A 140,004-nucleotide genomic window follows, 5' to 3' on the forward strand; every position below is an offset into this window, starting at 1 on the left:
TTATCTAAATGTAATGGCTGGATTAAATTTATCTGACTGTGATGTGCCTGATGAGAGGAGATATGCATTTTTAACTCTTCCTGGAATCTGAGCTCTTTTCAAAATCAAGTGCCATTTGTTACTGTGTGTTTTCTCCCATCATGAGTTATCATTTAGACTTTTCCTGGAGACATTTATATTTGGGGTCAATCCTGAGCCCTATCCTGACAACTATTGTTTTTAACTATGGAGAGTATTGAGAGCTTTGATAAAACTATTGAGGGGCGCCTGGGTGGCTTGGTCGGTTGAGCGTCCGACTTCGGCTCAGGTCATGATCTCACAGTCCGTGAGTTCGAGCCCCGCGTCGGGCTCTGTGCTGACAGCTCAGAGCCTGGAGCCTGTTTCCGATTCTGTGTTTCCCTCTCTCTGCCCCTCCCCTGTTCATGCTCTGTCTCTCTCTGTCTCAAAGATAAATAAATGTTAAAAAAAAAAAAAAAAAAAACTATTGAGAACACCATGCTGAAAAGATTATATATGTGTAAAAATCCCTTGCTTAAAAATGCTTCAATCCATTGGTGAGGATATAGAAAAATTAGAAACATAGAATTACCACATGATCCAGCAATTCTGCTTCTAAATATATACCTGAAAGAACTGAAAGCAGGGACTCAGAACTTGCACACCAATATTTATAGCAGCATTATTCACAAAAGCAAAAAGACGGAAACAACCCAAATATCTATCAACAGATAAATAAACAAGAGTAGTATATACATACCATGGAATATTATTCATACTTAAAAGATAATGAGGTTTTGACACGTTTTGACATGGATCAACTTATGCTAAATGAAATAAGCCAGACCCAAAGGCCACAGTTTGTATACTTCCATGTACATGAGGTCTCTAGAGGAGTCAAATTCATACAGACAGAAAGTAGAGTGGTTGTCGCCAGTGCCTGGCGAAAGGACAGAATGGGAAGTTATTGTTAATGGATACAGAGTTTCTGTTTGGAATGATGAAAAAGTTCTGGAGATGCACAGTGGTGATGGTTGTAGAATATTGTTAATGTACTTAATGCCACCCAAGTATACACTTAAAAATGGTTCGACTGGTGAATTTTACATTACATATATTTCATCACAATTAAAAAAAAAAAAAAAAGGATTCAATCCAGAACCACGGTGAAATGATTTACAAATTCTCGAAGGAGCAGTGCCTGCAATTTAAAAACACTTCTTAAAAAGCAAATGACCTTTTTCCAGCTCCTTCACCTTTAGTGTTTAGACTGTTGCCAATTTTTCTTAATCCCTATAGTGACCTGGAAGTCATGCCGCTGTTGCTGCTAAAACTGAGACTATGCGGCCAATACCTTGCCATTTCTGGCAGGCATGGCAGAATCTCATGATCCTGTGTGACGTGAGCTTAGGCCAATTGAAACCAACAACCTCCATTGCTCTGTTTCCAGTCAAAGCCATCAAGCACATCAAACCAAAAACTTTCAACAAACCACATCTCAGAGATCTTTATGAAGCCTTGTGCAGAAACCATGTCCCTCTGTCAGCTCAGCTTTGCCACCAGCTAGTGTGTTCTGACAGAATATGTCAGTTGTCCCCACCCCGGAGTCCAGCAGAGATGAGGTCTGGTGTGAATGAACATTGGTGCAAGCTGGGAGGATGCAAGGACGTTTGGAAGTGAGCAGAGGTTAACCTTAAGGAAAAGTGAAACTTTGGCCTAGACATATAATTTTCTTAATGTTTAAACACTTAAAAAATAAGTCACAAATTAATATCTGCTGATATGAGATAGCCTGAGGCCCTGGTCATTCTTTCCCTTTAACAGATGGGCCTGTGGAGGCCTGTGAATACTTTGAAACGATGTGCAGATTTACCTCTGGTTGTATGGTTGCTTTTTTTTTTTTAATGTCTATTTTTGAAAGAAAGAGAATGCACATGCGCACAAACCAGGGAGGGGCAGAGAGGGGTCAGGAGAGAGAATCCAAAGCAGGCTCCAGGCTCCTGAATTCAGACAGGAGAAGCAACAAATAGTCATTTGAAATCGTGTAGTTGTCTCCAGTTTGGCTTCTTCAGGGCATATGACAATGCCCATATCCCAAATCACCATGTCCAGGACAGCACAGAGACTCAAAAGTCTGTCAACCAGACATACTAACCATCAAGCAAAAGAGTGAGGAGGCTACAGAAAACAGGAAAGGCTAGGAAGCTGCATGACACCTGCTATGAAATTTCCAGGGAGCTGATTACACCAGAGGCAGTTGACAGCATAGCAGCCTGGCAGACCCTGTGCAAGAGATAATGAGTGGCCATTCCTTGATTTATTCACTCTCATTCCTTTATTTAGGAAGGACTTATGTGAGCTAGCTGCTGGATTCACCATTCTGTGCTCATAAACCTCACAGTCTAGTGGGTGGGGGGGAGAAAGATTTTTAAGCCAACAGTCACCAAATAAGTATAAAATCATGCTTGTCATTTGTGTGATTATTGAGTGGTACCTGGTATTCTGTGAGCTTATGGGACGGGGCTCTGTCACAGTCAGGGCACTGGGGTTGGCTTTCCTGTAGAGGAGACAACTGAATTGAAACTGAAGCGATATGTAGGAACTAAATGGGGGAAGAGGGAAGATCAGACCAGGATGCGCAAATGGCCTGTGCTGAGGGGATGTGTGGCCATTTCCAGACTTGAACCCTGGCCTGGGTGGCCAGGAGTATAGACGTGCAATGGCAGCGATGTGGTCAGGCAGAGAAGGGCCAGATCCCTGACCTCTTGCATGAACCACACTTCTGAGTGTTCACTTTTGGAATCATGCAAACCAAAGATGTGGGACATTTAGGATGTTATTTAATCACACCCTCTCCAGTCCCCTTTTGATTTTTACCTGAGCTGGGAGGCTTTATGGTCTGGTCAGAGCTCGCACTCTAGAGCTTCAAATCCTGGCTCTTTGTTGGCTCTCTGTGTGATCTTGGGTAAGTTCCTTACCCTCTCTGTTCCTTTGTACTTTTGTGAGAAGAAATGAGTAATGCCAGCAACGTGCTTGGCATGGTGGCTCACTCACTGTAAGCATGGAACACATTTTGTTCTTATTTTCATTATAATTAACCCGAAACGGGACCAGTTTGGGGGAGGTTGTGTTTGCAGGAGGAAGGCCACGCAGCTTCTAGGCTCACTGACTCCATGCCCTTCCACCACGTCACACTGTTTTCACAAAGGGCGAGTCCTTTTCATGCTGTAATTCTGTCCCTGAGCAAAAAAAAAATTAAATGATGGTCCTTAAAATTATATTCAATTGATCCGGTTCTGCTTATTCCTTTTTTCCTCCTTCCCTGACCAAATGGAGAAGAAGAAACAGCTCTTGAGGCATGAAGTTGCTGCCTGGAGCCTCTGAATATCTTGCACGCCCCTACAGGCTGGGCCCATAGTGGGTGGCGATGCAGCACCTGGCTCCTTGGGGACCCTGGAAGCCCTTCTGGTCCACAAAGCATCTTAGCTGCTTCAAGGTCTATCTCAGACATCAGGAGAGAGATTGCTTTGATGACACAGAGGAATGTGCCTCATTTCTAGAATTTGTTTACAGTGCACAAACTGTACCAGAAAATTTGCACCATATAAGAGAGGTATCCGAGAGACCTGAGTGCTGGATATTTGTGAAGAAATGAGGGCAAATGGAAGGCTTGGAGGAACATTTCAGAGCACTGGCTGTGTGAGTGGCCGGGGATGGGAAAAGTAGACTAGGGTGTCTCCCTGACTGTGGCGTCTCCTGCCAGGAGAAAACTGTAGCATGTGTGTGCACAGAGCCTCGCCAGCAGGTGGGCAGCTAGAGTGCCCTGATGCAAAGGGCCAGGTGGGGCAAGACTGGAAACTAGAAATGCCTTGGATAGATGGAAGGGAGAGGAGCAGGTGGGGGCCACTACCAAGACAGTGAGGATGCTGCCAGCCTTGCTGGGGAGGCCCATTTAGGCATGGCTACATTCTTCTTGGACCCCAGAGCCTGGAGAACCACAGGCAGTCCAGAATGATGGAATCCTTGCAGGTGGGATCGATGACCTCCAACTGCTCTACTGCTCGAAGAACAGCACCCCTCCCAGTGCCCTCTGACAACAGGATAGAGTGGCTTGTCCTCTGGGGGCATGAAAGGAGGAGAAGCTCCAGGCTTGTCCCATCTGTCACCAAGTGCAGTGTACCAGGCACACGGGAACCCACACTACCAAGAAGGCCCTTAAATGTGGATGCTGCGGGGAGCCACCTGAAGCACACACATTAGGGACTCGTGTGTGTGTTGGGGGGGAATATGTGTGCACAATAAATTATGGCAGGTTTTGTCGGTGTTTTGTCAGAGTTTACACTTCTAATCACTTGGAGTGACTGTTGGAATTGCTTAGTGAAGAACTGGCAAAAGAGATAAGACATTCAAATGGCAGAAATACTTGTTTAATCGCCAGAGAGCTAAGATTTATAATTTGATTTTAGAGTCTGTGTGCTGGACTCTTTCGTTTTGAACATTACAGTAGGCCAGGGAATCATCATCTAATGTCATGTTTATTTCTACGAAGTTGAACTTTGCACCAGACATTCCCTTGAAAATAATAGTAAAATATAAAATCCAATTTTAATAAAAACTCTATCAGAATTTTTACATTGTAGTGGTGTAGATTCATTAAAAAGGGACCCTCTTTCAAGTATAAGGAAATTTGAATGCAGCATAATGGACTCATATGAGAAAATTTGACACATATTTCAAGAAATATTGGTTTGAGGACTTTGGAGAAGAATTAATTGAGGCCATGATTTAATAGGTTTTCTGTCCTGAGGGTATATCCTTATGCCAAGAATTTTCAGATAGGATCAGAAAGTGACAGAGTTAAAGTGAGGGGCGGGCAGGGGGGAATAGCTCAAGGTCAAGGTGACTACAGGATATGGAATGATAGACTTTGTCCTGGTGTATTAGTCCAGGATTTTCAGAGAAACAGAAGTAGGATAGAGAGATAAATAAGAGGAGATTCATGATAGGAACTGGGTCATGTGGCTCTGGAGGCCAAGAAGCCCCACAGTCTACTGGCTGAAGATGGGAACCAGGCATGCCAGTGGTATCCTTCAGTCTGAAGTCAGAGGCCATTGGTGTACATGGCCGGAGTCCCAAACTTCAAGCTCCAAGAGCAGGAGAAGATGGATGTCCTGGCTCAAGAAGAGAGAGAATTTGCCCCCTCTTTGCCTTTTTGTTCCAGGTGGGCCCCCAATGGATTGGATGCTGCTGCCCACATTGGTGAGGGTGGATCTTCTTTACTCAGTCTACTCAATCAAATGCTAATGTCTCCCATAAACAACCCCACAGACACACGCAGAAATACTGCTTCACCAGCTGTCAGGGTCTCCCTTGGGCCAGTGAAGTTGGAACAAAATTAACAGTCACACCTGGGATAAGACCTGAGGCTTGAAAAATCGAGGGGAAGAAAAATCTCAGTTCTTGAATGGGGAATTTTGTTCTTCTGTGCATTTCATCCTTTATTCTCTCCATAAGGAAGGCTGCCACTTGGTCAGCAGCATTTCTGCTGCTGAATTTATGGGTGCCTGTCTCCTTCCCTTGACCTGGAGGCCCTCCACACAAATCTTGTGTACACATCACATGCTTCCTTTTATGCTGTTGGAGAATTTTAATCAGTTCTGTCTGGTCTGTCTCTGGATATTTGTAAGATCTCTTTGGTTCTGTTGTTCTGCAGTTTCATTACATTGTATCTAGGTATGAATTTATTTTTATCCATCCTTCCCAAATGTGAGAGTTTCTGTATTTAGTTCTGGAAAATTATCAGTCAATATAGATGCTGGCAAGGATGTGGAAAAATGGGAACCCTCTTGCACTGTTGGTGGGAATGCAAACTGGTGCAGCCGCTCTGGAAAACAGTGTGGAGGTTCCTCAAAAAATTAAAAATAGATCTACCCTATGACCCAGCAATTCCAGCACTGCTAGGAATTTACCCAAGGGATACAGGAGTGCTGATGCATAGGGGCACGTGTACCCCAATGTTTATAGCAGCACTTTCAACAATAGCCAAATTATGGAAAGAGCCTAAATGTCCATCAACTGATGAATGATAAAGAAGATGTGGTTTATATATACAATGGAATACTACTTGGCAATGAGAAATAATGAAATATGGCCTTTTGTAGCAACGTGGATGGAACTGGAGAGTGTTATGCTAAGTGAAATAAGTCATACAGAGAAAGACAGATACCACATGTTTTCACTCTTATGTGGAGCCTGAGAAACTTACCAGAAGACCATGGGGGAGGGGAAGAGGAAAAAAAAAAGTCACAGAGAGGGAGGGAGGCAAACCATAAGAGACCCTTAAATACTGAGAACAAACTGAGGGTTGAAGGGGGTGTGCGAGGGGGGAAAGTGGGTGATGGACATTGAGGAGGGCACTTGTTGTGAGCACTGGGTGTTGTATGGAAACCAATTTGACAATAAATCATATTTTAAAATTATCAGTCAATATCTTCAAATATTGCCTCTCAGTCTCTATTTTGTTTTTTCTTCTTGAAGTCCTATTATGAGTATATTAGACTTTAGTATTCTCTCCTCCCCTTCTCTCTCTCTTTCTCTTTGAAACATAAATAGACATTTAAAAAAATTAAGAGACATATGTCTCTGAAGGAACACAGGGGCAGCATCAGACCCTGGATCCTCAGTGGGAGCCAATCACAGGTAATTTGCTGGCTGTGAAAGAGGAGGCAGCAAATTCATCTAATGTGAACTTGAAGAAGAGGAAAAAGATGAAAATCATGATGGAGAAGAGCAGAGGTCAGTTCATCTTAAGAATGCTCTTTAGGACATATATTGCCTACAATGTATATAAAACTTCCTCTGAGAAAACTAAATTTGCTTTGTAGACAAAGATTTACAGGTCTTTTTCTCTTTGGCCATCAGGAATCTCAGAGCCAAATCTGAAGTCTGTTCTGGACACTCAAGGCATCATCTCTGCACCTCCTTTCTTCCTATTCTCTCTGCTTTATATTTAGAAGTGTTTCCTGAGCTTACAATCAGCAGAAGAAACCCAAAAGCCAGGACTGGCTGATCAGCAAAAAATTTAAAACCTCTCCATGAAAAGGAAAAACATACACAATAATGGAGATAGTTTGGTACTGACATTAGGATAGTCCCGAGGATCAACTGACAAAGTCCAGAAGTAAATGGTGGCCTTTACAGTCAAATGATTTTTGACAAGGAGATCAGGCAGTTTAATGGGGAAAGGAATAGTCTTTCTAACAAATGTTGGGACAACTGGATAATCACGTGCAAAAGAATTAAGTAGGACCCCTATCTCATACTGTATACAAAAATTAACTCAAAATAGATCAAAGACTTAAATGTAAGAGCTAAAACTACAAAACTTTTAGAAGAAAACAGGTATGAATCATCATGACCTTGGATTAGGCGACAGGTTCCAAAAGCAACAAAAGAAAAAAACAGATTGGAGTCTTTCAAAATTTAAAAGTCCCATGCTTCAAAAGACACCATCCAGAAAGTGAAAAGACAACCCACAAGATGGGAGAAATATCTGCAAATTATATTATCTGATGAGGGACTTTTATTTAAATATAAAAAGAACTCTTACAACTCAATAATAAAATGACTAATAACTAAAAAAATAGACAAAGGATTAGAATACAAATTTCTCCAAAGGAGATACAGAAATGGCCAGTAAGCACTGAAGATTTAAGTGAGGAAGCAATCACCTTTTCGTAATGCAAAACAAAATCATAAATTAAAAAATCATTCTGGACTGGGGCACTGGGTGGCTCAGCTGGTTAAGCGTCTGACTTTGGCTCAGGTCATGATCTCATGGTTCATGGGTTCGAGCCCCGCATCGGACTCTGTGCTGACTGTGCAGAGCTTACAGCCTGCTTTGGATTCTGTGTCTCCCTCTCTCTCTGTCTCTCTCTCAAAAAAAATAAACATTAATAAAAAAAATTTTTTTAAATCATTCTGGACCTTCTGGGGTCCAAGTGAAAACTGTGTTCATTCCAGTTTCCTGGAAGCATGGAGTGCAAATATAGTGTGCTTAAGCAAAGCCACCTCTCACTAATTCTTCAAATACTGAGTACCTGCTCTACTATGTGTGGTAAGCTGGCTCCTGTTAAAATTAAAAAGAAAATCTTCTCCCAACCCAGAAATCTTCTCCATAAAGGTAGTACACACTTTTATTATCAAATAAGCATTAAACAAGAATGTGATGTGCATCACAGGCAATTGACAGACAGAAACCTCACCCCTTCATGTTAGCTGTTACATACATATTTTCTGGTGTGATCTGTTTCATATATATTCTCAACATAAACAGTAATAACTAGTCCCCCAGTAAAAGGACTAGACAGCACTACTGATCACATGTAGTTCACCCTCTCTACCTGGTGACTGGGATGACCATCTAGGTTGGCTGTTTAGTTTATCCAGAGGAAAAAACACGCTACTCATGATAGGAGTTAGTTGTGCAACTTGGAGCAAGGCGCTCACTAAAGTTAGTGTCCTAGGAAACTGGGAGACTGGGTGCTCTCTCTCTGGATGTTTACACTGCAAACAGCTGGCTCCAGGGCCCTGGAGCAAGACTCTTCTAGGTTCTAGGTCTTAAAGCTGACCCAAGGCCTAGGTAGTCTTCAAAAGGACTTAGGTACATTTCAAAGAATACTTACAATGATCCCTTTTCTAAACTAAATGTTGAAAGAAAAAGGAGAGATAAATATTTTCAAAAGGAAGAATTAAGCATCTTATTTTTTAAATGTCTGCTTTACAGTCCCACACATCACCAACACATCCTGTAGGTAAGACGACGCCCAGTGCATGGTTGGCCACAGAAAGCGGGAACAGGACCTCAAAAATCTTTAGCGGTGACTCGAAGAGGGAAGCCAGGGTCTGGATTGAGAACTTTAAGTTTAGTTTAAGACAAGTCTTCCAAAGCAGGATTTTGATTAAGACTGCACAAGGATGCGTGGCAGCAGCAAGGTTTTGGGCTTAAGTGTTCGAAGACGGAGCATGAATTCTTTCCACCCAAGGGCGGCAGGGTCTTGGGAAGCTCTGTAATGACCACGTGCGAGGCTGCAGACTTCAGGGATACTACACTGCACACTGTAGTAAGGTGTGTGGTGTGCTCTCGGCTCTCGTGAGCTAGGGGGAACCCTGGGCAGGGGCCGTGAGGAAAGAATGCCTGCCGATCACCCCGCCCCCTCGCCAACCCCGTCCAGTCGCACGTGGAAGTCCTTTGTCCGCCGCCCACCAGTCCCAGGACGCGCGCGGGACGCCTGCCCCTTCCCGGTGCCGGGCAGGCGTTGCAGACGGTCCCCTACTCCGCATGGCTGACCCCACCCGGGACTGTGCGCAGCACAAGGGTAGTTGGCGCCGCGGGCTAGCGACCCGAGACGAACCTGAACGTGACCACGCCCCCGCCCCCACGCTCATGTGACCTTCTGGGGCTGGCCCAGCCCCGCCCCCGCCGCACCGTGAACACCCTCTGAGATGCCTTCGCGGTCTTCTACGCAGGCGCAGATTTTGGCTCGCGGCGGGTGACGCAATCCCGCGCGGACTGAGAGACTCAGGCCCTAAGCGTACGTCGAATCACGTAACTTTCCCTGAACGGCCTCCGCAGTCGGACGTGCGCGCGCAGCCCCTCCCCCAGCCGCGGGAGGGGGCGGGGATGTCTGGGGTGGGGCGGGGCCTGCGGCGACCAATCGGCAGCGTCCGCGCTGGTGCCGCGCCCCGCCCAGCCGGCCGTCGGTCCCCCGGGGCCTGGTCCGGCCGACGCGCGGTGGCTGCAGCGGCGGCGGCGGCGGCGCCGGCTGGGAGGTGAGTGTGCGGCCCGCAGGCCCTGCGGGCTCCTCGCCCCAGCTGCTGCCTCCCGACTTGTCCGCATGCGGGGAGCGGGCCGGCCGCGCGTGCCCTCCGGGAGGAGCCGCGGGCCTCGGGAGCGCAGGAGCCAGGGACTGCCGGGAGTCGGAGGTCCAGGCCCGGTCACGCGGGCGCCGTGGACGCCCGCGGCCCAGCAACCACCGAGTCCATTTGCAGCGGGGGCGTGTGTCCCTCCCTCGGAAGTGTGCTGGTCGGAGGGGCGGAGGAGGCGGGGGCGTCCTCCGTTGGAGCGCGACGCCCACCCGGACGCGGCTGGGCGGGAGCGCCGCACCCTCCCCAGTGCGGAGGGGCCTCGGAGAGCCGCCGGCTGGAGCGCGATGCTCGAGACGGAGGTGCGACCGGGTGCCATCCAATTACAGTGGGAGATGCAGCTGTCACCCAGGCCGGAGGATTCCTGTCGCCATGATCACTGCCTTTCCTTCCTGTGCTCAGACAGGATGGGAAATCTTGCTCAGAAATCATTTTGTTGATAGACTCAGAAATTACTATCAGGCCGCCTCTATGTTCACACGTCTGCCCGAGGTGCCGTTTGGCAGAGGTTTGGGAAAGTGGAGGGCTGCTGGTGAGTATGGGCATCATGCTGAGCAAGCCCTCTGCAGCCATTTCTCCCAGGCTGGGGCTGGAATGCATGACAGTCCTTGGCCTATTGTTCCCCCCCCCCTTCCCCCCAACACCATAACTCTTTACCTAGGCTTATCGGTATTTTCAGGTGAGTGCTCAGGCTTCCTGGATGTTCTTGTTACAGTTGAACTCTCAGAGGGCAGTCTTTTTTCATGTTTGTGGGGGGCTGGTGTTTGTAGGGAGCAAATTGTAGTGCCAGGTACTGGAAGCAGTATCACTGGTGGGAATAGAGAAGTGGAGAGAGGTCAGGCTGGTTTTCCAGGGAAAATGAAGACAAGTTCTGCTCTAGACATGCTGAGTCTGAGATGACATCTAAGATCTGGCTGAAGGAGGACAGGTACTTTGGATGGGTGCTGGAGATTTAGGAACTAAAACATACTGGGAAGAGGAAGGGAGATTCAGGAGCATAAGCTTTCTATGAGAAGAAAGCACATAGTCAGAGAGTGTGAGGCGAGAGTAGTGCCAGTCAAGCAGAAGTGACCCATGATGGTGTGGGGTGCCATGGAAACCAAGGAGAGAAGACCTCTGGGTGGGGGTGAAATCTGCAGCATCCACAGCTGTGGAAAAACCTAGGGAGGAAAAGCAGCTCTTTGCATTTGGCATGGCTGAAGTGAGGGGCCTGCTGAGCAGTTTCAGTGCAAGTCAGTTCCACCAGGCCAAGCCTCAAACCTCAGTCTCAAGGTTTACCTTGTTCCTCTTCTGTGAAATGGGGATAACAGTAACACCCAGGCCTAGGAAGCCAGTAGCAAGTAGCTTACAAGTCTCAGGTGCGCTTGTAAGCACTTGACATGCTTGTACTCACTGAAGCCTCGCATGGCCTGGCAATCTTGTACAAAAGAGCAGACTGTATGTAGTTTAGAGAAATTAAGTTACTTGGTCACTAGCACAGCTCCTGAAAGTATTCTCATAAAGTGATAGGAATTCAAATTATGAGGTGTTTAGGGGTGCTGGAAATGGCCATGGATTATGGACTGCTTTTCCATGAAGTTTTCCTCATGGAAAGTAGTTATTTAGTTGGTTGTTTTCAAAGGCAGACATGATTCTCTAAGATTTGTTCTCAGTGGCAGCCATGTGTTTTGTTTTAATTATTTGGTTTCCTAGTCAAAGAGCTAGACATTATTGTTGCAGTAAATTCTATTACAGTTTTGAGGTCTGGGTCTATAAGGAAGGTAGAAAATGTTCTAGGTATGCAAGTTCCTGCCAGAATATATTTCATTAGGCCTCACTTTCGTCATTTATGGTTATCCCTGGGAGAAATCTTAGTATTATTTCTTTCATTAAATATTATGAGGGTACATCAAAACTTCACTTTAGAAACCCGCTAAGAAGTGGTATGATTTGGGGTCACCTGGGTGGCTGAGTCGGTTAAGCGTCCAACTCTTGATTTCGGCTCAGGTCATGATCTCATGGTTCGTGAGTTTGAGCCCTGCATTGGGCTCTGCGCTGACAGTGTGGAGCCTGCTTGGAATTCTCTCTCTCTCCCTTTCTCTCTTTCCCTAGCCTGTTCATGCTCTCTCTCTCAAAAATAAATAAGCTTTTAAAAAAACGTGGTGTGATTTATATCTTTATGTGAGGAAAGTTGGGTTTTGGTTGTTAGTCAGCTCCTATCCTCTAGAGAACTGAAATAATTCTAATTTTTAATCCTTTTGCTTTAGTGGTTGCTCATGCATGAATAATTCTTGCTTCTGTTTTCAGAGCTGTTTTTGGAAAGAAGAAACATGGAAAGTGGTGCAGTTCTGCTGGAATCCAAATCCTCACCATTCAACCTTCTGCATGAAATGCATCAGCTGCGCCTTCTTGGTCACCTGTGTGATGTGACTGTCAGCGTGGAGTACCAGGGTGTCCGTGAAGAGTTCATGGCTCATAAGGCTGTGCTGGCAGCCACCAGCAAGTTCTTTAAAGAAATGTTTCTTAACGAGAAGACTGTGGATGGTACGAGGACTAATGTCTACCTAAATGAAGTGCAAGTTGTTGACTTTGCTTCATTTCTTGAGTTTGTCTACACTGCGAAGGTACAGGTAGAGGAAGATCGGGTGCAGCGAATGCTGGAAATGGCCGAGAAACTGAAATGTCTGGACTTATCGGAAACTTGTTTTCAGTTGAAGAAGCAGATGTTAGAGTCGGTACTTCTGGAGTTGCAGAACTTCTCCGAGTCACAGGAGGCAGAAGGGAGTAGTGGCTCCCAAGCCACCATTGCCCCTGACCCCAGGGCAAGTCCCACCGTGGACATTCCTCTTGCTAACGGCCTCGGGGATTCCTCAGATCCCCCAGCAGAGACAATCAGCAATGGTGTGTTGCCAGATATGCCCCCCAGGAAGTCCAAGGAGAAACCAGACAAGAAAAAAGATGCAGTCAAGCCTCCCTACCCAAAAATCAGAAGGGCCAGTGGAAGGCTGGCTGGAAGAAAGGTGTTTGTGGAAATCCCTAAAAAGAAATACACAAGAAGGCTCCGGGAGCAGCAGAGAAGTGCCGAGGACAACATGGGGGACTACTGCAGCCCCCAGGACCCTAGCCCGGATGCCATGGGTGCAGAAATGGAGCCCGTCACAAAACATGAAGAATGTGGCACGGCAGTGGAAGCAGTGCAGGTGCTGCCAAAAGTGGGTGGCCGGGAGGACGCAGGCCGTCGGGAGGAGGACGAGGACGAGGATGAGGAGGGTGAGAAGAGGAAGAGCAACTTCAAATGCACTATCTGCGAGAAAGCCTTTCTTTATGAGAAGAGCTTCCTGAAGCACATCCGGCACCATCACGGAGTGGCCACTGAGGTGGTTCACCGCTGCGATACGTGCGGCCAGACCTTTGCCAACCGCTGCAACCTCAAGAGCCACCAGCGCCACGTGCACAGCAGCGAGCGCCACTTCCCATGTGAGCTATGCGGCAAGAAGTTCAAGAGGAAGAAGGACGTCAAGCGGCACGTGGTGCAGGTGCACGAGGGTGGCGGCGAGCGACACCAGTGCCAGCAGTGCGGCAAGGGCCTGAGCTCTAAGACGGCGCTGCGGCTGCATGAGCGGACGCACACGGGCCACAAGCCGTATGGCTGCACCGAGTGTGAGGCCAAGTTCTCTCAGCCCTCGGCGCTGAAGACCCACATGAGGTAGGGCCATGGCCACCAGCTGAAGCCGCTGCAAGGGTGCTTTTTACCTGGGATGCAGCCTCTTGATGTTCTGGAGACAGGTGTCGAGAGATCGAGGTAGTTCCAGGGTTTGACCAGTGTGGCCACATCCAGAACATTCTGTATCTTAATCTGTGCCCTCTAGAAGTTGGGGGCTGCATTCGGACCTCTGTGAATTCTCTTCCTGAGTAGAGGTGTCTTTTCATTCAGCCTTCTTACAGGTCCCAGGCTGATGGCTGTCCCCCTCGCCCTGTGCCCAGTGCGAGCACAGAAGCCTGGATACCGAGCCCTGGCCCACCCAGCCAGAGGCCACTGGGAACACCAGGTCTACCAGTCTGGTTCTGCAGCCATGCAGGCCAGGCTATCCTGATCTCAGAGTAGCCTCTGGAACTTACAGTGCCACCATGCTTGAGGGGCAGTTGAGCTCATCACCTTCATTGCTCTTTTCCTGACTGTTTATTTAGAACTTGGGCCTGTGACCAGCTGGGTCCCATGGTCCCACTAACGACCTCAGTGAGAGGCCATTTAGGGCTTTAAGACATTCCTCTGGTCTTAGGTGTTTGTTCTCTGGGCTTGGAAAGTGTGCTGTTGGTTAGCCCAACCTCCAGAATCAGGACAGTGTTTTCTGTTCATAATTTCTAAAGTGTAGGGTGGGGTACACCAGTTTTTAAGTAGGTGTCCTTCCAGGCTTCACTGTTTATGCTTGAAATCCAGACAAGCAGTTTCTCCTGTAGTACAGACCTGCCGTCAGGCCGGGGCCAGTCTTTGGGGCGGTCACATGGCATTCATTGTCTTTTTACTCTATGTGAGAAGTTTAAAAACTTGGCTTAGGAAGTGCTTAGAGAGTTGTGGTCGATGGCTACTAGTTGGGAAACTAAAATGCTGAGGTGTCCTCCTCGGAAACCAGGCTTCTTCAGCATTTTGAGAACCGTTCTTTCTGGCCCGGTCATTTTTGTATATGTGCTGCCGAAGCGAGCACTGGCCTGGTCATTTTTGATCATGTGGTGCTTTGTCAGCCGTGGTCCCCAAGGTGTCTGTGGTTGATCACTCTCACGAGGAAGCTTTATACAAATGTGGCCCAGCACCATTCAGTAGTTAAGAAAGCGTGCAGAGGTGCGTGTCTGCCAGCCATGCAGTGTAAACCAGAGGGCGGTGAGGGGCTGTTCCGCGCCCCTCCCCCCGGGGAAGTGTGGCAGCCTGCTGGCCCCTGCTGGAAATGGATCTGGGGACAGAGGTCACGGGCCTGTGTCTTTCCACTTAGGCCATTCTCATTCGGTCTCTTGGAATAACCACCTTTGCAGGCTACAGTGGAAATTGTATTGCAAAGTCGGCTTTGAGATACATCCTAAGTTATCATCTGAATGTTGTACTTTCAGAATTCATACAGGGGAAAAACCTTTTGTCTGTGATGAATGTGGTGCAAGATTCACTCAGAACCACATGCTGATTTATCATAAAAGGTGTCACACAGGTAAATACTCAATGCTGTTGTGATTGAATGTCTTTGTAGCTGTAGAAGAAACTGCCATTTAATTTAGAAGTTGGCATCTCCCAAAGTGGTGCAGGCTAAGGCCATGATATAGCTTTTCCATCTCATAAGTGAGCAAAAACGAGTAAATAAAATATGCCTCTGCCCCTGGTGCTGGCGTGCTTGAGGTAGCGGCCTGTGCACACTGGGAAGTGGAAGGTGGCAAGGGAGTCTTACATATGATGAGGTATGAAACAGTTCCTAGTGTTTTAGCCCAAAATTCCATTTCTAGGAATCTGTCCTGAAGAAATTGTTCAAAATATGGGAAAAAACTATATGGTGTCACCCACCTACTTGCTCTTTGTAATAACAGAGCATTGGAAACAACCTGATCGTCCATCCACAAGGAAGTGGTCCAGTAAACTGGTAAATCCATCTCCTGCCGGCTCCTGATGGGGCGGCTCTCAGGGCTCTGAACGTTATGAAAAACACCTGTGCCCGGATGTGGACTGGAAAACGCACAATTATGCATACAGCTAATCCCAGCTACATTGAAAACCTGCACATAAGAGACTAGATGAAAACAAATTTCTATGATGTATTAGGTAGTGGGATTATCTCATTTCTATCTTCTAAATTTTTGTGATGTGATTTTATTATGTGATGCAGAAAATGTAAGTTGGCTTTATTCAAATTCAGCACAGTAATGCTGAGGTTCAGAACCTTGCTGTATACAATACAGAATCTAACTATTGTATGCTGCTGTTACCATACTAACCCAGTTCTTTCTTACTTGCTTGCATTTTAAAATGTTTATCTCTAAACACTGCCATATGAGCCTCAAGTTCAAATGCAGGTGAAGCAGAGCCAAGGCATTTAATGATGTGAATTACTGAGACTGTGAAATGAGAATCAGTGCCTCATGGAAGATTGGGGGTGGAGGTGAGGTCAGGCTATACTGAATCATTAAATAAGCACTGGTCATTTGATGAAAATAGTAATGTATTTGGGTTCTGTTAAAGGCAGTATTTTTATTTTGTTGTTTGTGAAATCAGGGGCACATCTAGTAATCAGATGCGTTTGATTTGTGGGATTAAAAGACTCAAATTATACAACATGAAGTGGGAACATTTTTCTCCTGTTATGTACTCTAGTCCAGGTTGATGGGAGTTGCTGCCTGAGAGCAGCTGTGCATACGTAGCCATGTAAACTTCCTATCCTCCCAAGGCGGACTTTTGCCCTGATAAAGTGCCAGAGGAGTGCTGCTTTGCAAAATCCAACAGTTCCCCCAAACAAGTTGTAAAATTTGTTTGGAATGACTGAATTTCCAAAATGTGGGCTGACTGAATGATCTAATTCTAGGCTAGTGGAATCCTTCTTGGGATTTCCAAGTGTATTTTACGTGAACTTTCAGCAGATAGCAGACATCTTACACAACTAGGTGTTTTATGACAGTTTTAACTAGAAGATGTAACGTGCTGCCCAGCACGGTGCTTTCGAGTTCATAGGTGATCTAGAGTGTGGGCCAACTCTTAGAGTGTTCTGGTGCCTGTATCATTTCTAACTTTCTGTTTTATCTTTTCATGTAGGTGAAAGACCTTTTATGTGTGAAACATGTGGCAAGAGTTTTGCTTCTAAGGAGTATTTAAAACATCACAACAGAATCCATACTGGATCCAAACCCTTTAAATGTGAAGTTTGTTTCAGGACTTTTGCCCAACGGAATTCGCTCTACCAGCATATTAAAGTCCATACAGGTATGGCTGGAATGTAGCCAGGGAAGGGAGTTCAGTGTGGCAAGAATAATATCCCAAAGGTTTTAGATTCACTAGAAAATCATTTGGAGTTGAGCATTATTTTGTGTGTTGTGATAGCATTTTTAAATTTCTGAGTTTCTAGTTTCTGCCTCTGACAAACTGAAAAGGTATGAATGTTTGAATGTGTATGTGGATATGTGGACATTTGAACTTGGGGTAATGATCTACATGTTAGTGTATACACACACGCACAAATTCAGTTTCAGTGGGACTTGGAATTTTATATTCCGTTACTGTGGAAAACAGGTGAATTTCTGTAGATGTAATACCAGCTTTTGGCTTTGGCTCTCTTTGGGTGTAGGCCATAAACTCCTGTTATTCGAGGGATAGATTTGTACTTGTCAGTCGACTCTCCGGTCGTTCCCAGCGCAGCCTTCCTCCTGATGCTTTCTTTTTTTCTTTTTCTTTTTTTTAAAAGTTTATTTATTTTGAGATAGGGCGAGCAGGGGAGGGGCAGAGAGAGAAAGAATCCCATGCAGGCTCCATGCTGCCAGCGCAGACCCCAATGCAGGGGTTGATCCCAGGAACTGTGAGATCATGACCTGAGCCAATATCAGCTGGACGCTTAACTGACTGAACCACCCAGGCGCCCCTCTGCTGATACCTTCTAGTGGGCATGATTCCAGAGTGTATCAGAATTCAGTACAGTAGGCTGGAGAGATGAACCAGTGGTTTTCTTCTCTTCTGTCTCAGGGGAACGTCCTTACTGCTGTGACCAGTGTGGCAAGCAGTTTACCCAGCTCAACGCTCTCCAGCGTCACCATCGCATCCACACAGGGGAGAAGCCGTTCATGTGTAACGCGTGCGGGCGGACGTTTACTGACAAGTCCACTCTGCGGCGGCACACCTCGGTAAGCAGTACTGTAGCTTCGGAATGACAAATCTCTGGGCCCCACATACCCTTAACTCTAGACAGTCAGAAATGCTGGTCATCATTCCATAAGGTGGTTATAGAAGACAACAGGTCTCTCCTTTTCAGGTTTTCTCTTCAGGGTGTACATTCCCAGTGTGAATGAAGAACTGAGTTTCAGGACTCTAAAGGCACAATCTATGATAAGTACTTCCTAACAGTAACAGTGGTGGTAGAAAATGTTTGGCTATTAGTGAAAGGGTATTTTGTTGTGGTAGAAGCAAAATTAAGTTGAAAAGAGACCATTGTTTTAAAAGATGTACTTGTTCTTGGGGCACCTGGGTGGCTCAGTCAGTTAAGTGTCTGACTTCCACTCAAGTCATGATCTCACGGTTCGTGGTTTGAACCCCGCATCGGGTTCTAGGCTGAATGCCTGGAAGCTGCTTCAGATTCTGTGCCTCTCTCTCTCAGAAATAAATAAACATTAAAAAAAATGTAAAAGATGTACTTGTTCAGAGACACGTTGTGATTTTTGTTTTGTGTTTGATTTGTAGATACATGATAAGAATACTCCATGGAAGTCTTTCCTTGTTATTGTAGATGGCTCACCCAAGAATGATGACACACACAAGACTGAACAGCCGGACGAAGAATACACACCATCCAAACTTTCAGATAAATTGCTGTCTTTTGCAGAAAATGGCCATTTTCACAACCTAGCCACAGTCCAAGCTAGTGTACCTGCCGTGCACGAGAACAGTTCTGCAGACACAGCTTGCAAGTCAGATGATTCTGTGGTGTCTCAGGACGCTCTGCTGGCCACCACCATCAGTGAGCTTAGTGAGCTGACTCCACAGACAGACCCGATGCCCACACAGCTTCACTCTCTGACCAACATGGAATGAAAGCTTGGAGTCACCTGCCAAGCACATCCTACGCTGCGTCTCTGTGTGAGTGATCACTGTACACAAGTTAGCATCGGGGGCTAAGACCAAGAACTGTGTGGGCAAAATGGGCAAGAATAGCTTCTGCACATTTTCCTGAATCTCTGCTAACTTGCACGTCTTTATCAAAGCATTTTTAGAGCTTTCCCTTAAAAATCCCAGTCTGCATGACCTCAGCTACACTTGATCAAGAAACAAGGCAGTTAACATGACCTCACTTAATCCTGGTGCAGGTTGTATGCATAACCGTTCTATTGCTTGTCTTGATGTGTATGAAGTTTGGACAACTACATAACTATAGATCCAGAGCCCTGGCCCAGCTCATAAAGTTAGTGTTGGTGGTCTCCCTCGTCTCTCAGCCTGCCTTACACTTCAGTGTGGGTTTATTACTCTGATACCTTTAGGCTATTAAGCTGAAATAAAACTGGGACCATGTTTTCAACTCTTTCCTATTGAACTGAAGCAAGTCTGATTTGCTCTGGGGACCCTTGAATGGGACTGAAGAAATGGACAGTTGCATCCATTCCCTTCCACCTCTTGTTTTGTAGGCACTGAAGAAGAAATGACAAATTGAACGCTTGCAGAATGGCTTAGTATACTCTCTACTCACAGCACATATGCAGCTAGGAAATTGGTCCTGGAATAACTGCTAAAATGAAATGTGGCTGGTGGGTTTCATTCCTAAAATCTGATTAGGTAAAAGCTGTCCTACCAAAGATTCTAGCAGCAAATGGTATAGTTGTTTTGCAGAGGTGTAAAAGATTAAGCAAGAGGATTTAGAACACTTGAAACATCATGTAGTCCTTTTATTCACAAGTAGCAATGAGGTGGTCTGGCACATCTTAGAACACAGAGTGTTAGTATTTTTTGCTAGGTATTCTTGACTGACTCCGTGATGTTCAGAAACCCAGAATTTCTCATTCATGTATCAAGCGCTTGCCACAGGAAAGTAATTCCCAGAGTTTCCTTGGGAGCACGTGAGCATGTAGCAGAAGGGACCAAAGGTTTGGAACTCATCTTTGATTATGCCTTAAGAGTGGATTGTGAAGAACCAGTAACTTTGTCTTATGTGCTTCTGAGGCTGACTCGTGCTGGCCTTTTGCTCAAAATGAATTTGCAATGAAGATAACTCTGCTGTATTTGCTAAGCCTGATCCTTGGTTCCAGTGGCTTGGGTATGTTGCCACACGCTAAGTGCTTTGATTCACGTGTAACCCTAAACATGCTAATTTAAAAAGAATCCTGAAGAATTCTTTTATTAGTTGCTATTTTTCCTACATTTTAATTTATTAAACTTGCTGTGAAAACATACACACTTTCTAAGAGAAAGGCAGTTTATCCTGAGTTCCAGAATGAAGTCACACCTGCACTATGCCAGAGACTAATGCAGGAAGACATTCTCCCTAAATGCTTACTTTGTTCTAACTTGTGACATGTTAAACACGAAAGCCACTCTGAGATGTTTTAGGTGCTGATAAAATGTTTCACACTTGCTCTTGAAAATCACAGTACTGAATTTTCAATGATAACGTGGTTGTGTTTATAGAATAAAAGTGATGTCACACAATCAATTTTGTTCTCGGTAAGAGAATGAGCCTGTCCAGCTGATGTACTGTTTCATGGGATAAAGTCATCTTAATGAGAAGGAATTTAAATAATAGATTATTTTGTTACCTACTGGAAGAAATTTTGTCTTGAATTTGTTTCTTTAGAAATTCTACAAAAAGTCATTTACTGTGTTAATAAATGTTTGCTTTGTAAAAAGTTTTGCAAATCTGAAGTTTATTTCCGCTGTTAGAATTTAGGCTCTGTAGAAATAAGATACTTAATTGAAACAAATATTTTCTTCATTTCATGGGTAATGAAATTCAAAATCAGGGCCTGTAGTCCTAGGATTCGTCTCTGTAACTATCTGCACTGCATATGCACTCTCCACGTGAACACCTGGCTGTGAGGGACGCTGGCCTTGGCATGCAGGGGTGGTAGCTCGAGCAGCCAGGACTCTGGCGTCTGCACAGAGGCCTCTTCAGTGTGATGTTACAGTTCCCATCACAGATGTGTCTCCAACTAGACCTGTTTGTCTTCCCAGGATGGTAAGGCTGCCTGGGAGAGCAGAAAAATGAAAAAACCTTGTAGAAGATCCAGCACAGCAGGATTTGTGGGGTGTTGCAATTTCTTAACCCAAGTACAGTCTTGCTGGGAAAAAGCAAGGCTACCCTCTGAGTATGTCAGTCCCAAATGCGTGATTAGGAAAGTGTCTTGGGTGCTGGTGCTGCTTGTCCCAGAGCATCATGAAAGGTGACCAAGGGGATGATTTATTGCCTTCCCAACATTTGTGGGAAATACTCTCAGTGCAAACTCCCAAGCACTCTGTTGCCTTTGCTTTTACCAAAATTTGCTGTACAGAATTTGAAAAAGAAAGCCATGTGGTGGTGGTGGTGGGTGGGGAAGACCTTTACACTAAAGTTGACTTTAACAGAAATGTGGTTTTGCTATAGGTGATAATCCAACAGATTTGAGTGTAAATTATAATTTAGTTCTAACCCATTAAAATCTTAAACCTTGCCACACCACGGACATTTTCTGAGACCAAATGAGTGCTTGTTCCCGAACTTGATGGTGTTCATGTTACTTGGAAGTTAACAGTATTATTTTGATGGGGAATATAGGGCCTGGGCACTCACACAAAGGGCCATTTGTACACCTGTACCAAGGTGGGCGTATAGAACTGGGCAGGCTACAAACGGCTCCAAGGGCCACCTCGCAGATCATCCTAGCAGAACCCCAGAAACCATCCACATACCTCTGCCTGTCTACTCAGGGACCCTTACCACAGCAGCTCCCGTTAGGAAAGGGTCCTGGGGAGAGACACCTGAATGAGAACTAAACTAGAATGATCAACAACTAAGAATGCCTAGGCTGGACAGCCTATTCCGCCATTCATTTTTAAAAATTTGCTTTGAATTCTCTTTAAATTGTTGTGAATATTCTTATGGACCTGACCACTCTTCTCGGAGGGGAGGAGCCGGTCTGCAAGAGGCCTCGTCCCCAAGGGCATCCTCTTACTCCCCAGAACTTGAGGCCCGAGTGGCCCATGGGCTTGCTCCTCCCCAGGGGCACGTGTTGTCCCTGTATAGACATTTGCAGAGTGACATGAACACCCACACTGCACAGAGGTGAGGGGCTTCAGAGTTCCTCACCTCCCCCCACAACAGTCTTCTAGGAACCTGCTCTCCCTGCACTTGGCAAGTGACTGTGGCCTAAAGGGATGCCGGCAGGAGTCCTTCCCCTGGCAGCCAGAGGGATGGTACCATGCAAATCCAGGGACTGCGTCTACAGGCTGAAACCAGGGCTGCCGCCAAAGCCTCTGCTGGCAGAGATGCCCCAGGGCAGCAGACCTCCACCAAGTGAGGGAGGTTGGGCAGAGCCCAACTCGTGTTTGGATGGAAATTCAAAGAGCTTAGAGAATATTAATGCCCATTACCTTAACCTTAATGGGAACAACTTCAAGGAACTGAAGTTTGATTTGTTTAAATTTATCTAGAAAAGACCCATCAAAGTATTCATAATTTCCACTTTATTTTCTGTACAGGGTGATGTAAAACATACACACTCTTTCTGCTAAGGTAGAGTGATGGTCACACGGTTAGTTTTCATAATATAATCCTCCACCCGAGAGGTCAAGGGAGGAGACCCCGCGATGGCCGGCTCAGCACGTGGCGGCGGGAGCCTGCTCTGGTCCACAGCTCACACTGCGGGCAGGCGGGTCGCGGGTGGCATGCCGTGCTGCCGGGTCCTCCGACAGAAGCCACAAAGGTTTGCATTTGGACATTTTAAATGCACAGTATCAGAGGATACAATAAATGCACACACTTTGGTTACAGGGATGTCATCACGCATGGTCACAACTGTGCAAAAATACTGTTTTCAAATCATTAAATAAAAAAAGGAGGAACTCACATAAGCTATATAAAAATGTTGCCACAAAAAGCAAAGCTTTCCTGTAAGAAATTGTGACTGACTCGGACTATGAACTAACCCCCAATCTGCTAAAATACAAGAGCTGGAACATAAATACTCATTATATTTTGTTCATAAAGAATATTCTGTAACCCCTGAAAACTAACTCGGGCCTCAGTCATGGTACTACCCAACGTTGATGGGACATTTCAAAAGAAGGAAGTTTGGGTAATGTTAACAGGACTGTTCTCATTTTCCTTTTATTTTCTGGCAGTTCTGTTCTAGCCATTACAATTATTTTAACTCTTTTCATGTAAATATTAAACACAGAAAATTATTAACTCAGCCACTGATCCCTGTTTACTTGTTTACTTCAATACAAACAAGCAACTCTCCAACTGTTTTCACAAACCACCACTTCCTCAGACAGGGCTTGTAGGGGCCACGAGCGCAGGGAAAGGAATTGCCTTAAGAGAAATCATCTTGTTCTTACTTCAAGTGGTCAGGCCAGAAAGTCCTTTTAACAAGTGAAACAAACCTTCACACTAGTGATTAAACAAGCACCTGGCAGGTAGGATTTAAATGCTCTCCAGGTGGGAAAGACTCACAGCCTGAGGACACAGGCTAGGAAAGCACTCACCACGCCTCACTTTCACACAAGTGCATTCAGCTGGCTGTGGAACAGACTGAGCATAGGAAACCACCCTGTGCAAATCATTTCTTCATAAGAGATTCCAATAGGAAGTGAAGAAAGTAGCAAATGGGCCATGTTCTCAATTGTACCATAAGTGATAGCCCTCTTTCTTGTAAGAATCCCAGACCTTTGGAGGAAGGAAGGAACACTCATCAGATTTCAGGGCCAAAGGCAAGAGTGTACCATGGCTTCTGACCTTCCTCTCTAGCCATCACTGACCTTCCTCCCCACCAGGCTACCTTGCACAGGTGACCCCACAACTGCAGCCAGGAAATCCTCAGCCACCTGAAGGACAGCCTCCACCACCAGGACTCAGCTGGCCCTTTCCAACTTCCTTTCTTGCTATGTTCTCCTTCATCCCAGCCCAACCTGCTTACCACCACCATGCCTTCCTTCTCTCTCAGCCCCTGGACTGGCCACACCCTCTACTTCTGCCCAGCCAAAGCCTACCAATCCCAGCTGAGGGACATCTAAAAATGAAAACACCCTTCAAATTCCAGTTACTATCTGACCTAACATGGGGAATTTCATTATGTGTATTTAATGACAGCAGCATAATTTAGAAAGACCCCTAAACTAGTCTAGGAACAAATGCATATCAAACTTAAGTCATTTAAGCATAAGAATACACACAGAGAAGATTCAGGAAATAAGAGCATGTCTAAAGCCACAGAATGTAAGCTTATAAGTCAATAGAGCACATATTATGTAAACCAAAATGATACAACTAAATTAAAATATACAAGCTCAAACAATTCCATCAGCCAAGAGGCAAATCGATCCTCCTCAGAAGCTGGTTGGCCTTCTTCCCTAACTGGACACACAGTAAACCCCTGTACCAGTACTTACCCCACCTAACCCAACACATTCAACAAATGGGTAAAATAATGACTGTTCTCTCAAGCTCTGACCTAGATAAACCCCAGCTCTGATGAGGAGTCACATGGCGGGGGCACAGCAGGCACCGTCTCAACGTGGGCAAGTATCTGAACATGAAAATAAAAGGGACATGCCAATTGAATCACATTTATGTGAATATAAAGAAAGGATTCCACCCCAACAAAAAGTGGAAACAAATTCCAGGAAAAGGAAAAATTGTTTCTTATAGATCTTACATGTGTGAGTGAGTACAAATTGGTCAAACTCACCCTGACATCCACCCATACATGTAAGCAAGCCCTGCCAGGAAGCTCCCTTTTCTCACAACGTAAGTCAGTGCTGCTGACAGACCCTGGATGTTCTGAATTTCCGCATGCACATCAGCAAATACAACAATATAAAAAGCAAACACACTGGTCACTAGCACCATCATAAGAATCACAACAACAAATAAACAATTTCTAATAAGTGAAGTCATAAAACTCATTCCTAACAGCCATCCTGAACTAAACATGTACATTTAGAGAATACATCCAGGTACGAATTTATAGAAAACAAGCAAAGCATCTATTACCATGATTAGGTTTGGTACTCCAGTCCAAGAAAATGACATAAAAATACGTGGCAAAGTTAAACATGGGCTCTGCAAATATCAAAATGATAGGAATAAGATTGTGAAGTGGTTCTCAAAAAACCATGGGGGCTCCAGTGAGCATGGAATAGCCTATCACACCTACAATATGCACAGGACCTTCCCAGCTGTCTGCTTCACAAAGACACAAACACAGGGAGCTTACACACATACACACACGGTTTGGCTCATATGCAAAGAATTAAGCCATTAAATGGGCATCCCATAAAGATCATGTGGCCCTAACATGAAACTAAAGAGGAGTCAGCTGCATGCCACAAAGACATAATGTTCACTTTAGGTCCCCGTCTCCTTCTCCATCCCCTTGGATGGACTTTTTGATACGAAGCAACATGGTCGTAAGCCACTGATCCAAGCGAGATATTGAGTCAAATTCCTTCACCTAGTTTAAAGAAAGAGGAACAGGAATTATTCCATGGAAATACAACCAAACACACAAAAAATAATGCCCCAGGCTGTTTAAATATTTCCAGTGATAATCCTCCAACTTTTTTTCATTTAAACCTTTCATTCCAGTTTATAGCTTTCATCTTTAAAAATAATATGTTTTTTCATTATCCTGGGACTATTTTGGTGGAGCTAGCGACAAATTCCTGTGCTTTTTATACTGCTCTGTATGCTAACATGCTAAACTCCTAACCACCTTTATAATTGGAAGAGCATACTTCATGTGACAAAGGAAATGAGACTGTGTATAAGAAGAAAATGTGGAAAATTACTGGTGTTGCATGCATGAACGTGCTTGCAGACACAGAACATGTGAAAGCAGAATCCCTTTAACTCATTTCAACACATTACCAAAGAGTGATATCTTAACAGGATGTGATGGTTTGGTAGCAAAAGTTAAATGGGAAAATATTCCTTTCTACTATCACTTCAAAGCCATGATGAATAAATTAATGGAGGATACTGAGAAATCTGCTGGATTCTAAACACAAGATGGCAAAAGATGGGAAAATAGAAAACTAATGAGCACAAAAAAAAGTCTTCCATTTTTTTTATTCCAAGAATATAGCAATCTCTCACTGCTTTGTTTTTATATTTTAAGCTATATTTAACTGATTTTACTTTAGTTATTTATAGATCAGGTATTTTCAAAGGAAAACATTAAAATAGCAAAGTGTAACAGTTTATGATACTCTCTCTTAAATTTGTCTCCCAGCTAAACTCAGCATGGCTAATAGAACTGTCTAATTGTAAAGGTTTGTGGGATATATAAAACATGACCTTTGGAAAATATAACTTGGGTATATTGGATAAATGTTCAAACAAATGTTCCCCAATCCCCATTCCAAAACATTTATACAGGAAAAGGAAAAGAAGTTTCTGTAATTTAAACTTCAAAGAATGTACTGCATCCCAAACACATAACTTACTGCTTCAGTGTAAGCTTCACTGTTCTGTTCTTCATGAGCTTCTAGAAGTTTCTGGTAGTGTAAGTATGGAAAGGTTAGTTTGATAGGCTAAACAGTCCCACCCATGGATAGATACTTCAAATATAGAAATAGCCTTAGTATCACATTAACTGATGTTGCCAAACACCTTACAGAATTGAGGAAATACTCAAATGTAAGCCAAGAGCTACCCTAAGGCAGGGACCCAGTTTTTGGGCTAACATTTCCGAGCTGCCTGGGTTAGAACACAATATTTCCGTCCTTGACTCTGGTGGCATTTGAGACCCACTCTGCAAAGGCAGGAGAATGCCAGCGCTCCTCACAGAATTAGAACTTCACTTCAGATCCAATCCCACCTGACAGCAAAGACTGTTTTTCTTCTTCAAATTGTGATGTTACTTACTTTCAATAACTTACATTCTCTTGAATCAGTAAAGGCTGGAAACATTTCCTCATACTTCTCAAGAGCAAGCTAAAAGAGAAAAAACACTTGTTAATGTGTGACTTGCTGAATCAGGAAATAAAGCACTTTCTATCTGAACATCCTAGTCCTTCAGTAAGATCTACCTGAAGCCTACTTAGGTGTATAACAAGTATGCTGTTACACTATCAGCACAGGAAACCTATTCAATCTGAATTACCAACTTCAATTATGAATACATTTCTAAACTAATTTTTCTGTATTAGGTTGCTGTAGAGATGACAATGTGGACCAAATCTAATTCTTTTTATTAGTTTATTTTTGAGAGGCAGAGAGAGAGAGACAGAGTGTGAGTGGGGGAGGGGATAGATAGAGAGGGAGACACAGAATCCGAAGCAGGCTCCAGGCTCTGAGCTGTCAGCACAGAGCCCGACGCAGGGCCCGAACTCACAAACCGTGAGATCATGACCTGAGCTGAAGCCGGGCACTCAACTGACTGAGCCACCCAAGCGCCCCACCAAATCTAATTCTTAAAAACAAACAGACAAGGTGTCCATTTCCATCCACTACACTGTCCAGATTGCAAATAAATCCCAGTGAGACCTTGGCTGGAGGCTGGAAGGAAGGACACCTCCCCTTCAGTGGCTTCACTTCCGCCCTCCCACCTCCAGAAGGACACAGCAAGGATGCCCAAATCTCTGCCTCCTGTCTCCCCAATCCCCGTTCCAAATTGATTTTGGAGTTTGAAAGAAAGGATGTTATTCTACTTTTACTTTTTCCCCCTTAACCCCCTAATTTCTTTAAAGTAAAACTACTGAAGGGAATGTGACTACCAGTTTGGCAGCTGTAACAAGATTACAACTGGGATGCATAGCACAATATTAGCATTATTATTATTATATTAATGAGGGCAGCTTGGTCTTGTTACAACCACTATCACCCAGTGAAGCACACCACGAATGACAGGGGGCCTGAGGCTTGTTCTCATGGGTCAAGTGCAGCAGAAACTGGCACTGCGGGCCTCCTTACCTTGGCATTCAGCTCATCTACTATGAAGTGACAGAGGGCCGCTTTAAAGAAGTAGTCCTTTGCACTGTACTTCAACAAAGGATTATCCATAGTGTTTGCCCCAACCTAGGCACAGAAAGCAGAATTAGATTTCAAAGGTTTACCTTCCTATTAGGCAAACTGATCCTCACCTACCCTTTAGAAGACACTTGTTTTATCTTACTTACATCAGTTTAGCTATAGATACATCCTTTTAACCCAGTATCACACACTAGGAAATTCTACTAGACAAGAAATGGAATTTAATACATAAAGTGCTAACCTGTTAAAAATGACCCAGAAGACTATTACTTTCAGGAAGACGGAATAGACATTATTTTTCTCCATCCCTCCTGCTAAGTGCAACTAAAAGCCCCATTTTATATAAAACCAACATAAGGAGACTGAAAGGAGGAGACACGTGGAAAACACAGCACAGGTTCCCTGCGTTTTCTTTTTCTTTCATATATCCTGGACTTGGAACAAAAAGTTAGCAACCCATAAATGCCACACTAGATGCAGCAAAAAGAGAGAGACAGAGAGAGAGAGAGAGAGAGAGAGAGAATATACAGAAGTTTGCTTTGTCTAGCTGAAAGACCAAGAAAGGGGGAGCCTAGCAAGACAGAAAAGTTTAGGAAGTTACTGCTCTACTCCAAATACCACAGAAAACTGTGGCTCCACCCCCACTCACTTCAGCAAAGACCCCAGACATAGCTAAGATGTCCATCCTTCTGAGACTGCAAGGGAGATCCCCAAAGCCCTGCCCCCTGCCTAGGTGGCTTCACAAAGGCCCAGTAGGGAACCAAGCCTTTATCCCCACCAGCTAGTAGTGGCCCACCCTTCACCCCTGCTTCAAGGCAGTGGAGACCTGGAGACCTCCTGGGGAGCCTGGGCCTCACTTCCACCCAGGAGGAAGGAGGGAGGGGTCATCCCCCATCTCCCAGCAGGTGAGATGTCAGAAGAGGCCTATGGAGGCTTACAACTTCCACCACCACCTGGCAGAGCAACCCCAATATAGTATTGGTGGCCGCCTCCACCCAGCAACAGTAGTGAGGGCCCAGACGTTAATGGAGGCCAAGTGGGGGCTGAGCTTCAAGCTCCAGCTGGCGGCAGTGAAGTGACAGGCCCCTACTGCAGCCAGAGCAGGGTCACAGGACACTAGCTGAGAGGAAAGGTTTAAATAGGTTCCAGTCCAGTTGTCAACAGTAACTCACTCACAACACCAAAAAAGGAGATCTTAACCTGAATGGAAAACAACAACCAAAAGATGACAGCTTTGAGGGGATAGAATTGTTAGAATTACACAACAACGATTTAAAAGGAGCCCTAATAAAAATGCTTCAAGCAGCAATTACAAAATAATGCTTAAAACTAAAGATAAAACAGAAAGCATCAACAAAGAAAAAGAAATTTCTAGCAGAGAAAAAAATCCATAAGATATAAAAAAAAAAAAAAAGTAGAAATTTCAGAACTGAAAAACACAATAACCAGTATAAAAAATGGATAGGCTCAACAGCAGAATACATGGAAAAGAATCAGTGAACTAATGACAGAAATTAGTAATTAGAAATTACTCAGTTTCAACAACAGAGAGCAGACAGATTGAAAAAAAAAAAAAACAAAAAACAAAAAAAACAAATGAACAGAGTATCCGGGACTATCAGACTATAAAACAAAGTCTAATACTCAAGTTGTCCAAGTCCTGGGAGAAGAGAACAGAGAGAGGGGCTGAAAAAGTACTTGAAGAAATAATGGCTGAAACTTCCTAAATGTGGCAAGAAACATAAACTTACAGACTCAAGACGGTTAGTGAAACCCAAACAGGATGAAAGCAAAAATACCCGGGCCAAACTGCATAAAATTCTGAAAAACTGAAGCCAAGGACAAAATGTTAAAAGCAGCCAGAAAAAAATGATACCTTATCTACAGGAGAAAAACAACTTGAATGACAGCAGACTTCTCAGAAGTCGTAAGTGGCACATTTTTCAGGTACTAAAGAAATCAATTGTCAACCCAGAGCTGCATACCCTGGGAAAAGATGCTTCAAGAATGAAGGGGAAATGAAAACATTCGCAGACGAAGGAACACTAAGAGAATTTGTCACCAGTAAACCTGACCTAAAGAAAATGGCAAAAGGATATCTGTTCTTTAAATGCAAAGGAAAAAATGAAAGAAGTAATCTTAGAACATCAGAAGAAAGAAAGAACATAGTAAGCAAAATATGGGTAATACAATGGGCTTTTCCTGTCTTCTTGGGTTTTTTAAATTATGTTGGACAGTTTAGGTAAAAATTGTATCATTGACTGAGGTAGTTCTCAAAGTATGGAGAGAAAATTATACATTGAATGAAGAGGAGAAAGGGACAGAAAGGAAGGTTTCTCTATTTCACTGGAAATAATAAAAATGACGATACCATTAGCTTGTGATAAATTCTGTACATGGTATACCTAGAACAATCACTAAAAACAGCTACTCAAAGACATTTACTTGAAAACACTATAGTCAAGCAACCCACTGTAAGTTATGGCAGGACAAAGAAAACAAAAAAACAAAAAACAGAGCATAAATAGAAAGTAATAAATAAAATGGCAGACTTAAGTCCTGATACATCAAAAATTACATTAAATGTGAATGCTCCAGGTAAACCAATTAAAAGACAGACATTAGTAGAGTAGATTAAAAAGCATGGCATAACTACATGCTGTCCACAAGAAACTCACTTGATCAATTACGGTAATATAGGCAGGCTGAATGAAAAAGATGGGAAAAGCTATCTCATACAGACATTAACCAAAAGCAAGCTGGAGGCTATATTAATATTAGGTAAAGTAGCCTTCAGAGCAAAGAAAATTAACAGAAACAAAGTAAGACATTATAAAATGATAAGAGTATCAACGTACCAAAAAAACATGGCAATCCCATGTATGCAGCAAACAGAGCTGCAAAATATGCGAAGCAAAGACTGACAGAAATGAAAGAAGAGAGACAAATCCACAATCACAGCTGGAGACTCCAATACTACACTCTCAACAATGGACAGAAATAGAGTATACAGAAAAACTCAACAACGTCATCAACCAGGAAAGTCTAATCAACATTACAGAACATGCCACCAAGCAACAGCAGAACCACAGAACAAATGCCAAGTTAGACCATGTTCTGAGCCATAAAACAACTTTAACAAATTGGTAAGAATTGAAATCACACAGAGTGTGTTCTCCAGCTACAATGGAATCAAACTAGAAATCAACAGAAAGATAAACAGGAAAATCTTCAAACACTTGGTAATTAACCAAAACATTTCTACATAATCCACGGAAATCAATAAATACAATGAAATAAATAAAACAATTTAACAGAATTGTAAGACACAAAGCATTGTTTAGAGGGGAACTGATAGCACTCAACATGTGTACACAACAAAGAGGAAAATCAGTAAGCTCAGCTCCCACCTCAACTCCCTAAAAAAGGAAGAACAAAATAAATCTAAAGACAGTAGGAGGATGAAATAATAGCATTAGAAATCAAAGAAACTGAAAACAGAAAAACAGAGAAAATCACTGAATTCTACCAAATGTTTAAAGAGAGGACATCAATCCCTCACAAATTCTTCCAGAGACAGGAAAATATTTCCCAACTCATTCCATGAGGCCAGTATTACTTTCCTGCCAAAATCAAAGATCTCACAAGAAAATTAAAGAATACAGATTGAAAATCCTCCACAAAATACTAGCAAACTAACTCTGAAAACTTTCAAAAAGGCTTACACATTATGACTATACAGTAAAAAATTAATTTTGTCCAAAGTGAGGTCTTGCTTTTGTCTGTGGCTCCTGGGAAGTCATCTTTAAGCCCTTGCTTGGAATGTCCTACCTGAAGAGTATTTTTGTTTACCTGAGTGTCTCTGACAACGTGGTTCAGCTCAACATATGGAGGGACTGGAGAATAAGATCAGCCATGTCTATGAGCCACAATAAAAATTCTAGATGCCAAGCGCAGGTGAACTTCTTCCCCTGTTGGTAATACTCCATGCATATTTTCACACATTGTTGCTCGGGGAAGTACTCCACTGGGGAAGGACAATAAGAAGTTCCACACTTGCAACTCTCCTGGACCCTGCTCCTAAGCACCTCTTTCTTTCACTGATTTTAATCTGTATCCTTCTGGTATAATAAACCATAACTGTGGCATAATAGCTTTCACTGAGTCCTATGGGTCCTTCTAGAGAATTATCAAACCTGAAGGTGCCCTTGAAGACCCCCAAACTTTGCAATAATCAAGCAGGATTTATCCCAGGAATGTAAGGTTGGTTCAAAACATGAAAATCCACCAATAAAATACACCATACTAATAAAGAACAAAAACCATATGATCATTTCAACAGAAACAGAAAAAAAGCACTTGACAAAACCCAATATGCTTTGAGGATAAAAACACTCAACAAACTAGGAAGAGAAGGGAACTTCCTCAAACTAATAGAGGGTATCTGCAGAAGACTTACAGCTAACATATTATTTAATGATGAAAGACGAAAAGCTTTCTGTCTAAAATGGGAATAAGACAAGGATGTGTGCTCTTGCTACTTATTTACCATTGTTCAGGAGGGTCTAGCCAGGGTAACTAACAAGAAAATTAAGTAAAAGGCATCCAGATTTGAAAACAGGTAAAACTATAGCTATCTGCAGATGACATGAATACATGATTTTCTAAAAAGAAATCAAAACAAACAAATAAACAAAAACCCCAAACCCACTAGAGTTAATAAACTAGTTCAGTAAGGTTGCAGTATATAAAACTAGCAAATAAATAAATAAAAATAAAACTAGCAATTAACAACCTGAAAAGGAAACAGAGAAAACAATTCCATTTACAACAGCATCAAAAAGAATAATATACTTAGCAGTATATGTAACTAAAGAAGTGCAAGGCTTGCGCACTTTTTAAAAACTATAAAATATTATTGAACAAAATTAAAGAAGATCTAAACACATGAAAAGGCACCCTGTATTCAGAGTTTGGAAGATTTAATGATGTTAAGATGTCAATACTTTCCAAATTGGTCTATAGATTCAATGCAATCCCCATCAAATTCCAGCTGGCTTTTTAGCACAGATAAGTTGATCCTAAAATTCATATGGAAATGCTAGGGTCCCTGAATAGCTAAAACAATCTTGAAAAAAAGCAAGAAAAAAAGCTGGAGGACTCACAGTTCCTGATTTCAAAACTACATAATCAAAACAGTGTGACTGATACTGGCAGAAAGACAGACATATAAGGCCAATGGGATAGAAGAGATGGTCAAATAGAATATCCGTTAAATAATTTCCAGTGAGGGGTCCAAGACTATATTCAATGGCAAAAGGACAGTATATTCAACAAACACTGCTGGGAAAACTGAATATCCACAAGCAAAAGAATGAAGGTGGACCCTTACCTAACAGTATACACAAAACACTATACACTCACAATGAATCAAAGACCTAAACAGAAGACCTCCAATTATAAAACTCTTACAACAAAACAGGGGAGAAGCTTTCAGGACTCTGGGTTTGGCAATGACTTCTTGAATATGATGTGAAAAACACAGGTAACAACAAAAACACAGAGAAACTGGATTTCATCAAAGTTAAAAACTATATATCAGAGGACACCAACAACAGAGTAAAAAAAGCAACCCACAGAATGGGAGAAAATATATAAAGAATTTCTAAAATGTAATACAACCCAACTCAAAATCAGGTAAAGGAACTGAACCAACATTTCTCCAATGAAGATAGACAAATGGCCAACAAGCTGGGGTGCCTGGGTGGCTCAGCTGGCTAAGCGTCTGACTTCAGCTCAGGTCATGATCTCACGGCTTGTGGGTTCGAGTCCTGCATTGAGCTCTGTGCTGACAGCTCAGAGCCTGGAGCCTGCTTCGGATTCTGTGTCTCTCTCTCTCTCTGTTCCTCCCCCACTCATGCTCTCAGCCTGTCTCTCAAAATAAATAAATAAACATTAAAAAAAATGGCCAACAAGCACATGAAAAGGGTCTCAACATCACTAACCATCAGGGTAATGGAAACCAAAACCACAATGAAGTGTGACTTCATGCTCATTAGGGTAGCTATTATCAAAAACCCAGAAAACAGAAGGTATTGGTGAGGATGCAGAGCAACTGGAACCCGTGCACATTGCTGGTGGGAACGTAAACTGGTGCAGTCACTGTGGAAAAGTTTGGCAGTTCCTCAAAAAGTTAAAAACAGGGGCACCTGGGTGGCTCAGTTGGTTAAGTGTCTGACTCTTGGTTTTGGCCCAGGTCATGATCTCACAATTTGTGAGATGGAGCCCTGCATCGGGCTCTGTGCTGACAGCATGGAACCTGTTTGGCATTCTGTCTCCCCATCTCTCTCTGCCCCTCTCCCACTTGCACGCTCTCTCCCCAAAAAAAGGTAGAAACAGACTTGCTTCATAAACCAGCAATCCGAATCCTAGGTATATATACAACCAAGGGAATGGCAAACATACCGCCACAAAAACATGAACACAAGTTTTCAGAGCAGAATTATTCATAATAGTTCAAGTGAAAAAAGCTCAAATGTTCATTAAGTGATAAACAGGTAAACTAACCACGGAATATTACTCAGCTATGAAAAGTATCACTACATGCTAAAACAAACGTGTTTCAAGGTTTTAAGAAGAACCTTGAAAAAACTATGCTAAGCAAAAGAAGCCAGTCACAAAAGGCCACATTTCCTAGAAGGCCTAGAATAAACAAGTCCAGAGACAGAAAGTAGATAGTGGTTTCAGAGACCAAGAGAAGGGGAGATAGGAGTGTCTTCTGGGGGATGATGAAAATGATTTGGAATTAGGTACTGGTGATGGTTACACAACTTTGTGAATATACTAAAACCTACTGACTTGTATTCTTTACCAGGATGAATTATATGATGTGTGAATTATATCTTTTTTTTTTAATTTTTTTTTAACATTTATTCATTTTTGAGACAGAGAGAGACAGAGCATGAACGGGGGAAGGTCAGAGAGAGAGGGAGACACAGAATCTGAAGCAGGCTGCAGGCTCTGAGCTGTCAGCACAGAGTCCAATGCGGGGCTCGAACTCACAGACCACAAGATCATGACCTGAGCCAAAGTCGGACGCCCAACCGACTGAGCCACCCAGGCGCCCCAAATTATATCTTGATAAAAAGGAAAATTAAACAAAGTTTAATTAAAAAAAAAAGACTCAGAGTGACTTCCACTGTAAGTCGGCAAGACTGCGGCAGCCTCACCTGCTCGTAGATCTCGATGGCTTTCTGGTACTGCTCCAGCTGGGCGGCATACGCTGCCACTTTCAGCAGACACTTGTTAGCTGAACTGCAATCAAGAACCAGAGCAGAGCAAGTAACAATCCAATGGAAAAATGGAAACGTATTCCAGTACACCCTCATTTGGTACAGCCCGATATGCTCACAGAGTATGGTGAAGGTTTTTCTTTTACCACACATAACAAAACCCATTTAATTATATTAAGAAAAACAACACTTGCCTGTTGGATTCTTCCCCTTTGTAATAATCAGCTGATTGTTCATAATGTGCGATAGCCTGAAAAACACAAATGTATTTTACCCAAATTGTCTGAAGAACTACGTTTAAGAATTACAACTGCATAGGTATTATTCCTATAGCTAAACCTATTTCAACAGCACACCTTTCATAACTTGGCCTCCTTTACTTGAGGAATAGAATATAGCATGCATATCCGGAATACTCACTGTCCACCAAATTTTCTTCTTCCCTTCCTCCAAGGCAAATGCCCAGCTACACTATTTCTCCAGCCCCTACTTGCAGTTCCGGGCAGCTGTGACCTGCTGTTTCCAACAGAATGTAAAGAGACATGCTGTGGGCCTCTACAAGGCTTGCCTTATCCACCTGAACGTGTATTCTTCTTCAGGCCTCATCCCTTTCAATGAGCTAGAATGGCAATGACCAAGTTTGGAGTGACAGTGGAAGCCACAAATCGAAGATGGCAGAACTGTCCACCTTGTTCCAAAATAACTACAAAGGGCAGAATGTACCTCAATCACCATGTACCCACTGCTGCCAAAACCAGAACAGCTACGCTGGATGGTTATTTTAGAGACACACAAAGCCCTATTACATTTTAGGTCTACAGCTTGCCTCAGCAGCATAGACTTTCCTCATCAATACCTTAAGTGTCATCTAGAATAATAGTGTTGCCTTCAATCTAAAATGTGTGGTGATGAATTAACAGTCAAGTGGAGAAGAAACAGAGGTTTTAAGCTGGAAAGCTAGAAGCCCTTGTCACGCTGTGGCATAACAGTTAGTGAAATCAAGCATATGACAGCTCAGAAGGCAGAACACATCCCTACTGGATCCAGAAACTCTACAGGAAGAAGCTGTATGGAAAGAGACAGATAATAGTGTGTATTGCTGTTTTCAGCAAAGCTTTGTAAGAGAGAACTCTGGAAAGAATTAGCTTGTTTTGTAGGCAATTATGAAAGAAAACAGACAAAGTCCAGTGATAGGGCCTCATACAACTGGAAAGGCCAATGGCTTCTATACCCCAAATGGCAAAAGATAAGTCTGAACATTTTAAACTAGGGGCCTGGCAACCTTTTCTGTAACAGCCCGGGTTATAAATATTTTAGGCTTTGTGAGTCATATGATGTGTTGCAACAACTTAGTTCTCCTGCGGTACCACAAAAGCAGCCACAAACAGTAAACAAATGAGTGGGTCTATGTTCCAAAAGCTTTATTTATGGACAATTTTAATTTCACATGGTTTTTACATGTTGTGAAGTGCTGTTTTCTGACTAATGATTAAAAAACATGAAAACTATTCTTAACTTGGGTATACACAAACAGGTGGTGGGTTTGTGGACCTCTGCCTTAAATTTCAAGGTTTTCCCAGTAAGCCATAAAGAGGAAGATGGCTGGTATCAGACTACAGGTGCTCCCTTCCCACTAAGCCCATAGCTTCAAGGAAGTCCTACCCAATGACTGAACAGAGAGGCACAAAGACAAGAAAACAAACAGGCTAGGGAACTATGTTAAAGATCACTCTAGCCGTGGCTCCTGGGAGCTGACTGGAAGCAGAAAGACCTGGCCATAAAGCCTCAGCCCCCACCTTCTTGCAGGTACTAGTGTAATGATCAAGACCAACACTGACTTGGTTTACAAAATTTGTTTACCTCTGAGGCCAGCATTAGCCATGTCTGGACTGCAGAGCATCATGGACGGTTTGTGAAAAACTGACACTTCTGGGCTTGAATAATTATGTTTTGGGTCCATTTGGTCAGCCTACCCTAACTAATATACTCCCCAAACAAATCTTCTGAGTATTATTTATAACAGGGGCAAAACTGGAAACAATGTAAATGGTTAAATATAATAAACTACTATGCTAAGATTAAGAATAATGACAGAAAGTATCAATACGGAAAGTTCTCCATGAAATATTAAATTAACAAACAGCCATGAAAGAACAGATACATTGCAGTCCTCTTTTCACACATACATAGACACATAGGGAAACCATCTGGAATAGATTCCCTGCACACTTATCAGAGCTGTCACATACACAAATGTGTGGGATGATGTGATGAATATATATGTTCTCCCACTAAAATGTAAGCTCTGTAAGGGCAGGTGTCACCATTATGTCGCTGAACCTAGCAGAGTGTTGATCATATAGTAGGTGCTCAATAAACAGATGCTAAGTGAGTAAAGGCAGACTGCATTTCAAGTGATAGCCCCCTACTAAACTACTGCCAATATCTTAATGTGGAATGCCCAGAAAGTGTTTCAGTCAATTCCTAATTAATCAAAAGTAATCTTCTTTGAAATGTTCCCATGCTCTCTAAAGTATTTAACATAGTTTTCCATTGTAACAGATGGGGTAAAGTATGAGAAATGTGACTGAATCTTTACTAAAGAGTGTCAGATGATATAACCTCAGGGAGTGGGGCCAGGGGGTGGGGGTGGGGACTCTCACTACTTATCTTTCTAGTTCTCACAACACCAGAACTCAATGAACAGTATTGGGTTAACTGTATGTAACTGCGGTTTTGAGGTAAAAATAAGTGGCCAAATAGGGACAATTTGGTTTAACCTAATACTTATTAAGTAATGATACTGGTTCATCAAAATGTAACTGTAAACTACAGCTAGATTCATCACAGTAAAAAGAAATTTAAAGCTTAGTTTTTAATAGTGCTAATTAAGCCAATAATGAAACTAATACTTCCAAGTTTTGACAGAGGTTATAGTTGAAATCAAATCTTATCTAGTGGCTTAATAAAGAAGTTTCAGAGAAAAGAGGTTGGCACAGGTTATCATTGGATGTTCACACCTAGTTTGGAGTTTTAACATGCAGTGAAATTTACCAGCCACAAGTAGACCCTCGCACCTTACAAAATTACCCACTGTTTTTTACAATTTAACAGACCATGATAAATATCAAAAGTAGAAGACAGCCACCAATAATAACTGCACACATAACTATAAACCCAGACACAAAATCATCCGTTATCCTGTTATTTAAGTAGCCCACCAAAGGAACTACATTCATATTCTTTTTTGGGGAATCTGGTGAAGGTCACAATGCTGGAAAATACATGAATCCTGAAATGAGAGACAACACTCTTTAGGACTGCAGTCCTCATCAGTCTTAAAGCAAATGCAATTTCCACATCTCAAGCTTAAGAGTCCACTTTATAGGTCAACTTAACCTTCAGATGGGATCAACTCTTTTAGAATATATACCTCCAGACAGGACATGAACTTGCCATAGGCACATCCTACATGGTAACCAATAGTATTAAATCATGTTCTCCAGGGGCTGAAACAGAAATGGTCACAATTCCTCTGGGTCATTTAAAAGCCCATTTAAAAAGGACCCATTTATTAGTTTGTTTAATGTTTTATTTCATGAAATCAAAGGAATAATGTGAGCCTTTGAAACTTCACACACTTCATTGGTCACTAGCTAAAGTCTGTGCACGACTTATAGAACATACAGTGGCTTATATTAACAGAGAATAAATTCATTTGTAATAAATCAAATGTAAGGTACCTTAATAGAACTGATTTTCAAACTTAAACTTCAAGCACTACTGACCATAATCTGGTGAGTCCAACCAAGGAAGCAAGGGTAATGATTTCTAAACACAGGAAACCAAACATCAGGGAATACTGCAAGGTAACCCTCTGTGTGCTGAGTAATATTCTTTTTTTTTTTTTAAATGTTTATTTTTGAGAGAGACAGAGCATAAGTAGGGGAGGGGCAGAGAGACAGGGAGACACAGAATCCAAAACAGGCTCCAGGCTTTGAGAGGTCAGCACAGAGCCCAATGCAGGGCTTGAATTCACAAGCCATGAGATCATGACCTGAGTTGAAGTTGGACACTTAACCCACTGAGTCACCCAAGTGCCCCATGCTGAGTAGGGTTCTTAAACTGCTTTTAAAAGGGCATGTCACATTAGTGTAGGGAGATGCCACCTGCTGGCCAACTTACAGAATGTCAGGAACACCATGAGTTCTGGGGGGATTCAGAAGCTGACAAAACACATTTTTTTTTAAAAGAAGGAAAACAAGAGAACACTACAGATCATTTTATCCACCCTGAATTTCACAAACGGAGACCCATGTGTGAAGTGGTTGCTCAAGAGCATGCCCTGGCAGCAGAGATGGCACAGTGCTGCAGGCTCCTGGCTCCAGTGTACTCTCCTGACCACCCTGGGAGAAGCCAACGAAGGAGCCTCCACTGGAAAGATGGTCTGCATGAGTGCTTGTCCCCCTAAGATGATTCAACCTTGGTGAAGATACTGTGCCCACCCGAGACACCCTGAAAAATAAATATCCCAGCCACACCAGACCCATCTCCTTTCTGTTCCATCACCAATTCTGCAGCAGGGAGCACAGAAGGGCTCAGGTCTGGGTCTCCCCATCCTCTCCAGGGTCTGCAGATAACTTCTCTGATGAGAAGGGCCACATGCAATGCAGTCAGTGGCTCTGATTTAGTCAAGATTGGAGCACCCTTAGAAAACCATGGCATATATGACAAAATGGCCAAATCATGAATTCTATTAAATAAGTCATAGTGAGTTTTGTGCTACATAACCACAAGGTGGTGATTAGCATGAAGTCAGAGGGTGAAGGTTAATTCCAGTCCAACTTTAGTAGTCAGAGACACCTCCCCAAACAAAGATTCTATGTGCTTTGGCAGGTACATTGCTATGGCAGAGATAGGGGTGTCAGAGTCTACTAAGTACATAGAGTTCTGGGTTCTTGGAATTCATCAGTAAACAAGAGGCAAAGCTCCGTGCTGACATGGGGTGCCCACCCTAGTGCAGGGAAAGACGATGAATAACAGGAATGATGAGTAAGCATTTGTAGCGTATGACATAAGGTGACATGTGCACTGCAATAAAAAGAAAAAGCCGAGTTGGGGGAGGTGTTTGGGTATGTATTCGTGACAAGATGGGGTTCCAATTTTAACTAAGTGGTCATGATAGGTCTCATAGAAAAGGCAACAAATTAAGCAAAAATTTGAAGGACAAAGGGGAGTAAGCCATGTGGGCATCTGTGGAAGAGCCCCAAGGACAGAGGAAACACAGTGCAAAAGTCTTGAGGCAGGAGCTCATCTGGCATGTGTGAGGATCAGCAAAGAGGTCATGGAGGCCACAGCATGGTATATAGCACGGGGGAAGAAGGTGGGGAAGAGCAAGAAGAGAGTTCAGAGAGGCACAAGGGTGGGGGATGAATCAGTGGAGACTCGGAGGCCATCTGAAGGCTCTGGCTATTCCTCTGAGTGAAGATAGGGTAACGTCAGATTGTAAGCAGTGAAGACACAATCTGATCTACTTTACCTAAGGATTTCTCTGGCTGTTCTGTTACACTGGAGGGAGGGGGGACATTACTATTGACAAAAACCAGTGTAATATATATGAAATTATCATTTCACACCAGGAGAAAAGTTCTCATATGTTGGCAACAGTACCTGTCTTGCTAACTTCCAAGTGGCTGCCATACTACACCTAACTCCTTGATGCTCCATTAGGATTTTAGTCAACATTGCTATTTCTTAGTATAAAGCCCCCCTTTCCCTGAGAAAATGCACAAAAGCAGAGAAGAGAGTGAATCCAAAAGGAAAGGGTGATGGGGACCTTATGCCCAGGGCTCAGAACTCAAGCAGGAGCAAAAACAGGAAGGCCAATTTAGAGGCTCCTGCAGTGACCCAGTGAAAGCTGGGGGCACAAGGAGGTAGTGAGGGGGCGGGGACTTGGGAGCTTAGAGGACAACACTGTAGAAATCGCCCACAGACTGGATGTGGAGAAAAAGAGGATGCCTGTGGTTCGGAGGGGGAATATCACAGTGGAGGGGGGGGATGGGAATCCTGTCTCAGACACACTGGACTGGCAGTGATGGTTGGCAGACAGGAGGATACAGGGATCTGAGGTGTGGAGGGAGGTCTGGGCTGCAGATAGACTTGTGAGCCACTGGCAGACAGTCTGTAAAGCAGTGACGATGAGTGCAGAGAGAGCACCAAGAGAACAATGTGGAGTGAGAGAAGACAAGGAGTTAGCCCCAGGGTGCCCCACACCAGAGTATGGGGAGAAGAGGAGGCACCATCAGTCACCTGTTCCAGAAGCAGAGAGACAGCATGAAATAAAAGAGGAAGAGGGATGCCTGTCTGATGCTGCATGGGGCTCAGCGAGTGCCCTGACCATTCAGATAGGACAGAACTGTAACCCCAAGAGCATGCCAGGTGCTCATCAGCCTGACAGGAACCATTGGCCTCCACTGCCGCTTTTCTTTCTCACTCACACCTCTGGTTTCCCACAGTACTCAGGACAGTGTTACATAAACATGTGTCTCTAGTCTGAGCTGACGGAGTCTCTGGATCTGACAAATGTCTTCCTCTTGCCAAGGTGCCCTGAGCCCTGCAGGTGATCCTGTAACTGAGAAGACAGGGTGATAAAGGATGAAGCCCTGTGCTGGGGCCGGCTTTGCATCAGCTCTGCTGGATCCAATCTGAATGGTTCCAGGCAGCTCAGTCCTTTCGAGCCCTAACTTCCACATCCATAAAGGGGCCTCTGTGCTATAAGAGCTAAAAAGTGGTAAAATTTCACAGCATGCAAGCAACGACAGAGCCTGGGAAAGAGTGGTGCTCAGTGTTTCCTCTTCTCTTCTTTTGCTGCTATAAACCACAGCTCAGAAAACCAGCCCCATGTGAAACAGAGGTATGGCTAGGCCAGTGTTCAGTTCCCTTCTTCCTCCAGGTCAGGGCCTAAATTATAAAGGTGAGCACATCCCTGCAGTCCCAAAGCTTCCTTCCTGAAGCCCAAAGGAAGACTTCTGGAAACACCACCATCCTGACACAAATCACCCAGAGCAGAGAGAGCGGGCAGGCTTGGTAAATGTTACCCAGCTCTCAGGTGTCAGGCACTTCCCTGAAGAGAAGCCTATCCAGACCTTAGCCCGCCAGGTCCCCCATCTCTACAATGAAGCAGTCTCAATAGTTCTGCACCACTCAGCTCCACTGGAAGGGGGAGGGCTCCCTGAGTCATGTTGTCTACCTGCCTCACACCCACCTGTGGAGGAACACTGCCCTAGCTCACCTTCTCGATGTCCACGAGTTCAGTCTCATAGATCTCTGCAATGGTGATGTGGTGCTTGGCTGCAATCGTAAACCTTCCCTGCGGGAAAAACAAAAAACAGTCCCATTCTGCTTTCACCTTTTTGAAAGCCAAACACTTTGGGAAGCAAAAAACAACAACAAAAGTACAACTGTAAGCCATCTCCAGGACTCCACCCCACAGCCGCTCACGCAAGGCAGGGTCTTACCATGTCTGTGTAAATGTCGATGGCTGCATTTAAGCAGTTGATAGCCTCTGAAGCGAAGGCATTTAAGAAAAACAATGAAAAATCCATTCAGTCAAAGAGGGTTCTGGGGAGCCTATCTTCTTGGCTGTTACTAGAATGTTAAGGAGGTTGCACTTGGGGTGGAGGGTACGCAGGTGAGTTAGTGAAAAGCAAGCAGAAATCACACAAGGCCAGACCCCACAGTATGCTCAGTCCCCAGCAGGTTCAGTGCCAAGTAGGGAACTGTAGCTGGGGGGGTGGACTGGCTCAGTTGTCTCAGCCAGACAGTGAGGACCCAGCCAGGGTGAAGCCCACATTAAAGAGCAGACAAAGCCATGGGGGCTGTCATCAACACTGATCAGCTCTAGCTGCTAAAACATAAGTGTAAATGCATTCTTCACTGATATCATGTATATATATGAATTCTGGAAGACAGTCCTTCACAAGGAAGATCACTTCAATAGACTCAACTCTTCATGCAGCCAATATCAAAAGCACTTTGAAAATACCTGTTCACACAACTCTTAAGTGAAGTCAGCATTTTGTACAATGTTAAAAGATGCTAACTTTTGGGGTATGAAAAAGAAACCTAGTAAGTGATACTGCTAATAAGTTCTATTAATTTTCTAAAACACTGAGCCAACAAATTTCCTGTCACAAAATGGTGGTGTTTATAATGCTAGCATACAGATGACAGCTCCAAGTTTATTGTTCTTGCTTTAAAGGAGGTAAGCAAAGAGAAAAGGCCTGACTGAAAAGTAGAAAGGTAACACAGAGTAACAAAATTAAAAGCAATTTCTTCCCAAGCTATGTAAGAAATGTGAATTGTTACACCTTTAAAAATATAGAAAAGTAAGCTACCCACAGTGCCACTCAAACCCACTGCTGGTATTTTGATGTACTTTTCCTTCCAGTGTTTTCTGGATGCATTTCCATGTGCACAAATTTTTTAATAAATTTGAGACCTCAATTCTTGTGTGGTTCTTTGGTTACCATGTGGACATTTACCAGGTCATTGGAGATGCTCTGAATCCAGGGACTTTAATGCCTGCATCATATCCTGGAATACTGATGCATTATAATTTTATTATTCCACCCTTGTTGTTCATTTAGGCTGTGTCCAGTTTTTCACGTTCAGAAACAGAATGCAATTAATCTTTATACAAAAGCCCTTGAAGTATCTTAGTTCTCAATGATACATTCATAAAAGCTGAGATTTCTGTGCTAAAGTGCACTGCTAAAAGAAAAATACGGAGGCTCCACAGCCACCAGTGCATGTGCCACAGGGAAGATGTTAATGCTTTTAATTGCTAAGTGTATACTCTTAACTAAAAAAGAAATAACATTTGTAAACTTTTGCCATTTTAAATACCCAAGTTCATTATTTCTTCAAAACCAGTACTTGAAAAACCAGTACTTTTAAAAAAGTCAGATGAATACGGTGTGAATAAGTTGTTTTTAACTATCAGATATTACAATCTCCCATTAACTGGATCTTAAAATGTACCAGGTATTTAGGAGTGAGGGACCATTACTTTTATTTAATGAGTAATATATATTCATAAATTAAGATAATAATAAGATGTAGATAAAATTAAAGCTAATTTCCAAAACATTCTCCAAAATGCACTGTGAATGGAGTTTAAGAAAATAGGTATTATGACAAATTGAACATAATTTCTCCTTGTAAAAGCTCAAAGTGATTATAGAAAAAACCCTGAAGGTACTAAAATCTCTATTATCCCAAAGCACAAACATTTCTTTTTTACAGGACTCAAAGGTCCAGCAGCGTAACCTGAGAGAAGGCCCCCAACATTGATCCGATGGCCCTGGGTACGCAGAGGTGGAGGCATGTCTTACCTTGAGGGTCTGCCTTTTTGTAAGCATTCCCAGCATCCACAAAGCTGGTGGCAGAATCATGCTTGCTCTGAAGCTGCATGTGGAGCTTGGCTGCCTGACAAAATGCATTTCCTGCAGCTGAGGAAGACAAGTCACTACAATTAATCACAGAGGAGCAAGTGTCCCCAGAGTGGCCCATGCTCTAAGTGCTGCACCTACTCCTAGAAAAGTTCCATGTCACTGAAAAGAAGCGTTGCAGTCAGAAGGATGTGTAAATGTGATCAAGTGCCTCTCAGGTGTGTATAAAAAAACAGAAACAAGTTCAACCGGTGACAAAAGCCTCTCTCAGCCCCAGAAGACCTCCCAAGTGGCACCTGGGTGATGGGCCTCCATTTAGTACCAAAGCCAGTCATGTTCAACTCTGTCCCCCAGCATATACTAAACAGTGACTGGGGCTTCAAGCCACACATGTTTAAAGAAAGCTAAAACACTGAGGTCAAGACACTTATTTGCTCATCTTTCTATCTCATAGTGTCCACTGGCCTTGGCTGTCATCACTGAAGAAACTGCTAATGGAAGCTCCTTGAACAAAGTAAGTATCTCAAGAGTGAATGTTAGGTCCACAATTTCAAAACTCAAAGTTTCTTCTTAAATTATAACAAAATCTGACTGAACTTTATATGAGGTTTAACCTGACTTTAACTCCCACTTAGGGTGGACAACTTGCATATTCCCTGCAGGTTTGGTTACACAGTGGGATTGGTTACAAGGTGCTGCTGAGGTTTCTGTTGGGACGAGGTACAGTGTAAAGGTTTATGCACTTAAATTTTTCAGAAAAGGTTTTGATCAGGGACTGTAGACTCTAGAGGGGCAGAAAAGAATGAGGGAAGGAATCCACAGCAGAGCAGTCATGTGAACAAGGAACAAATGTTTGAAGGCAAGAAAAGGCTGGGAACAGAGGCTGGTGACAAGTCCATGCTGCCTGCAGGAGGGATAAATGTAGTGGGCAGGAGAGATGAAGGCTGAAGATGCCATTGGGCCAGTTCTGGGAGGCTTTAAATGTCAGCATGAGGAACCTGGACAAGGATAAACCCCCACTGTCATGAGGTTCTTGGCTCAGAGAGAACTACCACAGACTGGAAAACATGAGGCCCGTGGAGAACAGAGCTCAGTAAGGTGTGGAATAGGGAAGTCAGCACTAATAGGAATGGAGGGGAAAGAATTCCCTCTACAAGGAAAAACATGATGAAGAACATCATGAGACCTTTTAGTACTTAAAAAAATATATTTTTGTAGCCATTTCAAAAACATTCAGAGAAGTACAGAAAATTGTGGGAGACACCAAAATACCCACTGCTGGTACTAAGAAATAAAGCATTCAATTCAACTAAAGCTTTGGCTGTCATCCCTTGTCCTGACCCCTCTTCCAGAGGTAACCACACAATTCCTACTCAGGTTTCTGCACTTCCACCAGAGGGAAAAGTAGCAGTACATACTCCTGATCCAGCCTGCCCAGGTTCAATTCTGGCTCTGTGTAAGACAAAAAGAGTGCCCAGGCAGTTTTGAAAATACTCAGCCATTACATGGCACAGGGGCTGAGCAATTAGGATGCTGGCCCCCAGCTGGAGCTGGGACTGGAGAGCCCCCACCTACCAGGCTTTAACTCTTACACTGTGGATTATGGGGTCGGGGGTCCCGGAGAAGGGGTCAAGGCTGATGCTGCCAGGGGAGTGCCTCAGTAGCGGCTAACTGAATGGCAGCCTTGATGGGCTCTGCCTCAGGAGAGTACAGTTACAACATGGACCTCCCAATTACAGTGTTTCACTGTACTGGCTGGCTCCAGTTTTTCACATGCTGGCCACTCTCATTAGTACATGCAAATCTATCCTTAGACCACACCCTTACACCATGCAAGAGATACAAATACTGAGACAATACTCCTTTCTCCTCCACTGTTTTTAATACATTATAATTCAGGTGTAATGCATTTTGGAAATATATCCTTTTAACCTAAAACTAAACCTATAAAAGAACTGTACAGTCAGAAAGGGCTTTCACATTCATATATTTCTACAGCAATTTCTTCATTAAAATGCTTTTAAAGTGTCAGCCTTAATGGGTTGATTTGAACACACTGTACATACACCCTAACCTTAGACAACGTTCTATGTCAGTTATATCTCAATAAAGCTAGGGAAAAAGCAGATGGGGAAATGCACTTGCAGAGTGTAAGCGTCCTACTTTAGATCAAGCAGCAGCTACAGGCCAGGGCTAGACAACAATGTTCCTGCTCCAGGTGAAGGTTGTCTCCATTTTCACTAAAGAAATACCCTATCACAGAGACAACAAGCCCTCTTTGTGCACAAGGGTAGGGGATGAATTTGTTTCCCAAATCAGTGTATAGAGGGTTATCCCCTCTCAGACCGATAAAATAATTCCACTGATTGTTATGTGTAATTTCACTGGATAGAAAGCATTATGTTAAAAAGTGATAGTAAATCTGTTGGGGTTTATAAAAATAACACCTTGGCTGTCACATTTCTCAATGGAACCTCAATCAGCTACTACAGAGCTGTTCTCACAGTAAGAAATTCTCAACCAATGTGTAAGTAAAGAAAAATAGGCTTTGTTCACTTAGATCAAAGTTCTTTTCTCCCACACCATGGTGGCCACACCAGTTATTCAGCACACACACGTCTCAGCCAACAGTAGGAAATGCAGACAGTTATTTCCTCCTTCAAGATGATTTTAAAGTTATTTGCCTGAAAAGCGAAATAAACAAAAACTTTATACATACCACTCCAATTTTTTGCCATCTTGAACATATTTGCAGCTCTGGTATACATTTCACAAGCCTCTTCTATTTTTGTGTTTCCTCTGAGAAAAATTTAAAAATGAGGTTAAGTTTTACTGTAGCAACCATCCACATCTCCAATTCACCCTCCCTTAAATAATAAGCATTTAATGAATGCTTACTATGTGCCAGCCAAGTATTCTAGAATTTTAACAGGTGCTCAAATGGTACGCTCTTATTATCCCTATTTCCCAAATCAGGAAACAGAGGCACAAAAGTAAATAACCCAAGGTCACACAACAAGAATGTCACAGAACTGAGACTCAAATACATATCTGGCTGATCTCAGAGCCTACAACCTTAACCAGAGTCCTTTTCATGCATGGAAATTGTAGTTTTGGATGAAGTGGAGAAATAAGAAGTATATTATTCAAATGGGATTAAATTTGAAGGATACATTTTTTACCCTGTTAATTTGGAAGAGTTTAGCACTATGCTTATTCAAAAACAAACAAGCAAACAAAACAACAACAACAACAACAACAACAAGTTGAAGCCGGAGCATAAAAGAAAGTGCCATGTTGTTTGACTGCTTTATTATCAGCTCTGGCAGGGAATGTTCCTTTCTCCAACATAGAAGGGGCCTCAGGGTCCAGCTGCTCACCCCATGTGTAAATGTATTTTACAACATCCTGAGAGGAAGAAACTCTATTGCTACTGGAATACATACTGTTCTGGAAAGTTCTTCAGTAGACAGCTGATTCCACTCAGGGAAAGCTCTAGCTGCTCAGACATTTCTTCTCACATAAAGGCAAAACTAATCCTCTGTAACTTGCACCAGGGTTTTCTAATTCAACCTTGTTCTTAGCTAAACTAAGGACCCTCTCTACCTCGTCTATCTACATTGAAAACATAAATAACCAGAGAATGAAGACAAAGCACTCTGTGCGAGTGGTTTAGGACATAAGGACTAGGAGAAAGGGGAGGTCAAGGCTGACCCTTAGAGAGTGGCACAATCTAAACAAGAGTGAGCACATACGCATATGCCAGAAACTTGAACAGGCTCTGTGCTCCCACAGAAGGACACAGACAGCTCTGTGTCAATACGTGTCCCAGAGCAGTACACTAAGGCCCAAGTGTGACTCACACCTTAGGCAGTAACTACTAACTGTCTTACCCCAGTTTAGTTCTTTAACTTCTTTGGGCCTCCATTGTTGCATGTGTAAACAGTGGATAATATGATCTATACTTGTGGGTTATTATCTTTTTTTAATTTTTAATGTTTATTTTTGAGGGACAGAGAGAGAGAGAACAAGCATGAGTGGGGTAGGGGCAGAGAGAGGTAGGGAGACACAGAATCTGAAGCAGGCTCCAGGCTCTGAGCTGTAAGCACAGAGCCTGATGGGGGGCTTGAACCCATGAGCCGTGAGATCATGACCTGAGCCGAAGTTGGACGCTTAAACGACTGAGCCACCCGGACGCTATAATACTTGTGGGTTATTATATAGATCAAAAGAAAAAATCCATATATAGTTGCCCTTGCAGGGTCTGACCCAGAGTAGGTACTCAGTCAGGATGATTATTGTAACTAGATTGATGTACTGAAGGCATAAAAACTTTTGGGAATATTTGTACAAATAAGGGATCTGTCTTGATAAGGGACTTGTATCTGAAATATGTAAACAACACAACTCGAAAATAAAAAAGACTAGTAACTCAATTAAAAAATAGGTGAAGAATCTATTAGACGTTTCTTCAAAGACGACACACAAATAGCCAATAAGCACATGAAAAGATGCTCAACATCATTAGCCATCAAGGAAATGCAAGTCAAAACCACAAATGAGATCCCACTTCACACCCACTAGGATGGCTAGAATCAAAAGACAGATAAGAATAAATGTTAGGGAGGATGTGTAGAAACTGGACCCTCCTATACAGCTGGTACAAATATAACATGGCACAGCCACTGTTAACTTGGCAGTTTCTCGAAAGGTTAAACACAGCTACTGTATGAGCCAGCAACTCTGCTCCTTGGTATACACCCAAGAGAAATAAAAACACTATGTCCACACAAAAACTTGTATACAAACATTCACGTTCAAGGCAGCATTATTCGTAACTGCCAAACAGTGGAAACAACATAAATGTCCATCTACTGAAGAAAAGATAAATAAAATGTGGTCTATACATGGAATGGATATTGGACAATAAAAAGGAATGAAGTACTGATATATCAATGAACCTTGAAAACATCACGCTAAGTGAGAGAAGCCAGTCACGCATGAGCATATTGTAGGATATCTAGGATATGCAAATCTATAGAGACAGTAAACAGGTTGCCTACAGTGTTGGAGAAAAAGGAGGAGGGGCAAGGAGGATAGAGTTTTTTTTTGTGGTGGTGATGATATTCTAAAATGTACTGTTAGGATAGTTACACAGCTATCTGGACACTTTAAATGGGTGAATCATGGGGTGCCTGGGTGGCTCGGTCGGTTAAGCGTCCGACTTCGGCTCAGGTCATGATCTCACGGTCCGTGGGTTCGAGCCCCGCGTCGGGCTCTGTGCTGACAGCTCAGAGCCTGAAGCCTGTTTCAGATTCTGTGTCTCCTTCTTTCTGTGACCCTCCCCCGTTCATGCTCTGTCTCTCTCTGTCTCAAAAATAAATAAACGTTAAAAAAAAAATTAAAAAAAAATAAATAAATAAAAAAAATAAATGGGTGAATCACATGGTATGTGAATTATATTTAAAGTTGCACCACTCCCTTCCCCCAACAAAAAAAGGAAAAAACAAACAAACAAACAAAACTTTGGCAGCTATGTCACACAGCAAATGACACGATGGTGAAAAGCCACACCAAAAATGTGGTGTCAGAATAAGCAAAGCTTTCCTTTAATCACACCCTCATGTTCCTTTTTCTCAACTTCAAATCTGCATATTAAAAAAAACCAATTAGCTAATTATCCTAATGGAAAATTCCTAAGTTTTCAATCTTTAGCCATAGCTCCTTGGAGTTAACAAAGACTTACCACTTTCTTGTCTTATTTTTCTAAAGCATACCAGGAATCTTGCACTGTAATTATAGTTCAATCATTCTTATTAAAGGTTTTCAAATAAAACCAGCTTAATTAAAATGTACTTTATCCTATTATTTTCAGAGACAGATTCAGCTAGGAATAATAGAACGCCTACATTATGCTAGGGTTTATGCTGGATATTTCCACATATGTTATGTCATTTTCTTTATTACAACCACCATTAAAGATGCTAACTACATTTGACAGAAGAGAAAATTGTACCTGGAAGTCAATGGCTGGCCCAAGGTCATCCAGCTAAAGTCAGTGGTGGAGCTGACACCTGATGTCAAATTCAGTGATCATTATATAAATAATGAATGTATTTTTTTATGAAGACTTAAGACCCTCACCTCTCCTAAAACAGAATCACAAGAAGTATACTCATTTTCAAAGCACCAGAGAAACTCACTTGTCATAAACACAACATAACTTTAAGAATTCATGAAAAATGTACTTCTGAAATCACTCCAAATGCCTACTGTGTTCTATGCATGTGAAAGTTAAATTTTATAAGTTTTAAGGACAAACATTCAGAATTCACATTCAAATAATTCAAATGATTGTTATCCTAGGCCTCTATAAATGAGGTATAAGATCCTTGAAAAGAGAAACAAGTTTCTATGAGAGGATCTACATTATGAAGTGATAGAATTTAAGTACATGGCACTGAACTGACAAGAAGAAAAGCTAACTTGAGACAAACTTAACTATTTTTGGAGATTATCCTATCCTGAATTTGAAGAAGAAAATGCTTTCTCCACCATGAAAGAAAACAGTGACTAGCCTGCATAAGAACCACTACCACCACTACCATTCCCTCCACCACTATCATCTATCACCTTCACCACCTCCACCACTATCATCACTATTACCAACACCTCCACTACCATCACCACCACCATTACCACCTCCACCACCATCAATCACCTTCACCACCTCCACCACCATCATCACCATTACCAACACCTCCACTACCATCACCACCACCATTACCAACACCTCCATCACCACCACCACCACCACCTACACCATCATCAATCACCTTCACCACCTCTACCTTCACCACTACCATTACCGACACCTCTACCACCACCACCTTCATCATCATCACCACCACCACCACTTCTACCACCACCACCATCACCTCCATCCTCTCCACCATGCAGCCCCAGCTGACCCCACCACCCCTCAATTCTATGAGCAAGGCTGACTCCCTCCTCTTCTTGATTATGCTTATTCAGGAGACATTCACTGAGATCAGTAAATGTCAGAAAGGCTAAGAAAAGAATGTTCTTGCCCAAGAGGAGATCAGAATGCTGAGGAAAAAATATTTAACTTCAGGGCTGGAAAAGATCTGAGAGTACTCATCCCACCTTCCATGTTCCACTGAAGAGATGTGGTCAGAGCCATGACATGTCCCACTAGTGAACTGCAGAGCTGCAATCCCATCCTGTCTGTTCCCATTCAGATGCTGGGGAGGTGGGGGGAGAGGGAGAAGAAGCCAGACTGGGAAATTACATCCCATTATTTCAAGGAGCTCCAATAATATTTACATGCAGACAAATCACTGATCTTTTAAAAACCAATTAATCCTCGAATAATCTAAAGTCTTGATTTTTCCTCATCCTGAGTAAGAACTATTTCAGAGCACTACAAAACACTGGCAACTATAGTACATCCTCTTCTAAGACTGTGGGTGGGAAGAGGGGGACGTTAAAGTAGAATCATGAGGACTAATGGCACACACATCCTGAGACCTACCCAAAAGCAAAGGAGGCAACTGCTGAGGTACAAATAAAGCTGCTTCTAAAATCACAAAATACCTGAGTAAAAGTATAAAAGGTGATAACTGACAGTGCTGTGATAATGTGAAAGCAGAATTAGAGACAAAATCTAACCCTATCATCAGAGTATGCTGAAGGGATGTCAAACTACACCAAAGGACTACAAACAGGGAGAAGCCCCACAAACAGGACAGCTCCTTATGTTCACTATGAGCAACATTACTTTAGCCTATAGGCTGACTGAGGACAGACACTACCACAGGGCTTGGCACACAGGCCTCAATAATAATGCTGACTTCTCAGAGTCTGGATGGAAGAAACTATCCATAGTACAGTTTTTTGATAGTGTTCCCATATATCATTCGAAACAATAAGCAAATACAGAAAGCATCCAGAAAAGGAGAGGAAAATTAGGAATCTGTTTAAAATATCTCTACCATTAATAGAAACACTGTTTCTCTACTCACAACACTTCTGACATCAAACCTGCAGCATTTTCCACACCAAGCAATTTTCTAGTTCTCTGCAGCCACCAGCTGGGTGTCCTACAATTCAATTCAATTGTGACACTACTCAGTCAGTGCAGACCTCACAGGTTAAGGGCCTAGTCCCACAAGACTGCCCCCACTTCAGACACCAATCTCAAGCAGTGAGTCCTCAAAGTACTCATATCTCTAACTTGGCTACAAATCAGGGGTTCCCACAACCCCCTCTTCAATCTGATTAATTTGGTAGAACTCACAGAACTGAGGGAAACTATTTATGATCACAAATGATGTAACTCAGAAGCAGCTAAATGGAAGAGATGTATCCAGGGAGGTATATAGGCAGGGAGTGCAAGGGGCATCCACACCAGCTCCAGGGGTGCCACATGCTCACCACCTCCACATGCTCACCACCTCAGAAGTTTTCCAAACCCATCATTTAGAGTTCTGTTAAGGTTCCATACACAGGCATGACTGATCACTGGCCACTGGTGATTAACTCAGTCCCCAACCCCTCTCCCCTCCTGGGAGGCTTAGGGGTGAGGCCGAAATTTCTAACCCTCTAATCATATGGTTGGCTCCTCTGACAACCAGCCCCCATCCTGAAGCCAACTGGGAACCCACCAACAGTCACCTCATTAGCATACACTACAGTATGGTTGAAAGGGGCTTATTATGATACAGGAAATGCTTCTCTCACCCTCACCACTCAGGATCCCACAAGGTCTTTACTGTGTCAGGAACCAGGGATGAAGAACAAATATATACTTCCCATTATATCACAACATCACAGCCACATAGAACTATTTATTCTATTTTTTACCTTCCATAAGCAACTTATTTTCATCTGCACTTCATTTCTATAATCTCTAGATTCTAAAAACTTGTTTTCCTAGATAAACACAACCCTTTCAAGATTAATTAACTGCTAAGTTTAATATATTTCTAAACAGTCCAACTTCTTTCATGCGATGCAGAGAGTAGAGGTCTGCAGCAGGGAGAAGCTCTTCATCAAGCTACCTTGAACTCTTATACCAAAAATGTCTATAAAACCATTAGATCAAGGTCATTTGTTTTTTCACAAACAGTAATAGGAGGAGTAGTGACAAGGACACAGTTTTGGACAAAGTCAGACTATAGGAATACTGTCATTTATTAGATAGGTCCTGCCAGCACAGAGCAGGCAGCCCCTCCAGGGCCTCAGAGAAATTCCACCAGAGCAGCCAGCAGAAGCTGGGCATGAGGACCACACCATCAACACTGATGCAGCCTCAGTGCCCTGTCTTGGCCTCTGGATTCCATTTTCTGAGAACTTTTCACTTTAAAAATAATCATAGATTCTTAGACACAGGAAACAATCTGAGACATTTAAGGAATGTCTGACAAAAGTGTCATTTCCTGAAATGAAGTTTGCGAGAACATGTAGAGCAAAGAAAGTTGGTTTTGATTTTGGTAACAGTCCCAGTGCCTGGACTTGGTATGGAGAGTCACCTTTCTTACAGAGAAGAGAATGTATATTTGGACCTATTAATAAAACAAATCAAGATACTTAAATATACAAGAAAACGAACAACAGTAATTATTGGATAAACTCAGAAATGACATGCACAACATGACTTGTCATGAGAAGTTTTTACATTTAATCTCAATCTTTATAAAAATTCAATCTTCAAACTGAATCTCAATCTGGAAGAAACACTGATGAGACCTGTAAATTCTACAGGATCATGGTTAGTGACTAAATACCAACTTGTCCTAACATCCTCCAAACCCAGACACATCAACAAGAAGCAGATACAACCACCTGTAATCCGTGCCAACAGCAAAATTAGGAGAGAGAATTCAACAAGATGAAGAAATAATAGACTGGAGAAATAAAACCCCCCAACTAGCAGAGCCAGTGACACTGCTCCTGCTGGACGACAGGAGGAAATGCATGGACATGAGGGGATGAGGCAGGGTCCAGCAGCAAGGAAGGGCTGCACAAGAGTGAGGGAACATGGAAGCCAGGTGGAGACCTAGAGGGCTGGAGCACTGGGCCTGGGGAACTAGAGGGGAACTTGGCTAGAGGTGGCCCTGCTTCTGGGGAAGGCAGGGGCAGATCTATGGAAGCTTAGTCGTGAAGGGAAAGACAGCAAGTGGTGGAAGCTAAGAGTCTTAGAAAACAAAGGGGTGTCACAGCATTGGGAGTCACACCAAGCCCCTACTCACCCCTCCCTTATACTTGTCATCAAAAAAAGTCCTTAATGGTATCAACAGAAGAGAGCGTTCAAATTAAGAAACCCGTGAAACCACCCAAACCCCTCATCTTTCATCACAGAAACAAATTTTGTTATGAGACCAAGAAACTCCAACACTCTCTAAACAGAAAAAGGTAAGCAGCATCCATACAAAGCTACAATGTTCCAAGAATAAAAACTCTGCAGCTGACAAAAATGTTCCCCCCAAACTATCCCAAGGCAAACAATCCCATATAACTTAAATATTATTAAACAATCATTTATAGATATGAAACTATACCACAGTTCAGAAATTCAAAATTCAGAATGCAAGAGCATTCAGGGGAACAGAATATTCCACCTCAAAATAAACTACTTTGGCATAAGGAAAATGAGAATGGAGGAAAATGAGAATAGCAGATACAGAAAGACCCTTTCTCAGAGCTTCCCCTATTTGAACAAATGCCGAAACTTCTAAGAAATGGGGACTGCCATAAATCCCCTCTCCTGGAAAAGTTTTATGGTCGTGAAGTAGATGGAAAGTTGATACAGAGATGGGCTTGCACAAACAAACCTCACTCCTTTGTTCTCCAGTCTGCTGCTTCTTGGAAGCCTAAAACCTTTTGTCTTGACACTTCTCTACAAATGCACTGTTCTTTAAGATGCTATAAGCCCAAGTTCCAATCACCCCTTTGAGTTACCCATCACTGTACATGTTCAATACACTATTTATTCTTGTTAGTCTATATTCTGTCTAATTTGTAGAGCCCCAGCTGGAGAACCCAGGGGAGTAGAGAAAAAAGGTGAAGTTCTTCCTTCCTTACATGCACAAAAAATAAGACTATGAACTCGTTTCAAATTCTAGAAATTCTAGAAGGAAAGAAAGAAAAAGACCAAATAATCTCAGAAATAAAATCTTGGCTAGAACACACCTACAGGGAGAACAGATTCTACTGACACTGAGGAGAAAAATAAAAACACCCACGAGAATGGAAATGAAACAAGGGAGGGAAAAGGATCTAAGAAAAAGTGACAGAGAGGATAAGCAAAGAGCCAATATCCATGTAACTGGAGTCCCTGAAAAGGGAAGTAAAATATATCAAAACATTGAAACAATACTTAAAACTACACTTTCAGAAAATTTTATGGAAACAAAAGAAGAACTGAATCAAAATACCAAAAGGGCCTACCATGTACTGGGAAAACGGACTCAGAATGGTCTACTGTAAAACACATATAATAAAACTATTATATTTTATAAAGAAAAGCTCCAGGCTTCCAGGCAAAGTCACTTACAAAATTAAGAAAATCAGGTTAACTTCAACCAGACGTCAACAGCAACATACAAAGCAGACAACATACAAAGCAAAACAATAGGAAACATTTCTAAGCAAGCTCAAGGGAAAAACAGTGTGAGCCAAATATTATACAACCAGCCAAGCCAACCATTAAATACCAGCGATAGAAGCAAGAACTTAAGGAATATCGCACTGGCTTCCATCTATGAGATAACTAGGGAACATAAGTAAAAATGCTGATGGTGGTGGCACGGAATATGTTTTATTATAGATCTAAGACAAAAAACAAACAAAAAGAGACAGAATCTGTTCCCAAAACAGATCTTCCCAACATCTGTTCCCAAAAAGTACAAATAACTGAACCCTGTCCTCCCACATACATATCACTGGACAAAGGGGAAAATTTAGAACAGGCTCAGTGATTGGCACATAGGTAATGGGTGTCTTTCACAGCAAACAAATTCTAGATGCTTACTGGAGCTAAGGGTACTAAAAAAGGTTACCAGTAGAACAAAAATACAAAATTTCCTAAATAAAAACCAAAGAAAAGAGATCACATGAAGACTGCAAATAAAACATTACACGTAATAAATAGAACAAAGCAGGATGACAGAATTAAAAACCAATCATATACCAGTCGTACCAATAATATAAATGGACTGAAGATTTTTAGATTTTCTCAGAAAACAAAAGCCAATACAATATTGTGTGCTCAATACAAGAAATACAACTAAAATAAAGCTATTCTGAAAGGTTTAAGAATAAAGACATGGTCAAAAGGATACCACATACATCAACCAACTTTTATTTGATTTGTTCCAACAACAAATAACTGCCCAATCTCCACAAGCTTCTTTCTCACTCACTTTACCTGTTATTGCAGACTGATGGTGCTGGTTCTTTCTCCATGTGTCATGTCTCTCTATTCTGAATGCAGCCCTCTCTCTAGTGTACTCTTATGACAGAGAAAAACCACAGCAGAAGCAAGGGATAGCCCCTGCAGCTTCCGCTTGGGTAGAGTGCACACCCCCTTGCACTTGCTCCCCCAAAGTCAGCCAAGGGCCAGGACAGACTCAATGGGGAGGGGAAGTGCACTTTGCCCAGAGCCCAGCAGCACAGGTCCCACGGCAGCAGGCAGAATGTACAATCCTCTTACATAATACAGTCCTAAAAGCAGGCAAACGCAAATAAGAAAGCAAGGACTGCTACTCCAGTATCCAACAAGGCAGAATTTGAGCTCAAAAACATCAAAAGAAAGAAAGAAATTCACTTCTTAATGCTAAAGATACAATTCATAATGAAATTATAGTAGTTGTGAACATCTATATACCAAAACATAGTAGACACCTTTATAAAGCAGAAACTACAAGACAAGAGATGCAAGAAGACAGAAACACACTTATAAGAGGAGACATGACTATACCCATTAGTCCAAAGCAAGTCAAGGGGACAAAAAATAAACACAAATGTGAAAGGCCTTGACAACATAATCAATGCCTAGATTTTCAGGATCTCTATCAAGTCATACACTCCGAGGAGAACATCCACCTTCTTTGCAAGTGTGCACGGGCCATTCATGAACACCAATCATATATCAGGTGGGAAAGAAAACCTCAGTAAGTTCTCTGATTATAATGAAATAAAACCAGAAATAAAAAATCAGGCTGCCTGGGTGGCTCAGTCAGTTGAGTGTCTAACTTCGGCTCAGGTCATGATTTCATGGTTCCTGAGTTCGAGTCCCACCCACATTGGGCTAGCTGCTGTCAGTGTAAAGCTTGCTTCGGATCCTCTGTTCCCCTTTTTCTCTGCCCCTCCCCAGTTGTGCTCCCTCTCTCAAAATTAATAAACATTAAAAAAATAAAAAAATAAAAATCTCATACAAGAAAAAAGCACCTTCATCTGGAACACAACCTGCAAACAACTCTTGGGACAAAGGGGAAACGAATTACAATAAAAAACACTATATACCAGGATCTGGGGGATACAATTAAAACATTAACACAATTTTAAAGGAAAACTCATACATCAATATTTGGATCCACATAACTAAAATAACGGAAATACTGAAATATTCCATCCTCCATTTTCCCCAAAGGAGCCAGAGGGCAAAAGAAAAGGAGCAACAGAGGTAAATAAAGCAGTAAACAGGAAACTCATAATACCTCTCAGTCAAAATATTAGCTGTTAGGAGAAAAAGGATCAAAAGAATCAAGAGAGAAGGGGAAACACACAAACACAAAAGTGACAGAGGAAAACAACTACTGAAATAAAGAACATTAAAAAAAGTCCAGATTTCACTAGAAAAGGGTTCCAACCTGAACCTTCAAAGACCAGAGCACCGGGTGAAAGGAAAATGTCTGTATTCTCATGAGGCACTTGTCACATCAATACTTCAACTTGATGGACCATCCACAAATGAATTGCAAAGACAGTAATTCAAAAGAAAATATTTAAAAACAGAATCTAATAGCACATTAAAAAACAATACATTATAATCCATAGGAATTCAAGGAACACCCCAACAGTTCAATATGAGGCTATCCAATCATTAACATATTAGTAACTAAGGAGAAAAATCATGTTTGTCTCCACAGATATTAAAGAGACATTCAAAATATAACTCTTCTGGGGTGCTGGGTCCCCTTCTACCTCTTCTAAACAAACACACCTCACAGGGCTCATGAGAATGAGAGAATATACGGTGAGCACTGCAAAAACTGCAAAAATACAAACAGAATAAGGCCAATCTAGAAAGAGTTTGCCATTTGATACATAAACTGTAACTTGGCACTAATATTAGAAAACCAAATGTTCATAAATTAACAGTAATATAGCTCCATGCAGCTTAATAAGCATTCTAATACCTCAGTCAATCCTTACAATTCCGAAAAGCAGATTCTTTCCCTTTGCCCACTTGAAAGCTGAGAAAAACAAACTCCAAGAATGATTTACTGGGCTAGGGGTCACCACACTAATAGAGAGAGACTGAACTTAGGTTTGGTCTTCCTATATGTAATAATATAGGATACATTATTATAGCTTGTATATATGTTATAATTACCCAATATGTAGGTCTATTTTTTATATTCTAACATAATAAATTTATAATAAATGTACATATATATTTCATATACTATACTACTTGTCTCTAAATAAATCTGAGCTTAATGATTTTTCTTTTTTTAACGTTCAATCTGCACTTGAGTATCTATTGTAACTGAGGGGGTCCTAAATGCTTTACAAATGCTATCATATGTCCTCACCATATTTTGGCAAAACTTAAACACAATCTCTGTAGAAATAAAGCTGAGTGAAGAATACTGAAAATTTATGGCCTACAATGTTTAAGAAATATTCCCAATTTTCAAAATCAGCTAGGAAATTGTAGACTCATAATTGTTTCAAGATAACCCAGTAGGATCTTTCATTAAATTTACTTTGACACTGCCAAATTTATGGCTCTTTACAAGCTTTATGACTGGACAGCATTCAAAAGCAGGAGAAGGCAGTATTAACCATGCAGAACATCTTCTGACTGTCATTCTCAAGCAGCCATTCCCTTTCATGTGTACTGTGCTGGCTAGCCCCCATCTGGCCTCCTACAACAAGATGGAGAAGACAGCAAGAGATGCCTTAGCAACTCCAAACTTTACTTTACTGTCATACTCAGGCCAGTTTAAGATCTCACTTGCAGCTCTTTAAGATTTTACATTTGAATTTGAAATTAACTACAAAATTTAATAGCTCACTCCTGGGAACAAACGAATTGAAAACGCTACTCTTTTGGTGGTAGTTTTGCTATACTGTGCTAAGCCCTTCAGAAAGAGTAAGTTTTAATTCAATTCCACAACTACAAAAACTCACTACTGTCTAAATGGCAGTCAAGAAGAAAAGAAGAACACCAATAAGGGGTATTTTGTGATGGTTGCACCCCTTAGTGGCTTAGGAACATCTTGCAGACTAGCATGGGACTTGTGCCTTGTACACAGAATACATGACTGACCTTTTCTCGGGAACATACAATGTATATTTTCATGTAATCTTACTGAAAGCAACAAAAAAGGAAGAGCTATAGTATAGTAGTAACAATACAGTATTGCCACAAAACCAGTGTGGGTGCTGGATAAACATGGAGTGAAGGAGATGAGCTCCTAATACATTTTAATCTGCAGTTAGGATAATGAGAATGAGTCCATGTAAAATATGCTGCAATAGGCTGAGCACCTTCTAATTCTAATGGCTGCCATGTCATCAAAACAGCATCATCTGTCGCCTTTAAAGCACGAACTGGTCGGCTCTTAAATACATGGCTCAAATGATACTGACACTGATGATACATCGGTATGTGAGTTTTGTTAACTCAGGAGTCTGACATGGAAGTGGACTACACTGTGGTTTCAAGAAAGAATAACAAGTAGATGGGAAAATTCTGTATCAAAAGAAGGGTGACAGGGTAGACTACCAGGTAACCCAGTCTAGAAGGATGAGGACAGGTACAGATGATGCCAGACATAATAGAAGATTCTAAACATCTAAAATTGACACAGAATCGGTCTTCCCACAGTAACTGACAGAGAAACTAGGGCTGGTTTTTAGCTTCAAGTAATTATATACTATTAAAACTCAGAGAACTGAGTACTCTTCTTCCCCAAGATTTCCTGGAACCAAGTATCACTGAAAATAACACAATTACTCCCCATAGGATAAATAACACATGGTACAAAGCCCTTTCAAATCTTTCATTAAAGGACCAAAGATCCAGTCCTAAAGGTCTTTGGCTCTGAAATCCTGTCAAAGTCACTTAATCTGTCTGGCCCTCTACTTCCTTGGTAAATATCAGCTGACAATTTTGGCAAGTATGCTAATTAATATCATAGTCACCTTCTCCAATGGTTCTAAATGTTTTACATGCATAAACTCACTGAACCCTCACTATTAGATGTACTATTATTACCCCTTTTTACAGCAGACGAAACTGGGGCACGGAGAGGCTAAGTAACTTGCCCCCCATCCAAAAGCCTGCCATATCCAGGCCAGACCTGGGACGCAATGACTTTTATGCAGGTTAAAGACAACAGTTTTCCTATAAGGCCTGTCAATGAAATAGGTGATCAACAATCAAGGAGAGAAAAGATGTTTGTTTACAAACAAAAGCCTTTTCAAAATCCTTTTAGGATTATTGGCTCAAGACTTGGCCAAGCTTCATCAAAACAATAACGCCAACACCACTTCACAAAAAGGAGGGTTCCCTTGAGTCAAGTATCAAGTGCTGTAATGTTCTCCTCTGCCAATTATAGATTCTCTTCCAGGGAAACACATCCTGACTTGAAATATGCTGTGACATTAAGATCACCTCCAGGCAGGAGGTGCTAGGACATTAAATTCTATTCAAATATATTTTAAATGCTTTATGAATCACAGAAAGGCGCTATCGTTTGGTGTTAGCATCAAGCATGAGAGAATGCTCCTTATAAATCATCATAACTTTTAAAGGGGAACAAAGTTATAATTCACTGCTATGTTCCAAACTACACATCACAGGAGAATTTAGAAACCAGCTAGGATAAATGCCCTTCCCAAGGTTCTTGAGGTTAGGAACCTTTACTTTTATGCATCTTTGCTTCCTGTACTACTGTGCACTGCATGAAACCTGCATCTAAGCATTTCCTGGAGATGTATCCACAATGGTAAAGTATTATATTATAATCAAGAGAATGAAGATGGCAAAACAAGCAGATTCCAAACTGAATTTAGTACATAAAATAAAATTGTTGAATAATGTAACAATTAAGTATTGGTCCTTCTCAAAAATAAAAATATGTTCTTGCTGTCGGCAAAGGATCTTCACTTTCAAAAAGAAAAACACCACCACCACCACCACCACCACCACCACCAGGAAATTTCAGCCTCTCTAATCCTAAACAGCTGAATCATTCACATATTCAACCACCCAGAACGGTCAGTACAGGCTCTGCTTTTTGGGAAGTCCGAATTTAAAACCTTACCCCAGGAGAACAGAAAATTACAGAAAATTAACGGGATTCCCAAAAGACGCCTACTTAGGAGCTGCGTTTATCCTTAATCAAACAGGAGGCCCTGGCAAACCGATCAATCTCTGGTGAAGTAAAAATACTATACTGAGAAAACGTATTCCTTCTCCAACGAACGTTTATTAAATGCCTACTTGGCGCAAGGCAAAGGAGCACCCCATCTCTGGAACGGGGGCGCCGCGCCAGTCTGCTCTTGCTCGGGGCCCACCGCCCAACCAGATGCCCCCAGATGCGCGGGCCAGGCGCCGGGGCAGGGGTCCCCGGACCCGCCCCTCCGGCTCCTCCTGGGTTCCCCTCCGGCTCCTCCTGGGTTCGCCTCCGGCCAACCCAAGTCTCTGAGAGATGCGGGTTCAGCCGTGGGGAAAAGAACAAACTGTCCTGCCGCGGCGGTGACGGCCCTCCTCCAAAAGAGGCCACGGGACCCCCGCAACAACGCAGGGACAGCGCCGGGCCGGAGGGGGCGTGGAGGGGTGGTGGGGCCCTCTGGGGACCCCAGGGGATATCTGGAGGGTGCGCTGCGGCTGACGGACCGCGAGAGACTGTAGAGGTTCTGGGGAGCGTGTGAGGGAGAGGTTTGGGGGCTTTAGGGGATGGGGGGCACGCAGGGGTGCTGAGATCCCCTGGGGCGTTCTTGGGAGAGGGGTCCCTGGGAGGCTCTAAGACTTAGGAGCTCTCTGGAGGATGTATGGGAAATGAGGGCCGCTGGGCGTTCCAGAGGTGGAGGGGGGATTCAACAGGGCGCGCATGGGGGTCGGGCAGCTAGGGAGAGGGCCTGGGAGGAGACCCCTTCAGGGCACGCGCGGTCTAGCGCTCACCCAAACAGCCCTCGGAGGAAGGAGTGGGAGGCCTTGACTCTCTTCTCCGCCTCCGCCATCAGCTGCACCGCCTCACGCTCCTTCCCCGCGCTGTCCATGTCGCCTGTTATCGCCGCCACAACCTCCTAACCTGGCTCGGATGCGCCTTCCGCGCTTTCACCCTCCTCTCGCAGCAGCCGGTCGCGCAGGCATGGCGCGCAAGGCCTACCGGGACTTGTAGTCCAAGGCTGGTCACTGGCGGCGGAGATGCGCGAGGCCTCAACTACAATTCCCAGAAGGCCGCTGAGCCGGGCCGGGTGGAGATCTGAGCTAGCGGACTAGCGGCGCCCGGGATTTCGAGATGGGGGGCGTGACTCTCTGTATGGGTCTTAGTCCAAGGTGAACTTTAATCTTTCAAGTATACGGGGAAATGGAAAATGCCCCGTGGCTTTCCAGTAAGGATAACCTCAAACATGCAGCCTCACGTTGGTTCAGGAATCCCTGCTCACCACGACTGATAACCTGGCAATGGGATGGTTGAGCAAACGGAGGATAACAGATTGGAACGTTCAACCTACGCCCCAATTTTGCAAAAGGGAATGTAACGCAGCCACCAAAAGCAATTTCATTAACCATGTGATGCCTATCCACCCACCCACCCGCCAGCAACAGCTGGCAGAGAGAGCCATTTTTATCTCCAGAGCAAGGCGTTTAAGAATGTAATTATTTTCCCCAATATAAATTCAGAGTTATTTTTCAGTCCCCCCATATTTCAGCCTTATGTTGGCCCTCTCCTCCTTGGTTATAAATGAGTTGCATTTATGCTATATATGCGTAATCCACTCTTTTAATTGACTGAATTATTTTCTATGGATGGGAGGCTTTGAACTCTCGTATCCTTTACGTGGTGCTGGCCATAGGGGGTGAGTCTTCTGGAGCACAATTCTGCCTGCCAGGAAGACTATCCATAGATAGATGCTATCGTGTGCCAACAATTTCCAGGCCTGTCCGGGAAGGAGGTGTTTTTTTGTTTGTTTTGTTTTGTTTTTTGCTTTTGTTTTTGTTTTTGTTTTTTTAAATACAAAGTCTAGACCATTTATTTGGCAATGCTAAAGCAGAGGTGGTGAAGCAAATATGAAAATCACTGCCAAATGAGAACTTGTGACAACATTAAACTATTAATAAATACACTGTGGGCACTGGAACACAATATATATCTAAGAAAATGAAGTCTATCTTTAGAGAGAAAGACAACAAGGGTGAAACTCCTTGAAAGGTAACTAAAGCATAGATCGCAGAGTTCATACATTGAAGGTGCTCTAGAATCACTCTATCAGATCTTCAAGCAGGGTTTACTTACTATTACTACATGCAATACTCTAACTTCGAAATCCCAATTTGTGTGCTTTTGAAGCAGTATTGGAGAAGAAGGAGGCAGGAAATTAGAGGTGGCAGTAAATGCAGGAGTAATGAGAAAAACTGCAAAACTGGAAATAAGCACTTGCAAAGCAGAGCAGTCCACAGGGATTTTCACAGAGTGAGACCAACTCAAAAGCTCTTAAGTGCAGCATCATTATGTTGAATAAAGCAGCTCCCAAAGCTGGCCCAATGCAGAAACTCCAAAGGATGTTCAAGAAATACTGATTCCTAAGCCACTGGCTTTTTCTGTTAGGATCTCCTGAAGTTGAGATCTAGGAAATGTACATTTTAAAAGGAACTCTCTGCTGCTATTGTCAAGCACACAGTTCTAGATTTTCAAATCTGTGGTCAGCTCAAAAGGAGATGGAATGGACTGCCTCCTCCAAACCAGAACATGCAGTTAAGAGTGGCAGGGCACATAGTGACATTTTTTTATGTTTGGGTATTTCCTTCATTCTCTTCTTTCTGTCAGGCACATCCTTCCCCAGTCCACACCCAAGTGGCATAAAAACTTCAAGCTGTAATTGTTGTGTAGAACACATGTTTCTTCTCCCAGAGGCTAGATTAGGGGATGTGGCAGGGCAGCGAGGCAAACCTCACAGAGTGAGGATGGCTGAGAGACAGATAAGGAATCCACCAAGCAGGAGAGAAATGGAGACCTGCTCTCATGTGGGCCAGGGAGGGCGTGAGGCCCTCAAGTAGGAGCCGTCCTAGAGTAGGTCCAAAGGATCTACACCTGTGCTGACCAGGATGCTGGCCACTCACCACAAGTGGCCATTTAAATGTAAATCAAATAATATGAAATCAAATGTAAAATTTCATTCATCAGTCACACTAGCCACATTTCAACTGCTCAATGGCCACATGTAGCTAGTCAGCTACCATATTGGACTACACAGATACAGAACATTTCTATTTAAAGCATAACCTAGTGGACAACGCTGACTTAGATATACTTTGCCTTTCAGCAACTCTGGGCATTTAGAAGAAAAGATTTCAGACTGTTTCTGAGAAGATGGAGCAGGAAAGGAGAAGCTTGCACCCTGAACCAGGCAGAACCAAGCAGGATCTGTAGGTCTTCCCCTATGATCATGGTAGACATACAGACATTTAGAGTGAATGAACACACAGGAGGTTAAATTGGAATGTCAAGTATCCCTCTATTCACCCTGAGAGGTGGTCTGCAAAGGCAAGGCTGAAGCCATCTGAGAATAGCCAGCTCTAAGAGAGGCAGAGTCAGAAAATTATCTGTGTGAAAAACAAGATGTGGCCATCTGCACGTGTTCACAGTAGGGGGTGCAGCATGGCTAGAGTCCTAAGTGGAGACTAGCACCAAGGGAAGGTGCAGAAGGCACAAATGCATTGTACTTCCAGGATTGCGTGGGCTGGTGTCTTCAGTGACCAGTGCAGGTGCCCAGTGCCCTGGGTGAGTATCTCCGTAGAGCTGAGTGTAGCTGGCTCCTGCTACTACTGCCCTACCCACAGCTGAACAGCAGGTACCAGTTACTAAGTGGTACCAGTTCATTTAGTGTCACCCACCTCCCTTCCCTCTGATTCTAAAGTCTGTAGGAAACTTCTGGCCGTGACTAGCATTGGGTGTTCCCATGCCTGTGGGTCCCAACTGCCAGCACCTGGAGTTCTCCTAAGTGTTCTCTTTGGCCTTCCAGCCTGATCTGCTTGAATGCTGGAGAAGTGGGGAGGATTAATTAACTACGCTAATAGGGGAATTAATGCCTCTTGGCCTTCCACGAGCAGCCCTCAATCAATGAGTGTTGGAAAATTCGAAGATAATTTTCTGGCGGGACATCTCTGAGCAATGTTTCACACTGTCTTGTGTAGTTTCCCAGTGGTAATGAGCCCCACTCATTACATACAGTAGTGCTCACAGGAGAAGGTTGCTAGTTCTGTACTCTTTATTGACTTTCTTCCCTTGCCTCTCCCCATACTCCTACCAGTGCTGCCTTCTGGTGTCACCTTCCAGGAAATTGCTTCCACTGGAATCCTTGTCTCAAGGTCTACTTCTGGGAGAACATAAACTAAGACAGGGAGTGTATGCAGTGACGACCAATAGGCATAGTCTGGTGCCCATGCACAGTCGTGGTGTTCATTACAAATTCATAAATCAGCATTGTCATCTGTGGATAACTGTACACTTGGGGTTCTGGTTGCCACTTCAAACTTAGTGGTGTCAAACTACAATGATCATTTATTAGTATCATCACTTGTGGTTCTGGGGGCTGACTGGGCTCAGATGGGTGGCATCTGAGACCCCATTAAGTTGGGGGTCTCTCTTTCAGGTAGTAGCTGGAGCTGGGGTCACCTCAGGGCTTTCTGCTAATGCTTGCTGCCTGGGATAGGAAGACATGAAAGACCAGAGCAGCTGAGGCTCCTGGTATTTCTCTCTGAACATTTACATGGTGTTCAGGGCTCCAAAAGTGATGGGGGGAGGGGAGCCAGGCAGCTGCTGGATTACCTTTATGACTTAATCTCTGAAGTTCCAAGGCGTCATTTCTGTTTCCCTAAAGCAAATAGCTCAGGCTCACCCATATTCAAGGGGAGTGTCTCTAAGGATTTGCAGATGTGGTAAACCCCCCAGAGTTACATTCAAGGGAGCCAGTCCCCACCCTGGTTGCATTGACAAAACTGTGAAGCTACAGCCCCCGGGCTGGGGAGCAGCCCCTCACCTCCAAGGGCCTTCGAATCCCTAGAGGGTCTGCCCCATCTTCAGCTGCCTCCTCCAGTGCTATCTCAGCTTCACTTCTGTCTGTAACCTAAGAGTGGCTCAGAGGCATTGGAAGGGACAAGGCCAGGGCTCCTCTAGTGTTGTCCCCTTTAGAAGACAGGTAAGAAAATAATTCATTCCAGAAAGCTCTTCATCCAAAAGCATCCAAGTAATTAATTAATGAAAATAAATGTTCCCTATTCATGTTGATGAGGTTGGGCTTCTGTACTTTGTGCAGCTTTGAGGATAGAATTTAATTACTCTATTTACAGTGATTCTTTTCATTTTCCTCGTGGACTCGCAAAACCTGAGAGCAATGAATGGGAAATTTCAGGGGGATAATTTGATAAGTGTTTTTTATTATATATTTTTTAAACTTTCAAACAAACAGTAGTTAGTGTATGTATGTGTGTGTGTTTGAGACATTTCATGCTGTGTTGAAATTGCTACAAATATTCCTTTGTTGATATTATTTACCATTTTCTTGAGAAATTATTCCGTAAAATTTAGACCAAAGAATTAGAAAAAGCAAAATTAAATATACAAAGTATCTGTTAGAGGAAACATAGAAGATAGTAAATTAAGTTCAAGTAAATACTTCTGAAAAAAAAAACATTATGTCATTAATTAATGTTATTCTTTTCATTAACTGATTTGAAATCCCAGAACACATTTTGAAATTAACTGGATGTTTTTAAAAGTGGCAAATGGTACCTGGGTGGCTCAGTAGGTTAAGTGTCTGACTCTTGATCTCTGTTCAGGTCATGATCTCAGGGTTTGTGAGATCCAGCCCTGAGTTGGGCTCTGTGCTGATAGCACAGAGCCTGCTTGGGATTCTCTCTTCCTCTCTGCCCCTCCCCTGCTCGTGTGCTTCTCTCTCTAAATAAATAAATAAACTTTAAAAATGGCAAATGGATGTAAAACAAAGATGCCCCAACTTTTTTTATATGATAAATTCTAAGACCTTTCTCCTATAGGCTCAATATGTTTCTTCCCAGAGTTATGGTTCTGAGCTGTAGGCACAATGGCTTACAGAGAAGAATGGTTTATTTCCTGGACCATTTTGATTTCCTTTCACATTATTATTTTAATTTAATTGATTTAAACTTCTTTAATTAAAATAAATTTTAGGAGAATTCTTTTCTATTCATTTCTATTCATTTTTATGTATATGTTTCCTATCAAATCTTTATTAAACCTATAAATATGCAGATATTATCACAGTGTATATTTGTATTTTGTCTGTTTAGGAAACATAAGCATTTTCAAGATTGCTACCAGTCTTTGACATGAATTGTTGATGGATAATAGTTCTTTGCACAAATTTTATATAACCCTTTCCTATTATGACACATTGGGGGTTCATCCTATTTGCCTATTACCAAAATAGTTGGGTTTGTCCCAAAATGAAGAAGGCATTTCCTATCAGTGGTCACACGGTCACAAGCTTATTTAGGGTGTGGTGCTAACATCTCTTCATACTCAGTCTGAAAGAACTGAGCCTTCATAAGCCCACTCTGCACTGTTGTAAATACAATACAAATGCTCTGCATTTGAAAATACAGTTAATGCTCAGCATTCGTGGATTCTATATTTGTTTTTAAATTTTAATGTTTATTTATTTACTTTTGAGAGAGAGAGAGAGAAAGAGAGAGAGAGAGAGAGAGAGAGGCTGAACAGGGGAGGGGCAGAGAGAGGGAGACACAGAATCCAAAGCAGACTTCATTGCAGAGACTAGCAACTCTTCTAGAGGATTAAGATCATCTTGTAACCCTGTCAGCACAGAGCCTGATGCACCCCTCAAACCCATGAACTGTGAGATCATGACCTAAGCTGCAGTCAGATGCTTAACCAACTGAGCCACCTACACGTCCCATATGGATTCTATACTTGTGAATTTGCCTATTCGCTAAAATTTATTTGTAATCCCCAAATGAATACTATGGCATTTCTACAGTCATTTATGGACATATGCAGAGCAGTGAAAAATTGGAGTGACCTGATATACATCTTTTCAGCTTAGGCTGGACAAGGCAACATTGTCTTTTTTGTGTTTGTTTGTTTGTTTGGTTTGTTTTTGTTTTTGTTTTTATTTTTGGCTTTCATAGTGTAATAAGTATTTTTCTCATGGTCTATTTAGTGCCATGGTTTCCATTTTTTTATACTTTTTTGGTGATTTCACTATTTTAAGTGACTTCCAAAGAATGTGCTGGAATGTGCCTTCCTCAGCACAAGAAAGCTATGCTGTGCCTTCAAGAGAAAATACATATGTTAGATAAGCTTTGTTCAGACACAAGTTATAGTGCTGTTGGCTATGAGTTCAATGTTAACTAGTCAAGATGTAGGTCAAATAAAGTGTCCTTAAATAGAAATGCATATAAAACAAGGTTATGTGTTAATGGGTTGGCAAAAATGTGACCAGAGACTCAAAGGAGCCAAACTTGTGCTCTCCTTAGATGCAATAGTTCAGTATTTGTTAACTCAGTGTTTATGGCGACTTTATAGACCATATTTATTTTGATTGATGAAAATTAGCTGTATACTGGGAGGCTTTCTCAATAAAGAAAATGAAATGAAGCCAGATATAGAATCTCTCTTTCCCAATCCCTAAAAGGAATAGACAAAAAAAGTAAAAGACTAGCAACTCTTCTATAGGATTAAGATCATCTTGCAACCCCTCTTCTCCATCCCAGTCACTATCCTGCTTTATACTGTTCTCTGCCCCAGCATGCTGACCTACAGGGGCTCCATCAATAGGGTCCTGTGTCTTCTGGCATCTTGTTGCATTAGGCCAGTGAGATGCCCAGCATACGATGGAGGGCAGCAGGTGAGTGAGATCATGGCATTTGTTTCCCAGTCCTTCTGCAGGGTGGTCAGCTGAGGCTCTCTGATGTCTAGATCGCTCCCCTCATCTTCCAGCAAATGACAACCATGTGCCCTGGATTCCCTTGCACCTGCAGCACTGTAAGTACCTCCAATAAATAAACCTTCCTATAGTGAGTGTACCTCTGTTTATTGTGGGGACCCTGATTGACACGCTCCCCAGCTTGTTGTATGGGGTGTAACCTTGAAACTCAAACTATAAAAGTCTCATATGAGAAAGGAAAATCTTGGGCCAGTCTTAGTCATGAACATGGATAAAAGAATTCTGAACAAGATATTAGCAAACACACCATGCACAAAAAATATTAATGGTTATGGACATAAGTGTGAAATGCTTAACTTTAAAACTTTTAGAAGTTATTTTTTGCTTTTTTAAAATTGAAGTATAGTTGACAATGTCACATGAGTTTCAGGTGAAAACTTTTAGAAGTTTTAAATGAAAATACAGGAAAGTAGCTTCATGACCTTGATTTCCTAAATGAGACATCAAAATTGCAAACCATAAGAGAAAAAAATCAATACATCCACTCCATTAAGATTAAGGATTTCTTTTCACTAACATAGCATAACTGAAATGAAAAGACAAAACCACAACCCAGAAAAAGATATTTACAGTAAATAAACCCCAAAATAATTATTACTAAGGATAAATAAATCCTACAAATCAATGGAAGGCAAACAACCAAATAGAAAAGATGAGCAAAGGACTTGAACTTGAAGACTTGAAGGTTACAACAGAGTTTTGGCCTGCTTCAGCATTGGCCGCTTGTTGTGTCAGAAGATGGAGGAGTGCTCATGGAAAACAGCAGTAGAGCAGGAGACCAGAAGCTGGAGCACAACAGTCTGCAGAGCCTGCATGCCTTTTATTTGCTTTTGAAATGAGACATGATGGTTACTTAAATGGCATAGCCTGCTAAGGAGCTGGTAAACTAATGCTGCACAAGTGAAAACAGCTGCAGAAAGGACAACAAAAGTAGGGCTCCTAGGTGGCTCAGCCAGTTAAGTGTCTGACTCTTGATCTCGGCTCAGGTCATGATCTCACAGTTCTGAGTTCAGGCCCCGTGTCAGGCTCTGCGCTGACAGTGCAGAGCCTGCTTGAGATTCTGTCTCTCCCTCTCTCTCCCTGGCCGTCCCCTGCCCATGCTCTCTCCAAATAAATAAATAAACTTAAAAATAAAAAAAAAAAAGAAAGAAAAAGAAAAAGAAATGAGACCAAAGGCTGCATGAAGGATGATGGCCTGCCAACAAACCATGCCACCCTGGGTCCCCAGATGGAGATCCTACAGAGACAGTGAGAATGTTCTGTCTCTTGTGACATCTCTGACATTCTGAGCCTCATGGTTTCTCAGGTTTCCTTGTCTGGAAAGAGAAAATGTACACTGAGCCTTTTGGGGCGATGCCAGCTCTGAGCCATCTGTAGCACTACCTTGTCATTGTTGGCATTCTGTGCCTGCTGCTGGCCTGCTCCCCAGGACCAGCGGGCATCTCCAGCCAATGTCAGCCACGTCCTTCTGCTGCAGCCCCAGGATGAGGGCTCAGGGGCTGAGGGCTGCAGTGGGGGCTGCTGCTGGTAGCCTGGGCAATGCTTCCTTGCAGCTTCCCTTGGGAGAGTACTCAAACAGGTACCCAGACGGCAGATTGCTCCTTGCTGGGATGGCTTTGAAGGGTTTCTGGTGACAGGGCGGGTCTCAAATAGATTTTCTTCTTGCCAGGGTAATATCCAGGTCAGCAGCTGGTTGAGAGCAGGACAAAGAAGAGTTTATCAAACAGTGCTTGAATGAATGAAAGAAAGAAAGAAAGAAAGAAAGAAAGAAAGAAAGAAAGAAAGAAAGAAATAAGGTGGGAGAAGAACCCAAATGAGATCAACCCTGCTATTTACAAGGGCACATTTGTTCTCTGAGAGTTGTCACATCATCTTCTCTCAGCCCCTATGATGTCAATGGTGACAGGGATAGAGAGAGGGCAGGAGGGGGGAGATCACAGAAAATAGCCTGGAGCCCCAGGGAAGTTCTACCTGCTGCACCTCCATGGCTTCTTGGAGGAGGTTTCCCCTTCTTGAAATAGTCAACATGATTGAGCCCTGTGTGCCAGGCACTATGCCAGGCACTTCTGCACCTTTTACAATAATCTGATGTATTTACTATTATATAAATTTTACAGATGAGGAAACAGACTCAGAAGGTAAAGCAGCTGCCAAGCAACAGTGGAAGGGCTGCCTCACATCTGACTCTGCTCTGCATCTCTCTGACCCCTCATAGCAGCTCCAGACTCCACAGTGAGAACAGAACTGACCAGCCTGGATGTCTGGACTCAGCCTGGCTGGGTAGGGGATGGTCTACTTGGCTATCTGTCCTGGAACATGCCTGGCATCCTAGGGCATGAATTCTCACCTGCTAGATGACCTCCAGGTCCCTTCCTGCTTTGGGGAGCAGTGGCACTACACTTCAGGTTTCCAATCAGAAGCATATCATGATGAACAATGTTTTGACCAGGCTGATGAGTGGTCTATGCCAGCCCAAGGAAGTTGGGATCAAGGAGGAGCCTAAGAAGTTCATCTGGGGTGGAGGGTCAGGAATGATAAGATGTGGTTTTAAAAACCACAGCCAGGAAACTCCCCATTTCCAAACTCCTCAGCCCACACAAGCAGAACCTTACTGTCTGCAGTGATAAGACATATTCTCCCTCTATTTCCTGCTAATTTTTCCCTGGGAGCAGCCTGACAAAGAATTTCCAAGCCTGGTTGGCAATAGACAAAACCAGGAAGTTGTGCAGCTCACAGATAGCTCCCCATACATTCCCACCATGTCACCCACAAACCATACAGCTGTAGGCTGATGGAAGACAAATTCCATGCACTTGGCGCTATGACTGCTCCAGCAGTGGCACTGCTACCAGGTTCATCCTGTGACTCAGAAGGCCAGGTGTTCTGGGTTCTTGGAAAGATGCTTATTCTTTCTTAAGCACCAACTACTAACAAGGTTGACTGTTTTCCTCTGGATCGTGCAGCAGCAAATGAGAAGGTGGCCTAGGCCCAGGAAGGTGGGAGGGGCTGAGGTTCAGGCCTCAATCTTCTCATACTTGCCCCCCTGTGGCTCTGGATAAGGCCAGTCTTTTCTTTGCTTTTTATATTTAATATTTTTTTAAAAGTTTATTTGTTTATTTTGAGAGATACAGAGACAGAGTGAGGGAGGGAAGGGCAGAGAGTGAGGGAAAGAGAGAGGATCTCAAGCAGGCTCTGTGCTGCCAGCACAGAACCCAATGTGGGGCTCAAACTCACGTCCCTGAGATCAAGGCCTGAGCTGAGATCAAGAGTCAGGTGCTTAACTGACTGAGCCACTCAGGTGCCCCTAATGTAACTTTATTCCATGGAAAAAAATCAGGGTCCCTAGTTCCTCTTCTCCCACAGCTGTAACCAGGCAACACAATTTCCTATTATTTGATGAAAGTAAATAGATTCTCTATTGTCTCCTTGTTTAGTGGACATGACCAGGCATATATAGAGCCAGGACCTCTACCTCCCCGTTATTCATGGACATAATCAAGTTTCCTGTTTAATAGTAAATAGAAAAAAATATATATTGGTGTCTGCCTCTGGTTCTGGCACAGAACTGAAACTCTTGTAATTTCCTAAGTAGTAAGAGAACTAAGAGCATCTTTTGTTCTAATATTTGGTCTTTAACCCTGGTTCCTGGCATAGAACTCCTGAAATTTTTGTATTTCCTAGGTGATAGGAGTGCCTTTTGTTCTAATGAGTTGACTTTAGATGGGTTCCTGGATGGAGGCTGGCCATCATACAGAACAACCCATGTTTAGAAACTTGGAATTTTTAGCCCTGTCCCTCACTCTCTTGAGAAGGGAGAAGGGCGTGATAGATCATGCCTACATGATTAGGCCTCCATAAAATCCCTAAAATATAGGGTGTGGAGAGCTTCCAGGTTGGTCATCATGTGAAGGTACCAGGAGAGTTGCCCTCAAAGATAGGGCATGGAAGCCTTCCCAAATACCTTGCCTTATACCTTCCTTCCATCTGGATGTTCATCTATATCCTTTGTCATATCCTTTTATAAGGTAACTGGTAAAAGTGTTTCCCTGAGTTCTATGAACCAGACTAGGAAATTAATTGAACCCAAAAGTGGGCCATGGGAACGTCAGGTTTATAGGAAGTTGGTCAGAAGCATAGCTGACAACCTGGAATTGCACCTGGCATCTGAAGGTGGTGGTGATGGTGGGGCAATCTTGTAAGACTGATCCCTTCACCTGTTTACAGGCAGAGTGAACTTGTAGGACACCCAGCTAGTGTTGGAGAGAATTGCTTGTTGTGGGGAAAACCCCCACATATTTGGCAGCCAGAAATGTCAGAAAGTATATTTTGCAAGATGGAAAATGATACTTATGGGAGAAAAAGACCATAGGGAAGAGCTGGCGTTTTCCCTACCCAGGTGGGAAGCTGAGTTTTTCCTTGTTACCTACTTTCCCTTTTTCATGGAAATATCTAGAAACCTACTTTTCTCTAATTCCTTGGACATGACCAGGCTCCCTGTGTCCCCCTATTAAATATATATAATCATTCCCTGTCATTTCTTCCTTATAGACTTTCATAGACTTAACCAGGTCACATGTTTTCCCCTTATTCCATGGACATGGCCATCTTTCCAATTTTCTTCTCATTCCTGGACATCTAGGGCTTCTATTTTCCCTTTATTCCGTGGGAAAGAGTGAGACCCCCATGCCCTTCCCTGTTTCACAGTCACTATTAGGCTTCCTATTTTCCTCTTCATGCATGGACATGCCAGGTTCCCTGTTTCCCTTCTTTTGCATACTCACATTCCATGGACATGGCCAGGGTCCCTATATTCCCCTCACTACATAGACATAGTCATTATCTCTATTTTTTTCTTTTTATATGGACACGATGGGGCTGCCTATTTTCCTTTCATTCCATAGATATGACCAAGACACTCTGCTTTTCCCCTATTCTATTGATATAACGAGGTCCCCTACTTTCCCGTGTTACAGGGACATGCTCAGCACTGTATTTTCTCCTCATTGCATGGATATAATAAAGCCTAATGGTTTCCTTTTCCATGGATTTATCAGGCTCAGTGTTTTTATCTTAATTCATGAACATTTTCGGGCCCCTTATTTTCACCATATTCCATGGACATGACTAGGGTCCTCCATTTCCCCCTCACTTTATGGGCAATATACTGCTGTCTTTTCTTGCGGTCTATTCTGGATATAGCCAGGCAATTTATTTACTCTTTATTCTGTGATTTTAACCAAATCTCCTGCTTATCCCTTACACCACAAGCATTATTGGAATCCTATTTTCTCTTCATTCCATGGACATAACCAAAACCACCATTTCCCCCTCAATCTATGGAAATCATTTGTCCTCCTGTATTTTTCCTCTGATCCATCGATATAATGCTGGTCCCCTATCTTCATCTTATCCCATGAGTATTATCAGATCCCCTATTTTTACTTACTCCATGGACATTAAGCATAGAATTGATGAGGCCTCCTATTTCCCTCCATTTCCATGGATGTGTTTATTTTCATTTTTCCCTTCTCCAGGGGCATCACCAGGGCCGCTGTTCTCCCTCCTTCCAGGGAAATAATCACCCCTCCTATTTTCCCTGAATCCATGATGTGGAGAGATGAATAATAACCCACTGTAAGATGTCCACATCCTAACTCCTGGAGCTTGTGAGCATTGTCTTATGTGGTAAAGAAGGACTTTACAGATGTGATTGAGTTCAAGATCTTATAACAGATCATTCGGGATTTTTCAGGTGGGTCTTAAATGCCATCCATATTTCCTTATAAAAGGGAGGCAGACAGAAGAGAAGGAGGTCATATGCCCACAGAAGTAGAGACTGGGGTGATGTGGCCATAAGCCAAGGAAGAGTAGCATCCAGTGGATTTTCCCCCAGAGCCTCTGGAGGGAGTTCAACCCAGTCAACACCTTGATTTTGGTCTAGTGAAAATGACTTCAGATTTCTGGCCTCCAGAATGGTAAGATAATACATTTCTGTGGTTTTAAACCACCAATATCGAGGTAATTTGTTACAAAACCATGGGAAACTAATACACATGGACACGTCCATACTCCCAAATTTCTCTTATTTGGTGGACATTTTAGTGGGGTGAACTGTGGTCCCCAAAAATATATGTGCAAATCCTAGCCCCTACTACTCATGAATGTGAACTTATTTGGATATAGAATCTTTGCAGGCCTAATTAAGGACCTTAAGATGAGATCATATTGGATTTAGGGTAGGTCCCAAATCCAATGACTGGTATTCTTAAGGGAAAGAAGGGAGAAATCTGAGACAAAGAGACAGAAAAGAAGGCCATGTGGAGACTGGTGGAGATTGGATTTATGCTGCTATAAGTCAAAGAACTCCAGAAATGACAGAAAAGATCCCTGTTTTCTGTTTTATTCTATGGATATCACCAGGGTCTATATATTTCTTTCTTATTCCATGGAAATTACTGGGGACTCATTTTTCTCTTACTTTATGGACGTGACCAAGGTGCATATTTCTATAAGTAGATCATTTTTTTAATGTATTTAGCCCCATCTTCTTATATTTTCTAATATAGCCCAATGAATGTTACTTTTCCTTCCTCAGGTCCATGGTCTGATGGGCATATCTCAGGTTTCCAGGACAGGCTGCCCTTGTCCAGGTCTGAATACTCACACATATTACTCAGAATCCTTATGTATCTATTTGACAATGACACTCCTGCAGCTCTGGGTCAGAGTGTTCCAAAGCAGACACCTCCATCAGCTGGGCAAGTCCTACAAGGCAGCCTCTGAGGGTCAGGGGAGGATGTCATAACATGTCTAGTAGGATTTTCACTAGGTGGTCTGTGTTCCAGGGCAGTTGGCATGCGAATCACTATGGGCTTCAGCGTTTGGGTTCAGAGTCATGAAAGAATCACCCAGAGGATGTTTCTGAGCACTGACTGATGCCTGACCTGGGAACAGGTTGTTTGCTACATGGATTTAGTCTCCACCACAAACCAAGATTAGTAGTTTTCCCCATTCTCATATTATAGATGAAGAAACTGAGACTCAGAGATTAACTGCCTCTCCTAGAGTCACCTAGCAAGGGATCTGAACCCAGGAGAGTTGGACTGCTAGGTGGTGCTGCTTCTCAAAGACAGGTCCTATTTATTTCTGAACATTTTAACCTTTATTTGAAATAATTCCAGACTTAGAAAAAGGCAACAAAAGTTGTGTGAATTTTGTTATATACACTTCATCCCACTTTCCCAAATGTTAGCATCTTTTGTAACTACAGTGAAATGGTAAAAACTAGAAAGTTAACATTGGCGCAATGCTATGAACTGATCTACAGACTTTCTTCACATTTCATCAATTGTCCCACTATTTTTTTTTTCTTCAGGATCCCATTTAGGGTCCCACCTTAACAAAAGTTTTTAGAATAGGAAGCTATTACAGCCTTCTGAGTGCAGGTGATGGGGTTCAGGACATACTATGCCAAAATATGGCACCTTGGCGCATTGAAGATTTTAAGACAAAGGAGTTTTAGGAAACGGTGAAGCAGGAAGGATACTCTGACCCCCTCCATAGCCCTCCTTCCTTGAAAATAGGAGACAAACCTCTCATGTGAAAGACACCCTCCTGGTACATGGACATGGAGGACATCCTTATCTCTGGAGACACGGAATTCAGGGTCAAGAAGCCTATATAAACAAGCCTTACAACTTCTTCACCATTTATTACCCCTAGTCTCAACTTCATTGTCTTGTTAATTCTTTACACATTTATTATTTCCTTGTCTACAGGGTATGCAAGCTTCTTGTTCTGGCCACTTCACATCCTCATTCTCTTGTGAAGTTTCCCATGTATATATAAAAGGTCAATTAAGCCATGTTTTTCTCCTGCTAGTTAATTCTAAGGCCCAGCCAGAGACCCAAAGAGGGTAGAGGAGAATTTTTCTTGCCTGACATAAGTAGCACCTAACCTTCAGGGGGCCACATGATTAATCTGTGAATAAGGATCAGGGTTTATTCCTCCCTCACAGGGAGGCCAAGATTACCTCACAAAGCTCTGTTGGAGTCACACCAATATAGCAAGAGCTGGTGCCAGGGCCTGCAGGCACAGTGGGATCCAGCAGCCAGAAATCTGTGGTGAGAAATGTGGCAGGTTAGTAAAGAGAACCTGTCCCTAAAGGAGGCACGGGGAATAGTTGATGGCCAGGTTAGACAGGTAGAGCCCACAGAATGTAAATAGAATGTATCATGCCCTGTCCCATGTCCCTGATTCCTCATATCCCAGTTCAAATATTACCTTCTCTGTAAGCCTTCCCCAATTTCCACAACTGGAACTTCTCTGTCCAATATGCTTCTTACTGCATAGCACTGTAAGGCTCTGTTTTGGGGGCTTTATTCCTCAATAGATGTGAGGGTAGGGAGAGGGTCTTGCCCATTTTGGCAAGGTGTTTAGAAATTATGCTTGTCTGAATAACTAAGGGAACCAAGCTGGTGTCATAAATATGTGGAAAATGTATGGACCTGAGAGTGAATTGGGCAACCACCCAGGGAGATTTCATGGGTTGGTCCTTTTGTTTTTCCTTTAATGTTTGTTTATTGACAGAGAGAGAGAGAGAGAGAGAGAGAGAGAGAGAGAGAGAACACATGCATGCATGCAAGCAGGGGAGGGGCAGAGAGAGGGGGAGAATCCCAAGCATGTTTCACACCGTCAGCACAGAGCCTGTCATGGGCTCGATCTCATGAATTGAGAGATTATGACCTGAGCCAAAATCAAGAGTCTAATGCTCAACCAACAGAGCCACCCAGGAGCACCACGGTTTGGTCCTTTGGTCAGATTATGGTAGAGCCTTGAAAGACGAGGTTGGGTTCTCAATCTCCATTTAACCTGGGAAAGCCCACTTGGCAAAGACTGCTGTAGGAGGGTGAGCGAGTTACAGCCTGGCCCCAGCCCGCCCTGGCAGGTGCAGCGGATAGGAGATTTCTGAGGCTGTGAGATGGGAGTTGGATGCTGGAGGAATCCTCTGTTGCTGTTGGCTGCTCTCGTCCTGGCAGCCAGGCTGGGTCACTTTCAAAGGTGGGAAGGCTTCCAGGAGAAGTCCACGAGCATGAAAAACATGAATTCAACCCTCAAGTTCTTCATTGAAACCTACAACAATGCTAGCAATGACACCTACTTATTTCAAGTTGACAAGCTACTTCGAAGTCAGATGCAGGTTTGTGCCTCGGTTTCTCTGGATATGGGCAGTGCCCATTTGGATATGCGGGGACATGGTATGGCTCCCAGAGAGAACCAAGTGATTGTTTCACCAAGGCAGGGGGAGGCTTCACTTAGGATGAGCATGCTTTGCAGTTGTTTGGACCCCAGAACTGCCTTAGCAATGCTTTTGAAATGCCAGCCTGAGGACTGGAATGAAACTCTGTCACTCTTGGTCTAAAGTAAAGATGGCCCCTGAGGTTCTCAACTATTCTTCCTTGGGAAGAATTGCCTTTTTAATTCTGAAATTAGTCCTGCCAGAGTGACAGCAAATGAGGATGATTTTGTTTCTTTTAATGTTATGCTTTGTTAAAATATAAATATTCTCTATAGGTTCCCCCTCAACAATAGTTTTTCAATGTTCAGGGCTGTAGAGTTTGGATTTTCTAGCTGTATTCTACAGAAATCCGAAATTGTACAGAGGGTTTTTTTTGGGTGGAGGCAAGAGGAGGAGTGAGAGATAGGCTTCAACCAGATCATTTCTCTTTTTATGTGTTTTGAATACAAAGCTTCTCTGAGATATGTTAATCGGGAATAAGAGAGACAAAAAGTTATTTGAAAACCACTTTTGTGGGTCCAACTGTCCCTCAAATTTACATGGTAAACTATATGTAAGTGAGGGCAGAGACAATAGCACATTTTAGTTCAATTAATACAATTTGGAAAAAAAGATTGACAGGAGAAAAGGTCTCTGGCCAGAGAGAGGGGCAGTGGGAACAGGAGGAACCAGCAAGGGCGGGGAACAGAGAGGGTTGGGCAGTGTTAGTGTGACACAAAGCATGCCTGACATCATAGTGTGTGGACATCAGCCTGTCCCTGTTTCAGTCACATACTTTTGCCCCAAGGTGGTGCTTATCAGGACCAAGAACACTGAAGTGACTTGGCCACAAGGTGGTGGCTGTTGACCAAAAATCTTGCCAAATTGGGAATCCCAGAAGGCCTGTCTTGTGGAGTCAGCCCATTATTATTAACAGTTAACTCTAAAAGAATAGTTTATGAGCAAACTTTCGATGTCATTCAAATGGATGAAAGAACAGCATGTGTGTGCCCCTTGGTGGCAGTGACCTGGGTTAAGGGTCCTTTTACCACATGATTACCTCTGTCCTAATACCTCACAGAGGGGTATAGGAGGTGGGCCTGGTGGGCTGCCTGCACCCAGGCTCTAGGTCCTCCTAATTGTGGGATCTTGGTCAAATGCCACCCATACTCTCCAGGCCTCAGTTTCCTCACCTGCAAGTGGGAAGAATGAGTGAAGCAGCACTCATGAAAATAATTGTCTTACTTGATGATTCTTCTTATTATCTAGCAGTGCAGTCTAATAATAAATAAGAAAACATTTTGCACACTGAAATGTTAATTTTTTTTTAACATTTTTTTTTTGAGAGACAGAGAGAGACTGAGCATGAGCAGGAGATGGGCAGAGAGAGAGGGAGACACAGAATCTGAAGCAGGCTCCAGGCTCTGAGCTGTCAGCACAGAGCCTGACTTGGGGATCAAACTCACAAACCATGAGATCATGACTTGAGCTGACACTTAACCGACTGAGCCACCCAGGCACCCTGCACACTGCAATGTTAGTAAAATTCATGGCCAGTGTTTTAGATTTTTCATACATACAGAGCATGATGAAGGTCCATGTGAAAGCCCTGCAGGATGCCAATGCCTGGATGGAACTGTCCTTTGATGAAGAGCTTGGAGCCCTGCATCTGGAAGTTCTTCCAGTAGCAGATGGTGGAACCAGGATGCCAACACTACCCTCGGGCCTCCTTCCCCTGCAACCACCCTGTGCTTTTCTGAGGACACTTTCCTCCAGGGGCAGTGTGGGCACACTCTCCTTCTACTTCCATCCACCTGGGAGAGTGCCAAGACTTCTCCTTTGGTTTGACACAACACTGGGACAAGGAAGCAGGGAACTTCCAGGAGTTTCTCCCCTCCCCCAGGCAGAGCTCTCTATCCTGTACATTGACTTGAGGGATCCAGCTATTTCCAACAGAGAACATGACTCACCAAAGCATTGATTAGAGTTTCATTTCAGGTTGTGGGTCCTCCCGGCCACAAAGGGCTTTCCCAGCCTCCCTGCCTGACACTTGACTCCACTTTTCCCAGACTACCTGTCTGTGTCCTCACAGCCTGACACTTGAACATGAGCACAAGAAGACAGATCCCAACAGCTGGGAATAGCCCTGGTGTGTGTTCTCCATGGTTTACACATTCACTCTTCTCCCCATTCTCTAGATGAGAAAACTGAGTCAGGGAGGTGGCAGGGGTTAAAGCCAGAACTGTAGCACAATTCTGCTGTGTTCTGTTGCTTTCCCCAACTCCATTGCTGCTTCAGAGCAATGTTCCCCACACTTTGCTAAAATATTTAATAATTCATAATAAGTTATTTTAAAATTTTCTTTGTGCATTCAGCGAGAAGCATGCTTCTCTTTAGCCTAGGCAACAACTCCTTGAGCAGTCACAATTATCTGGACTCTGTAGTTGAAGAATTGGAGGCTGCTGGGCATTTGCTCAAAGGCAAAGTGTTAGTAGGTGGGGAATGAAGGCCCCAAATCAGTTCAGTTCCTAAGCCTGTGTTTTTCAGCTCTGTTGTTAAACTTCCATTCAGGTTGGTTGGGAAGGAGAGTAGGGAGGAAGAACATGGATGAAGCTGAGACAAGATGCACCCGTAGGTATTCTGAGGATCACGTGTACAGATGTGGCGGGTATTCTGGGACTGCTGGCAGCCAAGCTCCATGTCTTGCCTCCCTCATCCTGGGGATGCAAGGGAGAGAGGTGAGAAGCCATCTGTGGCTGTAGCAGTGAAGCTGGTCCAGAGCAAGGGGCAGGGCTCTGCACATGCTGGGGACTGGCAGGGGCCATGCTTGACTTGAAGAGGGAGCCATGCTTTTGGTGGATGACCTCTGGGAAGAGGGGCTGTGGTTCCTGGGGCTTTATCTCTCCTAGCTTTACTTGGAGAGGTCCAGCAACTGGATGCTTGGAGTCAATACTAATAGTGGCACTATTTCTTGGTAGCTGACGACTGGAGTGGAGTATATGGTCACTGTGAAGATTAGCCGGACCAAATGTGAGAGGAATGGCACAAGGAACCATTCATGCCCCATTCAAAACAAAAAAAAGCTGAAAAAGGTGTGTGGTGGCAGGGCCTTCTGATCAAAGGGGGAAAAGTAAAAATCTTAAAAATAGACCAGAATTGGACATTGACAGCTTTTCCAGCTATGTGGATATGGGCAGGGTGAGGGATAGCCTGAGGGTCTCCTGATGCCACTGGAGATGCTCAGAGGTGGGAGGAAGAATGGGCAGTCTTTCCACCTGCAGCTCGTACAGCTTTGGCCACAGGCCTTCTGTCTCCTCTCCTAGTCCCATCCTGGCCCTCACAAGTGGAAGTGGTTTACTTTCCCTGGCGATTTACTCTGTCTTGGCTCACACTCCCCAGGTCCCTGAGGATTGTCTAGTTTCCGTCTCATCTTCCAACCTCTGCCCATCTTTTCCACCTTTTCCCAGTTCCTCCTGGTGATACCACCAGCATGCTGGCAGACATGAGGAAGCCTCTGTGCCTGAATGCAGGTGCAGGAGGACTGATGTCCTGCACAGACCTCATCCCCATGTCCTGCTGGGCTGCAAGCACCAGGCACACCTGTTCCAGGTCCCAAGTAACTGGGCAAGGGGCACCCATGGTGACATCCCTGTTCAGGCTGGCCCCACTCCTCCCCACAACATGACTGTGAGCAGATACCCCCACCCATGTGGCCAGTGTGCAGATAACAGTGACTGGTCCAGACTCCCCAGACAAGGGCTTGGGGCGAGGGCAAAAGTTTTTTGTTTACCTTCAAAAAGTGGTTTTCTTTCTCCTTCCGCAGAGTTTCATTTGTGATTTTTTGGTGTACACTGTGCCCTGGATGAACTACTACCAACTCTGGAACAACTCCTGTCTCGAGGCTTGAATGTATCGGTGCAAAGATCTTTGATGAAAACTTAGATGGCCACTCTGTGCACTTTCTATTAGACTTCTGAAAGGCCTCATTCCTTCTCAGCAGGGTCTCCACACACCCACTCACACTTGCACCACAGTCACATACATGCATGTGTACTCACAATGGATGCATACACAGGCACACTTACACATATGCAGTCTCACACACCCACACTCATGCACACACTCATATGCTTACACACTCACACTCACTCATGCACATGTTCAGTGGCCTTTAGGGGGCTGATACAATTTGAACAGAAGGCTGTTAACTCTTTGGAAGAAACACATAGTTTTTCTACTTTGGCACATATCTCTGAGAGTTGTGATTCTGGCACATCCCGACCTCTGGTCTGAGCTTGCAGGATCTCTGTTTCTTCCCCACACTCTCTGTGACTTGCACATCTTTGTGAGTGTGGCTGAGGTCCCCAAGTTCACTAGTCCAGTAACTCAGTAGGAGGACCCCAAGGACACAGCATACAGTTGTACTCATAGCTATGGCTTATTACAGTGAAAGGATACAAGACAAAACCAGCAGAGAGAAAAGGCTGATGGGAAGAAGTTTTGGGGAACTAGATGCAGGTTTCCAGAGTCCTCTCCTGATGAAATCACATGAATGCACTTAATTCTCCAGCAGTGAGTTGTGATAACATGTGTAAAATGTGTTTCCCAGGGAAGCTCAGCAGAGACTGAGTGCCACAGATTTTCCCTGGAGTGCACACATGGGGAGCCTCTGCTTAGCATGTGTCCAAACTTCAGACTTCCAGAAGAAAAGCAGGTGTGTGGCATAAATCACATTGTACAAACAGTGTAGACACATGAGGTCCTCTCATTACTTGGGGAAAGTTTTGTATCAGTGTAGGGAACTGTTTACCATCCAGGTTCTGACACTCCAATCAAGGCCAACTTTACAAGTGGGCCTTTCCAAGGACAGCAGTCTTGACTGGCTGTGTGAACTCTTTCCTTCACAGAGAGTTCCTGAGCCTCCCATGTGCTCAATGCTGGTGGAATGAGACTTATGGGGTCTTCCCTCATGTGACTCAGTTGAGCAGAATAGCTGTACACTGGATCAGAAATGGGGAGCAGATGTGGGCTGAGAGCTTCCTCAGGGACCATGCCCATCAGCACACTCATAATAGCAACTTGAGAGAATATGTCCAAAGGGGAAGAGTGAACACACAAACTAGAAATTCAAATTCACCTGAGAGGCTTCAGGGAGAAGGGAGAGTAGAGTTGCAGTGTTAAAGGTGGGGAAATTCTCATGCAAGAGAGAATCCCAGAGCATCCAGCTCTGCAAATCTAATGTCATTAAGGGCTGAGTGAGTGCCTGGCATGGGCCTCCTCTCCTCACTTTCTCATTTGGTTATCACGACAATCCTATGAAATGGCAACTCTCACCTCCATCTTACAGGTGAGTAGCCTCTCTCCAGATCCTGCCATCCTAGCTGAATTTGGCCTGTTTGTAGAACTTTTACAAATGGAATCATACAGTATATATTCTTTTGTTTTGGATTTTTTTCACTCAACATATTTCTGAATTCATTCACATTGTGTGTAATTGTAGTTCACTTTAAAATTGGGTAGAATACTATTGTGTGAATATACCTAACTGTATTTATCAATTCTACTGATAATGAACTTTATGGTAGTTTCTAACTTCTAAGAATAATAGCTATTAAGAATGAACAAGCATGCTCCTGTCTAATGGTGGACATATGCATGTGTTTCTGTTGGGTACACACCTAAGGGTGGAATTGGTGGACAATAGCAGAAGTGTGCATCCAAACATTAGCTAATTTATTCAAGAGTTTTAAAAACATTTGTGATTTTTTTTTTACTTAATTTACCTCTCTAATGTTACTTAATTATTGATTTAAACCTTGTTCAAGTTCTAAGTTCTTACTTTTTAAAATACATTTTAGTTATATGGCTTTTTTAGTTAATTTGTATCTTTATTTTATGTAATTTCAAATGTCACTTTATTCTTTTGATAATATGCTACCAAGCTTTATGGCTAATTTTTAAAGTGAACTTTTTAAAGTGAACTCTCCCTGCTCCACCCATCTGCCTTGCTTTTTTATAAATGGCAGCTACGAAGGACAGGCACAAGTTATGCCTCTGTAATAGGAGTCGGAGTCTAAGTCCTGATGTCTAAGAGACCCAAGAGAGGTTTCCTTATAATAGAGAAGCAGGGAAAGATTTAGCAGAGACACATGGAGGAGAACGTGTGTGAAGACAGAGGCAGAGGGTAGTGATGTGGGCGCAGCCCAGGAAAGCCAGCAGCCACCAGAGGCTGGAAGAAGCAAGGAACAGATTCTCTCCTACAGCCTCTGGAGGAAGCACAGTCCTGCCAACACCTTTGACTTCAGACTTTGTGGCTCCAGAACTATGTAAGAAAAAGTTTCTACAGTTTGAAGTCACCAAGTTTGTGGAAATTTGTTACAGCAGCTAGAGGAGGATAATACACTGGGTTTCCTTTTTGCTTCATATCTCAGACTTAGAGATGAAGAAGCTGAAAACCTGGAAATGACAACATGTGAAGATAAAAATGCCTCAGCAAAAGCTTTCTCTCTCTAGCCAAAGGGCCAATGTGGGGCAGCCCATCAGGAAAGAGAGCATTTAGTCATAAGTGCTTTACTCCAGACAAACACCACAGTAAAAAAATGAGGCTCCCCGAATCTTCTCATTCCCAGCAAAGGCTGAGTAGGGAACATAGGTTTTCACCCTCTTGAGACTTTAATGAGGATCCCAATACTCATGTTGAAATGGAGTCAGAGAAAGCCAAGTAAGGTGCCAGGAATTTCACCCCATTGAGTATCAACAAGCCCCACACATCCTGTGGTGATACTGGAGGCCACGTGGAGAGCCTAGACTTCTGTTTCTCCCCACTGAGCTAGTGTGAGAAGAGACATGTGGGGAGTAGTGATGAGACACCCTTGTTCTTTCCAGTGAGAGTCAGAGTCACCCCAACAGAGGTCAGGGTGCATGGAGGCTGAACTCCTACACATCCAGCTGTGATGAGGGTTCCCCACACCTGTTTCAACCTGACCTTCAGTCCCCACCTAGCAGTGGTGAGGTGTTGTCTCTTTTTCCTTCAGAGCACTGTCAAGGTTTGCTAAGAGAGATATAAGTGAGATCCAGAGGTACAGTATGAAAACACCCAGGTTTTAATAGAAAATCACTTGTCCTACTAAGAATGAGGGAAATGTCAACTTAAATGAGAAAAAGCAATGAACAGATGGCAACATAGAGATGACACAGATCTTAAAATCATCTGATAAGGATTTTAAAGCAGTCATCATCAAAGTGCTTCAATAACCAATTATCAATATGCTTCAAATAAATGAACAAATGGGAAGTCCCAGCAAAGATATAGACAATCTCTTCACAGAGACAGAAGATGTAAAGAAAAAAACAATTGGAAACATTAGAATTGAAAACTAAAATAACTGAAATACAAAATTAAATGGGTGGGCTCACCAGTGGAATGGAAGGAATAGAGGAAAAATAAGTGAACTGGAAGCGAGAATAGTGGAAACGACCCAATCTGAACAGTGAGAAAGTTGACCAAATAGAAGTGAACAAAGCCTCAGAAATTGGTATGAATATTACAAAATATCTAACACATTGGAATCCCAGAAAAAGAAGAGAGGTGGGGATAAAAAATGATTTGAGGAAATCATGATTAGGAACTTCCTAAATTTGGCAAAACATCTAAACCTGTAGATTTAAGAAAGTGAGTGAATCCTAAATAGGATAATCCCCCCAAAATCCACACTAAAACATGGCAGAGTTAAGCGTCTGACATTTAAAGACTGAGAAAAAAAATCTTGAAAACAGGAGAGAAAAGCCACCTTCTCTTTAGGGGAAAAACCCAATTTGAATGACAACAGATTTCTCATAATAAACCATGGACACCAGATGTGCTGCAATGTTTTTCAGGGGCTAAAAGAGAAAACTGTCAATCTAGAATCCTATATCCATCAGAAATATCCCTCAAGAATAAAAGGGGAAATCAAGCCATTCCCACATGGAGGGAAACTCAAGAATGTGCACCAGAAGACCTACATTAAAATAATAGCTAAAATAAGTTATCTAAATAGAAAGGAAATGCAGTATAAGAGAAGGACTCTTGGAGCATCAGAAAAGAACATAAAAAGTAAAACTATGGGTAAATACAATAAGTTTTCTTTCTCTTGAGTTTTCTAAAATATGTTTGATGGTTAAAACAAAAATTATGTCATTGTCTGATGTGGTTCCCAATGTATGTAGAAGAAATATTTAGGACATTTGTAAATGAGGAATGATAAAGATATAAAAGGGAGGTAAACTTTCTATACTTCATTTAAAGTGGTAAAATATCAACACCAGTAGACTGATAAGTTACGTATACATAATATCATATCTAGATCAACCACTAAGAAAGCTATGCAGAGAGATATACTGAAAAATAGTATAGATACATAAAAATGGAATTCCTTTAAAAAATGTTCATGTAACTCACAGGAGGGAAGAATAAAGAAAATAGAGACAAAACAGAGAAGAAAAAACAAAAGTAAATACTTAAGCTCTAAGTAGCAGTAATTATACTAAATAGTATATGCAAACTACATGTAAATGGTCTAAATAAGCCTATTAAAAGACAGATATTGGTAGAGTGGGTTAAATAAAACATGACCCAACCTATACACTGTCTACAAGAAACTAAATTCAAAAAAATTGATATGAGAAGGTTGAAAGTGAAAGGATGAACAAGTTATATTATGCAAACATAATAAGAGAAGCTATATTAATATCAGATAAAGTAGACTTCAGAGTAAAGAAAATTACCAGTGATATAGAGGGACAGTGTATAGTGCTACATCTTTTGGAAAATAGTTTGGCAGTTTATTTTTTCACAAAAAAGAATACCCTAAAATATACTTTACCATATGATGCAGCAATTGCACTCCTCAGCATTTAACCTGGAGAAATGAAAACTTATGTCCACACAAAAACCTGTAAATGATTGTTCACAGAAGCTCTACTTGTGATAGCTCCAAACTTGAAAACAACAAACACATCCTAAAATAGTTAAACTGTGGCTTTGGAGTATACCATTAGTATACTATTTCATGATAACATAGAACACATTGGATGGATCCCAAGGGCATTGTCACCAATCTCAAAAGTTCACATACTGTATTGATTCCATTTATATAACATTCTAAAACTGGCACAACTAAGGAGATGGAGAATAAGCTAGTGGTTGCCAGGAGTTTCAGATGGTGGGGAAAGGGAGATGTGACCCTAAAGGGTTAGTAAGAGTATCTTTGTGGTGATGAAATAGTTCTATATCTTGATTATGGTGATAGTCACACAAATGTACACATATGACAAAATAACACACATGCAAACTATATCAGTGTCAATCTCCTGCTTGTTATATTTTTTTTATTTTTTTATATTTATTTATTTTGAGAGAGAGAGAGAGAGAGAGAGAATGAGAGAAAGAATATTAAGCAGACCCCATGCTCAGCGTGGAGCCTGATGCAGGCTCAATCTTATGAGTGTGAGATCACAACCTGAGCTGGTATCAAGAGTCAGATGCTTAACCAACTGAGCCACCCAGGAACCCTGCTTATGGTATTTTTCTATAAGTACAAAAGATATGCAAGGAAAACCATGCAAGGAAACTAGATTAAGGGTACAAGAGACCTCTCTGTGCTATCCTGTAACTTTCTTCTTCTTATTGTTTCAAAAATAAAAAACAACAACAACAACAACAACACTGTGTGCTGAGAAATCTGAGAAATCCAAAAGATTAATGGGCACAAATGTTCTACCTTTCCTTCATTATACCCCAGGTTAATAACCACTGCCTTCAGACAAAGTAGTTAAAATGCCAGAAGACAGTTGAATGACTGATTAATATTAAATTACTATGCCAATATTCTTACTAATCATTAACATTTGTTTAAATATTTGCTTTGTGTTAGGCACTGTGTTAAGCAATTACATGCACTATCATCATTAATATTTATAACTATACCCCAAAATAGGTACTGTTATTCTCAGTTAAAGATGAGTAAATTGTAGGTTAGCATTTTTCTGGATAGTTGGTGGAGGGCAATCTTACCTGGGCCTCACCTGAAACAAGGTCCTCAGCACTCCAGAACTTTGGTAGGGAGCATAAAAGGCAAACATATTATTCTTTCAAAACTCCCAGCTATCTCCAACTGGTAGAGAATTGGTGTGTCTACTTTGCATCCCAGTGCACAATCCACATGTGGAAAGAGTATCCTGTTGGCACCCTACTTTTATCCTCTCACATCTTGTCTTTCTATGCACACCAGCTCCAAAGCTCCAATTGCCCCATCTATGCCCCTTTATCTCTGGCTGCCTGCTTTGCCCTCAAGCCACCCCACGCCCAGGGTTCCAGGGAATTAATGCCTCCTAGGAGATTTTCTGCACCCAATAATTGACTGGGGCTGTTCAATAAATACCCTAACTCTCACTCCCTTCAGGTAGACACATGCTGTGATGCTCTGTGTGTGTGTGTGTGCGCGCGCACGTGCATGTGCACATGTGTGTGAAAAAGAGAGGTGTGAGTGTGAGTGTGTGTGTTTATGTATCCTATAATGTCCCTAGAGTTCCCCAGTGGTATTAAACCACATAGCTTTTGTCTCAGCTCTTCGGGATGAGATCTTTTTCTCCCCTACAGAATGAGGACAGATGTGACGCAGTGAGCTGCTGGCAGCGCCCTTGAGACTACATGAAGGAAGTGGAGTGAAGAGATGAAATTGGTGATATTGTTCAAAATACTGAATCAAACTGTTGGCTGGGTGGAGGGGAGAGTTGCTTATTCCCCACTGCTGATATGGCACCCATGAAAAAGGATCCCCTTTAACATGGCATTCCTGGTTTCTCTCTATCCTTAGTCATATCTCTCCTGGAGGAATTATTCTGATTGTTCTATCTGGGAAGAATAATGTAGGCATGGTAGTCTCCTTCCTCCTCCTTCCCATACAGGCAGTTTCCTTGGTAACTCTAGAAGAGGAAGTTTTCTCTGAAGAAACCTGCTCTGGTCCAATTTTGCTGATGCTGGGGGTGTAAGTCTAACGTTAGAGTTTCGTATTAGAAAGTGCACTTTCTTGCAAAAATAATGCATATCTCCCGACTTAATCCTTGTCAGTGACAAAGACGCTCATCTTAAAAAAAATACGTGTATTATTTCTCCTTATTCAACACATTATGCAAGAAAAGAGGTAGTCCTCATTGGGCCCCTAAGAGATGGCATTGTAGGCCATACTTACAAACATGTCTTGTTTGATCAGGTAAATAACTTAGAACTTCTTCCCTCCTTCTCTTCCTCCTCCTCCTCCTCCTCCTCCTCCTCCTCCTCCTCCTCCTCCTCCTCTCCTCATTTTTTACTTACTGTAAAGTCTGAAGACTCCTACTTGATATGAGGATGGGGTTGAAGTTCTCCTATCACGCAGGTATAGGCTATAAGGCCAGGAATTATCTATGTCACTTCATTAGAATCCTAAAACTATCCTAGCTCAGAATACCTTCAGATTACATTATTATGAGCTGAAGAGTTTAGGGGAAAAGTGGACTAATAAACATTAAGAGTGTTGAGATAATAGTTTGACAAACATTTATTTTCTATATTGAGACTTACTGCTTATTGCATGATATTTTAATGTATGATTGCTGATATGTGCTTCAGGACACCTAGCCATCGGTGCAGTTTTTGTTCAGAATTTTGTACTTTTCAAACCAGGGAACAACAAACACTGAGTAGAAGCACTCAATTTGCTAAAAAACAAAAACAATATTTAAAAAAGGTCAACATGCAAAGTGAAAATTTTAAAAGAGACATTTTAAAAGTCTAAAATTGGAGACTAGAAAAGGGTCCCTCCTGCCATAGTCACAATAACTAATGATTATTTTTTCCTCTTTATTTTTAGTTATTGTGTTATTTACTTCACACTTTCCCTTTTTTGGCCTCTTCTGGCTCCATCCATCCATCCATCCATCCATCCATCCATCCATCCATCCACTTACCCACCCATTGCCATCCATATTTCCTTCCTTGTACCTTTCTTCATTTGTCTGTCCAGCCATTCACCCATCATACCCTCTCTCTCCTTACCATGTCCCTATTCTCTCCCAAGATTTTTCATTTTCACTTCCTTTTTGTCCCATAATGAAAAATCAATAAACATAACTTCTTAGTATAATTTTGTTTTCTTGTTCTTCATTTGAAAGCCAAGGGGATGGGAGGCTTAAACACTTATATTTCTCCTAAAATGGAAATCAGAATACCAACTCCACCAGTTCAATCACTCACATAAAGGAGATCCTCTAACTCTACTGTTCTATCCAGTTATTCTTTTCATAGGTTTCATGATCTTCTCCAGGGAAGAACCAAGAAAGTCTGCTTTGCTAGATTTTGAAAAATTTCTATGTGGAAGGTGATAAAGGGATGGACATATTTCTGTGTTGATAACATCCAGATCACTATAACCAGGTGACCACAGAATTTACGAACCGGATCAGGACACATTGTAAGCCTTCAGAGCTCCTATAAATGATTACAAGAAGCTAGGCATAAATCAGAACTATTTCAGGCAAGGTGGGACATATGATCATCCTCATAGTGATTTTCAGGGCTTATAGGACTTGAGACTTTTAAGGTCCTTGTGCAAGTGGGCCCATCCCAACTGTGCACATTGCAGTGGTGATGGTCAGGTCAGCATCCCTTATATGTGACCACACTTGGTGGGAATGAAATGCTTAGGGAAGTAAGCCATTGTTGGGGGAGGTGGCTTCTCAGTAGATAACACACATGCAGGTTTGTAACCACCTCTGTCTTCCTCACCACCTACCCCCTGTTGAAATATTTCTGAACCCATTTTCTTGTCTCCTCCTATTTTCCCAAACACTGCTTGATGAAAGGAAGAGGCTTGTAGCCCAGTAACTGTGTGCTCCCATCAGGCTATTGTTCAGGTATTTAGCTGGGTGCAACAATAAGGTCCCACTGGCTGCTAAAATATTACTTTTCTCAGCCGCCAATTGCCCCCCTCAGCTCAGCCACCCTCATCTGTCTTTCCCCATCTGGACCCCTTCCACCTCCCATAATGCTTCCAACAAAGGAGCAGTGCCTGCCAGGCAGGATCTTGATCACTCTTACCTTCACTTTTCCTCTTTGAGCAAGCCTATGTTTTCTTCTCAAGTAAGCTTCAATATATCCCCAATAATTCTACCCCACCTCATCCTAAAAGCACAGAAAATCCCAGTGACTTCTTTCTGAGTTAATGTGCATTCACCCAGTACCTTATAAAGTTCTCCTTCTTGAAACATGCAGTTAGTAGTCTCCAGCTTTTGACAGGTGGTCCGCCGCATCTCCATGTTCACATGATACTCCATGTGGTCAGTAACCTGTGGGGAGCAAGTGGAAAGAAGATAAAAGGACTTCTTGTCCTTTATTTTTAGATTCTGGTGGCAAGATCTCCTTTGCAAGGTGCCTAAGGTTAAGGATCTCATCCTGGACAAGTTGGTGGGCTTCTCTCTCCCCTTCCTATCTGACACCAATGCCTCCATTTGCCATGCAAGGAGATTCTCCAGAAACCAATCTCTGAGCAAAGACACGCTTTAGACAACTAAAATGATGCTGTTTGAGTAAGAGTCTGTAAACTTTGTCTGGAAGAGGCTAGATAGTTAAGATTTTAAGCTTCGCAGGCCATGGGGTCTCAGTTGCAAGTATTCCACTCTGCTGCAGCAGCTCGAAAGCAGTCCTGGATGATATGTGCATGCATGGTGTGGCTGGGAACCAATAAAACTGCTTACAAAAATGGGCAGCAGGCTTACTTGGCTATTGGGGTATAATCTGTCAATCCCTAGTCTTAGGTATCATTTAAGTGACTTCATCCATTCCAGTGAATTTATGTTTTTCTTAAAATGCCCACGTGAAACTAAATAACCAAGAATGAATTTCACTTGTGTGGGTGTCCCCTTTGGAGAGTCCCCTTGGAGGAGCATGACTAGGAGAGGGGGGCTGTGCTGACCTGCTTCCGGACCTTCAGGACCCGCACAATCCGGAAATTGTACTTGTCATCACTCTTCTTGTTGAAGTCGTTGATCACAAACTGCAAGGTGGCTATCACATGGGGCTCTGACACAGACACTTCTTCGACACTCATAAAGGTTTTCCTTCTTTCTTGGTGGGTGAGGGCCACCAGGGCCACCAGGATGGCCAGCAGGAGTTGTGGGGTCTGCCAGGGTCTGGCCATCATCCCTCAGCTGGGGAAGAACAGGAAGAGCCCCTCTTCACCCTCCAGGGCCCGGCAGGATCCCACTGATCCTCTGTGGCTGGCTGGATTTAAATGGTCAGGGGACACCCACAGTCCTCCTCCTCCATCTCCATCTGCAGCTGGACCTGGCAGAGGAGCAAGAACACCCTGCCATGGTTGGCAAGCTTGCTCCCACTTCTTCTCCTTCTTTTTGCATAATGTTTGTGTCACACACACACACACACACACACTCATGCAAACACTCATCTCTTCTTTTTGGGGAGCTTCTGTCTTAGCAACACATACTCCCCTGATGCCCCAGCAGGTGGAAGTCAGGCCAGGGGCTTCTGTCTACTGAACCCATCTCAGCAGAGCTGTGGGCAGTATGGAGTGACAGGAAGCAACGGAGACACGGGGGCTGCTGGATCACAGGGCACTGGAGCAAGAGCAGCCAGCCAAGTGAACACCACATCCTCCCTGTCCTTTGACTTTCCCTTGTATTCTTGTCACCCTCTCCCCCTTCTCTGGCTGACCAGGATACCAGCTCTCCCTCAGACCCAAACCTTGGTCTCTTTCTCTGTGTTAATAATTCTTTTTTTAAAGAATTTTTTTGTGGTTTTATTGTACCATCAGGCATTGAAACATCTGAACAAATCAATATCTGGATGGTGAGACAGCTGCTTTCTCCTTCACTTCTTTGAGTTACTAGGGCAATTTGTCAGGAGATTAACAATAAATAAATAAATAAATAAATAAATAAATAAATAACAACCCTTTGAATTACTTAAGTATTTCTGATGAAATTTTGGGAGTGATGGTAGGGTGGTCTGGAGCCGACAGCCAAGAAAGAATTCTTGAAGATGTCTTTGGTGCAAAAAGGTGATTTTATTAAAGCACGGGGACAGGACCCATGGGCAGAAAGAACTGCACTGGGGTCTCAATGGGTAACTCAGTAACTTTCTCAGGTTGAGAAGGGGTCAGGGATAGAGTAAGTTTCTAAGGTATTTTGGAAGCAAGGTTTCCAGGACCTTGAGGCGCTAGCTGTTGTTAGGGAAATGCTATTTATTACTATTTAGTAAAACCGCAGTCATGAGACCCTTCAGATGTAAATCAGGGGGCCATAAACTTGGAGTATGATTGCCGGCATATATCTTGGGGGGTTGAGATAAAGGAAGTAGACTTACAGGATCCTCGAGGTTGGGATAATGTTAAGGTAAGGTTCTCTTTTGGCCCTACCAAAGTGTCATCATCGAGGCAGCTGAGCTCCTAGAGGGAGGTCACTCTGCCAATTTCAAGGACATGTCAATAGGAATTTAATTTTTAATTTATCTTAGTTTTCCCCATTGGCAAGCACTTAAACCCCTTTACGGGGGCATGACAAGTAAAAAGTTGCTGTGGCCAGTGTCAAAGAGTTGCTGCCTGTTTTCTCCTCTGGATTTTGATGGCTTCCTGTCTTACATTTAGGTCTTTCATCCATTTTGAGTTTACTTTTGTGTATGGTATAAGAAAGTGGTCCAGGTTCATTCTTCTGCATGTTGCTGTCCAGTTTTCCCCCCAATACCATTTGCTGAAGAGACTGTCTTTTTTTCCACTGGATATTCTTTCCTGATTTGTGAGAGAGTAGTTGGTTATATGTTTGTTGGTCCATTGCTGGGTTCTCTATTCTAGTCCATTGATCTATGTGTCTGTTTTTGTGCCAATGCCATGCTGTCTTGATAATTATAGCATTGTAATAAAGCTTAAAGTTCAGAATTGTGATGCCTTTACTTTGTTTTTCTTTTTCATGGTTGCTTTGGGTATTTGGGATCTTTTCTGGTTCCATACAAATTGTAGAATTGTTTGTTTTATCTCTGTGATGAATTCTGATGTTATTTTGATAGGGGTCACATTGAAAATATTGCTTTCAGTAGTAGAGACATTTTAACAATATTTGTTCTTCCAATCCATAAGCATGGAATGCTTTTCCATTTTTTGTGTGTCTTTTTCAATTTCTTTCTTAAGCTTTCTATAGTTTTCATGTACATATTTTTCATCTCTTTTGTTAGGTTTATTTTTAGGTATTTTATGGTTCTTGGTGCAATTATAAATGGGAGAGAGTCCTTGATTTCCCTTTCTGCTGCTTCATCATTGGCATATAGAAATGCAACCAATTTATGTACATTGATTTTATATCCTGTGACGTTGCTGAGCTTATATATCAGTCCTAGCAGTTGTTTCATGGAGTCTTTTGGGTTTTCCACATAAGAGTATCATGTCATCTGCAAAGAGTGAAAGTTTGACTTTCTCATTGCTAATTTGGATGCCTTTCATTTCTTTGTGTTGTCTGATTCCTGAGACTTCCAACACTATGCTGAATAACAGTGGTGAGAGTGGACATCTTTGTCATGTTCCTCACTTTAGAGGAAAAGCTCTCAGTTTTTCTCCATTGAGGATTATATTAGCAGTGGGTCTTTCATATATGGCCCTTATGATCTTGAGGTATGATCCTTCTATCCCTAGTTTCTTGAAAGTTTTTATCAATAAAGGATGTTGTATTTTGTCAAATGCTTTTTCTGCATCTGTTGAGAGAATCATGTGATTCTTATCCTTTCTTTTATTAATGTGATGTATCATATTGATTAATTTGTGACTATTGAGCCAGCCCTGCATCCCAGGAATAAATCCTACTTGATAGTGGTGAATAATCCATTTAATGTATTGTTGGATCTGGTTTAATGTATTGTTGAATCTGGTTGTATCTTGTTGAGAATTTTTGCATCCATTATCATCGAGGAAATTAGTCTGTAGTTCTTTTCAGTGGGGTCTTTATTTGGTTTTGTAATCAAGGTAATGCTTGCCTCATAGAATGAGTTTGGAAGTTTTCCTTCCATTTCTATTTTTTGGAACAGCTTCAAAAGAATAGGTGTTAACTCTTCTTTATATGTTTTGTAGAATTCCCCTGGAAAGCCATCTGGCCCTGGATTCTTGTTTGTTGGGAGATTTTTGATTCTTGATTCAATTTCTTTACTGGTTATGGGTCTGATCAGATTTTATATTTCTTTCTGTTTCAGTTTTGGTACTTTATATGTTTCTAGGAATTTATCCATTTATTCCAGATTGCCCAGTTTTCTGGCATATATTTTTTCATAATATTCTCTTATAACTGTATTTCTGAGGTGTTGGTTGGGATCTTTTCCCTTTCATTTGTGATTTTATTTATTTAGGCCCTTTGTCTTTTCTTTTTGATAAGTTTGATTAGTTTTCTTGATATGTTTTACTGATTTTTATGTTTGTTTGTTTCTATATTATTTATTTATGCTCTAGCCTTTATTATTTCCCTTCTTCTGCTAGCTTTAGGCTTTATTTGCTGTTACTGTTCTAGCTCCTTTAGGTTAGTTTTGTATTTGAGATCTTTCTTGCTTCTTGAGGTAGACCTGTATTGCAATATACTTTTCTCTTAGTACTGATTTTGCTGCATCCCAAAGGTTTCAGACTGTCATGTATTTACTTTCATTAGCTTTCCTGTTCTATTTTATTTCCTTTTTAATTTCCTGGTTAACCAACTCATTCTTTAGTAGTATGTCCTTTAACCTCCATATATGTGAGAGATTTCCAATTTTTTTCTTGTGGTTGACTTCTAATTTCATAGCATTGTGTTCTGAAAATATGATCTCAATATTTTTGTACTAGTTGAGGGCTGATTTGTGATCCAGTTGTAATCTCTTCTGGAGAATGTTCTATGTGTACTTGGAAAGAATGTGTGTTCCACTCTTTTAGAATGAAAGGTTTTATTTTATTTATTTATTTTTTAAAGATAGAATGAAAGGTTTTAAATATATCTGTTAAGTTCATCTGGTCCAGTGTATTATTCAAAGCCATTTTTTCCTTGTTGATTTTCTGATTAGAAAATCAGATTGATTTCTGATTAGATAATCTGTCTATTGCTGTAAGTGGGGTGTTGAAATCCCCTACTATTATAGTATTATTATTAATGAGTTTCTTTCTGTTTGTGATTAATTGATTTATATATTTGGGGGCATAAACATTTACAATTGTTAGATCTTCATGGTGGATATACCCCTGAATTATGATATAATGCCATTCTTCATCGTTTGTTACAGTCTTTATTTTAAAATCTAGTTTGTCTGACGTAAGTATGGCTACTCTGGCTTTCTTTTGATGACCATTAACATGATAGGTGGTTCTCCATCCCCTCACTTTCAACCTGCAGGTGTCTTTGTGTCTAAAATGAGCTTCCTGTAAGCAGCATATAGATGGGTCTTGTTTTCTTATCCATTCTGATACCCTGTGTCTTTTGATTGGAGTGTTTAGTCCATTGACATTTAGAGTGAGTACTGAAAGACATGAATTTAGTGCTATTGTGTTGCCTGTAGAGTTGGTGTTTCTGGTGATGTCTTTGCTCCTTTCTAGTCTTTGTTGCTTTTGGTCTTTTTTGTTTTGTTTTGTCTTTTCTGTGCTCAAAGAGTCCCTCTTAAAATTTCTCGCAGGGCTGGTTTAATGGTCATGAACTCCTTTAGTTTTTGTTTGTCTGGGAAACTCTTTATCTCTCCTTCTATTTTGAATGAAACCATGCTGGATGAAGAATTCTTGGCTGTTACATCCACATTGTTACAAAAAGCCATATTTCATTCTTTCTCATTGCCAAGTAGTATTCCATTGTATATATAAACCACAACTTCTTTATCCATTCATCAGTTGATGGACATTTAGGCTCTTTCCATAATTTGGAGAGTGTTATGATAAGTGAAATAAGTCATACAGAGACAGACAGTTATCATATGTTCTCACTCTTATGTGGATCCTGAGAAACTTAACAGAAGACCATGGTGGAGGGAAGGGAAAAAATAAGTTAGAGAGGGAGGGAGGCAAACCATAAGAGACTCTTAAAAACTGAGAATAAACTGAGGGTTGAGGGGGGTGGGAGGGAGGGGAAAGTGGGTGATGGGCACTGAGGAGGGCACCTGTTGGGATGAGCACTGGGTGTTGTATGGAAACCAATTTTTATTGATTTATTCATATTAAAAAAATAAGTGAATAAACTTTAAAAAAGACAAGATGCTTAATACTTGATTAAATAAAATTAATCTTCATTAAAATATTCCTTTACTTAAAAAATAAAAAAAATTAAAACTAAAAAATTAAAAACAAAACAAAAATAAAATAAAGAAAGCTAGAACCTAGGTGTGTTTCGTTCTGCTTTTTGAAAGAAGCTTGATATAATAGAGAAAAAAGTAAATAAAAGGGAAAAAAGATAAGAAAAATTTTAAAAATTAAAAAAAATTATAGAATAAAATAGAATAAATTGAAATAAAGAAAATTAAATAGAATAAAGAATTTAAAGAAATAAAAAAAGAAAGTAAAGAAAGAAAATAAAAATAAAATTTTCTCTTTCTGTATCCAAGAAAAAGGAGGAAAAGAAAAAAAAAATCAAACAACTTAAGCAAAAACAAAAGCAAAGAAAATGAACAAATAAATGAACCAGCAAACAGAATGAAACCCGAATGAAGTTACATCCAGTTTCCACTAGAACTGAAACTATGAAGCCTCTATAGCCCATGTACTAAGTGAGTGGAGTGACTTGTGCTGATCTTCTAGGGGATGTGCTTGGGGGCGCCGTTGGGCAGGGCTTGGTGTAAGGGTTCTGTTCTCTACTAGGTTGTGCTGCTTAGCTTACTGGGGTGGATCAGGGTGCACACACGTGTGTGTGCATGCCTGTGCCTGGGAGAGGTGAAAATGGCTTCACCCAACTCCCTAGTCTCTGACACAGGAACTTCATGGTCTCACCAACCCACAATCAAGTACCCCTCCTTTGTCTCAAGCCTCTGTCCACTCCCTGCCTCTACTCTGTTTGTGTCCAAGCTGTCTGCCTACCAGGCAGCACCTCTCTTCACAGTTTAATCTCAGATGGGTTTGTGTTTCAAAACCTCAAACTTCGGAGACCCCTGTGGTTTGGACCTGCACTGACTCTCTTGGGGATGGTCTCACTGAGCAATGGCTGAGAGCCAGTTTGCCCCAGAAAACGTTCACACAATTGTTCAGTGGCAGAGGTTCAGAGATTATGGCAAATCACAACACACAGCTGGTGCCAGGTTTCACTGCATTCGGGCGTCTTTGTCCCAATACCAGCAAACGTGGCTGCTCTATAGGGTCTCCTGGGACCTTTGCCTGTGAGGAGGCTGTATGGCCTCTACCAAATGCACTCCAAGCAGGGGAACTGCTTCTCCACCTGTGGTACAGAGACCCCTCAGGCCCTGCTACCTGCTCCTGGGGATTCATCCTACTTCCTCACTAGAGCACTGCCAGGCACTGAGCTCTGGAACTTCAGATTCTGTGCTCCACTATTTATAGAATTCTAATGGTATTGCAACCCTCTCCTTTTTTCCCATAAAGGTTTTGGGGAACAGATTTCTTGTTCAGTCCCCTGTGAGTGTCTTCACTTTTTCTCTCTCTTTCTCTCCAGCTACTTTTGGGGGAGTGCTTTTCTTGAACAATCCTGATGCACCTCACTTTCCCTCTTTCTCTGTCCTCTCTCTGCAAAAATATCTCCCTAGCCTCCCCGGCTTTTCTCTCCCCCAGTTCACCTCTTCTCACTACATACCTGCTGAATTCTGTAGCCCAAGTTGTGCAGATTGTTGTGCAGATCAATTTCCTAGGTGTTCAAAAATGGTTTGGTGCTGATCTAGCTGCATTTTAGGGATGAGACAAGCTCAGGGTCTCCATGCTGCTCCAGCATCTTAACTCCTTCCTTCTTTTTCTTAAAAGCAGGAGATGAAATTCCTATGTGAAAAATGTCCTCCCTTTTCAAGATAATTTTTATCTTTTCTGTTCCTGCTTGTAATGCAGGCTGCAATGAGTGGTATGTGGAAGAGAGCACCCCCTTCTGGGCTTCCTGACTCCATTTCAAATGAGGTGTCCTTTGAGTGTCTGAGAGGCTCAATTGGTTAAGTGTCTGACTCTTGATCTTGGCTCAGGTCATGATCTCATGGTTTGTGGGTTTGAGCCCCACATCAGGTTCTGCCCTGACAGTGCAGAGCCTGCTTGGGATTCTGTCTCTCCCTCTCTCTGCCTCTCCCCCACTCACTCTTTCTCTGTCTCTCTCAAAATAAATAAATAAACAAAAAAATAAATGAGGTGTCCTTTGTGCCTTTTCGCATTTACCCCTTTTGGTCAAGATCTTCCCTTGAAAGCAGCACCAATTACAAATCAGGTTTTTCCCATTTAATGGTTTTGTTCCTTATTGTCAGAAAGGTCCTGTCCTGGCTGTCATGTCCATGCTGGAGGGAAAGTGCACCAATTGGAAACCACTGAGACCACATGTGAATAACTAGGAAGGGTAAGAGGGATAACTCTCAGGCCTCTTCCACCTACAGTCTATATCTTATCAAGGTCATAATGTTGGAGATCAACTCCAAGCATTGAAACAGCATCGCCCTGTTTGGTGCATTGTTTCTGCAGACATTTGACAGGCAACAGGTACAAGGTTTAGAAATAATTATGCAAAGCAGAATTAGAAGTAATATGACAAATCCAGTTTGTATGATGACTCTAAACCAGGAGCTCAAACCTGAAGGTAGCCAGCTAAACAGATCAAAAGACCATGGGGAAATTTCTTGTAACCTGTGTGCTTGTTCTCTAATCTTGTGTGATTGAATTTCTACTTCTTTAGAGGCATTTATCCATGTACAACAAGAGGAATTCACTATTGCACAAATGTCTCCTTCTTCATTAAGTAAATAATCAAGGGCCATGTGACTGTCCATAACTACTTTAGCCAAGGAGTCAAGTGATCATTGTTGGGCTGCTACTGCTTTGGCTGTGGGACTGGCTAGCTTTCCTAATGTTAGGGAGAGATTTCTGGTCATGTATTTATTGGCAAGGGAAAAAGTTTCTCCTATGGAAGCAAATATTGAGTCATGTACCCCTCCTGCAAGTTTTCGTTGAGAGTGGTCATGGAGGCTCAATGGCAGGACCAAAGGGAAACTTCTGATCTGTTATAGATGCTAACTGGGACAGTTTAGTGTTCTTGTAAGCATTGAGTCCTGATTCACTAGCTGTCTAAACATTAAGACCTCTGGGAAATGCTGTCCACTGCAAACAAAAATGAAACCAGGTGAGGCATGCAAGACTCCAGCTTTGGTTAACTTGAATTTCCTAACTGGCCCTTTCAAACCGTGGGTTGGAGGAGTTTGGGATAGCATTCTGTGAGAAGCCATACCTTCTAAAAGAGTCTTTTCTAAAAACCTTGCAAAGAGGTGTAAACAACTTCTAAACTTTTGGCAGAATTACAAATATCTGGGATGGTGTTACCAGAATTCCTAGCCTTGTAAGTAGTTACAACATATGCAGGATGTTCTTTTTTTAAAAGTTCTTTTAAATAAGGATCACTCCCTGATTACAAATATGAAAACACAAGGCAACAAAGTATGAGCCTATCAAAGAGTGATTATAGGCTGGCCTTGAGGAGTTAAGATGGTGTGTGTACAGAATGGAAAGGGTGGTTGTTCTTGTACTGGCCTTTTCAGTTGGCTACACAGCTTCTTTCGTTGCTCAATGTACTGGGATATAAGAACAGTGGATTTCAAACATGTTGGATCATTCCACAGTAAGAAATATAGTGTATTTTATGGTCCAGCTCATACCTAAATATATAAGACCATATAAGTAACTGAAATAAAAGTTTAATGAACTAATGTATATTTCCTGTTTTCAGTATATGCCATGCATGCACTCTATTTTGTACTTTATTAAATTATTTTTAAGCTAATGTAGACAATAAATAAATCTATATTATCTATAAATTATAGATAAAACTGAAGATTATCTATTTATCTATATAGATATAAATAACATGCATATTTTCTATTTAAATAAATGTCAATCATAACTCAGCAATGGTCTGTGACTACAGTTTGAACAACAAGAAGTCACAGTAAAGCCTTCTATGGTAGGAGAAGGCTCTCATGAAAGTTCCGTAGCTTCTCACCTTCCAAAGGGGCTTCTGCTGCTTTGCCCACATTCTTTCAGCTTCAATGCACACAGTCTGTGCAGAGTTAATTTATATTTAGTATTCTAAGAGTTCTGACTTTTTCCTTGGGTTTATTTTGTGTTCTCAGCTCCTCTTCCAACTTTTTTTTTTTTTTTTACAATAATCTTTGCTGTGCTTTCCTTGGCTGAATTCTTTCATGTGTCGGGGTCCTCAGCTGGGTCCACTTGGTTCTGTTCTACATGGTCTTTCATGTTACAACAAGGTAACCAAGGCCTGTGCTCACAATGGTGAGAGGATGTGCTCTAGGTCCTTGGGGCTTAGGCTTGGAATTGGCCCATAGACACTTCTGCTACATTCCATGGAATGGGAGAGTGGACTCCATCTCTCAGAGAGGGGAACTGCAAAGTCATCTTTGCAAAGTGTGTGGACAGAGGGAGGTTTAAAGAACCGTAACCATTTTGTCAGTCTAGCCCAGTATTAATTCCAAATTAACCTATATTTTCCTATTTTTAAAAAGATAATCATGCCTACTGTTCAAGACTATTATCTGTTCACTCCTTCCCTCCCAAAAAATGAACTCTTTAGACTTGTTTTGTTTTTCTGTGCTTCTGATCCCCCTAGGATGAGCATGGTAGGATGACTTTATTTCTTCCTTCCCTATATTTATTCCTTGAGTTTGAGGTTCATTTATTGCATAAAGGAGCTTGATTATTCCAACACAATTTGTTGAAAAGAGTGTTTTTCTACATTGAATTGACTTTAAATCAAAGTAAAAAATCAGTAGGCTATCAAGGGTTATGTTTCTTGACTATTCTGTTCCAAGTATCTATATACAACTTTGCAAGAACCATACGCTAGCTTAATAGGATTTGGGGGTAGTTTCCTTGGGATTTTCACAACACAATGCATATAATCATACAATGTTTCTAGGTATACATATAATCATGCTGTATATGAATAAGGAGAACATATAGTTGGGTCATATTTTTATTCATTTTGAAAATTTCTTTTAATTTAGATCACTTACATCTAACGTAATTATTGATGTATTTGGATTTAATTTAGTATTTTAGTATTTGCTTTTGTTTGCTACCTCTTTTTTTGATTTTCTCATTTTGCTAATATTTCCTACCTTTCCATTCATTTTAAAAGTGCTTATCCTTACTTCTTGGAACGTTTGGTAATAGTCAATATCTGAGTTATGTCAGCATTGGCGTCTGTTTTTTTTTTTTTTTTAAGTTGAACTATAGTTGACACAAAATGTTACATTAGTTTCAAGGGTACAAAGAGTGATTCAATAACTCTATATGTTATGCTATGCTCCCCACAGGTGTAGCTACCCTCTGTCACCATACAATGTCATTGCAATACCATTGACTATATTCTCTATACTATGTCTTCCACCCCTTGACTTACTCATTCCATTACTAGAAGCCTGTACTTCCCGCTCCCTTCACCCATTTTTGTCCCTCCTTCTATCCTTGCCCCCCATGGCAACCATTAGTTTGTTCTCTGTATTTGTGGGTCTATTTCTGGTTTTTGTTTGCTTGTTTTATTTTTCAGATTATACATATAAGTAAAATTATATGATATTTGTGTTTCTCTGTCTGACTTGTTTCACCTAGCATAATACCCTCTAGGTCCATCTGTGTTGTTGTAAATGGCAAGATCTCATTCCTTTTTCTGGCTGAGTAATAATCCATTATATTATCTATCTATCTATCTATCTATCTGTCTTACATCGTCTTTATCCATTCATCTATTGATGGACACTTGGGTTGCTTTCATATCTTGGCTATTGTAAAAAATGCTGCAATAAACATAAGGATGTGTGTATTTTTTGAATTAGTGTTTTTGTTTTCTTTGGATAAACATGCAGTAGTGGAATTACTGGATCATATGGTATTCCTAATTTTTTGAAGAACCTCCATACTATATCCAAAAGTGGCTGTACCTATTTACATTCCCACTAACAGTGCACGAGGTTTCTTTTTTCTCCACATCCTCACCATCACTTGTTATTTCTTCTCTTCTTAATTCTAACCTTGGTGTTTGTTAATTGTTTTTTTTTTTTTTTTCCATGGGAGCTGAAATTTTCTTGGTTCTTCATATGCTGAGTAGTTTCAGATTGCATCCTGGCCATTTTGAAAGTTATGTAATGAGACTCTGTATCTTGTTTAAATCCTCTGGGGAATATTGGTATTTCTTTTCTCAACAGGCAGTTAACCCATTGGGCTCAGGTTCCAAGTTCTGACCAGCCTTCTGTTGGTTGTGGTCTCAATGTCAGCTTCATGTCAAAGCAAGACTTTGCTGTGCTGCTTGTATCTGTGTTGAGTGTGGGTCTTCAAGTGGCCAGTCTGGCTGGGTTGTGCTAGATCCCTTCATTCAGTTCTACAAGTCTTTGGTGTGCAGTGTAGGATTAGACCTGCACTTATGCAAATTAGGGTTTGTGTTTCTGAGATCCTCACTCCCCACAATCTCTCTAGTACTGTCTGGTTCCCTGAGCCTCCCATACCCTGCTCTGCTGGGCAGGTCCATATCTACACCCAGTTCTGGGGCCACACAACAGGACAGATATAGGAAAAAAAGCAACAAGGGTTTGCTTCTTGGTGTCTCCCCTCCTGAAACACTGATGTGCTCTCTGCTGCCACCACTGGATTGCCCCAGGGGCCAGGGCATCAGGAGCAGAGAAAAGAAAACATGAGGGTCACTCCTACTGTCTCATGAGTTCCTTGACTGCTTCTTGAGAAGGAATAGAAGACTTCTCCCAGAGCTCTCTCCACACCGTGGTGCCCACTTCTAGGTTCTTGGCTTCTTGAGGGCCAGACAGGGGGACACAAGAAGAAAAGCAATGGTAAACCTTCCTGGTTCTTTGGTATTTAAAATTCGAATCTTCTTTTGTCTGTCTGCTGCTATGTATGTTTTAGAGTGTCTGGGTGGCTGCTCCATGCATTCTGTCCAGGTTTTGATGTTTATTCTTTGGTAGAGCCAGGGTGTCATGTGTTAACTCTGTCTTACCTGGAACTGGAACATTTCATCCCAATATTTTAAAAGCCACTTTTCCATGAAACACTCTACATCCATGAAGCCTGTATTCTGGGGTTTCAGGGTTGTCTTCCTTCCTCTAGTAACTGACTTCCCTGAAGGAGTATAGAGGGCCCTTCTCTTTCCTTCCCTTTGGGAATGCCTTTGGGGAAAAGACAGAATTCTGACTTCCCTTGGGACCCACACTTTCCCTTGTCTCTAGCCATGTTTGTAAGAAGAACTGAACCCACCCCTATCAGGGATGGTCTCTGATGGAACCAGGCCGATCAGTGCAGACCATAGCCTTACCCACAAATAGGTAGAGACAGGCACATTTTCTCCAACCCCAGTCAATGGTGGAGCATCAGTTGTGTGCTGACCCTCCCAGAATAATGAGCCATTTCTCTCTTTCACAGGAACTTCCAGAAAGCCCATAGTCTCTCTCTGCACTGGATGGAGCAGGGATATGGGGCTGGATTGGTGCAGCCAGCCTGCTCCAAGGCATTGCCAGCCATAGAACAGGACCAATCCCTGGGGGAATAGAACAGAGAAGACTTTGGGCATATTTTCCACGGAAATAGACCAGACTCAATCCTCTCTTATTCACACTCCTCATTTAGAGGAGGACTCAGTGCATGCTCCATGGTTTTGTCTGAAGTTTTCTCTGGGTACATGACACATTTGCCCATTGTGGAATAGGCCAAAAGTGGCAGACAATGTATGCACTTTGGAGCAGCCACTATACATGTCAGGCAGGAGCTGAGGACTCAATATTCTAGTTTGTGACTCAGATGGACAAACATACTTTTGTATGTCCATATGTCCATACATATGCTCCAGATTGTCTCCCAGACATCCTCATGGAACACAGCCCCACCTGCCCACAGCAGTCAACTACTCATCAGCAATCTGGAACTGGCTTCCTTCCTTGCCTCTCTCATTGTGCTTCCTGGTACCAATAGAACCTGCTATGCAGTTGTCCTACAGGCAGATGTGACAGACCATGGTGTCTTCACCTATCTGAAGAAGAACAGCTTTAAGCCAGAAATGACCAGTGGAGGAATGGCCTTTAGAAGCTTCCATTCAGCTGTTCAGCCTCTCCTCTTTCTCATTTCCATAGAGGTGGCATTGGTCTATATTTAAGACCCTCCTGGCTGCAATAATGGGTGATCCTTTGTCAGAAGCAACAAAGGAAAAAACAAAAGTATTTTACTGCTGCTGAGTCAAGAGAGATGGATCACAGTACTGCACAGGGACACAGCCACTACTTCAGCTTGTGTTCCCCACTGTTGGGACAGTGTCCTATCCTACTGGCCCATCTCCCTCCTTTTCTCATGCATCTCCATGTGCCAAGGAGACTGCCTTGTCTCAGTCTTGCTGAGTTTATTAAAAGAAGTTTAATTTTAAAAGAATCTGACCCTTATAGAAATGCTGTAATTACAATGCAAAGAACTTTTCCCCTGAAACATTTGAAAGGAAGTTGATGAATTGATGCCTCATCACCCTGAATATATTAATGAGTGATTCCTACAAACAGGCACATTCTCCTCCCTAACCACAATGCAAACATGAAGGCCAAGGAGTGAACACAGACATACCTCCTGCCTGATTCTCAGTGCCTGTCAGGGAATGAGCATGCTTCCTTCAGCCTCAGCCAATGGCAACGTGGCAGGATATGTGTGCTGGGCCTCCCAGGATAAGGGATCTCTTCTCCTCCCAAGTTCCCCGCAACAAAAGGATGAAGAACCATGGGCACACTTGCTCTTCCATCTGGAAATGTTCCTCAGTCTTTCCTTGACTTTTATGACCTTGACATTTTTGAAGTGCCATTATAGTACAGAATTTCCCTAAGTTTTTATTTGTCTAATGTGTGTGCTAGCATGGCATCCTGGTAAGGGCTCTTCTGGTGCAGAAGCTTGTCTTTAGATTTTTCCTGGTCTGTGCCCATTGGCCTCGGTGAACACACACCTCCCACCTCCTCTCAAGGCTCCAGCTCTGACCCTGCCCCCTTGAAAATGGGAAGCTCTGGTCTTTCAGTGGTTGCCTTGCCAGCTGCCTTGATCTCTCACAACTTCTGAAATGGTAACAATCAGACCCATTTAGAGCTAAGGAGTAGGAATGTCCTTGTAGAAAGCATGTGTATTCACTGGTTTATCATCTCAAAGACAAGGTCAGAGTTATGGGATGAGACAGGAGAGCAGAAACCTATTGGCTTTGTTCTGGGCTCCCCAAGCATTTGAACTACATTGGTGCTTGATCCTGGTTCTGATATATGGCTGAATGACTAAGGAAAAGACCTTTCCTTTGCACCATTAAAAAAAACCCAACATTGTTATCTAAACCTTCAGATCTCTCAAGAGGATAAAATATTCTTATAACAGGTGGTTGCTCTGCTGTGTTCTGTTGAGTTTTCCCATGGAATGATCAATGTCAAATGTGATACAAGAATTAGACACCCAGGCAAGCATCAGATATTCTGAGACACGTGGCACAGCTTTGAGAAGGGCCAACATTAGCCCCTAGTGCTCTTGGACAACACTGATGCTCTAGAAAGAGGCAGCAGTGCTCAGGCCAGCTGGGAGACCAGAGGAGAGCCAGCAGGTGCAAGCTGGGTTGTGTTCAAGGAAGAGGTTCTCTTCCCTTTTGCTCCCCCTGCTGACACATGTGGACCAGAGGGCAGTGCCAGCAGGTGTTTATAGGAGCAGCATGCCCTCTGGAACCATGTGCTTCTCTTTTTTGTAATTCAGGATTTTCCTGAGTCCCTATCATGTATATATAATGTTTTTCATTGTGGTAAGACACATAAGATGAAATTTATAGTTTCAACCATTTTTAGTTATACATTCCACTGGTATTAAATATATTTACATTATTGTGCAGCACCACCAATCTCTAGAAATTTTCCATCTTCCTAAAATTAAACTTTGTACCCATTAAACAATAACACCTCATCTCTTCCCACTGCCCCTCCCCCCTCGCCGGAAACCACCTTTCTACTTTGTTTGTATGGATTTGAATATTCTAGGTACTTCATGTAAGTGAAATCATACCATATTTGTTCTTTTGTGACTGGCTTATTTCATTTAACATAATGCTGTCAATGTTCACCCATGTTATAGCTTGCAACAGAAATTTCCTTCCCTTTTAAGGCTGAATAGTATTCTATTGTATGAATATACATTATTTTGTTTATTCATTCATCTGTTGATGGGCATAAGTTGCTTTCAGACTTTTGGATATTGTGACAAATGTTTCTGTGGACATGAGTGTGTACATATCTGTTCAGTCCTGAGCCCCATTTTGGAGAATTAACTGTTGAACTACAGCAGAACTCCCAGGGGCCCTGACCTGGGTAGCTCTCTGCTTCATCTATGAGCCTCCAGTGAGTCCAGTCACCTGGAGGCCTGACCTTTATAGGGAAGAAGGGAAACAGCCCTGCTGACTGTCCCAGAGACAGTGTTGGACCCTGGATGAGAGGCCAAAAACAGAATGAAGAAAGCTTTAAGGCAGAGCCAGGTTGAGAAGTTCAATGTTATTTCAAATGGAATCAAAATTTTCTTCTTTTCACATAAACCTTCTGAAAGTCAAGGATTACAGGAGAATTGCTCAGGAATCAAGGAAGGACATGTCACTTCTGCTTCAGGCTGTATCCACCAGGCTCACAGGACCCAGGTATTATCTAGATGAGCCATACCCAAATCTGAGAGACATGAGAGAGTGGCCAAGGGAGGTTCTGTCCACCTATAGATGCCCACAAGGGGCACAGCACAGGGGCCACCAGATTGAAAGAAAACTTCCACCAGTACTGCAATTGAATTCAGAAGGCAGCAGCTCAATTCAGCATATCCCTACCTACTCCTTGATGCTTAAATTCACACATGTGGGGACTCAGCCTGGTATTCATGGTGAGGACTTTGGCTGAAGCACTACTCACAGCCCCTGGAAGAGACAGTGATGGTGGACACTTCCCTGGTATGGAACTGTATCATCCCTATACTGTTTGACTCAAAGAAAGACCTGGAGGGGAGAGAGGGATGGGGGAGGGCACTAGGGTATGAATGGAAGAGTAGGAGGCAGTGACTTTCAGTACAGTGGAGAAGAGGTGCTTTTTTGCCTCAAATGGGTGACAAAACATGGAGTTCAGCACCTCTGAAGAAGAAGAGGTGATGAGACCATGAAGGGCTATATTTTCTGTGTAAAAGTTGACTGGAAACAGACCACTTCAAAGTGCCACTTTGAATCTTCAAAGAACTGAAATAAAATAACTACCTAGAATTCTATAGCCAGCAAAATTATTCTTCAAAAATGAAAGTCGGGGTGCCTGGGTGGCTCAGTCAGTTGGGTGGTGGACTTTGGCTCAGGTCATGTCACAACTGGCAAGTTCAAGCCCTGTGTCATGCTCTGTGCTGACAGCTCAGAGCCTGGAGCCTGCTTCAGATTCTGTGTCTCCCTCTCTTTCTGCCCCTCCCCAACTCATTCTCTGTCCCCCCCACCTCAAAAATAAAAAAAAACACTTAAAAAATTAAAAAAAAATTAAGGTAAAATAAAGAAATTCTCAGACCAAGTAAAAGGAGAGAAACCTCAAAAATATTTAAAGATTGGAAGGGTTCAGAGTATGTTTTCTGTTTACAGTAGGCAGTTACAATAGAAACTTAATTTGAAAAACTCTAACTGCCTGTACATTTAGTAGTATATTTCTAAATAATCCAAGGGTCAATGAAAAATCATATAAGAAATAAGAAAATACTTTGAACTGACAGATAATGAACATATGGCATAACAAGACTTCTGAGATGCAACCAAAGCAGGGCACAGAGGAAAATTTATAGCCTTAAATTTCATATATTAACCATGCTTGAAAGACACAGAGAGGGGAGAAGTGGGAAAATTGGCTAAATCCCTAAGACATGGGCTCCCATGGGAGTAGAATTATTTAGTGATAAGACAGGTTTAAAAAAATTAACTAACTAAAAGATATATTATCAAGTTCCAACCAAAAATAAATCCTTAAGAGAGTTCTTTAGGGGATAGAAGATGGTCACAGTGAAAGTAATGTTGAAGGAATGATGCAGAGAAGAAGGGTAAATCCAATTTATTTAAGACAATCATATTGTCTTATGGGCTTTCAAATATGTAGAATTCAAACACATGAGAGCAAGAACATACAAGGTGAGTGGGAAGTTAGGAGTAGTAGTATTCTAAAGTATTCTCACCATCCTTGAAATGATAAAAGTATTAATTTACAGTAGACTCAATTAACTAAATGTTGCTTATCACAATTTGTTAGAAGCACCACTAAAAGAAGAGTAAAATAAGGAGTAAATAAGGCCATTAAAAGGAATAATTGTAATAATAAAAATATCTTGATAATTCAAAGGAATGTAAGAACAATGAGATAATTAGAAAACATGTAGAAATATGGCTGATTGGAACCCTAACATATTAATAATGGCAATAATAGCTGTCAGTGAGCAGTAATCTGAGTCATTGTAAATGGAATAAATCCTCAAAATAAAAGACCCTTAGACTGATTTAAAAAATGTTTGCTGCTCACAAAAGCACATCTTAGTGAGTAGGACATCATCTGTGAGAAAAAAGATGGATGAAGATATATCATGAAAATAACAATGAAAACAATGCTGCTGTAGTAACTCTGACATCAGACAAGATAGACTGCAGAGCAAGAGGAATTACTTGGGATAAAAGGTACAACTTATAATGATAAATGGTAGACCACCAAAATAGTAACAGTTCTATTTGTATAAGCACTTAATTATAGTCTCATAATATATAAAGCAAACATTATGAGAAAAGAAGAACAGATAAATTCACAATCATAATCATGAGAGACTTTAACACATCTCTGAAAAATAGACAAAAAAGTGACCCAAACCCAAACCAGATCAAACTAAACTTAATACAACAAAATAAAGCAAAAGGGGTAAATATATGGAAGGTTTGAATGAAATGGTGTACTGAGATAGATATCTAACTCCTAAAAGATACAGAATACACATTGTGTTCAAGAAGATATACAGGTGTCTACATGGCTCAGTTGCTTAAGTGTCCCACTCTTGATCAGTTTGTGATCTCGTGGTTATGGGATCAAGCCCCATGTCTAGCTCTGCACTGAGACTGGAACCTGCTTGAAATTCTCTCCCTCTTTCTCTCTCTCTGCTCCTTCTCTTTTCACACTCTCTCTCTCTCAAAAATAAAAATAGGGGCACCTGGGTGGCTCAGTCGGTTGAGCATCCGACTTTGGCTCAGGTCATGATCTCACAGTCTGTGAGTTTGAGCCCTGTGTCGGACTCTGTGCTGACAGCTCGGAGCCTGGAGCCTGCTTTGGATTCTGTGTCTCCCTCTCTCTGACCCTCCCCCTTTCATGCATCTGTCTCTCTCTGTCTCAAAAATAAACATTAAAAAATTAAAAAAAAATAAAACTTAAAAAAAAAAAAAAGAACATATAGAGTGTTGGCCATATTCTGGGCAATAAAACAAATCTCAACAAATTTTGAACAAGAGAAATAATAGGATATTTTCTAACTATAGCGGGCTTTAGCTGGAAGTCAATAAAAGATGATTAGAAAGTTGGCTGTGGTAGAAATTAAACAACACAGCTACAATAGCCCACAGGTCAAGAAAGAAGTTGTGGTGAAAATAAGAATATATTTTTTGAATTTAGGGAAAACTAATAATAAGCATATCACCCTGGGAGGATGAAGCCAGATGTACTTTCTGGAAGAGGAGGATCAGACAGCTCCCCCACCTGTTTCATTGCTGGCCACACACCCTGTACTCCCCTGGGTCTGGCTGGTGCTGTGGGCTCCAGCCATGGTTGTAAGCAGTCTTGGCCACTGCCTCCACTCCTCAGAAATGGGATCCCCAGGGTTCCTAGGGATTAGTGTGATTCTGGCAGTCCTTGGTGCACTGCCAGGGGGGCAAGCAAGGTGGATGCAAGACTTTGCAGGAGTGGGCTGAGATAGCAGTAGGGACCCTCTCAGGGAGCAGCTCGGGTAGGCATCCCTGGAGATGTGCAGGGAACAGAGCATGTTGCATGCATGTCATTGTGTTCAGGGTTTTTGTGATAAGGGGGTGAAAATGTGATCCCTTGCTCTGCTTTCTGTTTGGTGATGATGGGAGGGACAAGGCAGGTGGATGTAGAGGTGGAGTTGGTTAGAGGTGCCAGTCAAAGCGGGGAGGTCAGCAGGTCTGAGGGCAGGGCTGTGTGGGATATTGAGTTATGGAGGGCAGCCCAGCAGTAGCTACCATCTCCTCCCTCCGTGTGTCGCCAGTCCTTGGTGCTGACAAAGGACAGAATGTTCCTGAAGATGCCTCTGCTTCTGGGGCTCATTGTGCTGGGTGCTCATGTCTGGACCATTAAAAAAGAATTTGTAGACATTAGTAAGCACCATGGTTATTTTGTGGCATCTGTGGAGTTTGCTTTGGCTCTGTTCAATGAAGACAACAGGGAAGAGCACTCATACAGGTTGCTGGGTGGGCCCAGCAAAAGGTAGGTGGCTGTCATTCTGTCCATTCCCAGATTCTGGTCCCCACGAACTGCCATGAGCCAGGCACCATGCGAGCAGAACTCTGAAGGGGGGTGGTGTCTCACCTCTAAATCATACTCCTGAAGAGATGAGGTATAGCTCCTTCTGTGCACAGAGCCCACCAGTTTCCCTCAGTCTTCCCATTTTTTGACCCTCTCCCTCTTCCTTGGACACCAGCCAGCCCTGGACACCTGGAGGTCATAGGAGCTCCTTGGGCACAGGTGTTTCACTTGCTCTCCCAGTGCCTGTGCCCTCTCCTAGCTCAGGGTCTGGTGACAATGCAAGTGGGGTTGGGGGTGCGTGGGTATGTGTATATGAGTGTGTTTTTGGTGTGTGTTGGAGCATGAGTGGGTATCATGTGTCAGCTCTAGGAACTGAGTCCCAAATGAAGTCAGCTTTCTAGACAATTACAGGTCAGTCTAGTGAGAGGCAGGTTCCTTACTATGGTGATTTCTGGCTACATTTCTATGTTTGAGTTCTTGAGTTTTCACGGACTTCTATTTAACAAGATGAAATAATAACTTTTATTTTAAGTGTGGATGGAACTAGAGGGTATTATGCCAAGTGAAATAAGTCAGAGAAAGACAGATATCATATAATTTCACTAATGTGGAATTGAGAAACTCAACAGATGAACATAGGGGAAGGGAAGGAAAAATAAGACAAAAACAGAGGAGGAGACAAACCATAAAAGACTTTTAAATACAGAGAACAAATTGAGGGTTGATGGAGGGGCGGTAGGTGGGGGATGGGTTAAATGGGTGATAGGCATTAAGGAGGGCACTTTTTCAGATGAGCACTCATTGTCATATATAAGGCATATGGGACTACTCCTGAAGCCAAGACTACACTATGTTAACTAACTTGAATTTAAATAATAAAAAAGAGGGGCGCCTGGGTGGCTCAGTCAGTTGAGCGGCCGACTTTGGCTCAGGTCACGGTCTCGTGGTCCGTGAGTTTGAGCCCTGGGTTGGGCTCTGTGCTGACAGCTCAGAGCCTGGAGCCCGCTTCAGATTCTGTGTCTCCCTCTCTCTCTGTCCCTCCCCTGTTCATGCTCTGTCTCTCTCTGTCTCAAAAATAAACAAACGTTAAAAAAAATAAAAAAAAGAAATAATAAAAAAGAAATAATAACTTTTAATAACTTCTGATAGAAGCCTAACAAACACATGGAACAACACTGCTTTGTAAATATCCACCTTGATGAACATTAGCAAGAAGCACCCTTTTGTACAGCCAACTCCCACATGAAGTGAGGCAGAGCATTCCCAGCCCCCAGGACCTCCTATGTCCTGCCCTCCTGCTCTGAAAGGAATGGCCAGCTCTGATGGCTGATCAGTGGATAACAGCTGTTATCCTACTGTCCAGAGAAGGACTCACTGGTGTGCTCGCCTTGTGTCTGGCTGATGCTGTGCAGGTGTCCAATGAGAGATGGGTGGTGCTGTCACTGTAGCTGGAGACCATGCAGGCTCCTTGCTGTGCAGCTTTCCAATCTGTGCATTCATGGCACTGTGAACATGGCTAGTAGCTACAGATCATCAGGAAGAGTGCCGCAGGGAAGATTCTAGTGCATGCTTTAGGTTCATATAGGGACACTTTTCTGTTGATTATATGCTTACAGAGAAATTACAGAGGATTTATATATCCTATTTATACACATATTTTCATCTTTTGCCCACTTTTCTACTTGATTCTCTGTCTTTTATTCATTCATGGAAAGCAAATATTTAGAAGTTGTTTTATAATTTCTTCTTGACAGAGGTGGACAATGATATTTTTAATGGAGCTGAAGTTGCACCGCACAATTTGTAAAAAGCAGGATGAAGACATAAACAACTGCCCCTTGCAAGAAGGTCCAGGAGAGAAAAAGGTTTGAGAATAAAATTAAAAATAATATTAGAGAGGGTCTATGAAAGTAAGCTTGGGTGGTTGTCAGGGATGATCCTGGGCCAGAATGAGCATTTTGTCCCCTCTTCCCCCAGGTTCCAGGGCACCACTCCCCCAATCCCCAGGAAGGAGAGTTGGTCACACTAAGCAGACAGAGATGCTTCCAGCAGAGCAGTGAAGCTGAGCCCTGTGCTCACCTGGCTGGTCCACCAGAGATCCTCTGCAGACACCCATATGACCTTCCTCCCAGGATGGAGTCCACCCCAAGAGCCCAGCCTGGATGCTTCCTGAGACCTCAGGTTCAGGCAGACACTCTTCACTCTCTGTGGTCCTAGCTTTTCTCTTGCTACTGTATTTTGGTTTTGGAGGACTGTTTGGTTTGTTTGGTCATCCCACCTTCTCCTCTATTCCCCTGGGCTTGAAGGATGTGTCTCAGTCTTGCATCTCAGCCTTAGAGGTAGCTTCCCCTCAGGGTAGGTTTGCACCTGCTGCTGAATATTGGGGGCCCAGGTGGACCACTTCCTGGGTAGTGTGCAGGATCCCTCAGAACTCACGTATGTGTGTGTGGGGGATGGTGTTGAGGCCATGTCACACGCACTGGTAGGGCCCCTGAAGGACAAGTAATGGTCCCACCACGTGCCCTCTCAGGAACCCTTGTTCCACATGTGCAGATTCAGAACCCCCTGCCCAGCATTTTGGTGGAGTCTTGAGCTCCTCAAATCCTACCCCAGGTCACTGTTTGTTTTTGCTTTTCATTGTTTTCCATGTATTAATCTCTGTTCTAATCTCATAATTACTTTTTTTCCCCAGGTAGACTGCAACTTTGTTGTGGATATCAGACCATGGCTTTCCCAGTTCTCCCTCCTGAACAGCACCTGTGTGCAGAAATAGGCTGGGAAGGGGCCCCTGGCTCCTCATACAAAAGATCCTTTTCCTCCAGAGAGCAACAGTCTGTATGTAGTCCCAGGTCTTTTCAGCACCAGGAGAATTAAAGGCATCTCAGAGCACTTTTTAGGTCCCTGTCAGTTTTGCACTTTCCTGAATCATTTTTATTTTATAAATGTTGCTGCTGTGACAAGAAGTACAGAATTGATCATCCTTATTATTCTTACGTTGACTGTTGGTGCACAGTGTTGAGTCAATCAGACTCTCCAACTCATGGGAGGCTGCCGTCGTGGTTCTTTCAGGGCCCCCACTGGTTGGTTGGTATATTTATTCATTCAGTCATCCATTAATATAACCATCCATCCATCCATCCATCCATTCTTTCATTCATTCTCCAATCTCTCCATGCTCTCATCTATTCCACTCAAAAAGAATGCAGACAATTTTGTGAGGGAACATCCACCTGTATCTTCTTTATTTCAGCTCTGGGGGAAGGCTCACAATGGGGTGGTCCTTCCGAAGAGGGGCCATATCTCATTACAGGGATAGGAAGTGAGTGAGTGAAGCTGACTAAAGGCTTTGTCCTCCATGGACACCAATCAGGACATCTGAACATGAGCCCCCTGAGGCTTTTCAAGTAGGTTTTCTTCAGAGCCTCTGAGGACAGTTCAGAACATGACACCTCAGTCACCATGTTCCACCTATTCTCTGATATATTGTACCCCCCCCTCACAGCCCATACTGGCCTTAAAGGCTGCCAATACCAATCACTACCCCTGGAACAGACATGTGGTGATGGACACCTAGCCTGATGAGTAAGTATGTCTTCTGGGATCCTCGTGGGGAGTAGCCCTGAAGGGCTAGAGTGGAGAGAGTGTGGGAGCACCTGGGGGCATGACTGGGACAGAGAGGCAGTGGCAATGACACTTGGAGGAATCCTTCAGAATGGAGGGGTTAGGGATTATCCTACCTACTTTTAGATTTTTAGGGGGTCTAATTTAACTGTGGTTGAAATTCTGTCCCTTTCTTGCTGATGTATTCCCAAGATGAGGCTATAAGCACTCTGGGCAGCTTCACTGGGCACAGCATAAAGATGGTCTGAGTCAGGTTTGGTCCTTTGACCAACCTGTGTATAGAATTTCTGGCATCTCCCCACAATATGATAGGGGCAAATATAAACAAACAAGGTGTGGTCAGCACAGCCAGCATAATACCTGACCTTGGCTTAACATCACTCAGGTTCATAGTGGTCTAGCCATCCATTGCTCAGGGGGCTGTGCTGGCTAGGACAGTCAGAGCCTCTCTGAGCACTAATTGGTGCTGCTCACAGGTGCCCCTCATAGGTGAACACCTTTACCTTTGCTCCCATTTCACACTGGGAAGGCCTGGAATCTTGTTCTTTTCAATTATGCTGTGCTTTGAGCTCAGATACACCTTATGTGCACCTGGGGGCTTTGCAAATGTCCCTGTATTAGTGCCATGTCTCCCAGCAGACCCAGCCACTGGGTTATTTTAAACCCTGCACAGGGGCACCTGGGTGGCTCAAATGGTTAAGCATCCAACTTTGGCTCAGGTTATAATCTCATGGTTCATGAGTTCAAGCCCTGCATTGGGCTCTGTGTTGACATCACGAACCTTCCTGATGTCCAAAGGAGACTTCTTTGGATTTTCTCTCTCTCTCTCTCTCTCTCTCTCAAAAATAAATAAATAAATAAATAAACAAAAAAAAAAAAAAAAGCCTTGCACTGATGATTCTAATGAGCTTCCTATTGGACACAAAGGTGTGAGTGCAGGTTTGTGATTCTGACTGTGGCCTCCTGTAGCTCTCAAAAAGTATGGGACTAGAAACATAGCCGTTTGAGAACTGAAGGTCACAGCTTTGCTTGAATATGAAAGTTACAACAGTTCTATTCTTGGGCCACCTCTTCTTATGGCCTCCAGATTGGTAAAGCCACACCCAGGTCTAGAAGAACAATCAAACCCTGATCCAATAACTGACAGACCCCACCGGGTAAAAATCAGAAAATATATACAAAAATTTAAGAATACATTGATTTTTGATTATTGTTCAGAGTTTAGCTAAACTATTCCAGAGTACTGCTGCCTTGGCATCTACTTTGTGTGGCCAAGGAGACTGAGGGTTCCTAAAAGTGACACTAACCTTTCATATAAGCACAAGCATGTGCCCTAGAGTCAAAAGCAAATGGAAGCACCGGAAGTGACTTCCCGTACAGCCCTTGTGAGCAACAGTCTCCCCTGCCTCCAGAGCCTCCCCTTTGTGTGCCATTACATAAGACCCTTATGAGGTTTACCAGGACCCTGCTCTTAAGAGTTGAATTGCCCAATCTGGCCCTATCCTAAGAACCCCAAAGCATTCTACCCAGTAAAGCCATGTGCTCCAGATCTTTTGGCTCCATCTGTATTGTGCCTTGACCTCCCCATGTGGCCGCTTCATCTTGCTGAGTGCCTCCCCCAGGACCTGTGAGTGATAGTCATCTATTTCAACTTCTCCCATGGTCCCTTGCTGAACTGTGACTTACCATGCCTTACTCTGTGCTCCCCTTTGGTGTTATTTTGACAAATTAATAACAATTATATAGAACATTCACCACCAACTAACAACATATATTCTTCAGCTAATAGAATACTGATCCAAATTGAACATATTCTGATCCATAAAGCAAATCTCAATGAATTTGAAAGAATTGATATTATATGGAATAATTTCTCTGGCTGCAGTGGTGTTAAGATTGAAATTAAGGAGAAAAATGGTTGTTGAGTCAGTAATCCACCTTTATTTTATTTTATCTTATTTATTTTTTTTTAATTTTTTTTTCAACGTTTTTTATTTATTTTTGGGACAGAGAGAGACAGAGCATGAATGGGGGAGGGGCAGAGAGAGAGGGAGACACAGAATCGGAAACAGGCTCCAGGCTCCGAGCCATCAGCCCAGAGCCTGACGCGGGGCTCGAACTCACGGACCGTGAGATCGTGACCTGGCTGACGTCGGACGCTTAACTGACTGCGCCACCCAGGCGCCCCAATAATCCACCTTTAAATAACACATGGGCTGGAGAAGTAATCTCAGTTCTGATTAGGGCATATTATCAAAGGAAATGATTAAAACTTATGATGTGACAAGTATGTATGGTGATGCTGGGGTTCAGCTTCAAGGAAAGCAATGGTTCAGACAGGCACATGCTGAAGATGGACGCTAGGATGACTGATGATCATAGTCTCTCTCTCAAGAATGAGAGGAAGTTATCACAAAAAAGCATAGTTAAAGGAAAGAAGAAATAAATTGATAGAAAGAGTCAATAAATCCAACAGCTGTCCATTCACAGGCCTCATGAAATCCCTGAACCCCAGTAAGAGAGTTCTAGAAGTGAGGCAGTGACAACCCACGTTAGTAATGTAAAGGGGCCTTGTTATAAATCCTGCAGTTCTCAAAAGGTTACAATGGCCACTCTAGTCATCCTGCTGCCAGGAGTAGAGAGGAAGAACCAGTGTCGGGGCCCTGAGCTCCTCGGGGGAGGAAACACTCAGACTCAGACATATTTGGAGGTAGGTTTTAGAGCCCTTGTGATGATTGTCCTTAGATGCCCATACCTCCAACCATATACTGATGTGCAAAAGGGAAGGTGTTCACAAGAGTGTCTGTCATTTTGGCCACACTCCCATCTCTTCCTGGGGTAGCCCCAGTGTGTATTTATGACCTGTCCCCACAGCTGTGGCCTTGGCCCCGTACCCTCTCTGGGATCATCATCAATATGTTTGTGTCTATTTACTCCATGCCCAAGTGGAAAAATCCTTCCCTTGCATAGTGTCCTCATACATGTGGGCAGCATGTTGTACTTTCCCTGTCTGCTCACTCCCCATTGTTTTGTATGAAGTCAGGCAAGTACCATAGTACCTCTCCTCTGTGAAAAGCCTGACAACAATGGCATGGCAAAAGCCATGGGATGTCAAAGTTTCAGAGCTGTGTGGAAATGCATGTGGGCTGGGGCTGAGCCAGGTCTGCCCTTCCCAGCTCCTGACCCATGTCCATGGCTGCCATCCAGCAGAGACCTGCTCTGGTCTAGTATACCCCCCTTGTCCTGGGCATTCTCTCCACCCATCCCAGGACATTAGAAATCTCTCTCCCCTCTGACAAGTACAGTCAGACCTCATGGCAAGTAGGTCAGTAGGTGCCAGAGGTGATGGAAAGGATGGTACCCCAGCCCCAGTGGTCGCCCTTCCCTGTACCCTCCTAATGCCCCCAGGGGTAATAGGTGGCAGCCATGGTCAGAGGTAGACCTGGCTTTTACCTCAAATCCCCAGGACTCAGGGCCTACCAGTGTTCCTAAGTGTTCCTGTGACTTGCCAGTTGTAGGATACACTGCCATGAGAGGAAGAGAGGTGGCTTCAAGGCCCCCAATCAGGGCCTATTTGGGCTGGGCTGGGGCAGGGGGATGTAGCCCTGCAAACAGAGCATTTTTCATGTGTGTCCCTGTGTCCAAGGCTTATGGAACAAAGGAGTGGAGATTGAGAGCTTCTGCTCTGCCTTCTGTTTGTAAAGATGGGAGGGACAAGGCAGGCAGTGAAGGGGAGGAGCTGGACAGAGCACTGGCCAACGGCCAGGGACTCCTTGGGGTAGAGCTGTGTGGGATGCAGAGCTGCAGAGAGTGGGCCCACACCAGCTGTTACCCTGCCATCTGTGTGCTGCTGGCCCCCAGGGCTGACACCAGACAGCATGCTCCTGAAGGCACCTTTGCTTCTGGGGCTCATTACACTAGTGTCTCATGTCTGTAGTTCTGACTTTGTGGACATTAGTAGGAGAGCAAATCACTTTGCCCTGTGTGTGGAGTTTGCAGTGTTCCATTTCAACCAAGTCTATCCAGATGAGTATGCATACAAGTTGCTGTGGGTACGGCGAAGCCAGCGCAAGGTAAGTGCTGGATCCTCCCTCCCTGTGGCTCCATATTCACCTAGAGACCACACTTAGGAGGGGCGAGTCCTGGATCCACAGGGAAGAGCATTCCTAAATGCCCAGATCTGTTTTTGTCTGTTGTATCATCATTTTAATTTGGCAAATATTGGTAAAAAAACACAAGTTCTCATTAGAAGTGTTCCAGGTTTCCAATTTGTTTTCCTTATGAGTGAGGCCCCTGAATAACAAAGGGGAGAAGGAAAGAGGTGAGCAGAAAGCAAGTACTGAAGACAGAGATCCAGCTGCGGAGTGAAAGAGGGAAGAACAGGGGCTGATGAGGCAGCTGAGAGAAGCTGGAGTGGGACAAACAAACAAGAAACGCTAAGAAAAGCGGTAGATGGGAAACAAAATCCTGAGAAGGAAAGGCATGACAGCAGTTGAGCTGTGAGGCTCCTGTATGAAGCACTGTGGGTCCAAGCCTGGGTGGGAGATGGCAGAGACGACAGGCAGGGATGTGTTCTCATGTGACTGTTATGCTGGTGAGGACAGGCCAACGGCCCCCAAGTTCATAAGTGAAATAGTGGAAAGCTGGGGCAAGAGCTGCACGTGTGGGGGCCCAGGGCTGAGGGGAGGTGAGAGGTATGGGGAGTGGTCAGGAAAGGCATCTAAATGACAGGTACTCCTGGAAGGACCCAGTCACATGGAGGGTGGGGATAAGGAGGGCAGGCAGCTGTGGAGAGGACCCTAGAGGAACAAGCAACAAGTGTCCCTGGGGATGGCCTGAAATTCCAGGGACTGGATTTGCTATGAAAGAGGTGCAGAGAGGCAGGAGTACAGTGGGAAGTGGGACTAGGGGCACCTTTCAGGGCCCCAGGTGAAGACTTGGGATGTTATCCTTGGAGTTCTGGAGACCCATGGAAGGGGTTCTCTCAGAGGCTCCACAGCCACTGGGATGCAGTGATCACTGGGAAATGAAAGAAGTGCTGGCTTCTGTATCTGTTGGAGGTTGATGTGGAGTGCACTGGTATGAGGGTGTGAAAGAGGCTCAAGGACGGACCCTGGGTGTTTTTCCAGAACACATGGGTGTGCAGTGACTCTATCAACTGAAAAGACACAGCAGGTTTGGAGAAGACACAAATAGATCTGGGAATTTAAGATTCCTGAAACAGCCCAGGCAGAAGAAGGTCTTGTGTTATAGAGCCTTAAAAGCGAGAAAGAGGTTGGGTCTGATAGAAACGTGTCATTAGTCTCTGTCGGGAAAACCTTTCCCACTGCTGTTTATTCTTACCATTTTGTGCTTTCTTTGGACAGAATACATACTGCTGTCCAGAACTCATTCTGTCCATGCCCAGATTCTGGTCCCCGCATGAACTGTCCTGAGCCAGGATAGCCTACCATGCCAGCAGGGCTCTGATGGAGAGGGTCTCAACTCTTCACCACATTCCTGAAGACGGCCCATGCACATAGCCCACCAGATTCCTTCACTCTTTCCCATTTCCTTACCTTCCGCCTCTTCCTTAGACAGCAGCCAGCCCTGGACACCTGGAAGCTTCAGGAGCTCCTTGGGCATAGAGACCACAGTTGCTGCTTCAGCCCCTGTGCCCTGTCCCAGCTCAGGGTCTGGCGAACATGCAAGTGGGGCTGGTGGTGCATGAGTGTGTGTGTGTGTGTGTGTGTGTGTGTGTGTGTGTGTGTGTTGGTGGTGTGTGTCATGTTGATGGTACATGTCTAGGTATGAGTGGGTATCATGTGTCAGCTGTAAGAACTGAGTCTCAAATGAAGTCAGCTTTCTAGACAATTCCAAATCAGTCCACTGAGAGGCAGATTTCTCCTTATGGTGAATTCTGACTATATTTCTATGTTTGAGTTCTTCCTCTTTTTTTTTTTTTTGTTTTACTTAAAAATTTTAATGTTTATATTTGAGAGAGAGAGAGACAGGGAGAGAGAGAGAGAGAGAGAGAGAGAGAGAGAGAGAACAAGTGGGGGTGGGAGGCAGAGAGTGAGACAGAGATACAGAATCCCAAGCAGGCTCCAGGCTCTGAACTGTCAGCACAGAGCTCAACACAGGGCTCAAACCCATGAAGTGGGAGATCATGACCTGAGCTGAAGTTGGACATTTAGCTGACTGAGCCAACCAGGTGCTCCTGTTTGAGTTCTTCTTGTGCTTTTGTGGATTTATTTCTATTTAACAAAATAAAATAATAACTTTTAATAATTCCTGATAGAAGCCTAACAAACACATGGAACAACACTGCTTTGTAAATATCCACCTTAATGAACATTAGCAAGAAGAGCCTTTCTGTATAGCCAGTTCCCACATGAAGAGAGGCAGAGCATTCCCAGCCCCCAGGACCCTCTATGTCCCCATCTAGATGCTGTCCCGAAAGGAATGGCAAGCTCTGATGGCTGATCAGTGGACTAACACACCTGTTATCCTACTGTCCAGAGAAGGACTCACTGGTGTGCTCACATTGTGTCTGGCTGATGCTGTGTAGGTGTCCAATGAGAGATGGGTGGTGCTGTCAGTGTTGCTGCAGACCATGCAGGCACCTTGCTGTGCAGTCTTCCATTCTGTGCATTCATGGTGCTGTGAATGTGAGTAAAAGCTACAGGTCATCAGGAAGAGTGCTACAGGGAAGATTCTAGTGCATGTACATATAATAAGAAAAAAGGGAAAATGAAGAGGAAAAGGTGAAATAAAAAATCATTTAAAATTAGAAAAATAAAAGTCATCACACATACATATGTCCTTATTCATTTACATATGCACATTCACAGTTTTTGCCTGTTTTCCTTATGGTTTTCTGTTTTTCTCATTAATGCAAAGTATTTCACTGCAGTTTCTACAATTTGTTCTTAACAGCAGTTTACTTTGATATATTTAATGGAGTTGGAGTTGGGCCAAACCATTTGCTCAAAACAGGATGAAGACCTGGAAAACTGTCCCTTACAAGAAGGCCCGAGAGAGAAAAAGGTTTGAGAATATGATGAACATTCACATAAAGGAGGGTTGATGGGAGGAGGCTTAGGGAAATTGTCAGGGATGGTCATGGGCCAGAATGAGAGTCTGGCTCCTCTCTCCCCAGGTTCCAGAGCTTCCCATTGAAGGGGGATGTGGTCATTCCAGGCAGACAAGAGCTGCTCCTAGAAGGGCAGAGAGCTGAGCCCTGTACTTACAGCTGGCCTCTATAGTAGCCTTCTTGTGTTATCATCTATGAGCTGATCTTATTCAGGAGACTTGGACCCCAGGCATGAGCCTGTCAGGATGATGCTCAGCCAGGATGGGTGCTTATCTCGGTACTCCCATCCCAGACTTGGGGGTAGCATCCTTTCAGGGTAGGTTTGCAGCTGCTGCTGAGTGTTGGCAGCACTAGTTGGACCACCTCCTGGGCAGTCTGCTGGCTCCCTAAGAACTCAGGGGGGCGGGGGCGGGTGCTTAAGGCAGCATAATCTGCACTGACAAGACTCTGAAAGGGCACGTAATGGTCCCACCACATGCCCTCTCAGGAACCCTTGTTCCACATGTGCAGATTCAGCAACCCCTGCCCATTATTCTGGTGGAATCTTAAGCTCCTCAAGTCCTACCCCAGGTCACTGTTTGTTTTTGCTTTTCATCTTTTGTAGTTTTTCATGCACCTTGAACTCCTATTCAGTCCTTCATGCTAAATGTTCTCCATGTGTGAAACTGTTCTAATCTCATAATTACTTTTTTTTAGGTGGACTGCACCTTTGTTGTGGATATCAGACCATGGCTTTCCCAGTTCTCCCTCCTGAACAGCACCTGTGTGCAGAAATAGGCTGGGAAGCGGCCCCTGGCTCCTCATACAAAAGATCCTTTTCCTCCAGAGAGCAACAGTCAGTCTGTATGTAGTCCCAGGTCTGTTCAGCACCAGGAGAATTAAAAGAATCTCAGAGCACTTTTGGGTCCCTGTCAGTTTTGCACTTTCCTGAATCATTTTTATTTTATAAATGTTGCTGCTGTGACAAGAAGTACAGAATTGATCATCCTTATTATTCTTACATTGGCTATTGGTGCACAGTGTTGAGTCAATCAGACTCCCCAACTCATGGGAGGCTGCCCTCGTGGTTCTTTCAGGGCCCCCACTGGTTGGTTGGTATATTTATTCATTCAGTCATCCATTAATATAACCATCCATCCGTCCTTCCATCCATCCATCCATCCATCCATCCATGTATCCATTTCTTCACTCATTCTCCAATCTCTCCAACCCCTCATCTATTCCACTCAAAAGGAATGCAGACAATTTTGTGAGGGAACATCCACCTGTATCTTCTTTATTTCAGCACTCACAACGGGGTGGTCCTTCTGAAGTGGGGCCATATCTCATCACAGGGATTGGAGGTGGGTGAATGAAGCTGACAAAAGGCTTTGCCCTTCTTGGACACCCATCAGGGCATCTGCACATAAGCCTCACTGACACATAATTAGATCTGCTCCAAAGCCTCTGATGATAGCTCAGAACACAATAGCTCCAGTCTCTATGTCTCACCTGCTCCCTGAGGCCTGTAACCCCCTCCCAGCACAGGCTGACCTCCATGGCTGTCAATGCCAATCACTACTCCTGGGACAGCCACTGTGGTTACAGACACCCAACCTGATGAGTAAGTCTGTCTTCTGAGATACTCATGGGGATGGCCTGGAGGGGCAGAATAAAGAGAGTGTGGGAGCACCTGGGGGAATGACTGGGTCAGAGAGGCAGTAACAATACTGCTTGGAGGAATACTTCAGAATGGAGGGGCTGAGCATCTTTCTTCCTTCTTCCTGGGTTTCTAAGGACTCTGATTTGAGTGGCTCCTTGTTGAAAGTCTGCCTGTTTCCTGGCCCATCTATTTTTGTGAAATGGTCATAGGGATGATGTGACAGAATTTTCCAAGACAATTTTGGACAGTTCCATTGGGTATAGCACAAAAATAGTGGTCTGGTTCAGCTTTGGTTCTTTGACACATCTGTGTATAAAGTTTGTGACCTCTCCCACGCCTTGGTAGGGACATACACAAACTTACAAGGGTAAGTCTGTGTGGCCAACAGATAATAGGTCACTATTACCCATCCTTTCTTGAGAGAACTCAGGTTCTGAGGGATTGTGGCTTCACCTGAGGAAGGCCTAGTGTCCTGTTCTTTCTCACTATGTCTATTGTGTCTTCTGATCCATGAAAACCCCTTGGTTTAATTTTACAAATCTCCTAGAGATCAGGCCATACCCACCCTCTCTACTAAAGAAGAATCTTTGTGAACCAAAATCAGAAATACATACAGTCTCCAGGTGATTGGCACTGTGGCCACATTTGGGAAATAGTTCTCTAAGGAACTGAAATATTTAGAAATGTGTGAAATGTAGCTAGTGTATTTTCTTTGTGACCTATGTCTTTCCTCTGGTTCATGCTTTCATAGAATATAGAATTAAAAACATGGCCCCATTCACTCAACTCATGATCACAGGTCATGGTTTGTGCAAGAGTCTTTGGCAAGGTGGGTAAATGTGCCTGCCACCATTGCCTTTGATGAGCACACATTAGTAACTTTTGAATGATACAGCATTATCCAAGGTGAGTCAGCACCAGGAGCAGCCTGTCCTGTGTCAATGTGTCTTAGAGAGACCTCTCCAGATCCAGCCCAGTCATTCATTGCCCCAAAATCAGTAGGGAGTAAAAATATACTTGAAAGTTACAATATAATCACCCATATAGAAACATTGACATGCATTTCAGAAATTCTCTATTTCCACAAACCCAGAATGTTTTATGGGATTTACTGGTTTGAGGGAGCAGAGGTCTTTGGAATATATCTGTGAGACCCCTTCTGAAATGGGGGCTTAAACCAAAATCTCAGCACTGAATTCTCTGGGGAAGCTTCAAAGTGAAAAGGGAGGAGGTGAAAGAGAAATAAAGGAACGATGTTCCCTGCAAGGTTGATGTCATGAAATTTAAGTGATGAGATGATCTCTGTTAACCCTCACCACCAGCACCCTTCCCCATTTCCCTGCCAGGGCCCTGGCAGCTAGTCTCATGATTCTCTACTGTGCTTTTCCTAAACTGAGCTCACAGATTGAACCTAGTTCTTTTTACCCATGTTAACTCTTTGATTTCCAAATGCAAAGATCCATAGACATTATCAAAGAAACAAAGGCTCAGAAATACATGTAACTAGTCATTTGTTATCTCCTTTTTGTGATGCTTTCCAAATATTATTGTCAAAGCAAAATCATATACCACAGAAACTGCTGCTGTTTATAAGTTTTCCTGTCCTCTCTTAGGAAGCTACATTGTCAGCCCAGGAATAGCATCAGTGAATCAAAACCAACAAATCAATGTTCTGAAGCATCATATTTGTTAGGCTGAGCACCTCACCTCTGTCTCCAACTGCCCTAGACACAGATGCCATTCCTCAGCATCTGCCCTATGTCTTCCCAGCGTGCTCATAAAGCTGGTATGACCTCTCCTTCCTCTCCAGTCTCCTGGTCATACCCACTTTCAGAATTTAGTCTTTAGATAATGACATCTATTATCTCTGAAACTGTCTATGTATATTTTATGTAGGCCTGTCCTATGGTTACATCGTATGCATTGCTGTCAGATCAAGGTAAAATATTTTCCAAATCATTCAAAGCCTCAATTAGTTCCACATGTTTAAAACACAGAATGTCCATCACTCAGTCAAAAGCAATCATAAAAAAGACAAGACTTGATGGGTAAATCAAGAGCAAAATTCAATAATAGAAACAAAACTGAAAATATACCTAGACAGTGTAGTTATCAGATATGGGGCTTTAATGTGTCCAAGATGAATATGTTCAGGGGAGAAAGATGGGTAATACCAGCAAAGAAGTAGAAGCTACCATAAAAGAATAAAAGGAAAGTTCTAGAACTGAAAAATATAGTAATGGAAATGAATAATGCAATAGGCAGGTTAACCTCAGATTCAGAGCAGCTACATGAGAGTTAGACAGCAGGGAGGCAGACCTGAACAGATACAAGATGGGAAGCATGAGAAAGGCAAGGTGAGATCTCCCTCATAGAGGAAGAAACACACCATGGGACAGAAGCAATATTGCTGATTCATGGGGGCACACGTACCCAATATTTATAACAGTGCTTTCAACAATAGCCAAATTATGGAAAGAGCCTAAGTCCACCAACTGATGAATGGGTAAAGATGTGGTTTATATATACAATGAAATACTACTTGGAAATAAGAAAGATTGAAATCCTGCCATTTGCCGTAAGGTGGATGAAACTGGAAGGTATTATGCTAAGTGAAATGTCAGTCGGAGAAAAATATCATGTTTTCACTCATATGTGGAACTTGAGAAACTTAACAGAAGACATGGGGGAAAGGAAGGGGAAAAATAGTTACAGAGAGGGAGGGAGGCAAACCATAACAGATTCTTAAATACAGAGAACAAACGGGGGGGGCTGATGGGGGGTGGCAAGGGAGAGGGGAAGTTGTTGGGTGATGGCAGTTGTTGGGATGAGCACTGGGTGTTGTGTGTAAGAGATGAATCACGGGAAACTACCCCCAAAACCAAAAGCACACTGTATACACTGTATGTTAGCCAACTTGTATTATACTGAATACATATACAGCCAAATTATATTAAAAAAAGGAAAAAATATAAAGCTTGAGTTCTCTAGAACTGACCAAAGACATCAAGCCATTGATTTAAGCAATGTTATAAACCCTAAGCAGGGTATAATAAAAGAAACCCATAACTGAGAATAAGAGAGTTCAAAGTCAAATTTTAGGAGAAAAAAAATCTTAAAATCAGCCAGAGGTAAAAATATCTCTTATTTTCAAACAAACCATTATCGGGCTTTCAGCTGAGCTCAGGAAACAACGAAATGTCAGAAGATGCCATGCACGTGCTAACTGCTGGAGGAAATTAATTATGGACCTAGAATCCCTCAGCCAGCAAAAACCTCTCTCAAAAATGTATACAAAATCAAGTTATTTTAAACGCATAACGGAGTGTAGTTGTTGCCAGTAGAATTGGTCTAAAATAAACACTGGAGGGAATTCTCTGGGAAGAAGGAAAAACAAGTCCAGATGGAAAAATAGTATGGTAGGAAGAAAGGAGGAACACTCAAAAGGAACAATATGTAAATAAATGTAGGTGATATATTGACTGTAAGAAATAATATTGTATTGAATATTGTTAAATACATGTAGAATTAGGGGCGCCTGGGTGGCTTGGTTGGTTAAGCGTCCGACTTCGGCTCAGGTCATGATTTCACGGTCCGTGAGTTCGAGCCCCGGGTTGGGCTCTGTGCTGACAGCTCAGAGCCTGGAGCCTGTTTCAGATTCTGTGTCTCCCTCTCTCTCTGCCCCTCCCCTGTTCATGCTCTGTCTCTCTCTGTCTCAAAAATAAATAAAAATTTAAAAAAATTTAAAAAAACACATATAGAATTAGTATACATGAAAATAGCACAAAGGTGGAACAGGAATCAATGCGACTAGGATGATGTAAATGCACTGGAAACCTTAGTTAAAAGTTAGTTGACTGCTGGAAAAGTACAAGAAGGCAAAACAAAGAGGAAACACTTCTAAACATGAACACAGAGATTTTGGAAAAATGAGAATGGATTAAAGTATACTATGTCAACGCTAACCAAAACAAATGTCAGTATAACAGTACTAAGATTCCATAAGCCCTAAGACAAGAGACAGCACTTGAAATAAAGGTGGCCAGTTTACTGATGGAAATGTTTATCTACTAGGAATATGTAACAACTCTAAATATGTAGGCGCCTGTCTCAGAATACCCAAAGCACAAACAGAAAGAATAAAAAGGGGAGATAATCAAATCCACAATCATAGCGAGAAGATACAAAACACACCCCACAGGGGCTGATAAAACTCAGCGGACATAGTACATCAGCCATGTTCTAAAGTTCCTATAGAGAAGTACCAACTTGTCCTTTTTGACTTACACTGAACATCACTTACACACTGATCATGCATACATGCTCTTTTCAAGTGCATATGAAACATTTCCAGAATTGATCAATTGTGTATCACAAAGTAAGTCTCAACAAAATTCACAGGCCTGACACTATGCAGATCATTTAATAACCATGGTGAAATTAAGGTGGAAATCAATATGAAAATGCAAGAGACTTCCAGAGATCAGAAGAAGCTTCCCTTGTTTCTGTGGACCCTTCCCATCCTCTCTGCTGGCTCTCTCCTCAAAGTGACCCAGAGATTAAGGGGGATGGATTTGGAGGATTTGTTGCCTACAGAGAAACTTCTGAGGGGATCCCCTCTGAGGAGACTGGATCCAGGCCAAACTCCTAGAAGTAACTTTTCAGGCTGCAGGTAATTATAAAGGCTCCACCTGGAAGGCTTCATGACAGAAGTTGGCCTCGAGTACCAGCCCTTGCACACATTTGCAGTCTTTGATGAGAACTGCAGGCAAGGGCTCACATGCCCCTCCAACCCACAGGGAAGGTGCTCCACCAAGATACTGCTTTGGGGGACCTCCTAATGGAAAAGGCACACTTGACACTTTTTTTCACTCGGACTCAGTTCTCAATACTTTCTGACTCCTAGCCCTTCCTCCTCACCCTCTCAAGAACTTGGGAGTCCTCTCTGGCTTGCTTGCTTCCTATTCATTCACTAATTTATTGTCTTTTCCCCCACACCTACTCTAGTCCCCTTCCCCTATTCTTAGGCAACCATTCTCATGCCTTTTATGTGTACCTTCACATCGGTATTTTTGAAGAGTGGGTAGTGTTTTGTGTCCAAAATAGTTATTTAATTGGGTTGTACGATATATTTTCTTTTGAATTTGACTTTTTCCTTTTAACATTGTATTTTATAAGATCCATTCTTGGGACACCTGGGTGGCTCAGTTGCTTAAGTGACTGACTCTTGATATTGGCTCAGGTCATGATCTCAGGGTTCCTGAGATCAAGACCTGCGCCAGGCTCTGCGCTTACAACGTCGAGTCAGCTTGGGTTTCTCTCTTCCCCTCTCTCTCTACCCCTACCTCTTCCTCTCAAAATTAAGAAATAAACATTTAAAAATAAATAAACAATCCACTCTTCTTTCTCTGTATACATCCAGTCTAGCTTCCAGACCTGAATCATACTTTACCCATCATTCTCCACCTCCAGAGAGCTTCTGAGTTTCCTATCAAATTTGCTGTAGTGAATGTCTTCTTTTAGGTCATTTATGGATATGCTGAGAAATTCCTTGGATTGGTACTCAGGAACAGACTTGCTGCATCTTGGGCTTTGCAAAACCTCAATTTATCCTCCAGAATGGAGGTGCCAGTCCTCATGCTCCCCAGCAGCTCAGGAGCTCGCTTGTGCCCCCGTGATCAGTCTCACCAAGCTTTCTCATTTTTGATAGCCTAGTAGGTGAAAAGGATTAACCTATTTCACTGGTGATACCTATTTTCACTTCTTTGGTTACCAGTGGGTTTGAATATATTTTTATAGTCTCAGTCTGAGATTTCCCCTCAGACAATGCCTAACTCATAACAGTAGCTCATTTCTTAGTCTCAGATTTGTCAAATGTCTTTGACTTTTGTTAATGGTATCGTTTGTGAAACAGACATGTTAAATTTTGTGAGTTTTAACCTGGAGTGTGGCATTTCATACTACAGATTATTAATGTATTTTCAGGCCTTTTCACCTCTGCTTGTTTGGGGCCTTCTTGATCTATCTAATTTTTGTCTTCTTATCTGTCAGGTAAAAAGCTGACCACTTACTTGTTTTCCCCTGCAGCTGTCTCATTTCTTGCTAGGTTTGTGTTAGGCTGTGCTAGGCCTATCGATATTTTCATGACTGTATCTTCTTGTTCTATTTCTTATTTTGTCCATTTTTGTTCCTATATTAGTAGTTCTATACCCCGTTACAAATAACCACACATTTAGCAGCTTAAAACAATACCCATTTATTACCTTATAGTGTCTGTGGGTCAGACTTATCTGGGTCCTCTGTTCAGGGTCTCTGCAGACTGCATCAAAGTGTTGGCCAAGACTGAGGATTCATCTGAGAGGGGGTCCTCCTCCAAGTTTACGTGGTAGTTGGCAGAATCCAGTTCCTGTGGTTGTAGGTCTGAGACTCTCAGCCATTAGAGGCTGCTATCTTCTGTTAACATGGTCTTCTGCTCAACATGTCCATTTGCTCTTTCAAGGCCAACAGGCAAGTGTCTCTGCTTCTTCTTGTCTCTTCTAGATAATTTTTTTAAAAAAACAGCTTTCATGAGATATAATTCACAGGCCATACAATTCTCTCATTTAACATGTGCAATCCAGTGGCTTTTCCTACATTCGCAAAGTTTTGCATCCATCACCAGAATCAATCTTAGAACATGTTCATCAATGCAAAAAAGAAATGCCATACTCTTTAGGTATTACCCTCCAGTTCCCAATCTCCCTCTGCCCCAGGCCTATCAGCAACTAGCTTTCTGTCTGCGTAGATTTGCCAACTCTGGACATTTCACATAAATGGAATCATACAATATAATGACTCTGCATCTTTCACTTAACCTAATGTTTCCAAGATTCATTCATGCTATAGTATGTAATCAGTACTTCATCCCTTTTTATTGCCTAGTAATATTCTATTGTGTGGATATGCCACATTACATTTTATTCATTTTTTACTTGATGGACATGTGGGTTGTTTCTACCCTTAATCAGTCATAAGTAATGGTGCTGTGTATACATTTTTGTGTGGACATAACTTTTCTCTTGGGTATATACCTAGAAGTAGTAGGGCTGGAACATATGGTAATTCTATTCTTTAATCATTTGAAGAATTGCCAGTCTGTTTTCCAAGTGGTTGTGCCACTTTACATTCCACTAGGAGTGTATGAGGGTTACAATTTCTCCACATCCTTACTAATACTTGAAATAATCCATCCTTTTTATTCTAATCATCCCAGTGGTGTGAAGTGAGCTCATTGTGGCTTTGATTTGCATCTCCCCAATGGTTCATAAAGTTGAACGTCTTTTCATGTGTTTATTGGACATTTGCATATATTCTTTGAAGAAATTTCCATTTAGATATTTTGCCCATATTTTAATTGGGTTATTTGCCTTTGTATTATTGATTTGTGGTAGTTTAAAAAATATATATTCTAGATTCAGATCTCTTAAGTCATATGTGATATTCAAAATTTTCTGCCATTATGTGGGTTGTCTTCACTTTCTTGGTAGTGGCTCTTGAAATACAAAAGTTTTCCATTTTGATTATGTCCTTTTATACATTTTTTGGGGTGCTTGTACATTTGGTATTGTTTCAGAAAGGATTGCCTAATCAAAAGTCACAAATAGAGGCACCGGGGTGGCTCAGTCAGTTGGGCTGACTCTTGATTTTGGTTCAGGTCATGATACCAGGGTCATGGGATCCAGCCCTGTGTCTGGCTCCACATCCAATCTACTTGGGTTTCACTCTCTCTCTATGCCCCTGTCCCCTGCTTGCATGCTCTTTCTCTCTCAAACAAAAAAAGGTTTTAATTTAAAAAAAGTTCTCAAAGATGTATACCAATATTTTCTTTTAAGGGTTTTATTGTTTTAGTTTTTACATTTAGGTCTTTAACCCATTCTGAGTTAATTTTTATATATGGTGTGAAGTAGAGTCCAAGTTCATTCTTCATGTGAATACTGAGTTGCCCCAGTACCACTTGTTGAAAAAATTGTATTTTCCTATTAAATTGTCTTGGGTCCCACGTCTAAAGCCAATGGCTGTAAAAATTAACTGCATATCCATCCTTATGCTAGGACTGAATTTTTCGGATTGTTGTGGCTTTGGAGTAAAATTTGAGATTGGAAAGAGTGAGTTCTCGAAGTTTGTCCTGTTTTTGCAACTTTTTTTTGTCTAGTTTGGGTTCCTTGTATTTTATGGATAATGGGCCCATGGAGTTCTTTACCATCCTGAAAATGAAACTCTTCTCTAGACCCTCTTTTAAAGGACTCATTTGATTGGATCAGCTCTACTCATAATTTCCCCTTGTATTATCTTAAAGGTCAATGACTAAAGATCTTAATTACTTCTGCAAAATGTCTTCCTCTTTGCCATATAACCTACCCTCATCACAGGAATGGTATCTCACATGTTTACATGTTCTACCCACAATCAATGGTAGGGAAGTATACAGAATGTATATACCAGGGGGTATATCTTGGGGGTCATCTTAGAGTTCTGCTTACCATAGTCTGACTTTTTTTTGCCTTAAGCTTTATTTTGTCATTTTTTAAAGACTGATGCTCTAATTTTCTTTTTGCTTCATATTTGCCTATTTTTTCTGTCCTTTTATTTTTATCTTTTCTGTGCCTTCTTGTCTTAAGTGTATCTTTTGTAGATACCATGCTGTGGGTCTTTTTTAAAAAATGTAATCTGTGAATTTCAACACTTTATTTAATGAACTACTTTTATTACTATTATACTACATGTCTTCTCTGCCATTTTAAACACTTCTCTTTTATTGAATATTCTAATTTTATGTTTTTGCCCTCTTAATCTAATTTTCAATGGGTAAATTGAAGTTTCTTCTGCTGGTTCCATTTTGTTTTTGTTCTTTTGATTATTGCCCACTTAACTTCAAAGCCGTTTTCATGCTTATTTACTCCTGTGGCTTCCAGTTCCTGCCAAGGTGGTGAACTACCAGAGGCTATTTGGTCCTTCCCAGGATCAATGCTAGAAAGACTATAGAAATGAGAGAAACTGAGATTCCTGTAAACTAGCAAACCATAAGAAAACAAAAACCATGTGAGACTCTTGTGGAGGCTACAGGTTTACTCTTTTTTTATGGTAATCATTATTTACCTTTTCACCACAGAAATTGGCAGCAACCTCCAGGGCTGCAGGTACCAGGGCTGTGGGGTCAAAATAAGACAAGATTCCCTCCAGAAAGAAGAGCTGGTGAAAACCAGTGGGGTCAAGGTCTGCTTCCAGGAAGCTATGTAGCTCATTTCAAATCTGTGGTGCTATAAAGGGATTAAGTCTGGTGGGGATGTTGGTTTGGGGTGAATGTATTCTGCATGTAGGATTTTGCAAATGCAATTGAGAACCTTGAAATGGGGAGATTATCCTGGATTATATGGGTAGACCAGTGTAACCACAAAGGTCCTTGTAATGGGGGAGGCAGGAAGCTCAGAATCATACAGACAGAGATATGAAAATGGAAGTAGCAGACGAGATAGATGAGAGGGAGAGAGAGAGAGAGAGAGAGAGAGAGAGAGAGAGAAGTTGACAGAGAGAGGTTTGAAGATGCTTCATGGAGGAGGAGACAGTGAACCAAGGGATATAGGCAGCCTCTGAGCTGGAAGAGAGAAGGAAATGCATTTCCCTATAGAGTCTCCAGAAGGAATGCAGACCTGCCTGTACTTTGATTTCAGCCCAGTGAAAAGTGTTCTGGACTTCTGACCTCCAGAACTGTAGAACAATAAATCTGTGTTGTTTGTTTTAAGTTGCTCAGTTTGCGGTAATTTGTTACAGCAGCAACAGGAAACTGAAACAGGTGGATTTTATTTTAGGGTGTCTGCCTCCTCTGAAGGTTGCTTCATCACAATTTAAAGGGGAATTCTTCACTTCAGGGATTGCTTAGTGGAGTGGCACAAAGCAGGTGATAGACAAGGCCTCTAGGGTACCTGGACCTTCATGCTCTGGGATGCATCACCTTTCCTTTCCTTAAATTCACCAAATTTAAAGTCCTAATCCAGGTCACCATTCCAGACAGAGATGCTGACACATCTCAAGGGAATGTGAACTTTCTGGCCAAAATAAATAAAAATCTGAGGACTACAATAATTAGGCTAAACCAAATAAAACCACTGTTTTTATAGATCAATATCAGCCAAATATTAGCAATTCCTTGTGGTTCAACTAAATAAGAGTGATTAAACTATTGGCCGTGGACCACATTTGGCTCATTGCCTGTTTTTTTCTTTAAGTTTTATTTATTTGTTTCTGAAAAAGAGAGAGGGAGGAGAGACAGCGAGAGAGCGAGCAGGAAAGGAGTAGGGAGAGGGATAGAAAATCCCAAGCAGGCTCCACACTGTCAGTGCAGAGCCTGACATTGGGCTCAAACTCACAAACTGTGACATCATGACCTGAGCTGAAATCAAGAGTTGGATGCTTAACTGACTGAGCCACCCAGGTGCCGCCCCCCAACACTGCATGTTTTTATAAATAGTTTTATTGGAACAGAAATACTTATTTATTTATTGGAACAGAGGCATATTGGCTCTGGTGGCTATCAGGCTACAATGGCTCAGTTAAGAAATTCTTAGAGGCTGCATAAAATATTTTCTATTTGCCTCTTTAGAGAAAAAGTTTTCTGGTCCTTGCTCTATAATATACCATTTGAAGCAGAATTGTCAGACAAGATTGCTGAAAAATTTTAAACAAGCAAGATAAAATGATTAAGAAGGTAAAAAAAGGTTTTTGTAATCTGAAAAAAAAATGGGCAAACATTTATTTAAAAAAAAAAAAGAACTATGTGGAAATAGTAGATATAAAAAAACCCCAAGGGGTGGATAGGTAAAGCAGAGAAACAGATAGGATATTAAGAGGGACACATATAAGAGAGAAATGAATCACGAGGTGGACAAGCTAGCTGGGAAATGCTCTCAGGAGGCAGCAGGAAATGATAACAAAATAATAAAGAGAAAAATGAACTGATGCAAAGGAGAGAAGTAAAAGGGACAACTGCAACAGTGGGAACATAGAAACCCCAAAGGAGACAAAAATAAAAAGGTAGAAATATTTGAAGGAAGAATGGAGACACATTGTCCAAAATTAAAAGGAAGACAAAATACCTCAGGTATAAAGGCTTTATATCAATCAGCTACAGCTGCAGCCTGAAAATCTCAGTAGCCTATAGCAAAGCATTTACTCCTCCCTGACAAGTATGCAGAATCACAAAAACAGCTTGACTATGTTCAGAGAAGCCCAGAATTAAAATTGTCTAGGTAATATCAACATTATGATGGTGTGTGTGTGTGTGTGTGTGTGTGTGCGTGTATGTGTGTGTATACTTGTGAGACCAAAGGGTTATGAGAGTTAGAGGCATGATCTTTTACAAAATCAACAACTGTAACTATATATTTCTCTAAAACCTACCCTAGAAATACTGCCTTAATTGTGTGGATTTTAGTGTGTATCATTCTGCTGTTTGCAAAGGAATGCTGTGTACTAACTTACTCCTTACCATCATAGCTAACCACAGCAAGTGTCTAGTACACAGTGCATGGGTCTCAGGGCTAACTGCAGCTTGGCTGATTGTTGTCAAGCCTATTCACAGGGTTGCATGTTCACTTGAGCCTGTCTTTTATAACAAGCCCCACAGATATTCCCTCCACCACATCCCATTGGGGTCAGTGTTGTGGCTGGACTGGCCTTTCTGGTACCATTATGACAGAGGGAAACACCTCAGCAAAATCATCAGGGAACTATGAATAACAAGTTTTATTACTCACAAGTCCTGGAGGGCACGTGACACACCTAGTGGCCACACAGCAAGGTCTCAGAGAGACAGAGAGAGAGACAGAGAGAGAGAGAGAGAGAGAGAGAACACGCACAGACCTGGGGCTCCACCTTCATTAGAGGCTGAGGGAGAGGTATCCAGGGTTTCATGGGTTCACTCTTTATTAACAAATTTAAAGCAAAACAGGGGAGGTGGAGGGACACCTGGCTGGCTCAGCTGGAAGAGCATGTGACTCTTGATCTTGGCATTGTGAATTCTAGATTACTTAATAAATTAAAAAAAAAACTTTAAAAAAAGGAACGGGAAGTGGAGCATGGGAAGGGAGAAGTGGGGTCATTCACATGGTCAGGTATCGAGGTCATTCAAGGCTCTCTGAAAGAAGGACCTTCATGGTGGGGTGGCCTGCTTCCTTATCTAGTTGTTTGCTAGTAGTTGTGTCTATAGCTGGCAGTGTTTGAGATAGATGTCTTTGAAATGGATGCCTTGGCAACCAAAACTCAAGACAGGCACTCACGTTACAATCAATAAGCTTAATGTCAGGCACTTATACTACCTGGTCTAGGAGGTGTGGTGTGGCTCCACTTTAGGATGATGCAGCTAGGCTTGCTTTCATGTGGGTTCTGAACATTGTTCTGGGGCCTGGACTGGGTGTTCCTACATGACATATTCTCAGTCTATGTCCTAGGGCACCCCCTTACCTTGGAAAATGACCAGAGGACAAGTGGATAAAGGCAGTACGTCTTCACATCTCACTATAATCCTGACACATGGTCACTTCTGCCTCCACTGCACAGGCCTAAACCAGCCATATGCCCAAATCCACCACAATGGATGGAGAAATAGATTCAATCCACTGTAGGGGGAGGTCCTGAGAAGACAATGGGTGCGGATGAACCTTTCTTAAACAGGAAGGCTTGGAGGACTTCAGTGATGACTCAGTATGTGACACTTGGTAATATAATGCTAAATGAACAAATCTCAGTCCCAGGAGTCTTACATACACTGTGGTAGTTATCCTTTTACAAAGTACAAACCCAAGCAAAGCTAGGCACGTCAGGTGTGCAAATAAAGGCAGGGATGATAAATATGAAATTCAGATAAGGGTCACTTTGGGGGACACTGGGTATTGTGTATTAAAAAAGGAGCACATATTTTCAGATATTGATAACATTCTAGCTCTTGGTTTCGTCAATGGGTCGTGGGCTTTTCATTGCCTCATACAGCCACACATGGACCAATGCCAGGTGTGTCATGAACAAAGGAAAACATCATGTTTAAGCAAACTCTGGGCAACTCCAGTTCATAAGCAAAGAAAAAGACAAGCAAACAAAAAACTCAAATGCACCATAGAGGCAGAGAAAGTCAAACAAGTGTTTTGGATTTGGTTATTAGGAAATGACTGATGGGCAATTAGCGGAGTTACTCTAACAGCCAAGACTCAGTGGGCCCTGGTGTGGTGGGACTTCCTGTGCCAGAGACCCTCTGAAGTGGACTCTCTTTCTGTTGGGCTGTGTCTCTGGGGTTGGTCCTTGATGATGGAGCCCAGTAAGGGCCTTGGGGTACCTCTCAATCTATATGGGCTCCACTCCTGAGGGGCCTCACCCACCCTATTTCCCTGTGTCATGGGAACCATCAGAGATAGGAAAAAGCTTGTCTCCATTTTACAGATATGGGTGTTGGCTTTCAGAGTTATTAGGTCCCTGGCCTGAGGGCTACCATTGGGTAAAATATAAGTGGAATGGAGATCCATGTGCCCTGATCCTTGCAGGCAGCTATTAGTAGGTGGGAGTAGGAAGGGAGTAGGTGAAAGTAGGCAGGAATAGTAGCTGGGAGTAACTGGGGATAGATGGGAGTAGCTGGGAGAGGCACTTTAGATTTGGGTGGGGGCAATGACACTTGTGTTGAGATTTGCAGGTGTATGAACTGCTGGATGGAGGTGACGGATGAACATCCAGCAGAGGCAACATCAAGCCCCAGCAAGGATGCTGGGCCTGAGTATGGAGGCAGGGCACTGCTTGGTCCTTGGTGAGGTGGGAGGGGCTATTAGAGATGTGGTTGAAGATGTGGGTGCACACAGCTAAAGTGTGATCAAGATGCCTTCACATTTGTTTTATAAAAAAAAATTTTATCTATGAAGAATTGGTTATTTAGTGTTTTGCATCCTGGTTCATGTGCACATTGATACACAAGAAACGTAAATGCAGTACACTAGTTTTCAAACCGACTGTGCACTGAAACCCTAGAAACTTTAAAAAATGATGATTTCCTCATCACTGGGCCCTCTCCGAAGATTGATTTTAATGGTGGGAGTGGCCTCGGTACTCCTTAAAATACCCTAAGTGCCTTTAACATATAGCAAAATTTGAAAATCATTGATATGTTACTAGCACAGAATTAACAGTTTGGCAGTATATACTAACTTTTAATTTGAATAAAGCTTTTGCATCAATTTTCTATCTAGTCTTCTATTATACAGAAATAACTGTGTAATTTCATAAAGATATTGGAAAAGTATTGTCCACTAAGTACTGTTTGTAACAGCTGTAAATGAGAAACAAACCAAACAACCATCAACAGGCAGTCAGTTTAAATACAATAGGGTATATTCACACTGCAATGTTTCACATATTTATGCCTGTCTATGATTTCCTATACATTGCCACTTCTCATGGTCAAGAGCCCATCAGTCTTCTGGCTCTGAGACAAATGCCCACCTCTCTGCCCCTGCAGAAACTTGCTGGACATTGACTTGGGATTTTCACAAGAAGCAGAATCTCTAAGAGCTCAGGGTTGC

At 42.6% G+C, this 140,004-nt stretch overlaps 5 protein-coding genes across 14 annotated transcripts; 3 read left to right on the forward strand and 2 right to left on the reverse strand.

Moving 5' to 3' along the window:
• The first annotated feature begins 9,768 nt into the window (after positions 1-9,768).
• Positions 9,769-20,466, forward strand: GZF1 (GDNF inducible zinc finger protein 1). 3 transcript variants are annotated; one of them, XM_042931770.1, is made up of 6 exons: positions 9,769-9,828; positions 12,208-13,606; positions 15,001-15,095; positions 16,682-16,849; positions 17,603-17,760; positions 18,314-20,466. In XM_042931770.1, exons 2-6 carry the CDS (start codon positions 12,231-12,233, stop codon positions 18,662-18,664), a joined length of 2,148 nt encoding a protein of 715 aa, XP_042787704.1. In that variant the 5' UTR covers positions 9,769-9,828; positions 12,208-12,230; the 3' UTR covers positions 18,665-20,466. The 3 variants fall into 3 exon arrangements, with proteins under 3 accessions (XP_042787704.1, XP_042787703.1, XP_042787705.1); XM_042931769.1 differs by lacking the exon at positions 9,769-9,828 and adding an exon at positions 10,284-10,453; XM_042931771.1 differs by lacking the exon at positions 9,769-9,828 and adding an exon at positions 10,284-10,453 and having other exon boundaries at positions 18,360-18,579.
• Positions 20,467-22,264: 1,798 nt separating this feature from the next.
• NAPB (NSF attachment protein beta) lies at positions 22,265-63,132 on the reverse strand. Of its 4 annotated transcripts, none has more exons than XM_042931772.1 (11): positions 62,981-63,132; positions 47,255-47,334; positions 44,479-44,595; positions 42,601-42,647; positions 42,375-42,452; positions 35,278-35,333; positions 35,021-35,105; positions 27,732-27,836; positions 26,685-26,753; positions 26,264-26,314; positions 22,265-25,269 (listed from the first exon to the last, which is right to left on the reverse strand). In XM_042931772.1, exons 1-11 carry the CDS (start codon positions 63,076-63,078, stop codon positions 25,159-25,161), a joined length of 897 nt encoding a protein of 298 aa, XP_042787706.1. In that variant the 5' UTR covers positions 63,079-63,132; the 3' UTR covers positions 22,265-25,158. The 4 variants fall into 4 exon arrangements, with proteins under 4 accessions (XP_042787706.1, XP_042787709.1, XP_042787707.1 ...); XM_042931775.1 differs by lacking the exon at positions 62,981-63,132 and adding an exon at positions 51,703-51,854; XM_042931773.1 differs by lacking the exon at positions 62,981-63,132 and adding an exon at positions 50,552-50,682.
• A 14,935-nt stretch (positions 63,133-78,067) lies between these two features.
• Positions 78,068-90,611, forward strand: CSTL1 (cystatin like 1). 4 transcript variants are annotated; one of them, XR_006200592.1, is made up of 6 exons: positions 78,068-78,165; positions 78,809-79,225; positions 82,282-82,395; positions 83,127-83,212; positions 83,913-84,017; positions 89,943-90,611. XR_006200592.1 is itself a non-coding variant. In XM_042931776.1 (4 exons), exons 2-4 carry the CDS (start codon positions 79,007-79,009, stop codon positions 83,208-83,210), a joined length of 417 nt encoding a protein of 138 aa, XP_042787710.1. In that variant the 5' UTR covers positions 78,068-78,165; positions 78,809-79,006; the 3' UTR covers positions 83,211-83,244. The 4 variants fall into 4 exon arrangements, 3 of the variants coding, with proteins under 3 accessions (XP_042787710.1, XP_042787711.1, XP_042787712.1); XM_042931776.1 differs by lacking the exons at positions 83,913-84,017; positions 89,943-90,611 and having other exon boundaries at positions 83,127-83,244; XM_042931777.1 differs by lacking the exons at positions 83,913-84,017; positions 89,943-90,611 and having other exon boundaries at positions 78,091-78,165; positions 78,961-79,225; positions 83,127-83,244.
• A 344-nt stretch (positions 90,612-90,955) lies between these two features.
• Positions 90,956-93,525, reverse strand: CST11 (cystatin 11). Its single transcript, XM_042930316.1, has 3 exons — positions 93,292-93,525; positions 92,561-92,665; positions 90,956-91,039 (listed from the first exon to the last, which is right to left on the reverse strand). Exons 1-3 carry the CDS (start codon positions 93,517-93,519, stop codon positions 90,956-90,958), a joined length of 417 nt encoding a protein of 138 aa, XP_042786250.1. The 5' UTR covers positions 93,520-93,525.
• Positions 93,526-120,463: 26,938 nt separating this feature from the next.
• On the forward strand, positions 120,464-124,668 carry LOC122214982 (probable cystatin-15). 2 transcript variants are annotated; one of them, XM_042930183.1, is made up of 3 exons: positions 120,464-120,769; positions 123,618-123,725; positions 124,468-124,668. In XM_042930183.1, the coding sequence occupies exons 1-3, from the start codon at positions 120,575-120,577 to the stop codon at positions 124,546-124,548; spliced, it is 384 nt and encodes a 127-aa protein (XP_042786117.1). In that variant the 5' UTR covers positions 120,464-120,574; the 3' UTR covers positions 124,549-124,668. The 2 variants fall into 2 exon arrangements, with proteins under 2 accessions (XP_042786117.1, XP_042786116.1); XM_042930182.1 differs by having other exon boundaries at positions 120,466-120,769; positions 123,615-123,725.
• The last annotated feature ends 15,336 nt before the right edge of the window (positions 124,669-140,004 follow it).

This window comes from Panthera leo, chromosome A3, assembly GCF_018350215.1.
Source record: "Panthera leo isolate Ple1 chromosome A3, P.leo_Ple1_pat1.1, whole genome shotgun sequence".
Classification (NCBI taxonomy): domain Eukaryota; kingdom Metazoa; phylum Chordata; class Mammalia; order Carnivora; family Felidae; genus Panthera; species Panthera leo.

Excerpts from the sequence above, each read along its gene's own strand:
- GZF1 (XM_042931769.1), top strand. The coding sequence starts at position 10,294 with ATGATCACTGCCTTTCCTTCCTGTGCTCAGACAGGATGGGAAATCTTG. Across the intron at positions 16,850-17,602 it reads GCATATTAAAGTCCATACAG|GGGAACGTCCTTACTGCTGT; the intron begins GTATGGCTGGAA and ends CTTCTGTCTCAG. Across the intron at positions 17,761-18,313 it reads CTCTGCGGCGGCACACCTCG|ATACATGATAAGAATACTCC; the intron begins GTAAGCAGTACT and ends TTTGATTTGTAG.
- NAPB (XM_042931775.1), bottom strand. The coding sequence starts at position 51,854 with ATGGGATGTAATTTCCCAGTCTGGCTTCTTCTCCCTCTCCCCCCACCT. Across the intron at positions 26,315-26,684 it reads GAGAATGTAAGTTATTGAAA|AAACTTCTAGAAGCTCATGA; the intron begins GTAAGTAACATC and ends TTACACTACCAG. Across the intron at positions 25,270-26,263 it reads GTGAAGCTTACACTGAAGCA|GTGAAGGAATTTGACTCAAT; the intron begins GTAAGTTATGTG and ends TCTTTAAACTAG.
- CSTL1 (XM_042931776.1), top strand. The coding sequence starts at position 79,007 with ATGGGAGTTGGATGCTGGAGGAATCCTCTGTTGCTGTTGGCTGCTCTC. Across the intron at positions 79,226-82,281 it reads TACTTCGAAGTCAGATGCAG|CTGACGACTGGAGTGGAGTA; the intron begins GTTTGTGCCTCG and ends ATTTCTTGGTAG. Across the intron at positions 82,396-83,126 it reads ACAAAAAAAAGCTGAAAAAG|AGTTTCATTTGTGATTTTTT; the intron begins GTGTGTGGTGGC and ends CTCCTTCCGCAG.
- CST11 (XM_042930316.1), bottom strand. The coding sequence starts at position 93,519 with ATGATGGCCAGACCCTGGCAGACCCCACAACTCCTGCTGGCCATCCTG. Across the intron at positions 92,666-93,291 it reads TCCTGAAGGTCCGGAAGCAG|GTTACTGACCACATGGAGTA; the intron begins GTCAGCACAGCC and ends TGCTCCCCACAG. Across the intron at positions 91,040-92,560 it reads AAGAAGGAGAACTTTATAAG|CAAATTGAGTGCTTCTACTC; the intron begins GTACTGGGTGAA and ends TTTGTTTTTTAG.
- LOC122214982 (XM_042930182.1), top strand. The coding sequence starts at position 120,575 with ATGCTCCTGAAGGCACCTTTGCTTCTGGGGCTCATTACACTAGTGTCT. Across the intron at positions 120,770-123,614 it reads TACGGCGAAGCCAGCGCAAG|CAGTTTACTTTGATATATTT; the intron begins GTAAGTGCTGGA and ends TGTTCTTAACAG. Across the intron at positions 123,726-124,467 it reads AAGGCCCGAGAGAGAAAAAG|GTGGACTGCACCTTTGTTGT; the intron begins GTTTGAGAATAT and ends ACTTTTTTTTAG.